Genomic DNA, 144,179 nt, shown 5'->3' with positions numbered 1-144,179 from the left:
AGTAATGAGAGAGAGAACGATATCCAAAGCATCCTGCGCAAGTACAGAAAAGTGAGCGGGAGGGCACCGGTGTGGTGCCGGGCCAAAGCTCCTCCGACGCTCAAGTCAGTGTTCAGAGAGATCTGAGAGCAGAGTGAGTGAATAGTATAATATTGATTGAATTGTCCTTTTGTGACAAGAAGGTACCTCTTTTATAGTACCTTTGGAAGAGTGTCAACCAATCCGGTGACGACACGTGTCCCTTTGTGGTAACTTGCACTGTACGAGCGCCACGTGTCATCGGTCTCGAGGATCCGAGTGAGTTGACACGGGTCGGGGGCCCAGGAGGCTTGAGCTTGGGAGGCCGGAGCCTAAGAGGCCGGGGCCCAGGGGGCCGGAGACTATGAGGCCGGAGCCTAGGAGGTCGTGGCCTAGGAGGCCGGAGCCTAGTAGGTCGGGGGCTAGGAGCCCAGGAAGGGCTTAGTCTTTTGGGCCTAGGCCCAAACAGCACGATGTTAAGCCTTGTGTGACTTGTCGTTATGCCTAGACGATTAATCATACGAACAGTCCCCAAGATCACTGTGATTGTACAGTCTTTTTGCAAGAGTAGTTTTTCCCAAACCCCCCATGCCCACAATAGAATGTAAGTTATATTATACATCTTTTAGCATACACAACTCATAAGCACAAATCAAATATATATATATGTATGTGTACTGCATTCTATGAAATAATCATGCTTTCATAACAGGTAATCACACAGTAATACATACCTGATGATGCCATGTCTGATTTGCAGGTATTTAACTAGAAGTCTAGATGCACACCAGTTGCTCGATGAAAAGTCACAATGCACAAGTCTTCCTGCCAACACAATGCTTCAGAACTTCACACGAGATGGGGCAGTGAATGAATAGCTCAAGTTACTGTGTGGCTGGGGACCTATGCTTTATATAGAGTCTTGAGATCCCGAGTGTCCTCCCACTAAGGCACCTCTCTCTCAATCCTAATTAGACTCCTATATAAAGACTTATTTAGTTATGCTTAGCATACAACACATAGTATTGGTATCCAAGTAATCCTAGTCCATACTGGTTTAGGATTCCATCCTTATGTGGACTGGTTATGAAGTGGTTTGAGTTAATCTCCTTATTACTTGCAACTTAAACAAAACACTTAGTTGAATATATCCTAGTAGAACAAGGCCTAATGTCCATGAGCATCTTACATAGAAACCACACGGCTGCTCAACTCCATACTAGACAGTTGTGCTATCAAGCTGTTGGTGTCTTCTACAAGTTCAACCAAATCATCTTCCTCCATGTTGGGTGATGGCTGTCTCCACCATCTCAGCCTTTCGTTAGCAGAAATCATCATACCTTCACCTCTCTCTCGGTTGATGTCAGCGATGCCAAAACTCTCCTTTTGTTTAGAGATGTGTTCGATCCTCGATTGGATTTTTTCAATCTTCCCTCTGACTTTGTGAAGATGCATTGACTTTGCAGCTAAATTCCATGAACTTTGAGATGCTGCTGCTTTGCGGATATAAGTTTCTATTACATCTTCAGCATCATAGGCCACTTCTCTTATTTGGGACACCCAATTGCGAAATCTTTCATTTTTTTCTTGCTCTGCATCTGCATCCTTTAGGAAACTCTCCATCCACCTGAATTGGTTTATGAGTTGCTCAACTTCTCAGTCACCCCCTTCAAGAGTACTGCTTCTTGAATTACCAAGTTTGTGAGCTTTACCACAGCATTTGCAACAGCAAACTCGGCCATCTTCTTCTCTTGTCTCCCTTAATTCCTTTGGTTAGAGATGTTTTCCCTTTATTTTTTTTTCAAGTACAGCAGAAATTTTTAAAGGCAGAAAACCATTCATCCCTATTGCAAAAGTGAAGTCATTGGCATGTAGCTTCCCTTCTCTTGCGAGGGAGGTTCCTCCTTAGTCAACCCTTGTAATTAATTCATTCATTTATTCATTGTTGTTCCCTTGATTTTTGGCTTAATTATCAAGTAACATGATTTTTGTCGCTAGATCAAGGAATCAGAATTGTTTAATAATGCAGGCCTTAGTGATTCATTGGGCTTATATGTCTCGTTGACTGTACTTATAGATTGACCATATATAATTGGGTGCCGCTCTTCGGACCCAACTTTTTTATTTATATTCCAACACTTTAATAAAAATATAATTTTCATTTCTACCCTAATGTAAATTGACCTTCAAGGACTTAAAAATTTAATTAAAATGAAATTAAATGAATTTGAATCTATACCCAACATTTCTCAATACCCAACATCAATTCTTCACTCACATCGTCACTCAACTCTCTATCAAAACCCTAAACACACTTTCCATATTTATGCAAACAAGTTTAATATTGACGAATATATGAATGATTAAATTGTGGTTTGAGAGTCTTTAAATGAAGTATTTTCATCATTTCTTTGAGTTTTAATAGACTAAGTGCTTATTTTCAAAAACTGAAATCGCAACATGTTCGGCACACTAGAGCCGAACATGTTATGAGTCGTTCGACGATAAAGCACTGAACATAGTATTGTTTGTTCGGCCATAGAATACCGAAAACCTCTAAAAGTTTTAGAAAAAGGGTGTTCGGTGGTTGCCAACCGAACATCCTTTTGCCCGTTCGGTTTTGCGCCATTGAACATCCTTCTGCCTATTCGGTTGTTTGCCGTTGAACATCTTTATACTTGTTCGGTTAACCAGTGATGAACAAAATCCGAAAAAAAATTTCAAAACTCTCCCCTTTGTGTTCAAGTTCAATATTAAACAATTAGGATTTAAACTATTGCAGTCCAAAAATAAATTTTTTTATGTAGAGGGCAATGAGTATTGGCGGTGGTGGGTGGTGAGGTATTGGCGTTGGGTGGTGGTGATGGTGTTAGGTGTGTTGTTAGGTATAAAGTGCAGAAAGATGTTAAGTTTGTTTGTTGGGTTTTAGTAAGGGTATTTTTGAAAAAAATGTTGGATATACTAATAAGTTTTTAAACTTTTTAAATTGAAGGTGAGTGTAAAAAGTGTATTAGGACTATAGATAAAAAAGTTGAGTCCGAATAGCGGTGCTCATTAAGTTATATTCATCACAGGTTGCTTTAATTTTTTATTTTATTTTTCTGGTTGCGCATTTTTTATTTTTGAAATAAATTTTTTCAAATGAGTAGTCAGTTTGAAAGACCTTAGAATTGTCCAAACACCCAAGTTCGACCTCCGGTCCCATCCCCTCCCCCGAAAAAAAAAAAAACAAAGAAATAAATAAATTCTTTCAGCCAACATGTAGTGGTAATATTTCATTAGAAGTTATTATGGTGAACACAATAGTTGTGCTAACTACTAAGACCAAAAACTTGGTTTAATTTAAGCCTTAATCACCACAAAAAAAAAAAAAAAAAAAAAAAAAAAAAAAAAATTGCATCCCACATGTACGTCAAAGACTTGAGCCATTCTTCATCACCAAACGCATAAACAATTAATGCAGCAGAGGATGATTATTACATGCTTGCAAAGTTGGAATGCGCTGGTTTGGAGAAGCAAATGCCAAAAAGTGAGGATCGTTCTCCAATAAAGCCATTTGGTTTTGATCCAAGGACACCCATGCCTCAATGCCATCACCCCATAATTGTGTTTCAACAAATAGGGTGAGATTCCCAATCCCAGGTGATCCAACTTTCCCCATGACCCCAATCCAATATGGCCTTCCCCATCCAAAATCAACTTGGTCATGAATGCGAGCCCAGCTTGAGAATGTATAAATTTCAGGTATTGTTTCTTGGGAAAACATGACTTGTAGCCGATTAAGGAAGTCAGAAATGGCTCCAAATCCCTCTTCCCCCTGCAGAGTCTCCAAATAATCACTGTTAAATCCTTTGAGAGATTCATTCATCAGGTACACCAAGTCTCCCAACTCACGGGTCGCGGCTGTCTCATCAGCTGCTGTCGCCGCCCAAATGAGATTTCCGATCACTGTAGCCGACATCTGTGGCTTCATTCGTGGCCTCATGTTCACTGCATGCGCTACCATGGAAGCTTTCGGTGAACATGTAGCTGCAGCCTTTGCATAATGTTTCCAAAGAAAACCCGTGAGTGCCTCAACGCGCGATGGCTTGGGCACGCGTTCGCTCTTGGCTTTGGCCTGTAGGGCGGCTATGGCATTAGCATCAAACAGAAATCTCTTTGTGACATAATGATTAGTTTCCCTGAACACCAAGCGATCCATTGAAACTAGATAATTGTGAGGCACGAAATCTTTGGGAGGAAAGATTAAAGAGGCTTGAGAGAGATTAGGGTGTACTACTTTGTCATGAGACCCACGGAAAATAGCAGCCCAGGAAGTGAGGAAAGCTTTGGCGGTTTGCCCATCAAATATTTTGTGAGAAAGGAACACCCCAACTGCTATTCCACCACAAGCAAAAAGATTCACTTGAATTGCTATCATGGGCAGTCCAGTATCTGATTCCTTTTTAAAGGGATGGAATAATGGGACGAGCTTGTTCAGAAACTCGGTTTCTTGAAGCTGCAAAGATTCGAACATGTCACATCCCTTAACTTGAGCTTCAAGGTAGGGAACACCTGCATCAAAGTCATCAATATAGAGGTTGTTTTTGGCGCGTCCAGCAAGTGGGTAGTACAAAGAGAGGGTCTCTGAGAGCGAGTTTTTCAACTGGGCTAGAGTCTGGTGGGAATTAGTAAAGTTGAGGTGATCAGTATTCGGGTAGAAAAACACCATTGGGACATAAGTTTTGGGAGTGAGCTGATCAATGATTGAAAGTTTGAAAGGTTTTTGATGGCCAAGTGAAGAGGAAGCTGCCGGTTTGATGGTGTCTCTAGAAATAATACTAACCTCCATGTTCACCATTTTGCTAACTACAGATCGAAAATGCTCTTTTGATTATCATCTTTCAAGAAGAGGCTAGCTAGCTGGCTTAGCCTGGCTAGTAATATGTATAAGACTTTGTTGGAGTTACAGACCCAAAAGCAAGCAATATATGAAGATCTAGTAGAAACATATATATATACAAATCGAAAATGTTCTCCTGCGTTCAGTCTAGATTATTTAACTAAGTGTATGGTGAAAATTCACTTAATTGAATTTAGACCCTCCAATCCGTTTTTTCAAGCTTCTAACCTATTGACTTTTTGATTATTAGATGGTCCAGATTCAAAAATTTCAGCCACTTAGGATTAAAACACACTTAAAAGTTTTTCCATAATTACAATGCATGTCATTTTCTTTAGATACCAAATTTCAATTTATGTTATTTCATTTTAAATACTAAATTTCAATTTATGTACAAACTTAAAAAAAATGGTTCTACCGAACACTCGGTATTGTTCACCAAGCGCGAGGGAGAATGTTTTTTTTTTTTTTTACAAACTCTCCATCCACCTGAATTGGTTTATGAGTCGCTCAACTTTCTCAGTCACCCCCTTCAAGAGTACTGCTTCTTGAATTACCAAGTTTGTGAGCTTTACCACAGCATTTGCAACAGCAAACTCGGCCATCTTCTTCTCTTGTCTCCCTTAATTCCTTTGGTTAGAGATGTTTTCCCTTTATTTTTTTTTCAAGTACAGCAGAAATTTTTAAAGGCAGAAAACCATTCATCCCTATTGCAAAAGTGAAGTCATTGGCATGTAGCTTCCCTTCTCTTGCGAGGGAGGTTCCTCCTTAGTCAACCCTTGTAATTAATTCATTCATTTATTCATTTTTGTTCCCTTGATTTTTGGCTTAATTATCAAGTAACATGATTTTTGTCGCTAGATCAAGGAATCAGAATTGTTTAATAATGCAGGCCTTAGTGATTCATTGGGCTTATATGTCTCGTTGACTATACTTATAGATTGATCATATATAATTGGGTGCCGCTATTCGGACCAACTTTTTTATTTATATTCCAACACTTTAATAAAAATATAATTTTCATTTCTACCCTAATGTAAATTGACCTTCAAGGACTTAAAAATTTAATTAAAATGAAATTAATTAAATGAATTTGAATCTATACCCAACATTTCTCCATACCCAACATCAATTCTTCACTCACATCGTCACTCAACTCTCTATCAAAACCCTAAACACACTTTCCATATTTATGCAAACAAGTTTAATATTGACGAATGAATGAATAAATTGTGGTTTGAGAGTCTTTAAATGAAGTATTTTCATCGATCATTCCTTTGAGTTTTAATAGACTAAGTGCTTATTTTCAAAAACTGAAATCGCAACATGTTCGGCACACTAGAGCCGAATCTGTTATGAGTCGTTCAATGATAAAACACTGAACAGTATTGTCTGTTCGGCCATAGAATACCGAAAACCTCTAAAAATTTTAGAAAAAGGGTGTTCGGTGGTTGCCAACCGAACATCCTTTTGCCCGTTCGGTTTTGCGCCATCGAACATCCTTCTATCTATTCGGTTGTTTGCCGTTGAATATCCTTATACTTGTTCGGTTAACCAGTGACAAACAAAATCTGAAAATTCAAAACTCTCCCCTTTGTGTTCAAGTTCAATATTAAACAATTAGGATTTAAACTATTGTAGTCCAAAAATAAATTTTTTTAATGTAGAGGTCAATGGGTGGTGGTGGTGGTGGTGGTGGTGGGTGGTGAGGTATTGGTGTTGGGCGTTGGGTGGTGGTGATGGTGTTAGGTGTGTTGTTAGGTATAAAGAGCAGAAATATGTTAAGCTTGTTTGTTAGGTTTTAGTAAGGGTATTTTTGAAAAAAATGTTGGGTATACTAATAAGTTTTTAAACTTTTTAAATTGAAGGTGAGTGTAAAAAGTGTATTGGGACTATAGATAAAAAAGTTGAGTCTGAATAGCGGCGCTCATTAAGTTATATTCATCACAGGTTGCTTTAATTTTTTATTTTATTTTTCTGGTTGCTCATTAATTAAGATTCACTTGAATTGCTATCATGGGCAGTCCAGTATCTGATTCCTTTTTAAAGGGATGGAATAATGGGGACGAGCTTGTTCAGCAACTCGGTTTCTTGAAGCTGCAAAGATTCGAACATGTCACATCCCTTAACTTGAGCTTCAAGGTAGGGAACACCTGCATCAAAGTCATCAATATAGAGGTTGTTTTTGGCGCGTCCAGCAAATGGGTAGTACAAAGAGAGGGTCTCTGAGAGCGAGTTTTTCAACTGGGCTAGAGTCTGGTGGGAATTAGTGAAGTTGAGGTGATCAGTATTCGGGTAGAAAAACACCATTGGGACATAAGTTTTGGGAGTGAGCTGATCAATCATTGAAAGTTTGAAAGGTTTTTGATGGCCAAGTGAAGAGGAAGCTGCCGGTTTGATGGTGTCTCTAGAAATAATACTAACCTCCATGTTCACCATTTTGCTAACTACAGATCGAAAATGCTCTTTTGATTATCATCTTTCAAGAAGAGGCTAGCTAGCTGGCTTAGCCTGGCTAGTAATATGTATAAGACTTTGTTGGAGTTACAGACCCAAAAGCCAGCAATATATGAAGATCTAGTAGAAACATATATATATACAAATCGAAAATGTTCTCCTGCGTTCAGTCTAGCTAGATTATTTAACTAAGTGTATGGTGAAAATTCACTTAATTTAATTTAGACCCTCCAATCCGTTTTTTCAAGCTTCTAACCTATTGACTTTTTGATTATTAGATGGTCCAGATTCAAAAATTTCAGCCACTTAGGATTAAAACACACTTAAAAGTTTTTCCATAATTACAATGCATGTCATTTTCTTTAATAAAAGATAAATAGGTCCGTTGACTTTAGATATCAAATTTCAATATTTTGTCATTTTAACTATCAAAACATTTATGTTCTTTCATTTTAGATACTAAATTTCAATTTAGGTACAAACTTAAAAAAAAATGGTTCTACCGAGCACTCGGTATTGTTCACCGAGCGCGTGGGAGAATGTTTTTTCTTTTACAAACTTAACTATGAATGTCCAACGATTATAATTTTTTTACTGATTAGTTGTTTTTTTCGCGTTTGCAAGGTTTAAACTTTAATGTTTAGTCTCTAAATTGTAGGATTTCATACACAAGCCTAAATCAAAAGCATTAAATCCTTATAAACTTTGAATTTTTATGAATTTCATACAGTCACAACTGTGATTATTCTGTGACTGTTTGACAGTCACACTATATTGCAAACCAAAGAAAAAACAAATGAAAAACCATCGAGGGCCGAGCGCTCGGTGTCAAAAAAATCATGTTTCGTACAAAAAGTGTCGAGCCCTCGGTGTCAAAAAAATCAAGTTTCGTACAGATTTGTGACCTAATCTAAAATTTCTTGCTCTAAGTTAGTACTTAAACTAAAAAAAAAATTAGTGTTTTGCTGATTTACTGAAAAACTATTGATATTTTGTATTTAATCCTAATTTTCTAAAGATAAATCTCATTTTGTTTTTGGGAGGTAATTTTCGCACTTCTCTTTTCTGCATTTGACTCCATCTTATTTTTTTAAATCTTTGTATATATTTTTATTATTTATTTTCCACATATGCCCTTTGGCTTTTAATTATAGAATGTCACATATCCAACATTAAATCCTACACATTTAATTATTTAAAACTGTCATAATAATATATCTATTTCTATAACCAAGGAATGAAATTTCGAAAATTTCGGCGAAATTTCGCCGAAATTTTCGTTTTTTTGAAGTCCCGAAATTTTATCACGAATCCATTATTTTTCGGTATTATTTCGGCGAAATTTCGCTTAAATTTCGTCCGAAATTTTGAACTCGGAATATGTTTATTTTTGTAAAATTTCGCCAAATTTCGCCGAAATTTGACGAAATTTGAACGAAATTTCGCCCAAACTCAGCCCCAAATCTCCCCCAAACTCAGATCTCTTTGTCACTTGGGAGTTGAGGCCGTGGAGGGAGGAGGAAAAGAAGGGAGGAAGAGAAGAGGAGAGGGGCTGGGTTTTCGGTGGTTTCGGCGGCGGAGGGCGGCGGCAGCGGCGAGATGAGGGTGATGGTGGGCTGGTGGTGGGGATGCCGAGAGAGAGAGAGAGAGAGAGAGAGAGAGAGAGAGAGAGAGAGAGAGAGAGAGAGAGAGAGAGAGAGAGAGAGAGAGAGAAGCACGGGGTGGAGTTTGTGGAGAGAAAGGAAAAGAAGAAAAGGGTGGTCTGGGTGAAGTCTGGAGAGAAAGGAAAAGAAGAAAAAAAAACAAGGAAAGAAAGGGGAAATGGGGAATGGCTAAATGGGGGAGCTGGAGCCTAGAGCATGCTTTACGGAAAAAAAAGGAAGGAATGGGGAAATGGGGAAGTAAAACTGCAGAGTTACTTTTACAAGTCAAAAGGCTATAAGTCTATAACATATTTGCTATTATTGACAATTTGACAATGCACCTTGTAGAGGGCTAGTGCATTATCTCGAACCTTACACATTAAAAAAAAGAAAACCTTATTCATCATATGTGTTATTTTTTTTGTTGGGTTTGCTTCACATGGTTGTTTTTAAATTTATTTAATTATATTTATATGACAATTAAATTATTTTCAATCCTATTATTTTTTGTACAAGTCTCAAGACTCAAAACAACTTTTTTTTTTTGATACAATATTAATTCACAAATTTTTTTGTTTTATATATTAAGGGGAGGGAAGGAATTTCTTTAGGGCCTTGTCCAATGTTCAGATACCCATTAAACGCTCATTTGAAGGCTCACTCATTTTTCGTTAAAAAAAAAAAAACAATTGTATATGACAATTACACAATTGTGACTATATGCCAATTACAACTTACTTTTGATAATACTTGAGTTCTATTTACAACATAGTCTTTAGACTTTAAGCATAAATGTTAAGCTCTAAATTAACCATTATAAATATTTATAAACTTTATTAAAAATATATAATTATTGAATGGTCACATAGTTGCCACAATTACAGATGTGGTCAACCCTTATTTATGGCTGCCATATTTCGACTTTTTGGGAAAAAAGATGAGAAATAGAAACTTAGAAAGAGAAGTGAGAAATTCAAAACCATGTGTCCTTATTTATATTAATTAATGTGACTTATTACGCAGATGGGTTGGGTATGTTTATTGTTGGAGGGTTGGAGTTTTTTTTTTTTTTTAGGGGGATTGAATCCTCTGTTTATATTTATTATTTTTTTTTTCTATAATGGTTTCCAATAAACTTCCTCCTGACTATTAATATAGCAATGTGAGTGATATTGTCCTTTTTTTTTTTTTTGGTAAAAGATATTGCCCTTCTTTAATTTTAAGTATAAAATAAAAACAAATAATTGGGAAAACAAATGAAAAGGAAAAAAAAAAAAAAAAGTTTAGGGTTGATTGAGATTTGGGGACTTTGGGCAATTGGAAAGAAAAAAAAAAAGTTTCGGGTTTCGTTTGGTCATTTTGGTGTTTCGTTTAGTTGTTTTTAAACTCTAATATATTTATATATAAAAAATAATTAAAAATATCCTAAAGGGCCTAAACACTAATATCCTATAGCATATCCTAAACAATATATAGTATAGATTATAGAGCATATAGTGTTTAGTCTATAAATTATAGAGTATAAAGAGTATTAAGGTATATAGAGTATATAAGGTTTAGTATTAGGATTTAGTCTCTAAATTATAGAGTATAAATAATATACTAATTTCATTTATTCATTATACTAATTTTATTTAACAGTATTTGTCCAGCGCGCATTATATTTACCTTATATCATATGAAACCTACTATATAATTTGGTTTCTTCAATGTTTTTTATAAATGTAGTAGATAATATGTTCAATAAACATATGGTCAAGTTTCATTCAAAATTTCCGTATTTTGATAGCAATTTTCGTCGTTTTTGTCTAATTTTATCGAAATCGAAATTTTAATCGAAATTTCTACGAAAATTTTCATCGAAATTTCCATCGAAAATTTCCTCGAAACCGAAATTTTACTCCTTGTCTATAACTCTCTTTTAAAAAGGAAGAAAAACTTATGTAATTCTCTACACTTATGTCCGTCTTCATGATATAGTACATCTCTTTTTTCTTATTAAGCTGTCATGTGACATTTATTTTTTAAAAAATCAAATATGCTACAAATAAGCAGTGGTTGCTTGGCATGGGAACATTTTTCTTGGCAGTGTCAAAAGACCCAAAAATGAGGGAGTGGACTAATTGAAAACCCAAATTAATTTCATAACACAAAACACATCATCAAAAGAAGAGGATATATAAATCATGACCCTCATGAAGAAAACGAAAAAAAATATGGCATCAAGTATAGAATGATGATTGAAAACACATACAAAACTGGTTCACAAAAGAAAAAAAATGGCATAGAAGGCAAATTTCCTAATGAAGTATAGAATGATGATTGAAAGCATGTACAAGACTGGTTCACAAAAGAAAAAAAAAAATGGCATAGAAGGCAAATAGATGCAATATGAAGAAGATACGATGAGGGGGATAGAAAATTACCTATTTCTATTTTTTTAATAAGTATGAGAGAATTTAGGAAAAAATAATTATTACTGAAAGATAATTAAAATAAAAATTCAACAGCCATAAAGAGTAAATTTGGAAAAATATATAATGAAAATATACAAAATACATTAAAAAAGGAGATGAAGTGCAAACGGAGAAAAAATGAGTGCGAAAATCGCCTCCCTTGTTTTTTTATAAAAAAGATAAATCTCATTTTGTTTTTTTATAAAAAAAAAAAAAAAAGAAATCTCATTTAAAGTTGGTACCTAAAATTTGGCTTTGTTGTTTTCTTAATTAGCCTGTTTTAGGTAATATTAAGAGTGGTGAATGCTATTTATTGATTGAATGGTTGAGAATATTAATTATTGATTGATTGAATATATAACCAAGGAATAAAATTTCGGGTTTCGAGGAAATTTCGATGGAAATTTCGATGGAAATTTTGACGGAAATTTCGAAGATTTTTAAATTTCGACAGAAATTAGACAGAAACGACGGAAATTACTATCAAAATACGGAAATTTTGAATGAAACTTTACCATATGTTTATTTAACATATTATCTACTACATTGATAAAAAACATTGAAGAAACCAAATTATATAGTAAGTTTCATGTGATATAAGATAAATATAATGCGCGCTAAAGGCAAATACTATTAAATAAAATTAGTATAATGATTAAATGAAATTAATATATTCTTTATATTTTATAATCTATACACTAAACCTTATATATTTTATAATCTATACTCTATATTGTTTAAGATATAATATAGGATATTAGGGTTTAGGCCGATTAGGATATTTTTAATTATTTTTTATATAAAAATGTATTAGAGTTTATTAGTTTAGAGTTTAAAAATAACTAAACGAAACCCCAAAATGGTCAAACGAAATTCCAAATCATTTTTTTGTTTAAATTACCCAAAAGTCTCAAACTCCAATAAAAAAAGTATCATTTTTTTTTTTTTTCTTTTCTTTTTTTCCTCTTTCCTTCCTTATCTCTCCCCGTGGGCTGACCTCCTTTTTCTTTCCTTTGCTTTCATCTTCTCCTTCTTCTTCGCTGCTGCAGTGCGCCTGAGTCTGTGACTTTTTTTTTTTTTTTTTCTTTCTCTCACACAATCACACACTCTTATATTTCTCTCTCTGCATCTCCACCTTCACCCTCACCTTCACCCTCATCTCTTTCTCCCTCCTCTCTTTCTCCCTCGTCTCCCCCCCGCCGCTGCTCCCTGCCGCCGAAACCCACCGAATGATGCACAGAAAGTTTGAACCATCTCTTCCTCCCTCATCTCCCTCACGTCGGGCCCCCTGCCGCCGCCCTCTCGATCTCACTCGCCGAAAATTTCGGCGAAATTATCACGAAAAATCGAAAATTATACGTTTCGATTTCGATCCCTCCTCAAATCGAAAATTTCGCCGAAATTTCGCCGAAATTTTCGAAATTTAAACCCCTGTATATAACTAACCTTATGTCTTCTCCAATGTACGTGGAATTTCCTCTACCATATAATTTACCTACTTTTTATTGGAAACACATATTTTACCTTGTTTGAGAAACACATCATTTAACCTACTTGTGTACTTGGTTGTAATTATAAATATTTTCTTTTGTGTTAGCTTAATTGGCTATAGTATAAGCTAATTTACCTACATGATGTAGGTTCTTTAATTGTAGGTACTTTGATTAACCTACTTGAATTTACAATACTACTAAAATATTATAGGATAACCTAATTTACCTACATGATGTAGGTTCTTTAATTGTATGTACTTTGATTAATCTACTTTAATTTACAATACTACTAAAATATTATAGGTATGTTGACTTTAAGTATAAAATTTCAATATTTTTGTCATTTTAACTATCAAAACGTTTATATTATTACATTTTTAGGTACGAACTTTTAAAAACGTGATTTTACCAAACACTCGCTACTATTCACAAAGAGCTCGACACTATTCACAGAGTGCTTGGTGAATAGTGTCGAGTGCTTAGGAGAAATTTTCTTTTTTTATTTTTACAAAGTCAATTGTGACTCTCCAACAGTCACAACTTTTTTACCGATTTGTTGTTTTTTTAGTGTTTGCAAGGCTTAAGATTTAATCTTTAGTCTCTAGGTTGTAGGATTTCATCCCTAAAACCTAAATCAAAAGCATTAAATCTTTATAAACTTTAAATTTTTATGAATTTCATATAATCACAACTGTATAGAAAACCAAAAAAAAAAAAACCAACGAAAAACCACCAAGTGTCGATCAGAGTAAAAAAAATCACGTTTCGTTCAGATTTGTGACTTGATCCAAAATGTCTTTCTCTAGGTTAATACCTAAATTAAAAAAAAATTAGTGTTAGACTACTTTGCTAAAAAACTATTAGTATTTGATATTTAATTCTAATTTTTTATATATGATAAAGCTAATTTACTTAAGTGATGTAGGTTTTCAGTGGTAGGTACTTTGATTAGCTTGGCTATAGTATAAAGCTAATTTACCTACTTCTTGACAAACACGTAGTTTACCTACTTTTTCATAGAAACACATGTTTTATCTTATTTGAGAAGCACAAAATTTACCTACTTATGTACTTGGTTGTAAGTAGGCAGTTTTTTTTTTTTTTTTTTTTTTTTTTTTTTCTATTAGCTTGGTTGTAGTATATGCTAATTTATTTACCTATATGATGTAGGTTCTTTAATGGTAGGTACGATGATGTAGATTCTTCAATTGTAAAACAATGTAGTGAATACGATGAAATACATAATGTAGGTAGATAAATGTTTATGGACTTTAATTATAATTCAATGTGGGTAAATTGATACATATAAATTTGGGTTGCAGTTTAATGTAGCTCAATTGTATTTTGTACATCGATACTTTAATTAGATGAACATTCGCTATAATTTTAATAGAAAATTAAGATTAAATACTAAATTTTAATAATTTTTTGGTATAGCATGAAGATCATATAATATTTCAATTGAACTACCCAATTTAAATGTAGTTTTTAGATTAGGTCACAAATATGTTGACCCCTTTGATTTGAGCCTTTTCCATTTGACATTTTTATCCTTTGGCCCACATATGATGAGTATTAGTTAAAATTTATACGGTTTTGACAAAATTACCCTTGAAGCTTTTATATTATTTTGAAAATTTGCTAATGTAATCTCAACTTCACATTTAGTTGTGACTGTACGACACTCATAACTTCAAATTTAGTTGTGACTAAACAACAGTCACATCTAAGTTGTGAGACAGTCACAGTTAAGTTGTGACTTAATTGAATTTTTTTAGAGAAATTATACTACAATATAGTATAAATAGAGGTCAAAACAATACTTTTACTCAAAATAATATATAGTATAATGGTGTAAGTTGTCTCTTTCAATTTACCAAGACAGTCACAACTTAGTTGTGACTGGATTGATTTTTTTATTTTTTATAATATAATATAGTATAAATTAATATAATATTTGTGATGTAATATTATTTTTATTTTTTATTATAGTGGCATGTGATGTAATATTTGTAAATTCTAATACTTTTTACTTTATTAATTTGTTTGACTTTTCAACTAGTACCTAATCTAAAATGCTATTTAATTTTGATACCTAAACTAAAAAATTATTAAAATTTAGTAGTTAAAATCAATAGACCTTAATTTTCAATTAATTAGGAAGATATTTTTTTTACCAAACTTGAAGGGTTGTTTTTGAATTAATAAAGATTCGATTTATTGTCTTCATTATGAAATCAAATAAATTCCAAAAATTTAGCAATTAATTCACATCTGATAGTAATTAAACCACTTATGTGAAGACATCATTTCTTCTTAAATCTATTGATCAACCCCAAGATTTTTTTGTGTGGACATTTACTAATTGTGGTATCTCCTTTCCCATAATTAATATATTTAACTCTCAATTTTGACGTTTTAAATATGCAGGAAACAGTACCATGCTACATAATGATTTTGAATTTCCTTGTATAGTCCTATAATTAAGTCATGTAAATAGCCATGCTTTAAGAAGTATATATAGACGCAGGGTTGCTAAGTTCTCACAGTAATTTTTCACAAGAATTGCTTCATCATGAAATACAGTTTTCAGAATCCTCTTGAATGAACATTATGAGAACAAACTATAAAATAAATAAAGAAGTATAATTTATTACCTAGGTACATGGGTGATAATATAGCGTCCCTTTTCTAAATCGTATATAGTCTTTAACTGTGGTTTCCGTGATTGCAATAGAAAGAATACAGCAAATACAGCTATTAAAAGAAATGCAAAGAAAGAAAAATAGGTGACTGACTCATTTCCAACAACTTGGCCCAGATTATCAACTTCCCATTCAAGGGGCTCCAGCATTGTTTCAACAATAAAAGCTCCAAGTGTCCAATCTTGGAGAATGTTTCCAGTCTGATTTGTAAATCCAACCCTGAAGAGAATAATAATATTATAATTATTATTAACTTAAACATTGCAAAAAAGGCTTCCCCCTTAAACAACTTTCAGTTCAGGCAAGCTAAATCGCATTATTTAGTATTGTATAGGTTTGAATGAAAGATGTAATAGGGATACATGCAGAGTGCCTATGTATAGGTTTAAAATACGCATGCATCAACACCGAAAATATTAGCTGTATAGCTCATAATGTTTTCAGCAGCTTTTTGATAAGACTCAGCTGAATCTATTAGATAAATAAAGAATATGGATCAAGATTACTACCATGCCTGTAAGTGTAAAGCGAACATACCTTCTCTCATCCATGGGGATTCCTAGATTGTCATGCAACAGTGCCACCATATATGCAGATGAGAAACAATATTTCAACAGATCTAAATCATCAACGGTCTGATGTTGATTTTTCTGTTTATCCCAATCATCCTCACAGTAACGTTGTCCTGCTGCCTCCAATTCAAACAAGGAAGCCCTGGGAACCAGCCCAAAAAGCTGTACAAGGTTGAAAAACAGACAAAATTATCAGATTAAAACTTAAAGGGCACCTGAAATAATGTAAAAAACATGCAATTTATATAGATGAATCCAAGATTAAAATGTCAAATAAAATAATTTATCTTTGGCATGTCTTTCACTCCCTTTTATGTAGATTCACGTAAAAGTATGGTTACGACAGACTTCCAACATAAAATTAGCCAAATCATTTTGCAAAAATTGAATTCATTTGTGTCACACACTCTTTATAATTGTCACTCCATTTACAGTGGCATACATTAATCTATGTAAGCTAACTTTCAAATTAGGTTGAAGGGAACCATTGATATGTTCTAATGATTGCACGCTCATGCATTGGTGGGTACATATTTCTAATTTCTGGGCAATACTTACCAAGGTGAGTTCTAAAAGACGCTAGTTTCCTGGAACCTAGAACAGCCTTCAACGACATGGTAGAAAGCCAAATTTCTTGGCATTCCCCTGATATGCAAGCTCTAATATTTTAATTCTAAGTTTAACATACGTTCAGCTGTTGTGTAGGTTGTCTGAGACCTTGATTGCTTGAAAAGCGCTCTTGAGATTGAGACAAATATACTTTGGTACTTTCCCTTCTATCTTGTCTTGGAATTTGGCCTTGTTGATAGTTTGAGATAATCAAGTAAATCAGTGCTGTTTTTAAGAGTTCAGACCTTAAGGAACCAGAGATTTCTAACAGATAGGACCGGGTAATATTCCGTTTGTGCAAGCAGGGACTTTTAACCCCCTTTGTAAATAAAAATTCAAGTGAACCATTTTTGCAAGCAGGTTTAAACTCATTCAAATTTGACTTACTGAAGAGAATGGGTGTGAGGGTAAATGTAAAACTCACTAGTCACTGTTCAGATACCTTGAGCAAGTGTAGTCCCCTTGTGCACTATTACTTATCAAGATAAATCCCTGATTCCTAGGAATGAACACAATGAGCTATGCTGCAGGCAAAGGCTAGACTCACACCCGAGTCATTTGGGCTTGTTTATTAAACCCCTAATAATGCAGGAGCCTAGTCCAAAGTATAATAAAGAAGACCATCCAAGTTCCAGGCACTTAATAAATGCAATTTATGCATTTATTTTAGATTATTGTAGAGTCTTATATTTACTGCCTTGAGTCTCTTTATGTCCTAATATCAATGTATTAAGTGTCAAGAGTTGTCTTTTAGAATTCCTAGGTGTATTAAAGTGGGTCTTAATGTTCATGTACCAATGGCTCTATAAAAGGGCTACTTTGTAATCTTTGAAATGAAGTTAATTGTGAAAGGAATTTGGGTGTGTGTGAAGCACAAGTTGACTTGGAGTGATTCCAAGCCACCTTCGGTGAGATGCCAAAGTCTGGTGTGAAGCCGAAATTTTCTATTTTTCTATTGGAGTGGTTCCAATACACCTTTGGTGCGATGCCAAAGGCCGGAGTGAGTCCAGATATATCTTCTCTTTCCATACTTTTAACTATTGTCCTACATCAACTAAGCTTGCCTCGGCTCATCTAGGAGGATTGCAAGCTTATGTATAATAGAAAAGAGACATATTTTCAAGTCTTAACAATATATATTTTCAAAAATCATTGATTACTCTTTTTAAGTTACAAAGTTCAGCTCAGGCTAAAGCTCCAGTTCAAGTTCAAACATAAAGGTCAAGCTCAAGTTCAGCTCAATCTAGCAAGCTGAGATTAAATGACCCAGTTTGACATGCTTCTCTAAATGAACAGCCACCAAAGAGGAAGTGATAGAATTTGAATACAGGCCCAAACTCAAGCCAATGCTTCCAAAAGCATCTAGGACCTAAACCAAAAAACACTCAACAAGCCCCTCTAACTGAATATGAACTTAATTTTGACTAAATTACACTTTTGTCCTTGTAATTTGAGCTTGAGTCCACTTTTATCCCTATAGTTCCAATTTAAACAATTATACCCTTGTAGGTTACTAACAATTGCAATTGGTTCCAAAATTAAATTTCCGTTAAATTGGTTGACGAATATCACACATGTTGGTCACGTGCAAGGGTAGGTGTTAATTTGATGATGGATTTTAGCTCTCCCATTTTAAACATTTTAAACTACCTCAGTCCCTATCATCCCCCCCTTTCAGAAATCCCCAATTTTTAAATTGATATCCCTAATACCCTTTATTTCCATGGGCAATAAAGGGAGAGCTAGGACCTGTCATCAACTTACAATTTTACCCTTGCACATGACTAGCACATTCCACTTCCATCTATCAATTTTGACAAAAAAGTAATTTCGGGCCCAATTGCAATTTTACTAAACTTCGAAGGTTATAAATGTTTAACTTGAAACTGTATGGACTACAGTGAAATCATGCTCAAACTACAAGGACCAAAAAAATAATTTAGCCTAATTTTGAATCTATCCAACGGAAATCATATGCTCTCTTCAATCCTATTGAAAGTTCTTAATGTGTATTAGAAAAGGAGGTAGAAAAGTTCAACATAATTTGATTTCAAAAGTGGCTATTATTTTCGATGGCCATATGCAAACTACTTTCAAAACCTATATAAATGCTGAAAAAACTTCTCTTCAAACTTGGCACCCTTGTTGGCAAGTCTTCTTGTTACATATATCCATAAGGTTCCACTTCAAGCCTTAAATTCAAGGCCATCATGCCTAAAGGAGATATAGTACTCTATCACAAAGACTGCCAAATAAAAGTGTAATGCTTGTCCAAATCCCTAACGAAGAATTTTGGCAGTCACTTTTTACATATTTACATTATCTTATAAGAAAGGTAGAATCAAATAGAGAAGATTGTTTGCATGTCACCAAAAACAATTAGTACCCTAAATATAATAAACCCAAAACTCATGGCAACTAAATCCTAACAAATAATGTGAACTTATGTCATTGTTTACCAACCTCAGATGTAAATAAGAAGTTCTCCATAGAAACTGGCTTGCCCCGTAACTCAAAAGGAAGGGATGAGACAATTCTGCAAGGTGTGTGGATGCATTTATCTGCATTTTATATAATGAAAAGCTATTAAGGAATATCTTTTTCATACAAGTAACCTAGATTCTCAAAAAGACCTCAAACATCAAACAGACATCTTTTTGAACATAATGCTAACATAAACAAGATCATTTATCAGAAAATAAAAATGGTATAAGAGAGAATAAAGGCAAAGAATATGCCTAAGAATAATATAGGTAGATATATTTTATCAAATTTATCAATAAGCAGGCAGTGAATTCTTTCTTGAAAGCCTGATTAGGGTGTCAATTACGAACAAAAGATATGTAATCTAATCCAGTAGATATGCTAATTACGAATAAATGTATCAAATAGCACTTTATACTCATTCCAATTTGAGGGTAGAGGTGATTTGGACTAGATTCGATATGGTCTTTGTGGACCAAGTTGGTGTATTGGGGAAGATTTTAATGCGACAAGGTTTGTTTCAGAAAAATCAAAGGGGCAGAGAGTGACAAAGTAAGAGGGTATTTAGTGACCTTATTAGAGACGCTAATTTAATTGATGTATAACTATATAGTGCAGTTTATACTCTATTTTTTTAGGGCAGAGGTCATCTGGAGTTGATTTGATAGGTTTTTATTCTCAAACTAATGGGAAGAGGGTTATTCCTAATGTGAGGTAGAGAGCTCTTGTGAGGGTAGTATCACTGATGTTGTGTGCGTGTGGATGTAAGAGGGTTTTCAGTGACCTTATTAGAGACACTAATTTAATTGATGTATAACTACATAGTGCAGTTTATACTCTAATCTTTTAGTGCAGAGGTGATCTGGAGTTGATTAGATAGGTTTTAATTCTCAAACTAATGGGAAGAGGGTTTTCCTAATGTGAGGTAGAGAGCTCTTGCGAGGGTAGTATCACTGATGTTGTGTGTGTGTGTGTGTGTGTGTGTGTGGATGTGTGTGTTTTATTTCAAAAAAATCCCAGTACACATCCACAAAATATGCATGTGCTTGGAAATTTTCTTGGCCCTTATAAAACTTCCAAGAAAGATTTCTTACCTAAATCATTGATTTTTATGAATTTGGGCTTACACCTTACTCCCTTTCAGAAAGGCAACATAATCAAAAGTTCTGTTGTTGCCACTACTGGCATATGCGATAGTGACAGTAAGAAAGAGGCTAATTAGTAGTGTTTATACCTTATTAGGTAGTTTATTGCACAAACCTATCAATAAAACAAGAATCTTTCTTGAATTATGTCTCTCTCAAATCTCAATAGCATCTCAAACCATAAGTCATATAATCACTTAGTAACATTTTAAATATTTCTTCTCCTCTCAATGCTAGACAACTTAAAATGTAAAGATAATATAATATTTTCCAATAAAGAAATAATCTCCATTAAACTGTCCAACAGAAGCAGAAAGCCAATGACAAGTAGATACCAGCACAAGATAATTGAATTTCAAATGAAAATGAAGATCAGAAACTCATGATACTGAAGGAGCAGAAGATGATGCTACCTTGTCTTCTCTTTAATAATGTCAAAGCTTCAGATTTGCATGCAGAAAAGTTTCCACCCAGTGAGGACGCTACAAGTTGTGTATCACTTGCTTTTGCTGTCAGATTATATCCTCTAGGAATACAAGGGTTACCAAGACTTCCCTCTTTCAAATTTGAAACTGCATAACAAGTGAATAATTTTTACCACATCAGCAACAGATTATAAAAGCAAAATATAGAATGTGCATGGAGTCATGCTTATGGCTCAATCCAAAAAAAACGCCAATACATGCAACAGATTAAACCACCAAGATACTGCATGTTAAGATTTGTTTCATACCAAATATTTGTTTGTATAATGTTTCAACACTAAACTATTAATTACCCGAACCAAACACCACTGGATAAGTAGGTACAAGCAGCAATGAAGAGAAATAGTGACCACACACAAGGCAATGGATGCAAGATAATCAAACCTAGGAAGCATGGAAATTGTCATGGGGAATTTGGATACAATACAACGTGGATATGATGATAAGAGTTTTCAAAAATTAGGGCACACATGCAAGGACACTTATAATAATAAAATAAGAATTTTATAATGACCCTAAAATAACGGTCAATAATGAATCTAAAGCATTTCTATGTTTTTACTCCCAAGTTACAACAGTGTCCGTTGTCATGCTACATTGGTTGTATTCTAACATCGACAGTGTTCAATATCATGCCAAGATTCAGCTCAATGCATTAAAGTGTCTCTGATACTTGTTAGTTAGTCTTTATGTTAGTTGTGCATTTATTTTTCGGTTCCTATTTGTGAAAATGTTTTCAATTCTCAATCCAAAATTCATTGCATATGAAAAGGAAGACATAATTTTATACACTACTAAGAAATATGAATAAAAAAAATCCATGACAATATAATAAAGATATATTTTGCTGCCTAAGAATGACTCAAGCATTAGGTAGACCCCAACGAGCTCTAGCAACTAAAACTAGTTATTATTATACAGCTTTGAACCTTTCACTACATTGCAATAAATGCAATTAGCTTTAATGATGTAAAATATCAGAATGCACCACTGATGTTTTACCAACACTAAGCTAAAGTTAATTTTTAACTTTAAAAAATAACAAAACAAAAAAGACCTGAACCAATGGTGTGAATGAAAAAGTAGATCCCAAGCATCATCAGTTCATAAACCAATATCCACAAGCAATTGAAGTCATGCAATACATAGTTTAGTATATAATTATAGTAGTTTAAAGTACCATGAAATCAACTTTTATCCCATGGTACCAATAAAGAGAAAGGTCAACAGATCGTACAAGTCGTCTCTCTGGAATTTTGCAGCTCATATAGTGATTCCCAAGCTGCATCCTGTACAAAAAAATAAAAGGTTTTCATATCATTTGGTCAAGGAGCTTCCTCTGTATCGTCAAAAACTTTCCAACATGATAAAGTAACGTAAATTTCAAGGTAATTGCAAAAATTTACAAACAGTATAAAGGATAAACACAAGCTGTAGTTCCATTACAAAAATCAATTCATATAAAGAAGAGATTTAGTGGTCAATTATCTATTAGCCATCCATCCCTATTTGAGGGAGAAAAAACAATTAATCAAAAATACAAAAAATTCCAATTCATTGAGTCCAAACCAAATATATACATATATTACATCCACAATTAATGTCATTGATGTCTAATATATCACGCTGCAAACCACATAACCAATGACTTAGCATCTGCTTGGAATTTTATAAGATAACCCAAGTTTCCTAATGATATCAACAGGAAACAATACTTTTCTATTACCTAAGTTATCCTATTCCTATCAAATTCTACAAAATATACATACGTAGTTGATCACACACATTTGCATTGGCACATATACTAATTAGACATAGATATACATTAAGCAGAAAGTGTATAAAATCACAGAGAGCATAAATTGAGCTGTATATTTAGATATCTTGCCCAATATATTTGAGACAATTGTCGATGAATAAAATTTCCTCAACAGTCTTATAATTTAAAAACCAATATACAAGGGAATATAGGTGCAAAAACCTGGCCAAATTGAGGCAAGTTCTGACTATAAAGGTGGTAAGTAACTCCAAACAGTTTGATAATTCGAGACGGAGAATATTTCACTTCTAGCGTTTCTTTTTGGGCATAGGTAACCTGCAAGTGTTCACTTCTTCATCTATTAATACACAAATACACAGACAAACTGTAAATTGTTTAGAAATGGTAGACGCATTGGTAAATGAAAGAAACCTGCAAAGAAGTCCCACCAAGTTCAACAACCCCAATGGTTTCCTGAGGCTCACTCTTCAATGTTCCAAGGGCGTAGTTGGCACTGACCCAAGCATAAACCCCTTGTTCCTCACCTGTGTACCAAATCGCAATTGAGCAATTTAGTCAAGCCCTAAGATCTAATGGCTCTTTCAGAGAAAAAATTGAAAAAAAAAAAAAAAAAAAAAAAATCCCAAAATTTGTGTCAATTAAAGACTTTTAATCCTTTTTTTAGATTTTTAGTTTGAACATTTTTCAAGGAGGAGCTCAAGCACTGCTCAAGGGTTAAATTTCTGAGACTCAAAAAAACACTCAAAATATTTAATTTAAACTAAAAAAGGCTGGTTGAACGTAATCTAAACATTGAGCAGTGCTCAGCTTGAGGGCTTGTTGCACTACTCGAAGTTAAATTTCTAAAAATCTAAACAATGACACTGAATCTTTTATAAAAAAAAAATAATAATAATTAATCCCTTACAGTTTTGCTGAAAAATTATTATAATTTGTATTTGATCCTAATTTTCTAAAACTAAAAAGGGCTAGTTTTCAAAATTTGGCCTAACTCAGTAGTTGAATTCACCTGTAATCACTCTGGCCCACTCGTCCTTGAACCAAAACCCCGAAGACCTCAGCACCTTTCTACACGACTCCAGAAGCTTCTGATTCAGCTCCAACTCCGCACCGGCGAACAGGAGCACCTTCGTGTTCCCCCGCTGCTTCTTGGGCACGTGCTGCTTGGCAAACTGAATTAACGGCCGGAGCGACCCGCCGGCGCGGTCGGGTCGGGCGGGGAGGCCGGGGAGGGTCTTGGTGGAGCTGGAGGGCGCGGTTCCGTCGAGGAATTGGAAGACCCGGATCCGGGTGGCGGCGGGGCGGGCGGAGATGATGACGGCGAAGAGTGTGGATTCGGAGGGGGAGAATTTGTGGGAGATGTGGAGTTTGTGGGCGGTGGAGAGGAGGTAGAAGAGGAAGGGGAGGACGAGGAGAGAGAGGAAGGGGATGAGGCATTTGGAGTGGAGGCGGAGGCGAAAGGTGGGACTGGATTGTGGGGGTCTCTTGGATTGGATTTGGAGGGCTGACAAATCCATCGGGACAAGCTTTTGAGGTTGAGCTCTTGCTCGTCTTCGCTACATTTGGTTTTGGGGCTGGGGCACTGGGCCGGCACCTGGGTGCAGTATGCAAATTTGTAATGGAAGTGCACACTGTTGTCGAAAGCAAATCTGTATTATTGCCGTGTAAATTGGCTGGTATGAAATTATGGTATAAAAATGTGGTACTGTTCTTTTAAATATGAGGATAAGTTTTGAGAAAAAATTAAATTTGGTGAATGACTCTCCGATTCTAAAGTTGAAAATTTCCTGAATCTAATCATTGGAGATTTGGGAAGCTTTATTCATTCAACTTGATTTTGAGAAATTTTTAAAAAAATCTCAAATATGGAGAGGCTTTAAGAAAGAATTGGAGCTTATATTATTTTTCATTAAATTTAAATTTGAGGAACTGTTTAAGGAATAGCTCGATATGCTCTAAATAGTTGGTTTTTAACTTGTTATGGTTGTTACTTTCTTAATCTTGTAAACTTCATGAATGATTGAAAGCATCACCATGGTAGAGGTTACATCAAGAACAAAGATACCAAGTATGATTAGAGAGAAAGTGAATTGGTTGGAAGTATGATATACATAGTTACCATATTATAAGGAATGTTAATTGCTTTTTTCAATCTACCTTTTTTTGACTTTGTCTCATGTCATTGTCATTTTATAGTGTAGTCTTATGATCTTCATTTTTTAAATTATCATTTAAATATCCTCTTTGAAAAAAAATCAACCAAATTGAAAATCGTTTGATTATTTAATTATTATCAAATAAACAGACAGTTTTGGTAACAGTTAGACTCACTGTCTGTTATTTGATAATAGTTGCATGACCAAACGATTTTCAATTTGATTATTTTTTGCAAAAATTATTTTTAAATAATCATTTAAAAAATGAACGGTTTCGATCAGAAGACTACATTGCACAATGAGAATGACAACAAGTATGACCCAAAAAAAAGATAGCAAGATGCTTCCAATCATACATGGAAGTTTAGAAGATTGAGAAAGTAACTACCTTCTCCAATCTACCTTCCCAATATATATACCTTCTTCTACCTTCTTCAATCTACCTTCTCTCCATAATTCTCAATTTTCAGTGTAATCTCATGATTATAATCGTATTTTCTCTTATATTATATGTCTTTTATTTCAAATCTATGATTATAACTTTTAAAGTCATAAATTTATAGTTAATAGATGCAATTTGTGTGTAGGAAGAAAAATTGAATCGGTTGAACTAAAAAAGTTTTGGGAAATTTGAACAATTAGTCAATTTATGTCCTTTAAAATTTAGCCTTTTTTTCGAGTTTTAAAAATATAACCCCCAGCACACACACTCTCTCTCACTCTATATGTGACATGATTCAAACATTGCTCAAAATGGGTTCCAGCACTGTTCAATAGTTATATTTCTAAAACTTGAAAAAAAAGGGTTAAAAATCTTTCATGGAAATAAAAAAAGAGGTTAGTTTTCAAACTTTATCAATTAAACAACAAGGAGCACTTCAGTCAACTCTTATAATCCTAGGAAAATTGCAATTGCACCGACACAAAAAGAGAAATGAGGGTCAAACGCACAACATAACTTGAGAGACACTCTGATTTTAAGAAAATATTGTCCTAAAAGTTAAAAAAATCACCTAAAAGTTTTTAAGTATTTGTAACATTTGTGAGAGACTTCTGAGTTGTTTAGCATCTATATATTTCCCGCTAATGCAAATGAGGCCTAACTTTCATGGTATGCCTTAACCCCAAAGGCTCACCGTGCTTCAACCGCATTAATGTGCATTTACAAGAGGTTACTTGCATGTGTGAAAATTTGTTTAAGTATGATTTAAGATATTTATGAGTTTGTGATATAAAATTTATAGTTTTTATTAGGATTACATACATGGCTTGAGATTTTGGGGACTCAAGGCAAATCATAAAAATGAGGTCTTTTGATTTTTTATGTATATTTACATATATTTTTTTTAGGGCAAATTACACAAAAGTATCTCAACTAACTACCCTATTTCACTTGAGTATCCCAATAAAAAAAAGTTGCTCAGAGTTACTTCAATTACTGATTTTGCACACCCAGATACCTCCGTCAACTTTTCCGTCTGAGGACCATTAACTGCTTACGTGGCGTGCTGATATGGTTTTAAAAAAATGCCACGTGGACAAAAAAATAATAAAAAATTAAATAAACTTTAAAAAATGAAATAATTATTTTAAAAACTTAAAAAAAAAAAAAAAAACCTAGCAACCCAGCAACCTCGCATCCCCGATCCCTCCTCCCTCCGCCTCCCCCCGTCGGCCACCCAACCCACCCACCTCTCTCCCCCTCTACAGCCACCAGCTTCACCCTTTCCCTTCCCTTCCCCACCACCTTCACTGTAGATCACGTCGGCCACCCAATTAACCAGCGTCGAGCCCTCCTCCCTCTTTATCTTCTTCTTCTGCAAACACCTGCAGCCATAGCTACAAATCGAAGGGACCAGATTGAAGTCTGAGAAATGAATCTAGCCCCGCCCCTCCCTTCCTCGCCTAGCCAAGGCCCCTCACCAAGCCCCAGCCCCAGCCCCAGCCCCGCCTTGCCCAAATCTGCTCGCCGCGCCCAGCCTTGCCCCGACAAGCCACGCCGAGCCTTGCCACGCCCAGTCGCTCCCAGCTTTGCCACACCCAGCAGCGCCCAGCCTTGCCTATCTTTTTGTCTGATGGTGGGTCACTGAATTGGGTGGCCGACGCAAGGGAGGAGGGCTCGGGGCTGGGGTTTCGAGGAGAGAGAGAGAGAGAGAGAGAGAGAGAGAGAGAGAGAGAGAGGAGAGGGGCGGGGCGGGGAAAGAGAGGGTGGGTGGTCAGGTGGGTCGGCGGCGTGGTGGCTGGGGTCGGCGACAAGGTGGCTGGGGTCGGAGGGGTGGGTGGCTGGGTTGGGTGGCTGGGTTGGGTGGGTCTCGGAGGGAGGGGTGGGAGGCGGGAGGAGCGGTGCTGCAACAGTGCTCCATTTTTTCTTTATTTTTTTGCTTTTTTAATTAATTATTGTGTTTTTAATTTTTTTAGTTTTTTAAAATAATTATTTCATTTTTTAAAGTTTATCTAATTTTTTATTATTTTTTTGTCCACGTGGCATTTTTTAAAAACCATATCAGCACGCCACGTAAGAAGTTAACGGTCCTTAGACGGAAAAGTTGACGGAGGTATCTGGATGTGCAAAATCAGTAATTGAGGTATCTCTGAGCAACTTTTTTTTATTAGGGTATTCAAGTGAAATAGGGTAGTTAGTTGAGGTACTTTTGTGTAATTTGCCTTTTTTTTTTTTTTTATTATTTTCACAAAATATAATATATAAAAAATCTATAAAATTTGTGCCCACATTTAAAAACTGAAGTCAATTACATACTCGCATTACACAAGTATTGAGTACACCTAAACAGGGGTGTCACTACACTGAGTGGGTATTGATAGACGTAACTGGCCAAAAAGTTAATCCAATTATAATGATTCCGTTCTTGAAAGATGTCGGCCCTGATGGAAATTTTGATGATCATAAACGATATACAAACTTTTTTGAGCTCTTGCTAAATTTTATGCATGAAGCACCAAATTTTATGCGTGAGGATAATTTGGGGGAAGATTGGTTGGCTAATTAGCGTGATCATTCGTTATCGACTCCACTGTTAAAGACGTGGAATCTTCATGCTCCCATGGTCGGTCTTTGTTTTAAGAATGTGTAGTTTTAGGATCTTAGTACTTATTAGAGTGCTGAGTGTCGACTTATATCTTTTGTGAGCAAGTAAAAAAAAAAAACAATTGCAACTAAAAATCCACACATACCATTATATTCATCTTAAAAGAAAAAACAAACGACTTCAAGGCAAGCAAATCAAACATATGACGATACGAGGCAAGCAAATCTTTCCTTTTTCAGAAAGGCACAAAGGCCATAAGAGGCAAGGGAATCTAATCCTACAGGCTACAACACTAAACTCTCCATTTTCTTCCCTAAAATGTTACACCTCATCAAACTTCCAATGGTATTGACAACCATCTTAGCATCCTTCCATCTATTACCCTCCGCCAACCTCTTGTACAAGTAACTCTCAAACGTCATGCGTTGCACATACTCGTCCCCACACAACTCCACCAACGCTTCTCTCGCCGCGTCACTCCCATAAAACACCTTTTGCAACAAGTCCAAGAACCTAAACGTTGTAATGTACTTCTCATCCCACACTTTCAGATACTCCCTCCTCAAATCCCCTTCGTTGATCATCCTCATCCCTCCTTCCGACGCCGCCACGATCGCCTCCCCGCACATCCTCCCCGATTTTGCCGCGAAATAAATCCCTTCACCCGAACATTTTGTCACGTACCCGGCCGCATCCCCTACAAGCGCCACGCGCCCCCTTACGCGTCTGGGACGCGGATGCTCGGGTATCGGGTGGGCCTCCACCTTGATCACCTTGCCACCGCTGATCTTGGAATTGGCTCTCGCCCTAATCCCCCTTTGGAACACCTTAATATCCTGCTTCGAGCACACCGTACCCGTCCCCACTGCCACGTGGTCACATTTTGGAAAAACCCACGCGTAAAAATCGGGCGACACGTCGTTTCCCACGTACATCTCCGCGAGATCTTGATAGTACTCCATTTTCTCGTCCGTCAGTTTAATCCTCTCCTGAAACGCTATGGCGCAGGCGTAGTCTCCCGCTTTGATCGACTTGGCGACTCGGCTGTTGGCACCGTCCGCGCCGATTACGACGTCCACGGCCAGCGCGTGGCGCGTGTTGTCCATCGTATAATGCACCACGTACGGCGCGTCGGATGATTCCGGGACCTCGAGATTCGTGACGAGCGCGGAGATGAGACTGGCACCGCGCGACTCGGCGCGCGAGCGGAGGAACGAATCGAGTACTTCGCGGCGCAGCATGGCGATGAACTCGTTGGGGCGGAGGGTTTTGCCGAAATCGACGGCGAGATTCGACGGGGAGAAGATCCGCATGCGGGTGACGTGGCGGTCGATGAGGTCGGCGGGGATGTCGAACTCGTCGAGCATGCAGATGGGAATGGCGCCGCCGCAGGGTTTGGCGGCGGAGGGGCTGCGCTCAAAGAGAAAGCACTCGACTCCGCCAGCGGCTAAGGCCTCGGCTGCGGAGGAGCCGGCCGGGCCGGAGCCGATCACGGCGGCTCGAAGCTTGCGGCCGACGATGGGTGGGTTCGAGGAGGAAGAGGAGGCTCTGATGGTGAGAGAGCGGTGGGGTTTGGTGGTGGGGAGAGGAGCGGCGAAGAGACCCAAGATGGCTTGCGAAGCTGTGAGGGCCATTGTAGTAAGGGCTTTGAAGCAAATACCCAATATTTAGTGGGTTTTGTAAGTAAATTTGGTGAGTTAGTGAGTGATGTTTGGGACTAGGGTTGCTTTTGCTTTTGAATATTATTTTAATCTGTTTTGGCTCGAAATCCGACAATGTGACGTTGGAGTTTTGGGGTTTTTGAGTATTTTACATTTTGTTGACTTTGGATTTTGAACAGAGGAATCTGGAATCTATACATTCAATTGAACAAGGACTACAATGCAGACATCATATGTGATAGTGTGGTACAAACGGATCTAGAGATGAAGAATCTATACCATAATAGTGAAAATATGAATCCCAGTCAACATACAAGAGTCAAAAATCGGTTCGGAATGCTCGTATGGTAAAATTTTCCCAATTTGAGTCCTAATTTCTAAACCATGAAAACGGTGGAGATTACAATACAAACTCAGGTGGGATTTGACAGTGAAAGAGAAGCAGTAGTGGAACTAGAAACCAATTCTTGGATAGTGATGGGGCGGCAAATGCGAGAGAGGGGAGAGCCAGACCAGGCAGAATCAGCAAGCAATAAGTTGACTGCCTTTGTGGGGTTGTACAAATCCCACCACACATGACTTGTTTCTTGCTCACATGCCATCTCTACAGAAAGGCACCCAATTTCTGCTCCATACACTCCCAGCCCACAGCATGCACTCTTCACATCCTCAAATCCTGCAAAAAAAATCAACACACCCCAAGTCCTCAGATTGAAACTAAAACCCATGAAATCTGCAGAAAATGAAAAGAGTATTTGTGTTACTGTGTTTTAGTTGTGTACCATATTTCTTTGGGTTGTTTATGATCTTTCTGATTCCTTGGTACACATCACAAAACACAATCTGGGCATCAGACAACTCTGCTTGAAGCTTGGCAATGTTTTCGTGCAGCTTTCTGTTGTACTCCGAGACCTGCTCGTTGATCTCCTCCATGCATCCCCTCCTTCCATCATCTTCATCAACAGCTTTTTTATCGGACGAGGCCAACAACACGCGTGGTGTGCATCCCAAAGGCAATATCCCCATGCATATGATCCTCCTCACATTCATGTCATAGAGGTTCCTTATCACATGCACCATCTGTTTTGCCAACATGTGAGAAAACTCTTGTTCAGTGTAGTTGAGCTTTGCAGTACTGCCAGAGGAGGCATTGCCTAGGAAGAAATTGATGTAGTCGTCTTTGCCAAAGGAGAGGTAGAAGATGGAAGATCTGATGAAATGGAGAGCTATTTTCTGGCTAAGCTGCAGTTGTAAGAGCTGCAGTGTGTTGAAAACTTGGCGGAGCTGTTGGTTTGCAGACTGGTAGCTCTGGCTGCTGGGGTTCATGATTGTTGCTTGTGCTGAACCAAAGTTGAGGCCTTTCAGCAGTCCATCAATGGATCCATTTTGGCTGTAGAATGGTTGGATATATGGCATGTCCATCTTCTTAGCTGTTGATATGTATAATAGTGCAAACCCAGATTAAATTAAAACCACACAATTTGTACTTGCTGCAAAATAAATGCAAAAGTTTGCCTAGTCCATGCTAATCAAATTGTCTGCTTTCTTGTGCAGCAAGTTTTCAAATTCCCCATATGGGCACACAGAGCTAGCAATTCATTTAATAGAAAGTAAATAAATTTACAAAGTTATTTTGTCCAGTAATTTACAGAAGTGAACACTGATAAATTAGCAGCCAGGCCATACAGAAATGCATATATATTTGGGATAGAACATGCTAATACTTCTTTAAATGATATATGAAAGACAATACCTTTTCTGTGCTCACATTTTGGTCATTAAAACTAGGCTTGTTATGAATTGTTAGGGTCATCAATCTGATAATTGCACAATACAATAATGATGTCCAAATAAATTGCTTCTATTGAATTAATGTTCCATTGACAATTTGACACATCAGAAGAATTTGTATTTGTCTGTCACCATTTCTGATGTGGCATATTACTATTGCTCTGACAGGTGTGGGCCCTCCAATCCTACAGAGGTGACTGAGAGAGAAGCTTGAGAAATACTCTCTCTCTCTCTCTCTACGAATGATGGGTTTGCAGTTCCCACAAGAAACAAACAAAACCATGAACCCCAAGTCCCAAACCACATCATACACAGTCAAATTCTCAAAACAAAGAAAATGCCCAACACAGATAATTCTAAAGAATTGAAAAGAAAGAAAACCTAAGAAACAGAGCATCACATATCACAATCATCAGAAGAAAGACATGAGCGAGCGAGTAATAGTTACCAAGAAGATGTGGAATAAGAGTTGAATCAGAACCGTTGCATGAATACAAGGACATATGGCTGTGAATAAGAGGGTAAAACAATGTGTTGTCTCCGCAATCAACAGAGGAATCACCCAAAATGAAGAGCGCAGAGGCATTCGAATTCGAAGCCTCTGGCGATTTCGCATGAGCGATTACCTCAAACCCCATAACCAAAAGGGCTAGAAGAGGAACAAGAATCAACCCTTTTGGTGGCTTTGCAGTCTCCCATTTCTTTGTTTCGAAACTTTTCTTCTCTTTCAACATTGTCATCTTGCTCTGTTTCTTTGCGTTTTCACTGCGCTTGCTTTGCTTTCTTGAATTGAATTGAATTGAATTGTCTCTCTATGTTGTGTTGAGCATGCTTGAGTTTCATGTAAGGGAATTGGCCTATTGGGTTAATATGGGTTTAGGGAATAGGCATAATAATGATCAAAGCTTAGGCAAGTTTGGGTGTAAATTGGTGGACTGGTCGGTTGCCCACGTTTTTATAGACACACTTGATTATACTCACTTCTAGTATTATTGAATTTCTTAATGGATTTTGGCCCAAAAAAAAAACGAATTTCTTGATGGAAATTTTTGTTTAGCAATGCAAATAACGGAACCCCAAAGGCTTTTATAACAAAAATACAACTTTCCCCTTCTTCAATTTTCTACTCCAAATGAATTTCTTTTACTTTTTCCAAACTCCAAAAATGAAGATTAGTCCAAAAAATAAAGGGTAGTCATGAACAATATCCATGGTTGAAGAGGCTATGGCCACTGACCATGGTTTCAGCAGCACTACACACACTTCTACTCATTATGTTTTCAAGTACTAATATTGTGCTTACATTTTGGGTTTAGCGCTTATAATTTAGTATTTAAATTTTATACTAACTATATGATAGGATCTCATTATCCACACGTTAGAGAAATAGAACATCTTAGGTGGTTGATAAGCTTTTGTATGAGACACTTATTTTCATTCTTCAAATTGTACTTTACTGACTCAGTTTGAAGAATCAAATTTGCTATCTTAAATTTTTTTATTCCAGTAGATTTTACAATTAATTTTTATTTATTACTGTTTTAGTAAAGTCCCAATGTATTGCAGCTTTTAATATTTTAATAGCAAAAAGTTATTTGAGGAGTGGCTTGCTGCTCGTGAGAAAAGTCGAGTGAGATTGAAGTCCCTAATTTAACAAGTGTGTTTGATGAGTCTCTTATAGCAAGTATATCTGATGTGGCTCACCAAATCAAGGAGCCACAATCTTTGGAAGAGCCTATTGGAGATGCTCTAAGGATTCTACTAATTGGTATCAGTCTATCATATCAAGTTCATGAGACACCTTCTCATAGAGTCTATGGGGCATGTCTTATGAGACACCTTCTCATAATGGGGCGAATTTCAGATTTTATAATCTCATCTCATTGTGTGAGGATTGCCCAAATGACATGTCTCATAAAAGAATCTCTAGTTAAGTATAAAATTTAACTTAGTATGAACTACAATTTTGCGAATGTTGTCATGAATGAGATGACTTGGGAGGTTGCTAGTTGTTACATGTAGAAAGTAGGGTCTATGAAATCACCCAAGGGTTGCTACGTACAGAAAGTAAGATATGCTAAGTCACCTAACTGAGAATAATGGTCCGCGGCAAACATAGATTGCATGTTATGGCCCAAATGATCATGTTAGAAACAGAGCATTTTAAGCACCCTTCCTTTGCAAACACATTTTACAAGAGCAAGTTCTACTATAAGCACCCTTGCTTCTCTATCATGTTTTTTATTATTCTCTTTAGCAAATATTTAGTGCCAACCCCACCAATGCTATTTAGTCCAACTTTTATAGTTTTATTCCCAATTTTAATACATAATGATTGTTTATAAATACATAGATGTTGTGTGCATACACGTGCGACATAGGTTGGAAAAAAAAGGTAGAGAAAAAAACTTAGTACAAGTAGGATTTTACTTCTTTTTTTTTTTTTTGAGGAAAGGATTTACTTAATTTAATTTACTCCCAAAGCCATGCATATGAGACATCGTTATTTGGAGTTAAAAAAAATCTCTATATTATAGTAAATCTTTACGTTTTCTCAAAAAAAAAAAAAAAAGGGTTACATAACTGATAATCCTAAAGTGCTTTCCAAAACAGAAAAAAGAAGAGTGGAAGTGGATGTGTGGAACCCATGAGCAATAATAGGTTTCTTTTTGCAATATATATTTAATAAGAGCAACAATATTGCCGTCCTCCAAATTGTTTACCCCAACCGCCATGGCAGCCAAAATTTGATAAAATTTCACTCAAGTAGAAAGTTCTGACTGGAATAACAGTGCTGAAATTTACCACATACAGAACAGTACCGACAAGATCCTGGTGAGGCATTTTGTCCTTGCTGTTTTTAACCTAATATGAAGATGAGCACTAGGTAACCATTCAAGAGTTTGGAATATATTGTCATTCTTCTCCATCGGACTACATTTTACTCAAAAAGCTTGACCACTAGAGTCACCTCTTCTCCTAAGTTAGCCATGCACCCAGAAAATAAAATTCAGACTAAATAGCATAACAATTCCTTCTTCAAGACTCACACACAACAAGAGATACCTTTATCCCATTCATATCTTCAAATATAAGCAACTAAAGGCATGAATAGCATTCATATATAATACTGTGCAATCTGTCACATGAAAGTGCCTCTTGTCACTTCCTCAATAGAGACTTTTAAGCCAAGTATTGGTAAGTTTGTCCCTTCCCCTACATCACTACTTAGTATAAGGTACAAAATCGCTATATGGGAGTGAACAAAAAGGCCTAGAGCTTCTGAAGTAACATTAAACAAAACAGAATAAAGCCATCTAACAATGGAAGATTATTAAAAAGCAACAAACAGAAGGCAAAAAACCAATATATGAGATGGTGAGAAAACACTATAAATCCAAATACAGAAGGAGAAATCTACAATTAGTTAGCTTACTTGCTTAAGCCATAAACTATTTAGTATTGTTACATAAACATCCTAAGAGTAAAAGGGTAATACTGCCAGAATCGTACAAGGCAACTATCATCTGCTACTACGCCTTCAGCTTGCCACTCAATGCACGTTTACTGTGCCAATCACTTCTTTCACCAGTGACTGGATTCTTCTTGGCTGCAACTGAACATTGATCATTCCGACTCCCTTTGCTGCTATTCTCTAAATGGAGCTTGCGCCGCCTCATCCTGTTCTCTAACCGTATTCCTCTTAAAGCACGAACCCTCTGCTCAATCTCCAAAGCTTGTGTGAAGTTCCAGATCCTAACAACACCTTCCTCACCTCCGCATACAATACGATCAGCACCAATGTCCACTGAGAAGAGATTTCTCCCAAATCCATGTAACATCCTCTGTGGAGGTTCCACACTACTCCGATCTACATGCTTAACACATGAAACACTCTTCCCTGGAGCACGCTTCCTAGTCCTTAGAAGCTTTCTCACATCAATTAGTGAGAGTTTCCCATCACTAGAAGCAGAAACAAGCCATGGAAACTCAAATGCGAGGGAATGCACAGGATCTGAGTGAGGAATCCATGTTGCAACTCGCAAAACATTGGTCTCAAGGCCACGACTAATGATTTCAAACATGTGTATTGCACCATCTTCCCCTCCGGTAAATAGAACATCCCCTGTGTGGTTTCGTGCCAAAGAGTAGGTGTTACCGACATGAGCATTATGAATAATGGTCAGCAGTCTCCCACTACTAGTATCCCAAACATGAACATCTGAACCAGATGTGCTAGCAACTGTAATATCATGAGGCACAAGTCCCCAAACCCAATCACTATGCCTCAAAACCTTTACACACTTCAGTGTAAACCGATCCCATACACGAACAGTCATGTCCCACGAACCACTATAAATCCTTGTAAGATCCAAAGCAAGAGAAGTTATGGGCCCCTCATGCTCCCACAGCCTAAACTCAGTATTCTGGTTTTGAGGTCCCTTAATATCAAACAAGTGTGGAAGCCCCTCCACTGCCCTCCAACAGTGGATAAAGCCATCGGTACCACCAGCAACCAAGAGTTTTGTATCTCCAGCAACTGCACGGATAGTGCAACCAAGGGATCTTGAAGAAGCAATCAACAACCCTTCTTCCATGTTCCACATTTTTACAACTTGGTCATACCCTGAGGTAAATATGAGCTTTGCCGAAGCCAAAAGGAAAACTGTTCGAACAGCTTCAGTATGACCATACAAAACATCGATGCTATAACGTCCCATAAAAGTCTTACTCCGAAACTCTCTTTCCACAAAAAATTCCTTCCATGACTTCTCATCAGAAAATCCTGAACCCAAAGGTGTTGGAACTGTTGAAAGTCCCCACCTTTCACAATAAAAATTCTTCCAAACATGGTGCTCAGATGCAAGCCTATAGAGATAGGTCGATGCACACGAAACTATACCTAGTTCTTTCGGGTCAAGGCAATTCAGAATTTCAGATATCAAAGCCGGAGGGAGGTCGGTGATTGACCGACGGGAAATGGGACCGACATTACTAGCCAAAAACTGTTTTGAACTACAAGAGTCTGAATTTTCTTTCTTGGTTGTGGGTTTTGAAATTTCAATATTTCCTTTTTCAGTATTGGAATCTGATGTTAATTCTGAAATACCAAAATTTTCAGTTTCGAGTTTGGAATTGAATTGAATTGATTCAGTTTGTGGCCCACACGGATTGTCGACACAGTCTACCAAATTCTTAGAAACCTCAGTACTCACTTGGCATTCAAATGCCATAAAAAGATATGACCCGGAACTTGAATTTAAGGAATGGAACCTCCCCTAAGGCCAACACGTTTAATAACACAAACCCCAAATTGTCTTTTATCTGTTTTTTTAATCAAAATCTTAAATTAGGAAAATTAGAGAAGAATCCAAAAATGAAATCCTAAAAAAAAAAAAAATCCTAATAATTGGAGTGAACCCTAGAAATCAAATAGGAACAATTGCAATAGCCAAATAGATAAAAATTGGAACTTGCACTAGCCAAATAAATAAAATTTCAAACAAGGAAAAGAATCTGGGAAAGTTAATAGAAATTACAAGAAAATTAAATAAAGTCGAAGATGGATTGGATAGATAGAAGGTGATTGGATCCAATAGAGAACTAGAAAAATCAAAGAAAAATGTCACCCCTGAAAAAACATGAAAATAAGATATGGTTTATAAATACCTTTGGAATTAATGGACGAACCTTTGTGCACACAAGTATGAGAGAGACAGAGAAAAACTGGAAGTTTGGGCCTTTGGGGTTGGCGAATTGAATACCAGGAAGAAGACACAGAGGAGACTCGGTTTGGAGAGACAATTCGCAAAGGCATATGATTATGGTCGTGGGGATTAAGGGCTTAATCACCGTTGATAGGATAGGTTATCAACGGTTCGCATGAGAGTTGGGAACTGGCTTAAAATAAAGACGAGCCGTACGAGTACGACACTACGTTGGAGATTGATTTTTGTGCTACACCGGATCCCGCCCTTTAAGCATCTTCATTCAAGGGATATGACAATTTTTAGACAAAAGGAAAAGGCAAAATGTCCCCATAATTTGGGTCGAGTTTACTTTGGTATATGTATTTTTTTTTTTTTTGCCACGATTGTTATTTGTAGTTTTAATCGTGTTAAATTTGTCTCTATAGATTTCTATTAGTTACAATTCGAGGACACATGCATAATTTCATAAATTTTGTTTGACAAAATTAGTACGAAGCACAAGAACGATGGTGTTTTAGGCTTTTGGATTGTTTAATATTATTGCAACTATCTAAACTATCCCGAATAGTACATGTCACATATTATTTTTGTTGACCAAATTGACGAAATTATGTGTGTCCTTGAATTGCAACTATTAGAAAACTATATGAACAAATTTGCACAATTGAAACTACAAAGGTCAAAGAGGAACTTAACCCGAACTATAGGGACAAAGAACAAAGACATAAGTTCAATATAGACACTTAATTATATAGATCATTTTAATCGAGTCCATGAACAAATTTTTTTTTTTTTTCAAATGTATACTTGAACTAAGACTATATGTCAGTTAAGTGCTTATGTGACTTTACTAACTAGACTTTTTTAATGACGTAGTTGTTAAATTTTTCCCCGTGTACACAAAAATAATTAAAAATTATAAAAACATGTAAAAAAAATTTCCATGTGATTATCTCTCTCCCCGACTCTCTCACTCTCTGTAACTCTCTCCTCCGCAGCCCGCGCCAGCGCTAATCACCATTGACCCAATTTCTCGATGACGAGACCGGCCACCACCCCAGTCAGCTTCCCCTCATTGTTCTGAGCAAGAGGGTGGTTTGGGGGTTGCTTGGGTGGGTGAGGGAAGGAATATAGTGTTGCACGTGCCGGCGAATATAGTGTTGCGCGGGTTGCGGGGGAGAGAGTTGCAGAGAGAGTGAATGAGAGAGAGAGAGAGAGAGAGAGAGAGAGAGAGAGAGAGAGAGTGTGTGTGTGTGTGTGTGTGTGTGGTTTACTGGTTTGGGGGGTTGCTCAGGTGGGTGAGGGAAGAAAAATGTGGGGGTATTAATCCATGTGGCATCCATGTCATTAAAAACATCCAGTCAGCAAAAGCCACGTAGGCACTTAACATGGCGAATGCCCATTTTCTGTTTATTTTTCAAGTTAAATGTTAGTTCGAGTATACATTTGAAATATTTTTTTGTTCATGGATCAAATTGAAATGACCTATATAGTTAAGTGTCTATATTGAACTTTTGCCAAAAATGAAATTTGGCCAAAAGAAAAAGGATATGACATTTTAATATTTAATTTGATGGTTTATGTGGTGATTTTTTTATAAGACTTTTTTCTTTTCTCTTAATGTTGTGTTTCGATGAGGAAATTCGAAAGTGCTTGGCAATAAAAATGACAAAATTTTAAGATGAAATTTTAAGTCATAAAATTCTTGTTTGGTTGTCTATTAAGCATGATGGAATCTAATAGCTAGCGATACAGATGGTGGTGGTGGAGGTGGGTTGGTGGTGGTAGTGACAATGACAATGGAAGGAATAATGGTGGTAATGATGACAGTAGTAGGTTGGTGTTGCCGATGATATAGTATTAACGATAATAATGGAGGTAGAGGTGGTGGTGGAAGTGAGGGTGCAGTGCTAGCTTTTTCTCTCTAGTATTTGGCTAAGAAAATGAAAAAACGTAGAATGAACTTACGGAGACTTGTGTTGTTATGTCAACTATAACACATGGGTCTATTTGTAGAGTAATTAAGGTGGCTAACTAAAGCCCACCCATGTGGCTGGCCATTATGGATTGTAGTGGATAATTAGTTTTATCCATTTGCCTTAATATTTAACAATTAAAGAAATGTTTAATTAAATTGACTCTTAGGTCACTCCATGTTCCTTTTTCTTAATGATTTGCTTACTTAACTAATTAATTAAGGATGCTGATGGAAAGCCGCTAAGTATGTTGTCCAGTAATATTGGGAATATGTCCATTACATTAGCACAATATTTTGCCCTTAGATATGGCTTCCATTGGGAGGTCAAAAAAGTTAAAAAAAAAAAAAAAACATTGACAGAGATTTTAAATTTATTATATATTATGGTTTAAGCAATGTTCGCCCCTTGGGTGCAGTCATCATCTTATCATGGACATTCAATGTCTCTTGTCACAAGTTTAGGAATCTTCAATTCACCATGATTTTCGGGAAGCAAATGGATTCTTTGGTTAGCTAAGAGTGGTCACTCATGTTTTGACTTGCAAGTGTGGAGTTTCGTCTTTCTAATGTCTTCTCTTCAGCTTTTTTAAGGGACGTTATGGGAATTGGTTTAACTCGTTGTTGCAGGCTCTTTCTTTTCTTCATAAAAAAAGATTACTAAGAAGTCAATCAATAACTAAATCTTAAGTTATAAAAAATGAAACCTTAAGGCTATCATACACTTCAAGAATCAAAAAAATTAAAGATATTCACATATTGTGACTCAAAAAATTCCATTACAAAAATTAATAGAAATAAACATTAAATTGTAATTGTAAAATATTTTAAAACAAATGCATTTTTCAAAAAATGAAACTATTAAATAATTGCACTAATATTTAATAATAGTATTCAAGTTAGAGTCTTTCACAATTTTCAATGAAAAAAAAAATACCAATACATTTGCAAATAACTTCAACATATAAAAAAAACACAATGTGCATTATGCACTTCTAAATCCAAATCCAATAATACCAAAAAGCAGTAAACTAAAAAAACACTTCAAGATCTAGCAATTAAAATTTTTAGTTGTACTTAAGAATTCGAATACAAAAATCCTTAGATTTCATTAACCACATCTAAAAAAATCCAAATGTATAGACGAAAACTAATCACATGAAAAATTAAACCCTCAAATAGTTATTCAGTATTTTTATTGTGCCCTCCAATTTTACAACATCGACTACATTTCTCTATATAAGTCTCTCCAATAGACTTAATTCTCTTTCAGTTTGGTCGTCCAAGAGGCTATTTAGAGAAAGGAGTGTTGACAACATCATAACTATCATACGTAGATATATATATCTCAAAGTGAGGAATGGGAAGAATTGCAACTTCATAAGAATTCTTAAAGTAGCCGGCATTTCATTTTAGTTTACATTCAAGAATAGCCACTATAAGGAGGACCAATGTTGATTGATGCGACTATTAATTGGAACGTCAATTTTCTTCTTGTTTTTGCAAGAATCTGAGCTACAAAAGTTTTGGTTGTCCAAACTGAAATGAAGAAAAGGACACAATTATCATACTCAATTTGCTTGGCCTACCTCTATATCATGTTTCACATTTATTGTATATGCATCTCACATTTATTGAGCTGAAAAAGTTTACCTTAGTACAAGTAATTCGGCTTTTGTGAAACAATGGTATTCGAATATATTGCTCTGTATGTTTACAACTCTGGAAGATACAGGAATATAAAGAACAAACAAAAGCTACCTATGGTATGAAAGTCTAGATCCAAAGATACAACAATTGACAATATAAAGCCTAAATTATAGTAGTTGACTATCTAGATAAGGTAAAAATAATTGTACAGCTATTCCATATCTTAACACGCCCCCTCAAGTTGGAGAGTGTATATTGTAGACTCCCAACTTGCCCAAGAGTGAAGCAAAGGATGCTTTTCCTAGAGGCTTAGTGAAAATATCTGCAACTTGTAGAGCTGTAGGCACGTAAGTAGTAGACACTAAGCCGGACTGAATATTTTGTCTAACAAAGTGACAATCAAGCTCAATATGTTTCGTTCGTTCATGGAACACTGGATTCTTTGCAATGTATAAGGCTGATTGATTGTCAAAATGAAAAACTGCTGGTTCAGAATGATTAATACCAAGATCCTTTAGGATGAACCGTAACCATGTGAGCTCACAACATGCATCTGCCATAGCTCGATACTCAGCTTCTGTGGATGATTGAGCCACGGTATTTTGCTTCTTGGTTTTCCAAGAGATCAAAGAGTTACCAAGGAAAATGCAATAACCTGTGACAGATCTCCTTGTAACAGGGCAACTTGCCTAATCAGAGTCACAAAATGCTCTTAACTTGAGATTAGTTTGTGCAGGGAATAAAATGCCTTGGCCAGGTGCTTCTTTGATGTATCATAAGACACGAAGGGCTGCATCAAGATGAGATTGGCGTGGCTCATGCATAAATCGACTAAGGACATGCACACAAAACACAATATCTGGTCGAGTTATTGTGTGGTAAATGAGACGGCCTACGAGTTGTCTGTACTTGGAAGGATCTCGTAAAACCTTTCCATAAGTGGGCAGATGTTTTAGGGTATGTTCCATGGGAAAGGAGTAAGGACGTGACCCCAAGAGCCCAACGTCATCAAGAATGTCCAGTGCATATTTGCGTTGTGAAATGAAAATTCCCTGCTTTGATCGTGCGACCTCAATGCCCAAAAAGTACTTAAGGCTGCCAAGATCTTTGATGCGAAAGCGGGCATGGAGAAAATCTTTGAGGGACTGTATAGCTTGTGGATCACTCCCTGTAATGATAATGTCATCCACATAAATCAATATAATTGTAAAAGAATTGTTATGTGACTTGGTGAAGAGAGAGTAATTTGCAAGTGACTGTGTGAATCCTGCATCTTGAAGAGCACTAGTGAACTTGGCAAACCAATTCCGCGACGCTTGTTTCAAGCCATACAAAGACTTATGTAGCCGACATACTAAGTTATCCCCTTGTCGGCGAAGATCGGGTGGAGGAAGTATGTAGACCTCTTTGTCCAAATCGCCATGGAGAAATGCATTTTGGTCATTAAGTTGATGAAGAGGCCAATTGCGGACAGCAGCAATAGCAAGCAAGCATTGAAAAGTGACCAATTTAGCGGTGGGAGAGAAGGTTTCCGTATAGTCCAAGCCTTCTTGCTGTGTATAACCTTTGGCCACAAGATGGGCCTTATAACGCTCAACAGATCCGTCAGAATTATATTTAACCTTGTACAGCTATTTACAACCAATTGGGTGTTTCCTGCAGGCAAAGGTGTGAGAGACCAAGTATGATTTTGTTCAAGAGTCTGAATTTCCATGTCCATGGCCTCACGCCATCTAGGATCTATCGAAGCTTGGGCAAAAGTAGTGGGCTCAACAACACGAGAAATTGTAGCTACAAAAGAGTTGTGAGTAGGAGATAATTTATGATAATTAAGATATTTGGAAATGGGGTAACGAGAACCTATACCTTTTGCAGCATGAGGATTCGAAGTAGACAATGGACTGGAAGTAGCATGGTAACAATGAAAGTCACGGAGCAAAACAGAAGGTTGCGAGATCTGTTCCAAGTGACGCAAAAGAGGGACGAGAGAGGGTGAGGTAGGTGACAACGAGCTTGGTTGTGGACCGGGGCTGGACGGTGTGCTTGGATTATGTGGTGGGTGGGGGCTGATTTCAGGTGTGGAGGTGATTGGATCAAGTTGAGGCAAAGGTAGAACTGGAGCTGTGGGAAGTTGAATGGTGGGAGCAGTAGCGAAAGGAAAAATATCCTCATGAAAGACAATATCGCGGCTGCTAAAGAATTTGTTAGTGCTTGAATCATAAACTCGATAAGCCTTTTGACCAAAAAGGTAGCCAACGAAAACACATTTGCGTGCCCTTTGATCAAATTTATGTGCAAGATTAATATTAGTGGCATAACAGAGACAACAAAAAACATGAAGATGTGTATAAATGGATGGATGATGAAACGAAAGTTTATATGGAGATTTACCAGATAAAATTTGTGTGGGAAGGTGATTAATTAAGTAGACAGCGGTGAGAACGCATTCACCCCAAAAAACAAGAGGAAGATGTGCATGAAAGCGAAGAGCTCGTGCTATTTTCAAAAGATGGCGGTGTTTGCGTTCGACAACCCCATTTTGTTGAGGTGTAGAAACACATGAGTGTTGATAGATGACGCCAAGCTCTGCAAAAAAAAGGTCGCATAAAAGAAAACTCTCCACCATTGTCAACACGTATTGATTTAATGTGAGGTGAGGTGCAATGGACTGAAAAGGATGAGCCGTGGATTGGGTGGCAATGGTTTGGACATTGTGAGCAGTGGGTGACTTCTTATTGTTGCCTTGGTATAGACGACTTGCTGTGTCAGTTTTGGTATTGTAGTTGTCCACTTCTTTGTTGTGCCATTTATGCCCTGGAGGAAACCCTTTGATAAAATAACAAGTATCAATGTTGTGATTATTTCCATTGTAGTGGCTACAATGGCGGGGTTTCCTATGATTTCCTCGAGAAAAAGAACGAGATTGAGAATTTTGTCTAGGAGAACGAAATTGAGAACTTTGTCTATTGCCAAAGGAAGTCCCTTTATTATTGTGGACAGTTAACATGGCCATGCTCTCTGAGTTAGCATGAGTAGCAGTAAGGTCCCTTTGCTTTTCTTCCTGTGAAAGGAGAGAATATGCCTTTCGAATAGTTGGTAAAGGCTGCATCAGAAGGATCTGACCCCGGATTGCCGCATAAGACTCGTTCAATCCCATAAAAAATCGCATTAATTTCTGGTATTCTTCACGCTCGGTCAATGATTTCAGCGTACCACAAAAGCAAGGATCAATATCATTATAGGAACTTAATTCATCCCAATAGCCTTTAAGCTTAGTATAATATGTTGCAAGGGACATCTGATCTTGCATATGTGTAGCGATGCTCCGTTGAATCTGAAAAATTCTAGGAGCGTTGCTCTGTGAAAAGCGTTCTTTAAGATCAATCCATACCTCATTGGCTGTTTCTACGTAAATAACACTGCTAGCAAGATCAGAGTCAAGTGAATTAAGAATCCAAGAGAGGATCATGTCGTTGCACCTCTGCCATTGCTGGTATTCAGTGGGTTTTGTGATTGACGACGGCTTTCTAATAGTTCCATCAATAAAGCTCGTCTTGTTCTTTGCACTGAGGGCAATTCGCATAGAGCGACTCCAAGTGCCGTAGTTGTCGCCGATCAGGGGCTTGGAAACTAAGACCATGCCGGGATGATCTGAATGGTGTACGTAATAAGGGCTGGTTGGGTTGTTTGTGTCTTCCAACGCCCTTAGATGAACGTTCATCGTCATTCGGAGCCATCAGACTCTAAGGAGAGTTATACTGTGACAAAGAATGAGGAACAATGTGGATCATATTGCTCTGATACCATGTGAAACAATGGTATTCGAATATATTGCTTTGTATTTTTACAACTCTAGAAGATACAGGAATATAAAGAATAGACAAAAGCTACCTATGGTATAAAAGTCTTGATCCTAAGATACATCAATTGACAATATAAAGCCTAAATTATAGTAGTTGACTATCTAGATAAGGTAAGAATAATTGTACATCTATTCCATATCTTAACAGCTTTTGATCTCTCCAAAAGTGCATTTGGAACACAACCAAACAATTGATTGTCTTTCAAATTCTTGCATGTAAGAGAAAGTTGGCGTCAGTTAACTTGAAGTGTACACAACTAAAACTTTTGGTCTTTCAATGTATGATAATTGCATAGAGCTCTCACCGAAAGTGAAGTTCGAGTTCGTCAATAAGACGTACGCTTGAACTAAATTTCCTAACTTGCACTACAAGAAAAACCTTAATATATATCAGTGATCAACCGATATCTATTTAAGTTTCCAACCGATATATTGAGTGGTGATATCTATTCTCCCATATTACATATCGGTTATACACTGATGTCTATACTATATTAGATATCGTATTTGTTTGATAATCCGATATGATATACATCATCATTATCGGATATTAATCATTTCTGATATCTAAAAAACTGCATTCCGATATGTAAGCTACTTATGATATCATTAGTAATTTTGAAATTGATATAAAAAATGTATTCAATATCGTCTTGGTACTTAAAATCAGATATAAAATGAGTATAGCATATCGGTTTTGTAATTAAAATTGGATATAAATGGTGTATCACATATTGGTTTTGTACTTAAAATCGGATTTAAAAGTTGCATAACATATTGGTTTTGTACTTAAAATCGGATATAAAAGGTGTATAACATATCGTTTTGTACTTAAAATCTGATATAAAAGTATGCTTTAAATATCGGTTTTTCTTTTTTTAAATGATGTTGAAACTTCATTCCTTATCGTTGCATTTTTACATAATCTGATATGCAATAGGCTTCTGATATTGATAAAAATTAATTGGTAAATATGCATCCACGCAACAATTACTAAGCTTCTAAAGTAATCCAACTTAAATTCTTCCATTCATATAAATGAATTCAACATCCAAACTCAGTAATGAAGTTAACAAAATAAGATTACAAATCCATATAAAAATATGGATAGCCCTCATCATGTATACCCCAAAATCACTATCCTATCTCCATGCCAACATGTACAAAAATAATGAAGGCATGACAGTGCAATTCAGCTAGGCCTAAATTCTACCTATACAAAAGATTTGAATGTGAACTAGCTAGTATGTATCTTCATATCTACAACAAAATGCTCAAAAAGGTACCAAAAACATGCATGTTAGTCTAAATAAAATTCATGGAAACCTAATCTCCCCATTTAACCCAGACTTCATCTATTTGTTCCTGTGTGTAACTGCTCCTCTTTCTCTTCAAATGACTCCACTGAAAACAAGAAAGAAAAGTGCATTAATTAATAAGATTGCAGCAAGAATCCCAAAATATTGAAAAGTGCATTCAGCAAGGATCCCAAAGGGCATTAAGAAAATATAGGCCAAAAGCATTAATAAGATTGCAGCAAGTATTGAATTTAGATGGCTGCACATATATATGATTCAGATGGCTTTCAGATGGCCTACATTTCGTGCATTCAGCAAGTGCTTTCAAATGGCTGCACATATATATGATTCAAAAAATGGATCATGCAAGTATAAATGAGTAGTCAAAGTATCAGCCTAGAGTTCAGCAATAATGCAAGTAAAAAATAATGGAAATAGAAGAGAAATGCAGACCATCAACCCAAACACACTCTTTAATGCACACAGCACCAACCCAAACACACATACACAGAAAAAATTAAAAAGATGCAAAGCCAGAAACAAAGTCTTAAAAACTAGCAACAAACTATTATCCTAGCTAAGCCATCCCTTCCTCCTGTAATTCCCTTTTACAAGTTTCCCAAGTTAGAACTGTACAAAGGATATCAAAATATACCAGTCAACTGCCCCAATAGGAGTAAGTATTCTAACCTGCGACTCATATGCAAGGGTTGTGTCCTCAACTATTTCCTTCATGTACCTCATGACATAATATCCACATTCAACACCACCCGGTTGTTTAGGACATTACAGACAAGCAAAGGAAATTACATAGAGTTATACTTAATTAAATTAGTCCAATGTGTAAGACATAAGAAACTTAAAGACTTAAGTAATACATAGACACTTACATAGAGATGCTTCCAAGTTGGTGATTTCGGCCCTTTTCTTCCCGTAACCCCATTAATTGTCTAATAACACTAGTTTAGACAAAATATCAATTTAAGTTATATATCAAAATTTAATATACAATCCATATTATGTAAGATGGTACATATTAATAGACACTTACGTGTTCACGACATCCATCCAGCCTGCGTTACTGGTTTGTCTTGGAAGAGGGTCCATGATGTGGACCACGTCCTTTTCTTCATTAATGATTGTCAAAATCCAATGGTTGCTGTCAAATTGAACGATACTTAGCCAAAGAAATACACATGAGCATAAAACTAGCATTAAAACATCAACCAATCATGGGATACCCAGCATTGAATGGCACTAAAAAGACACGATTGCATTTTCCTTGCTGGAACCTATCTGCTAGGTAGGTTGATCTCCGCTCTGGATTTCCAACTCCCACAGAGAAGCGTGCCGGGTCCACCAAACCAACCATGTCAGTCATGTTTGATTCGATCAGCCTATCGTACAGGTGCCTATCAATGTTTTTACAATGCATGTGTATCAGAAACAGTTCAAGTTGAGAAATAGTTAAATAAATTAACTATGCATGTGGTTGAAAGAGTACAATTACCTCATGTACACAACTAAGCATGTGGCTGAAAGTTCTTTCATCTCCAATAAGGTAGTAATATCCTCTTTTAATATATAAAGTCTTCGGACATCTCCAAAGACTTCTGCCTCCACTTCACTACTCATGACTTTGCCACTAGCGACCATTGTTTCCGTTGCAAATCGATACAACAACTTGCATTGCTTCGGGACATGTTTTTCGACTGCTTCCTTCTTGAATAGCTTCTTCACCATGGTAGGAACTTGCTTTTTCTGTTTATAGGGTATCAAAGATAAATAAGAGCTTGTTAGTGATTTACTAAGACAAAGACACATTAGGCATATTGGAATTATAACCATAACTTTCTTACGTAGATGTGGATTTATTTTTCATTCATTTGGCAGATAATGATATGCTGAATTGTGATAATTTGATTGGTCTCACTTATTTTTTTGGCCTTTACATCAATTGCTTCTTAATATTCATGTTTCTGTCAGTGTGATTAAGTCTCAAAACACTGGCAAATAGGATTAAAACTGCTTAGAATGTTTCTGATGTCTAGCTAAATGCAGATAAAGTTTAGACAAACTCAGTTTATTACGCTGCTAGTGACAAACATGTAACTCGCTGAAATATGAAGGAAAAACACAAGTGACCTGAAGTTGGTATTTACCTTGTTGTTCCCAATGATAACAAGCTCTTGGGGCCAAGCCACTTGGCTTCCAACAGCTTGCCCAACTGTGATTAACTCGTCCCTTACCGGGAAGGGAAGTAATGCTTCTTCCTTGTTGGCAATGTCAATTGAAACCCTCACGTTTCCCTCACCTAAGGGAACATCGTGTACTGTGTTGGATGTCATATCAATCACTGTACCCCACGCAACAATGTGGGTGACATCTCCTACTGCCAGTTTGCACGATTTTCCCTAAACAAACATAAGAACTCATAAGCCTAAACCTAAAATCAGATTTGTAATCAATAGCTTTCTTTGGCTTAGAAACAATTAAACTTAAGTATATTACTTGTCATATGAAAACATGGCACCAAAGAATCATACGTTACCTTCATTGCTGCCTTTTCCATCTCTTCCACCGACACTGCTTCAACTTTCTCTTCAACATCAACCTCTGCATTCTTAGCCTTTTCCTCACCAAAGCAACTTGCTTTATCGGAGACCATCCCTGTACCTGGAACTTGTTTTGGTGTAGCCACATTGTTCATTGACTCCAACTTCTCAATTCTGTCCAACAGCTCCCTATTGTTCCTTTGCAATATAGCCACTAGGTCTCTCTTACTCATGGTCATCTCATGCCTAGGTTTTTTTTGGGATGTTGAAGTACACCGAAGGGTTGATATTTCCCCCCACACCGAGAAAGTGTATATGGAGCTGCAGGCAGAAATGTCCTCTTGTGCGAAGTCTAGTCTTACCCCCATTTCCACGAGATCTAAACGGGCAGCCACCCTATCTTTTGTCTTACCTGGAATGTTTATTAAAGTCCCAATGATACTCTCGCACACGTTCTTCTCAATGTGCATTACATCGAGAGCATGCCTTATATGAAGGGACTTCCAATACTTTAGGTCAAAGAAGATTGATCTCTTCTTCAAACATGGAGCATGTCTTTCATCACCTAAGTTGTCCTTTCTTTGTTTCTTCCCAAAGATACAATTGATTCATGAAACTCTTTCCAAGACTTGATGTCCACTTAGAGGTGTAGGAGGCTCACCCTCATCTTGCTTGTTATTAAAAGCAGCCATTTGTCTCCGATATGGGTGGTGGCGTGGTAATAATCTTATGTGGCCTTGGAAACAAATTTTCTTACCATGTTTTAGTCTAACAGAATCTGTGTTTTCTCCACATACGGGACATGCTTTATACCCTTTCACTGAGGCCCCAGACAAGTTACCATAAGGTAGAAAATCATTGATCGTCCATAGAAGTACAGCCTTCAAAGTGAATGAGTTTTTCTTGAAACCATCATACACTCCTTCAATTCCATTCCATAGTGCTCTCAAATCCTTAACCAATGGTTCTAAATAACATCTATGTCATTTCCTGGCTGCTTAGGACCCGAAATCAACAAACTTAACATCATAAATTTCCTTTTCATGCACAACCACGGAGGAAGGTTGTAAGTGACTAAGAGGACAGGCCAACAACTATATCGACTACTTAATGAACTGTGGATTTATCCCATCAGCCGAAAGGGCAAGCCTTATATTTTTAGGCTCGTTTGCAAAATCGGGCCACTTATGGTCAACCAACTTCCAAGCTGGAGAATCAGCTGGATGGCGCATGATGCCGTCACTCACTCTCTGATCGGCATGCCAAGTGAGGTTCTTCGAAGTTTCACAAGATTTAAACATTCATTTAAACCTTGGAATAGGAGGAAAGTACCACAATACTTTGGCTGACACCTTTTCCTTCTCAACTGCTCCCTTGTTTACCTTCCACCTAGAAGGATCACACTTCGGGCACCTTGTTTCATCTTCATATTCCTTTCTATATAAAATACAATCATTCGGGTAAGCATGTATCTTCACATACTCCATTCCTAAAGCAGCCAATGTCTTCTTCGCCTCGTATATAGACAAGGGTAGCACATTACCATCAGGTAGCATGTCTCCAAAACCAACCAAAAAATCAGAGATGCTACTCTCTGTCAGCCCATGTTTTGCCTTCAGGTTGAACAATCTGACCAATGCAGATAACCTGTTGTACTTATCACAACCAACATATAAAGGCATTTCCCCTTCCTCAACGAAACTCTGAAACTTGTCCGAATCATGATTAAAATTATCAAACGCTCCTTCGCACATGTCTACTGTTTCAGAACCAAGAAAACCATATTGCTCATCCCTACAGACACTAGCTTCACCATGGCATATCCAGTTGTTATACCTTTCATCAAAATTATGAAAGTACAAATGCTCCCTAACCACTTTTACCGTATACTTACTCAAGTTACCACATCTATTGCAAGGACAATGGATGTACTTACGTTTGCCATTATTGCCTACTCCTAACCTTAGAAAATTCTCAACTCCAACCTCATACACCTTACTCCTTCTATCAGCATGTATCCATGTTTTATCTATTGAACTTACCGATATCAACTTCACATGAAGAGAAACCAAGTTAATTCAATACCAAATACCAATTAAAGATGCAAAATATATAGCTATTAAGACACCTATTTCTCAAAACAACAATCTAGCAAAGTCACAATCCACAATTATTTCAGCATTCCTAACACAAAAACATGCAAAATAGCAAACATACAACACAATTTTCACAACTTTTTAAGCATATATATAATGCAAAAATAAGATGTTTCAGAAATTGCATAATGCAAACATATGTAAAAATAAAAGGGTATAGGGCTGGGTAGAATCTGTTAAATCATCTATGTAGCCTAGCTCTTTTTTTTCTTTCTTCTTTTGTTCTTTGACAGAATTTGTGCAGTCTAGCTAATTACATGAGAAAATAAATGAATAAACTCCACCAACATGATGTTTCCTACCAAGGCAGAAATGCATAGGAATAGATAGCAATGGTATGGTTAATTAAATGCTTAATGAGATGGTAAACATTGGAAAATTATACGTGGATGGACTAAAGGCACCCTATAAGCAATGAAGAAGAATAAAATCCAGATCCAAAATATTGGATGATTACGAGGTTAAAACATTTAATTACATATTGTAAGGGTTTATCATTGGATGAGTGTTGCACATGTTCTTTTATTGTATTCTTATGTTTTCCATATGTACTGCTTACATAGTGCTCCTAGAGGTCTGGTCATTTTGAAACATAACAATTTAGTTTAATGGAGTTACATCTTAAGTAGAAGCTTGCATGCTTTAACAGACTTTTCAGAATAGAAGTTAGTTCAAATTAAAATAAAATTAACATGACAACGAACAAGATAATCTTCCATTTTTCTTTATCTCGTGACTAAAGTACCTACAGTTCATTATACTGAGAGCAGTAGATCCATTTTCTCTAACTATCTATCTTGTACCATTTATGGGCCATCATTCATCTCCACAGACTATTTTTATAGCAATTAATTAGACAAATAAAAGCTACAAGTTTAAGTATTGCACTAAGAGAATATACTCATATACTTATACTCACCTTGAATTCAATCCTCCTTCCTAAGAAAGTGAAGGAAACCCGAGATATCCAACAAACCGAATCGAACCCTATTGAAAATATACCCAAATCGATGGAATTATTCAACAATAAAAGTTAAAACCCATAGGAGAAAGAGAGAGAAACTGAAAACCAAGAAAACCCCTAATTTCAAGAATAAAACGAACCCAAGTTGAAACCCCCAAATTTGAAGAAAAACAAAAACCACAAAAAACCCCTAATTTGAAACCCTATTTTCAGAAATAAGAAACTCAAGAGAAGAAGATACAGAGAAGGGGAAAGAGTACAAGAGATTGAGCTTATGATTTCCACAAACGCAGTAACCCAAGGATGCCACCGACGGAGAGAAGGGAGAATGAAAGCCACACACCGACGCCAAGGACTACTTCCGGCAGCACCGACGCCGGCAGCTGGGTGAGAGAAAAGGATCGCGCAAGCTGGCCTGAGTAAGAGAAAAGGATCGAGCTGGGTGAGTGACTGGGGGGAATGTGTCGTGAAACCCTATTTTCAGAAATAAGAAACTCAAGAGAAGAAGGTACAGAGAAGAAGAAAAAGTACAACAGATTGAGGAGGGATTGAGCTTACAATTTCCACAGACGCAGTAACCTAAGGGCGCCACCGGCGCCACCGACGGAGAGGAGGGAGAATGAGAGCCACGCACCGACGCCAAGGACTACTTCCGGCAGCACCAACACTGGCAGCTGGGTGAGAGAGAAGGATCGAGCTAGGTGAGTGACTGGGGGGGTTGGGAAACTTGGCTAAAATTTTTAAGCTAGCCCATGTTTTTTATGTGAAATAATATACTTATCAGATATTAACTTTACATATCAGTTTTCAAAAAAAGTTAATCAAAAGTGTAAATTTAAGATATCGAAAAAAAACCAGTGATATGTTAATCAATTAAGACATCGTCTAAAAAATTAACCAATATCTAAAACTTTACAATATCAGTTTTGTTAAAAAATGATATTAAACAAGTGCTGTCTATTAAGGTTTTTCTTGTAGTGTTGGCTAATTGATATGTTATAATAATGATTTAATATTTTTATTTTGGACTTTAACCAAATAACTATGGTACAATCTAAATTCGTAAGTATTAATCAAAAAATTAAAATACTCATATATTAGTTAAGGTATGATTTAATAAAAACTCAAATTAGATAAATTTAATTATTTACAAATCAGAATACTACCAAAACATTGATCTCTACAATATTTATGATTCACAAATAATAATCAAACTATCTTTTAAAACACTAGACATGTATTCGTAGGCATCAATAAACCCGATGTTCTACTAATTAAAACGACTTTCAATGTTCACAACCCTAATCTTTTCATATTCATATGCTAAGAACTTTTTTTTTGAATAATCTATATGGATCATTGCATGCACGACAGATAAAGTACATCTCTCATTAGCTAGGAGGAGTAATGAGTGTCAGATGTGATTCTTAAAGACATTCGTAGGTGTCTTGTATTGAATCAGCTTATTGAAATGAGTTAACGCTAACTTATTTAACTCTTCACCAAGTACTCTTTTCGCAAAAATTATGAGATGTTGCTTATAATTTTGACATAAATGATTACTAGATGAGCCCTGTAGAATCTTTGCTTCCTTACCAATGAGCTTGACGTTATCATCATCCAAATACCCATCACATTAGTCATCGATCTTCTCCAACCGTGCAATAAAATTGATTACATCTCTATACAGTTTTCGATAGATAGAATTCAAATGAGTGTTGGTGGTATCCCAATAATGCAATGAATGCCCCTGATTTGTTGCAAGCTAGGTTCGTTCCAAAAATAAAATCTTTACCACAAGTGAACGACCATCGATCATTGAACGAAGGGAAGCTGCTGAACTTTCTTCTTTTTTATCAATGAATCATTTTCCATTTTTTCCAATTTACCACGTAAGTTACTTATCTCTTCATTAAGATGAATTATGTAATCTCTTTTTATCTTAATTCATCTAGAAATGAACTTTCATATATTTTTTTTGCTTTTGTAGATTTGCAAAGCACTAAATTGCTTTTCAACTGATTTCTCTGCTTCTACATCTCTTGGAGTAATCTGCACATGCTTACAAGCTTTTTTGTATATGGTTTCCCAAGTTACCAAGGAACCTACTTGATCATATGCATCATTCTCCAAATGGAGTTTGTTATATTCTAACAAAGGGAACCTAAAACTCTGTCTTCGTGAGTGTAACAAAGGGTGAGAATACAATTTTTTCCGCTGTTCAATCCCACTTTCTAGTAGTACTTCAACCTTTGTTTTAAAGTTCATAAATTTTGTATCAACTGATGTCCCCTTAATGAGAATCCCCTTAGTAAAAGTCTTAAACTTCCTTATATAGTTGAATTCTTCATTTTCTTGTTGTTGTTTGGTGGTTGGAGGTAGCACCATTGAATCATCAACAATTTAGATATCTTCAATCTTCAGACTTCTATGTTTTTTATATTTCTAAATTGGGGCATTATATAGTATTGGTATTTTAACTTACTTTTCAAGTCATAATTCTCTGTAAAGATGTAAATATATCATCTTCCACTATGAAAATATTTAGCGAACCAGATCTTATAATTAACTAAGAAACTCATCTCTTTTTCCTATTGTATGTAGTTTCAACATTTATGCTTCTTTTTTTCTACTGTCATTAATTAATTCCCTTCTCTAACTCTTTGTTTTTCTCAAAATTTGTTTATTCATGTCAAAGTATTTGTTTCTAGTTTCTTGATCAATCTTGTTCTTCTAGATCTTCACTTGAGACCTCATGCTGAGCTTGCTCTTGACGCATCTCTACCAATTCTTTAAGGAGATCACTTAATTTCTTTTGTCTTGCAGTTGAATCATTTTCCATCTTTTCTAATTGAGCACGTAAGTTACTTATCTCTTCATTTAGATGAATTATAAAATCCATTTTTATCTTAATTCATCAAGAAATGAACTTTTATATTTTTTTCTTGCTTTTTTAGATCGATTTGCAAACCACCAAATTGCTTTTCAACTGCTCTTTCAACTGATTTTTCAACTTCTAGATCCCTTGGAGTAATCTGCGTATGCTTATAAGTTTTGTTGTATGCGGTTTCCCAAGTTACCAAGGAACCCATTTGATCATATGCATCATTCTCCAAATGGAGCTTGTTATATCCTAACAAAGGAAATCCAAAACTTTGTCTTTGTGAGTGTGACAAAGGGTGAGAATATAGTTTTTTCAACTATTCAATTCCACTTTCTGATTGTTTTTCAACCTTTGTTTTGAAGTCCATAAAGTCTGTATCAACTTATGCCCCCATAGTGAAAGTCTTAAATTGCCTTATAGTTGAATTCTTCATTTGCTTGTTGTTGTTTGGTAGTTGGAGGCAGCACCACTGAATCATTAATAATGTAGATGTCTTCAATTTTCAAATTTTCCACACTTTTAGCGATAAAACCCTAGTCGTACAATAGATAGACTGTCCATATCTTTACATCATCTTCCCTTTTGGTATCGATAATATAAGCTAAACTTATCTTTATAAAATAAGGAATACAAATTATACAGATCGATAAAATAATTTTATTTTGGATTTTAAGCAAAATAATTACGGTATAATATGATTCGTAAGCATTTATAAAAAAAAAAAAAAATACTCATATGTTAGTTAAGCTATGATTTATCATAAACTCAAATTGGACAAATTTTAGTTATTTACAATTTGTGTAGTAATTAGCTAGGAATAAGAAAACCATAACATGGATCTCCACGACATTATTATGCTTTGAAAATAACAATCAAACTATCCTTCAAAACCACTATCAAAATACTTATGATAGTAGTTCGTGATCCATATCTTCCTATTAATAATACATTCTTCTCGTAAGAATGAAATTACGATAGCCTAACAATATCATCACGATAGCCTAAATGAAGGTCTTTACAAATGAGAATTGTTAAATAATTATAATAGAAAAAAATGAATGATTAGATAAACTCTGAAATAATTATGTAAGATAGTCAAAAAAATTTCCAGTTTATTCAACTCATTCCAAAGACGATAGTAGCTTCAACTATAACTTTCTACAACTCATGAAATCTTCTAGTTATTTTCTACTCACATACATAAGTAAATGGATATCCTAAATTAGCGTGAGGCGCCAGCCTATTCATTTTCCCACATTGTTAATATATAGAGAAAAATGATTTTAAAAAAATAAACGAAACTACTCTCCTACTCTTCAATATGGATTTTTAACCCAATAAAACAATCGTTGATCAAATAATTGTGACCATAGTCTGTCAAAAAAAGTAAAAGAAACTGCTTCTTACTCTTCATTATGGAGTTTATTAACCAATAAAGAAAGACATCATTCAACTCTATGTTGGGAGTCGAACATTAACTTTAAATATTATTATGATAAGTTTTTTAAATATGTCTGTGTAGTCCAGTCCAACATGAGATTTTGAAGCCATAATGAATACTTTAAGATCAACAATTAGTTTTAAATCATTGTTGAAACTACCTTAATATATACTCTTTGACATCCTTTATTGGATACTTAATTCCAATGAATTAAACAATAAAAGCACTATCATACTTAAATTAAATAAAAGTTAAAAGTACGTTGACCATAAAATATCTTGGTATAACTTCTTAAGGTACGTAATAAACTAGTTGATTCACTCCGAATTGCCATACTAGAATCCTCTGCAATAACTTTTCCAAAGTGAAACTGTAATATTCAATTGATAATTTTTTGTGAATCTTTCGCCTTTCCTTTGTCCATATCCTTCTACTAAAGAAAAATATTTGTGATATTTATGATATGATTAATACTACTTGAGAGCAAAACGAGAGAATAATTTATACTGATACTACTTAGACGAATGATTTATTCTTTAGTTTATGCAATTTGGATGACTCCCTGTATTTTAGATAATTTGGGTAATTATTTTTTATTTCATGTATTTTGGGTAATTTGGATTATTGGTTGACTTCATGCATATTTGGATAATTTCGCTTGTGTTTTGGGTAATTTCAATTGGTTTGGATTTATGATCATGATTGAATTTTACTCTTTGACATTATTTAGTTTAATTTTTATCTTTCTCTGTTTGTATCTAGATCCTCTCCTAACCTTACTAATTACCTTTTGATTATATGATGCCACTTGTCCCAATCTAAATCCAAGGGTTCAAAATAGCTTTTAAGTTTTATTTTATTTTATTTTTTGTTAAACCGAGTTTTGAATATATTTATTCTAATGTGTTTTCTCTAATTATCTGTCTCTCTTCCTCATTACTCTCTCTACTCCCGCCATTACATCTACTCCACCAGCAACCAATGAGCGACATCACCATCGATATCAAAGATAGACTTTTGGGATTGTTTGTTGCTACTACACATTAATTTGTGAAGTCAATCTCTTGGGTATTTCTTTATTAGCAAAGATGAAGTTTTTTTTTTCCTCCATCTGTTTTGTTTTTCCATAAATTCATCCATGTTTTACAACTCGAAGAAAAATGAGAACCAAATCAGAAAAAGGAAAATTATATAGTTCTACAAATGTTTTATAAATTAAAAGAAGAAAAACCCAACAAATTCGCAGGAAAAACACTAATTAAAAAGAACAAGAATAATAGATTTAGGCAAAATTAAAAGAAAGGGGCACTATTTAATCACCTTGCTTGACTCATATATAAAATGCAATAGATCTTTAGTCTCACAAATTTTGAACTTCAAAATCATAGAGGACCCCCAAATACAAAGATTCTTATTCTCTCCCAAACATCTTGTTCTCACGTCTCTCTATCTAAAGTATCAATATTTCTCAAATCGGTTGAATTCAATTAAGGAGATTAAAGAGAAAATTGGGATTTGGGATAGTAGGAAAACAACTGTTGGAGTTGTTCTAAGCGGTCAAGAGAGTGATTTTTGACAATTGCATCTATCTATGGAGCCGCATAGGAAAATCAGTGCCTTATGCATTGGAGGAGGTTAGTAATTTTCAGTTTCATATATATGAAGACTCTTCGTACTAGAGAGAAGGGGAGAGACTTTAGGGGAAGAGAGAGAGAGAGAGTCCAACAAAACCTTTAATTACACACATTGCTTAAATTTAATTTTTATTTAAAATTATATTTTTTTATAGTTCTAAATGTATGTGAACCATAAGATGTTACAAGAGACACATGTCATTCTATACTTAAAAAGTTAGCCAAGTTAGGAGATCAAAAAGTTGAGGAGATCCTCTAAGTTTAATTTTTGTGGCTTTAACTCCATTAACTTGTCCTAAGTTTAAGGAGATATGGTCTTGAGTTTAAGTCAAGAATTTGCTTTAATACAAGTAATAGAATCGTGACAAAGGCATTATAGCTCAGTTTGATGACCTTATTGGCTCTTTGTTTTTAAGCCAATCATTTTGGTTTTAGAGATTGGAATAAGTTCTCTTCTCAAATACAAACATGCTAACACTTTTACTTTGAGAAGTTTTTCTCCCAAAATAAGCTAATTTTAATTGGAGAAAAAATATCTAGGCAGATTCAATATTTAGCTAATAATTTATTTAAGTTTTTTATTCAATTACACCAAATTAATTAATCACATATCATAATTTTTGGGCACTTTACATTGGTTGCAAAGTAGTGGATCAGCATATTGTTAATAAATAATTCTACCACATCTATGAGTGTTTCATTACCTAATCATGCACTATAATGGCAAATTCTTGAGATATTTAAGTTTTTGCAGAAACTCAGGCATTGGTTAAGTTATTGTTGGGCAAATCCCTGGAACAAAGTATTTAAGTTAGTAGGTAATGATAATAGCTTTTGCAAGTTATTAAAGTTGATATATATATAGCTTCCATTATATGAGACTTATAAAGAAGCATATAAATGAAGAATAATGACAAGGACTCTAGCAACAAGAGTTTGGTAATGGAAGCAGCTGTTATCTCACTCAAATTGATTGAAGTCAAGTTACTAATTAATCACAACAAAAAACAACTATGCTTAGAAAAAGATTACAAAAAGAGAAAAATATATAAATAAATTACATTAATCCTAGTAACCATAAAGAACTCGCGGTAAGATAATCCAAAGATGTGAAAACGTTGTAGTTGCATTTTAGCCTTTCCCAAAAGAAATTCTTGTACAAAGGATAACCATCTCAGACTTCTTAAATATGACATGTAGTTTTCCATTCATGTTAGCATCAACTGCATTTATTAAGTAATAGAATAAAGTCAAGAAGAACAAATATAAAGCTAGGCACTTATAAAGTTATAAAAAATGGTATGTTGTGCTTATTAATAAAGAGCTCTTTCTACAATTCTATATGGCCATATTATTGATATCGATCGATGCAAGTAAAAAATATGTCAGTTACTTATAAGCATATACTTTGTTCTCACATGCCATAGAAATACCAACTAGTTGAATTCTAAAAGCTTTTTTAAAGTGTAATTGTGAAATATTGTAGTTTTAATATATTAACATATATGTTGTATTCAACCCCTTTGTAGCATGCATACTCTTTCTTTCCCTCAGTTGTCTTTTTGACTGGTTCAAAATATCTTTTACTTACTATAAAAATAATGATTGATCTTCAATAAGATTGTAGATTAAGTATTTCTTGTAAAGCCATCATTCTTGGCTCCTTATTTATCCTTGCACACCCTTAAATATTAATCCATAAGGCATATAACATATTGTATCTAGTTATGAACTTAGTTAAAAAAGGAAAAGATATATACCTTCTTCATGTCCACCAAGATTTTACGGACCAACTATATGCTCACACGTGGCCTGACAAAGCCTTGTGGCATATTGACCTTTCAACTGTTGACTTGGTCAAACTTATTGTCCACTTCATCATTCCATCTTAGCAATATCTTGCTTTGACCCCATCAGCTCGATATGTATCGCATTGCCTGAGCCGAGCATACCTCAGAAGCTAGACATTTGGCAAGCCCATTTCCCAGGCCCCAAGATTATTTGGCTCGGCTCAGTTGTAAATGACATCTTTCCGACCCAATTATTTGAGGTACTCTCACTTTGCACTTAGAGAATCTACATATTGATATACGGATGGCTCGGTTATAGTGTTCTATTCTCACCGCCCTTCCAGAAGATTTGGATATTTATTCTCAACTACACTCAAGTGTTTGTGACCTGGAAATTTACACCACTTGACACTCTAGCTTCATATGAGACATTTGAGGCTACCAATAATCACAAAGCCATGCCTACATTAAATGCAAACTTGCTGGATAGCTGTGCATGCCACTAATCTAAACTAGTGACGTGGCTTCATCCCAACCATTCATCAACATGCAGATAAATATCTCTTTTGCCTATATATGCAACCAATTCTCAACACGTGAGAGAGGTTCACAACCTTAGGCATTCACACACACCCTCTTGAGAGAATAACCCAGAAGCTTTTACCTTGTTCTTCCTGATTCTCTCAAGTTCTTACCTTGTTCTTGCTTTTCTACCTTCACTAGCTTGTTCATCCTTGACACATACAAATCAAGTCAAGGTTCAGGTAAGTATCTTGCTAAAAAGCCTTATATATATATATATATATACCTATATATATATTAATTTATAATTAATATTTTCATAATATAAATATCTCATATTTATTATTATGGGCTTCGCTTAAATCCAACTTACTTGGGCTTTGGGCATTGCTTAGGTCTGACCCAAACATAAATTATAATTATAAGCCCAAATCCAATTTGAACTTCAATTAATTATTTGCAATAATTAATTTTCAATCTAATAATTAATTAATCCCATTAATTAATTATATCTTCCATCTACCGTTCTATTACTTGGTCATCAACCTTATATAGAGTGTGACCTCTTAGGTTCTAATTTTTATGATAGTGGAATTTATCGTCTTCCATTAGAAACACTTTTAAAATAAAAATAAAAATAATTAATAAATTATATTTATTAATTAATTCTTTATTCCACAAGTCATGAGTGACGCCTAGCAGAATATCATGACTACCTAGAACAATCAAAAAGTTGGTGAACCTATTCAATTATTATCCGATCGTAATATATCCTTCTGTCATATAATAACCCAAACCTAAACAATAGGGTATGGATAACTCTTTGTCAATCCCCTGTAAATATTCATATGTCTAGACACCTTCTAACATATGTTGTCTAATCTTTATAATTTTAGAATACTCATTTCTCAAATTATAATATAATGCTCTAACCAGAGTCTCTAGGACAACTATCATAGAATTTCACATAAGTTATTCGCCTTCTTTACGGAAGGTGACAAATTTCTTATTGTACAACTATGATCCTTTGTACATGAACCCAATCCTTACGCACTCCAAGTCCTTTAGTCGGGTATAGGTACATTGTATAGTCAAAGTCTAGTCACGCATGCACAAGGCGACCCATAGTGTCTCAAGTCAAAGGATTTTTTATGAAGTTATAATTAAGGATTCTTGTTTAACATGTCCTAAAACTCCATACAAGAATTCCTTTTAACGGTCATGTTCAGTGAATTTAATCCCCAATTAAGCACCCACTTGTTTATCATAGTGTCAACCTACACTAATGATCTGAGACTCATCATCCACCCTAAAAGGTGCTGATATAGAATTACATGTGTCCAATATGTGATCCGTTAGTCATGAACGTCCTTAGGAAATAAGAACTAAGGAGTAAGGGTCTCACCTATTCTAATCACAAGAATACTCTCTCCTTATCTTAATATCTATAGACATTTTATGTATTAGTTCAGTATATCACATACACTGATATATGAATACATAAAATAGACTTTACCCTTTTGTATGTTTATTTACTTAATTCCTAAAACTCCAATTATAAATTGGCTTTTAGGGCATATATCTAGCTAATATGTACAACATAAAAAGTTACGTGTAGAGTGTGGATCCTTGCTTCTATGATTTAGTTATATATTAGTGATAGCTCTCTAATTGGATGAAAATAAGAAAACACATTAAATATATATGAAATAGAAAAGACCTATTAAATACACCATGTGACACTGGGTTGGAGAGGCTAGTATAAATACTACAAAAACAAAAAGACATAAAAAGGTTTAAGGTAGAAAAAGGTTTGAAGACAATTTCAAGTTTGGTTGTTTTTAAAAATTTAATCTTCTAATGCTCTCTACTAGGGGTGGGTTCGGTACGGTTACCATACCAAAACATCCATACCGAATTCCGACCGATATGGGTCGGTAACCGATCACTTCGGTATCGGTCAGAGAGTGGAAGTGCCGACTACAACACCAAATTAAAAAAAATCACAGAGAAAGGGGGAGAGATAAGACAGAGAGAGGGATAGAAGGAGAGGGTGCGACAGAGAAGGAGAAAGGGACAGAGACAGAGAGGAAATGTGGGGAAGGAGGGTGGTGAGTTGCGCTGGGTTGGGCGGCGTGGGTAGGGGGTGCGACAGAGAGGGAGAAAGAGACAGAGAGGGAGAGAGGGAGGAAAGGTATTTTGGGGAGAGGGAAATAGATGATAGTGGTGGTGGTGGTGGTGGTGGTTGGAGATGATGAATTGATTGTGGTGGTTAGGGCTGTGATCGCACACAGAAAGAAAAAGAAGGGGAAAAGAAGAGAAGAGAAGAGAAAAATAAACAAGAAAAGAGACACGAGTGGGAGGAGAGAGAAGAAGAAAAAGAAAAGAAAGGAAGAAGAAAGGGGGGGGGGGCACGTGGGCTAGGGGGAAAGAAAAAGAACAAATAATAAAAATAAAGTTTTATTTTGTAAAGAATAAATAAGGTATGTTAGTTTCTAGGATTTGTTATATTGGCTATTTTCCTTGTCAAAACCTTTGTATTTAATTTTATTAATCACTCACAAGCTCTAGGCTAGATTAAGGACAAGTTCAGCTGTATTGAAAAAGTCAAGAATGAACAAAGACTCAAGGTATACTGCACTTCATTCAATTCATGAAAAATAACAGTTTTTTGTCCATTTGACTAGTCATAAAGAACAATGTTTTTCACGTACAGTGGTTGATACAGTGACAGACACTGCAGTGGGGCCATTTCGGGTTTTACTTATTAAAGCCTATTTCATTGAAAGCCCATTTTCTGTTTTTACTAAACATGCATGTGCATTGCAAATGACTTGGTTCCCCCACTGTATCAATCAGATCTGATTGCATCTCATTCATTCACACCACACACTTACACACACCTCAGCACTATTCATCATCTTCTCCATTTCTGATTTTTGCAAAATAAAGCAATATTTGTTTTTACAGTTCCTCATTCCTATACTTAGTAATACTAGGATACCCCTATAGGACAAAAGGAATATGCCCCTTATTCGTCTCTTGTGGACAGCCATTGATTGGCTTCCACGTGGCTCAGGCAAACATGGAAATGGCGTGTGTGTGTACGGGTATATGATAGATTCGGTTCAGACTTTTTGGTGGGTGTTGATGAGCATATTTTCAGTGGGTATTTTCGTGTTTTTGTGCCTGGGTATTTTGGGTGAGTGCTCATCTTTTATCAAATAAGAAAATGCTTTTGATTTCCAAAAACTAAATGATTTTCTTAACTTGTTTTCATCAAAAATCTGAATGGATTTGAGTGTTAGTTAAATCTTTTCATATATTTTCAAACACATTCTTTTAGATTTTTAGTTGAAGGATTCTCCATTAGCCTTTTCATGTCTCTTGCTTGAGAAGGCTGATTTTTATAGAATCCAGATTTGCACATCATTTCTCATCCATATCATTGAATCCACTTGCTTGGAAGCAATCGATGCCGTGCGTTGAAGAGCCCAAGGAGGAGTTGCCAGCGACATGAAGATTGATTGCTAGCTTTAAGGAGTTTGCACAAGAATGCACAATGGTAAGCAGCTGCCACTTAGTACTAGGACTAGAGTGTATAAGCTTGTTGTGTGATTTCTTGTATTGAGACCCTTGTTATTGGATTGCTTGGTCAGCTGGAAAGACCCCCAGTTTTTAACCGTTAGTGGTTTTCTGGGTGAACAATCTTGTGGCTTGTTTGTGATTTGTTTCCTATGTGTTGCTGATTATTAATTTGAAAATAACTTCACAAGATCACACACTTCACTTTAGCATGTTAACTTAGACCAAGAATGCTAAATGAAAGTTTGTTAAATCTGTCCACACACCACTTTAGTTGTTGATAGCACTAGGATGCCTACATTGATGGATCCTTTGAGTGCATAAGGTGTCACTCAATTCCTTGGTGTGTTCTGACTTGTGGTATTTACTAAAGTTGGTTTGATTTTACAAGTCAATCTGGAGTTTCAGATTTTAGTTACTGCATCGTCAGAGTTGTGTCTGTTTGACTAATTCATGAATGATCATATAAAATAAAAATTGGGGTCCGATCACTGAAAGTGAATTTAATCAAGTTTATTAAGTGAATAGATCACCTAATTTAAACTTTCAAGGTATTTTGGGGTTTCGTTTAGGGTTTAGGGTATTTTGGGGTTTCAAATTTCAACTGGGGTTCGGACTTTGGGGTTTGGAGTTTTTTTATTTTTATTACATATGTTTTTTATAATTTATAGTATATAGTCAATAACTTAATAGTTTACATGTTTTTTAATTTATATCATCTTCTAAACCTTAGGGTATATGGTGTAGGTCATATATCTAATAGGGCCGTTAGGCTAAATGGCTAATACCATATACTAATAATAATATATTATACCATATTATACATTTATGAATAAGGTAATTACATAAATCATAAATAGTCCATAACTCCATAGTCCATATTGATATTAATATATTATACCATATTATACTATATTTTACTATATTTTATCATATTATACAATATACTAAATTACTAATATTATCATATTATACTATACTATACCATATTATACCATATTATACCGTATTATAGTATTATACTATATACTATATATTATATACCAAACTCTAAGTTACCAAGTATGAATCTATGAATTATAAATTTATAGTGTTAGACTATTAGGGTATAGAAATTAGTAATTTAGTATGAGATATCATATACATATACTATATAGGGTTTATAATTTAGTATAATATTAGGGTTTATGGTATTTTTAATTAGTTTTTATATAAAAATGTATTATATAAATTAAAAAAACATATAAGTTAATAAGTTATAGGTTTAGGGTTTATAAATTTATATATGTTTGATATAAATTATAGAAAATTAGAAATGTATTATATAAAATTAGAAATTATATAGAAAGATAATACTAAGTATTTTATATTTAGGGTATATCAGTATAGTATAGAAATGTATAAAAATGAATTATTTTAATTATATTTTTTTAATATACGATCGGTATCGGTATACTGTCGATATCAGGTTTTGAAAACCGGTACCGTTACCGAATTCATCGGTATTTTCGGTATCGGTACTTTTCAGTATCAAAACCGGTACAGTATTGGTATTTTTACCCAGCCCTAAGTCTCTACCACCCTCTATCTTCTAAGTTCAAGTTATGTGCGTGAGTTTGACAAATCACTGTGTAGATGGGTATTTGCATGATTTTGTACTACTGTTTTAAACTTAGAGATATTTAGAAGCTGCTTTATGTAACTTACAAGTCTATTCAAATATAGAAGGTCTTCAAATTTCCCATAAATTTCATTTTATTTTTACTAATTTTTTTCTGCAACTAACAAAAAATTATTGGACTTTGAAGGGGCGCAAAGATCAAGTTTCATATTGAAATTTGGTATACGTGCAATTTCAGACTTCAATTTTAGTTTTCTTAACTCTGAGTTTAAGCTTTCAACTTATATTATATTAAACAAATTTTTTTTTTTTCAAATATTTGACGAATCAACTTTCCTTAATTATAACATTATCCTAATAAATAAATAAACTAAAAAAGAGTGTGTATATGTCACACCTCAATCCATGATTAAGAATTAATTTCGGATTAATGTGTGAATCACACTCTAATTATAGAATTAACTTCTATAACCAGAATGTGACGGAGGAAATAAATAAATAAAAATAAACTTCATACTATTATTGTGCCACAAACTGGATTCAAGCTTAATATACAAAATAAGTCATACTTCTGTACATTACATCCTTCTCAGTTTCAAAAATCAAAATCAACTCCGACTTGTTTCATGCTTAATCACCTTAATTACACTCGGTCGATTTTGCACTATCTCTTTTTAGAGTACCTGCAAAGTCTATGAGGGGGTGAGCTCTAACCAACGGCTTAATAGGGACATTCAACCTTAATGTGCAAAATTAATTATACTGAAGCTCAATGAAAACATACAACATGAAACAGATAATATATAATATAATAATATTATTAATGCATGAATGTTATGCTGCACTTCCTCGATTTAAGTCTCATAATATAGATAAAGAGTTCATCCATATAATAGAACAAACAGGCATGCACGTCCCATACTATACATTTTACCTTTGTGGCCCCAAGTACACTATTATACGAATTAACACTCGATCAATACATATTGAAGTATAAATTGCAATGCACATCTTCACTTTAACCGCAGCTAAAGTGCAATATATATATATATATATATATCCTAACTTCACCTGCAACTGAAGGTCCCAATGCGCCTTAGGAGTTTAGATTGTTTTATCAGTCTTAGCTGAAAGGGCTTCACTCCCCACGCACACTACGAAATTTAAACCCTCAATCCCTTATCAGCACTGTAACTTCAATTCTCAATGAATTATGCTTCAAATTCAAATAAATGCACATATAATAATTTATAATAATAAACTAATTCATATCACGTATTAGCACACGTATTAGCACATATGTCGCATTTTTCAACAAAGATTCAATAAAATATAATTTTTGCAGTCAAAGGTTCCCCAGATCCCCCTACCTCAAACTTGTACTTAACTCGCCGCTAGAGGTTGTCCCGTGCCTTTTGGTCGTCCTCCGAGCCTAAACCTATACAAGAAAATAACAAAAATCCACAATTAAATAAAGAACAAAATTCGCTCACTCTCCAATCCTAGTGTGTATAGTGCAAACGCTAAGTTTGGGGCCTCAAATTGCAAAACAGAGGCCACCAACGAACTCGGAATCGAAAAAATCAATGAAAGGGGACCTTTTCCCAACGACCATAGCCGCCAAAATCCGCCTCAAGTGCCGTCACGCACCGATGGTGTGAATGGGGATGGCTAGAGGTTATTGTTCATCGTCTTCAACCTTCAGCCCATGTTTTCTAGATTTTACTTATTTTTTTCTCAACTTTGCCCTAATGTTTGATCTATCAAATCACCACCAAATTTAGCAAACGTATACTCATTTTAAAGATTTGCATCCCTTCTTTACAACCATACAAAGATCACTCAAAATGGAGCTCTACAACTCAAGATATCTGGCCTCAAAGTAGGCTACCTAAAACCGGCCTGCAAATTTTTCTAGAAAATTTCAAATTTTCCAAACTTCATCCCACTTCATTTCTCTCTAATTCTAACACCCCAAATCAGTTTCTTAAGCTTCTGAAAACAAGTTTAAAGCTTCTATCAAACACCCAACCTTGAAATTAAGAACCCAGAATTCAAATTCTTGATTTTGAACATAAACCCCAAAAATGGCTAAGGACACCCAAAACGAATTCAATCGTACTTCTCTCTCTCTCTCTCTCTCTCTCTCTCTCTCTCTCTCTCTCCGTCTCCCTCTCCCTCTCCCTCTTCCTCTTCCTCTATTTTTCTTTCCTTTCTTTCTCCTCTCTTCTCTTCTCTTCCTCTCTCGGTTTCTCTTTCTTTCTTCTTCTCTCTCGGGTTGACTGGGGTTTTGGGGTTTGTTTTGCTAACTTGGGTTTAAAACAACTCCAGCCTTATAACATCAACACACACCACTTCCACCACCACACACACATTCACTCACTTCTTCCACCGCCCAGCAGCACGAGAGATTTTTCGGTGTGACCGATACACCACCGGCCACATGGTGTAACCAATCCAACGTGTCATAATATGGGTGGATGTTATTAATATTATACCCTATGAGAGATAAACATACCGTCCAACAATACTCTTATACGTTGGATTGGTTACACCACGTGGCGGTGTATCAATTACACATGAAAAATTCTCCAGCAACACGTACACACACAGCACACCTCTTCAAACTTACCAATTAGAAACTTTTCTCACACAGGAGGAAAGTTAAGTTAACACAAATTTTATTTTTTAAATAAATATATATAAAATAAATATAAAACTAAAAATAAAAATAAAAATAAAAATAAATTTAAATTTAAATATAATAACATAAATAATTACAATATAATAAGCATAGTTTAAATATAAGTAAATGTTAATAAGCACAATTTTTATTTTTATTTTAAAATCTACGTTATTACAATATAAATTTATGTATCTTACAATCTTTGTAAAGAGTTGGCAGCTCTTTTTTTTTTCTCTCCTTTTATGGCACGTTTACTTACATGGAATGAGTGGAATGAATAAGGAGTCATTCGCATTCCACTCCAATCATGTGTTTACTTGTATTGAAGAATAAAAATAAATAAATAGGGCCCACTCCAAAAATCAGGAATCACTTCCCTAATCTCATTCCTTGGGGTGGACATGGTATTGGCTCTCATTCAATCATGAGTCATTAATTCATATATACCAAAAGTGCCCTCAATTTTTTAATAATCCCAAAATACCATTAAGAGAATAAATCTTTTTTAACAACACTCAAACTTTTTAGCAATCAAACTAGTTTTTATTTTGATTTATGATAATTATTCATTAGTAAACACATGAGTGAGAATCAACTTCATTTTCATTCTCATTCCATATGGTTAGTAAACAACTTAATGAGAATGACTCCTCCCCACTTCAATTCGTTCTTGATCTCACCCATTCCTTCTCACTTTACTTCATTTTCTCTCTCATTCCCAGTTAATTAATAAACATGACCTTATTAATTGGTTTAGTTTTCTTGATGTTTAATTTGCAGTTTCATCCAAAGCAAGCAATTGTGGAATGTGATTTCACCGATCAATGAAACTTACAATTTGTGATGCAAGAATGACAGAAAAAAAAAAAAAAAAAACTATTGTGATCACTTGAGTTGATGTGTAAATGCAAAACACCCTTATGTAAATAAGTTACAATTTTTATTAAGATAACAAATTTATAACTATTGTAATCACTTAAGTTGATGTGTAACTTCTTTTTTCTTTTTTTTTGTTGAAGTTGATGTGTAAATGCAAAGCATCTTATGTAAACAAGTTACAATTTCTATTGCAAAAAAGGCAGTGTTCCTACAAAAAAAAAAAAAAAAAAAAAAGTATTAGATATATACCAAATAGAAAAACATCTTGCACACGCAGCAAAATATGTGAAAATGTTACTTTTATCTTATTTTAAATAATTTCCTTATTTGGAATTAAACTTTTTTTTTTAAGAATGTTATTTAGAATTGAATTTAGTCTAGCTCAAGTCATCTAATTAAGATCAAATAAATAGACGATCAATATTTTCGATAAAAGTATATAAATAATTGTTGTTATAATCAAATGGCTAAATGGCTTCTGATTTTAAAGATTTTTTACAGGGATAATCTTTGAAGTAAGGCCTAAAAAATAGACGGTTCAGATTTTGAGTTTACATTATGCAGTGGGCCCAATAGGATTAGCTTTGTATTAACTTATTAACCAATTAGTTTTAGAGCATTCTTATATATATATATTTGATAACCATATATAAAAGCAAACTAAGCTAGGCACATGCAAACCTCATATACGTAAGACATAAAATATGGCAATACTTGTGATTTCATTTTGCATTGACTTAAAATATTCAATTATTAGCAATAAAAAAACATTTAATGACTTAAACATTGACTTAACATTCAAAATTTGCCACTGCATATACCATTATTAGTCAAACAAATGACAACATATGTACAATAGAAAAAGCTGTGTAGAGTACATACTGTGGATACTTGCTTCCATGATATTATTAGTGATAACTCCATGCGAGCTAAAATATTATCAATATATATAGACAGACTAATATAAATACTAAAAAAAAAGACAAAAAGAAAGAGGTGATAGTTGCTAATTAAAAACTTAAATTTAATTCCTTGTGTGAACAGCCCAATTAGGAGTGTCATATAATTTGCCACTCTTTACCCAAATTTGATTTCTCCTCTCTCTAAATCTTAAAAAAAAAAAAAAAAAAAACTTAATTCCTCCTCAATTATAGGCCAAAAAAGAAAATAAAAAAGTAACATCGATATCCTCATTCCTCCTCAATTATCTCCTCTCATAACTAACATTCGTTTAAACCACTTTGAAACGTTCGTCATTTGATGATATCTACCTCAAAAGCCTCAAGCAGTCAAAATCTCTCTCTCTCTCTCTCTCTCTCTAATCAACCAAATGTCAAACGACCCCTCCACCTCCTTCATCCCAGAAGACACCACCACCAACCCAGATCAAGACACCATCAGCTCCACCACCACTGCCACCACCACAACCTTCGCCACCACCGGAGCCTCAACCTCAACCTCCTCATTAGACTCATTCTCCAAATTCCAAGCAGCCATCCACTCCCTCTCCACCATTCTCCCCTCCCTCTCCCTTCCTCCCTCTCTCTCCTCCGCCCGCCACCTCCTCCATGACCCCCACACCGCCTCCCACATTTCCTCCCTCCTCCGCCACCCCGAGTCCGGCGCCGGCGACAACAACCTCTGCCGCTGGCTCTACGACACATTCCAATCCTCCGACCCAGACCTCCAACTTCTCGTCCTCCGCTTCCTCCCCATGATTGCCGGGCTCTACCTCTCCCGCGTCCGCCTCCGCGTCCCCCTCGCCGGCTTCGAGGCGGTTCTCCTAGCCCTCTACGCCCACGAGACCGCCTCCCGCGCCGGTAACTCGATCACTGTCAACGTTCCCGACTTGTCCCACCCCAGCCTCTACCATGAATCCAAGGCACCCATCAAAAACAACTCCACGGGCCTTAACCTGGCCGTTATATCTCCGAGTCTCGAACCTCACGGCACGGTGAGGTCCACCAGGCGAGCTCGGATCGTCGGGGTGGCCCTGGAGCTGTACTACAGCAAGATATTCGAAATGCCGGTGGAGTCCAAGATTGATTTCTGCGAGTTTTGTAGGGTTTGGGCTGGTCAGGACGGGGACATGAGTGAAATTGAAGATCATAATAATTCGCATGATCATCAAGTGATGAGCAAAGACGATAATAAGTCCGGTGCTGATGATCAAGCGATCAGCAAAGAATTAGACAAGTCTTGTGGGAAGAAGGAGAGTAGTTTGGGGAGGATTCCTCTGCCATGGGAGTTGCTGCAACCAGTTTTGAGGATTTTGGGGCACTGCATGTTGTGTCCAAACAAGAACAAGGAGCTGAGTGAGAAGGCGAGTGTGGCGTGTAGGAGTCTGTACGCGAGGTCTATGCATGATATCAATCCCAAGGCGATTTTGGCCACGGGAAGTCTGCTGAGGCTGAGGGAGATGACATTGATGGAGGTCAAGGATGGTTTTGATCCAACTGAGGTTCCTAACACTAAAGTTATCAGTCTCTAGGGTTTGAGTTTCCCTATTATTATTTCTCTTTAATTTGAAATCTTTGTTTTTAGGGCAATATCAAATGAAATGCCTGTTTTCTTTCTTTTCCTTCACAAGTTTCATACTATAGTTAATCTGTTCTGGATTCATTTTTGAGTGTTTCTCAATCAGAGTTAAAGAGTTTATGTTGGTGTTAGTAGTTAACATGTACCCAGCCACAATATATATGTATGACTGATTTTCTTTGGTAAAATTTAGGGAATGAAAATTTCAAAGCAACTTACCCACCCATTCAGTATAATTCAATTTTAATTGGATATTTTGCTCAATTGGATTGGATGCATTTTTTGAAAACCCAATTTAATTTAATGGATATTTGGTTGTGAGTGTTAAAAACTAACCAAAACGAAATCAATTTCATAAGAATTAAGCCATTAACTAGTCTTTTGATCATCGCATGTCAAGAGGCACATTTAATTTTATTTCAATTTTCCTCTTTGGAAACTATATGTTAGCTATTTTTCAGTTTGTTTCCCCTCCTACACCAAACTAGAATTTAGTACAAACAACTTACTTCTAAAACAAATTATATAGTTAATGGCCAAAAGAAAAATTATATAGTTAATTTTTATTAATTGCATAACATACCGGGACGAATCACGATTCTTTTTGAGAATCAAAAAGAGTGATCGATTCATTTTTATTCATCAAAGAAAATGGAACATGGACTACTGCTATGGAATTTCACCAACAATTAAAATTACAAAAACTAAGGGCCCGTTTGGTATCCTACTCAAAATTTTTTTTCAAAAATTAAGTTTTTTTTTTTTAAATGTGAGTTTTCAAAATTAATTTTTTTAATTTGAAAATGTGTTTGGTATGAAATTTAAAAATTTAAAAAATTATGATAGCTAAGAAAGAAAGAAGTGTAAAAAAAAAAAAAACGATGTTTTATCATTTTTAAAAAAATGCATGTTTTTGAATTTTTTCTAAAAATTGTTTTTGAAAATGATCTACCAAACACGTTTTGTTGACTAAATCTTGTTTTTTTGTTTTTGAAAAAAAAGAAAGTAGTTTTTACATTAGAATACCAAACAGACCTAAGCAAAGTACAGAGTGATGAACAATCTTCTTGTTGGTCTATTTGCTTTAAATCTTAACTTACTGGGCCTTTTCTAGTTGACAAAAAATAAAAAATAAAAAAACCATTGAATGGAAGCCAACCCAATTCCAAACACAGTGGTCCCTTTTTAATTAAGTGAGCTAAATAAAAATTCCTACGCATAACATATTTATTAATCGGAATAAATAGACGTACATATATATATATATATATATATATTATCTGGCAACAATCACAATCGATTAAATGGAAAATTTGAAAGAAATATGAAAAGAAATCATGATCGGAAAATGTAAAAATCAGAAGAATGTGGGAAGAAATGCAATAGCCAAGCCAACAAGGAAAGCCATAACAGAGTGGGCACTACTTGAAGCTCCATTTTCTTTGTTGTTTGCTGATGAAGTGGAAGCAGTTGGTCCTTGATCAGGTGCTGTGGATCATGCATTACATATAATGTTAAATAAATTAAGATTATTCTAAAAACATTATACTAATTCTGCTGTAAATATTTATATAAAAAAAATGGTGTTCTGGATATGGATTAGATGGTTAATTTCAATTAGCTAGAAACAAAAGTACCTGCAGAAGGTGAAGCTGAGGGAGCTCCCACTGGTATTCCAAGAACTGTGAAATTAGCAAAAAGAAAAAAAAAAAAAAAAAGTTATTCTCATTTGGTTGAACATAAAGTCACCAATCTTGAGTTTATAGGCTTTCTAAAACAATTCCAGAAAGCTACAAAGGAAAGAGGAAACATAGTTGAGAAACAACTAACAATTTGGCTTTTTTATTTTTTAAGTACAATTTTATTTTCATGTTTGGTATTAAGTATTAACACTCTTGAAAATGTGTTATCTTTTTCAGAGAATGAAATATCCGTAAATGGGGGAAAATATGAAATTCATGAACCCTCTTGGGTTTGCCATTCGCATCGCCTTGAAATGCACTGATTATAGTCTTTTATGGCTAAATTATCCTGATATAAATTATAAATTAATACCATTACTAATATGGATAACTAACTACAATAAATTATAAATAATGTATATATTATTGGAAATTGAAAAAGTTACCCCTCGATCAAATTATTGGAAATTAAAAAATATAAATATTTAAAGCAAGTAAAAAAATTATTTTGAGAAACGTTTGGCCACAAAATGTAACAAGTGTTTGGAGTTTTGAGCAGAAAAGAAATAGAAAAAGAAAAGTGTTTGAAGTTGTTTGTTTATCATGATTTGTGCTGACAGAAGAACAGAGACCATGCATGTGCTTGTTTTGCAGTGTTCTTCACTGACCATGTGATAAGAAAAAAAATTCTGGTAGGAACCTTTAATGAGATTGAATGAGAGCATTCAAATCAAGAAGGTTGGCTCACGTGCACCATGCCGCTGATTCAGTTGTGGGGATGAGTGGCAATTAAATAGACCATATCCTCTACGGCTCTACCCTCCATCATTCTAGACAGAAATGATATATGAGATTTAAGAATGAACAATACTTGGGTCACCCCTTGGGGGTACCTCAAGGTCACCCAATTTCCTCAAATTCTGATTTTGACAATGTCGGCGCATAATCGAAACTGTTCACTTTTTATATAACATATTAAAGATCATATCTGCAAAAAATCAAATCAATCGGAAATCGTTTGATTATATAACTATTGTCAATTAAATATAAAAAATAGATGATTTTTAATTAAAGAGTGATTTTTTTACCAAACCGTTGATTTTTTTTTATTTAATCGACAACAGTTATATAACCAAACGATTTTCGATTGAGTTAATTTTTTGTAGAGAAGATCTATAATAGATGATCTAAAAAGTGAACGGTTTCGATTATACGCCGACATTGCCGAAATCAGAATTTGGGGGGGTGGGGTGACCTTGAGGTACCCCCAAGGGGTGGCCCAAGTATTGTTCTTTAATAATACATACAAAATTACTCATAAAACAAATTTTCTTAAGGGTTGCTATATGCACACCGTCTTTCCTCTCAATACACATTTGTTTTAATTAATTTATAAAATTACAAATTTACCATAATATCAAAATACCATCAAGGACAACTATTATTAAAAAAAAAAAACAATCAGCCACCCAAAACCCCAATCCCAGCTCCCACCCTTGCCTCTGTCATCCTTCCGTTGCCGGCGTTTAGACCCACACCAGCGGTAGCTTATCTCCCCCCTATGTTTCTTTCCTTCCCTCTTTCTCTTTTTCCTTCCTCTCTCTCTCTCTCTCTCTCTCTCTCTCTCTCTCTCTTTTCTCTATGTCCTTCCTCGTCTTTCTCACGTACTTCACACCCTTGTCAAGGGAAAGGGAGGTCAGGGACCTTGCTAGCCTCCAGATCAAAGATGAACGATCTCTGATATGGAGGCCAACTAGGTCACCGGCCTCCCATTCCCTTGGCAAGGGTGTGAAGTCAGAGCTAGAGTAATGGAAAAGGAAAGAGAGAGGGAAGAGAAAGTCGCTGCTGGTGTAGGTTTGACATCCGGCGACCAGGGTGGCGCTGGCCTCTGTGGCAGATTGGAGAGATGACGAGAGACAGAGGAGAGAAGAGTGAGAGAAAGGCAGAGAAGAGAGCTAGAGAGTGAAAGAGATAGAGGGAAGGAGAGAGAAAGAGGGAGAGATAAGGGGAAGAGAGGCAGGCCGGTCTCCAGCGACAGTGGACGGCCGGCGTCGGGTAGTGGGTGTGTGATGGGTTTGGTTGTATAATGAGGGTATTTTAAAATTTTTAGGGTATATATTAAGAAATTGATAAAAATAACAAAAAAATGGGATGTGAGGTGAGAAATGGGTGTGTAGTGAGAGAAAAAATGGTGTGCATATAACAACTCTCATTTTTTATTTTTATTTTTAGGAGAAGAGAGTAATTAACAATCCAATTGTAAGTTTGTAACCATGGTTATAGAAATAATATTTAGATTCTCTACTTGTTTTTAATTAAATTTTAATCTCAATCATGTATTATATATTTAAATTGTGTAAGCAAAATAAGAAATAAATTCATAATACTTTTTAAGTATGTGTAACACATGAGTTTGTAATGCATGAGTATGATCAAAACAAGTAAATATAAACACCACATATAATTCAAATCCTAGAATAATGCTAGCGCGCGCTCTACCATTTAAGCTATAAAACCCCTGCAAAAATATAATTTACTAAAGTGTTGATTGACTTGTAAAAAAAAAGGGGAATACTATCTACTTTCTCTACTGACTTTCTTTTTTATTATTCTTATTCCACATTACATGTATTTTCATAATCAGAACTGTTCATTTTTTAGATAATTATTTGAAATCATCTCTGCAAAAATCAACTAAATCGGAAATCGTTTGATCATGTAATAATTATCAAATAAAAAAACGATGAATCAAATTCTTACCCAAACCGTCTGTTTATTTGATCATAATTTTATAATCAAACGATTTTCGATTTGGTTGATTTTTTGCAGAAATGATCTTCATACTTAGATTTAAAAAATAAACTTTTCAATTATAAATTTATATTGCGGAATAAGAATAATAAAAGAGAAGTTCGGTGAAAAAGATAAATTGGATAAAGTGAATAACATTCCTAAAAAAAAAAATTAATAAATGTGATGATTGAAAATGTTGTCGCATTTCGCAAATAAATATTTATGCAGTGTTTGTACGTGCAAGAATTTATAAGATGTGTAGAGATCATTTGCTTCTCGAGGAGCATCTGATTGAATATGAAATGGAGACACATCATGGTTCATTTCACTAAAAAATAGAAAGGTATAAAGATACACGTGTTAATATATAAATATAAATGAATATGAATTGATAACACTGAAAAGGTACTCCACCTACTATAATATGCATACCAATTAAATTTGAAGTCGAATAAAGAAATTCTCATGCCTTTTATAGCGGCTATCTGTCTTTTTGCGTTCATTAAATGAGCATGAGCAGAAAGTCGGTGCTCTAGCCTCAAAATCTTAACTCATTAATTTAGTGCTGATTTTATACTTATGTATAAAGATTACACAGTTTTAGAATATATTTAATTATTTTTAATATAAAATTTTATGTTTACTTATTTTTCTACTATAAGTTTAAAATGACCGAAATTTTAGACACAAAATCAACACCAAAAAAGACAGTAAAAGATTCAATCCTTCCATGTTCACACCTCGTTATTTTAGTATTTCCACACCAAGACAAACGTGTTGGTGCCCATACAACAAATCTCAAATCAATGTATTGATTTATTCAAATAAAAAATCGCAAATGCATTAAGATAGAAAATAAAATAATGTACCAAAAACAATTTTAAAAATAAACTAAAAAAAGTTTAAAATGATAGAATGTGTACACTAACAGGCGATTAATTAAAGAGAAAATCAGAATTATAAAGTGCAATGCAAATATTCAAGATAAAGAAAAAAAAAAGATATAATAACAGTTAAAGAGGATGTCGGCATTTTTCAAAATCTGCGACATAGTGCCTACATATATGAGGTAGACACAGTGGTGAAACCACGATTTGAAACTTGGGTGGACTAAATCTCTATACAATTTTTTTCCTAATAAAAAAAATACACATAAAATAAACCTCTACGTTTACAAGAGAATTTTATTAATATTAAAAAAATATGTACAAGAAGAATTTTCAAATTGTGCCTTTTTGATTTTTCAGATTTTATAGTTATTGGGCTTGATATATATATATATATATGTAATTGATCACTTTTTTTTTAACAAATTTTTTGGCTTCGTGTGTCTCCTACCGGTAAATAGTGTCGACACAAAATTTCAAAATTTGCTACAATACATCATTTGTGTTGACACATTGTCTATCATCCGCAAAATTTAAAAAATGTGAACTACCTCACTAAACAAAAATTTGGTATAATAATATAAATGGAGAAGTAGTAGTAGCAGTACCTGAGCAGTAGCTAGCAGGTGGGGTATCAACTTTGCAAACAGATGGAAGCTTGAGCGCTCTGCCTATGTCAATCTCAACTCCAAAGCTGTTGCTGCTGTTGCCAAGCAAATAGCACAAGCAGATGGGGTTGGTGTCCACCAACGTCGCCAGCTCCGGGCAGCACGGCTTATCCGGCTTCGTCAAGTTGCTACCATCCTCCACGTACGTCAGGCAGTCCGCCATGCTCAGCAGGTTGGTCAAGCAATCCTCGGATGCCGGCCCCGGAGCCGGCGCCTGCGCCGAGACGCCGTGGAAGTTCATCATCATGAATGAGATGGTGGTGGCAATCACGATGGTGGTGCTGATTTGTGCAATGGATTTGCCCATTTTGTGATCTTGATTCGATGGTCTTTGTGTACCCTCTTGATCGATTTTGTTGTTGCAGCACAGAGTGATTGAGTGAGGGAGATGGTGAAAAAAAGGAAGAAGATGGGAGTTAAATATTGGCTTGAGTTGGAAATAGGGTTTTCCTAATTTTGGTAGGGGAAATTAATGAATGCACACGCAACTACCACCCAATCCTGGCTTAATAGTCAATATACATTCATTCCACCGTCTTAGTACTCTTTGGTTCGGTGGTAGAAGATTTAATACTCACACTTTCCATGGCCAAAAAAAAACAAAAAATATTCTGTATTAAAACTATTAACTATTTTTTGGGTTTTTAGTTTTTTATTTAGGCCCATTTCTTAATTTTGTATGTCTATTTTACCCCTTAAGATAATGGAAATCAATCCATAAATTTAAGCATTTATTACTTTTAATTTTGAATTTTAAAATTTTTTATTTCCTAATATTTTATGATGCACCTACATTTAATTCCAAATACACAATCATCATGAACACGTTAAACACCAAATATATACATATAATTTACCTACTATATAGATAGAGAAAAATGAACAAATAAGGCTCCAAAATTTAAGATAATAAAAAGGTAATAAAGTCAACACAAATATGAACCCATTCCTAAGCTAGGCATAAAATCACAATTTTTTTTACATATATAGTCATACAATGCAACATGGTGTACAAACTCATCACCTAATCTCCAACCTTAAACCATTATTGTTCTTTCTTAATTACCTCCCCATAAGGTATACAAATCGACAAAAACTTCGTAACAACATTTTATCAAGTATCTAAAGAACATCACCTAACACACTTACACACTCCAAATTATAGTCATCTAAACTCTATACTCAACTCCACTAAAAATTCAACATCCTCATGAGGTGTATAAACCAAAGGTATCCCCACCCAAAATAGGTATATAAACTCAAAAATACAAAGTATCATCACCTCTAACACAGGTAAAAAAGAATAGAAGAACAAGAAACCTCTAGATCAAGTCAAATAAATAAGAAGAAGATACATTTGGCTTAGGTAAAGAAAAAGATGAAAGAATGAGAATTAAGATACCTTTCGCTCAAGTTAAAAAAAAAAAAAAAAAAAAAAAGGTATGAACAAGAAGAAGAAAATTATACCTCTAAATCAGGACAAAATAAAAATAAAAGAAGAAGATGGAAGATGCAATAAGAAGAACATGATAAAACAAAAAGAAAGAATAAGAAGACGATTGAAGAAGAAGGATGTCAATTTTATTTATCTTGTTATCAGAAGTTAATTCAGAGAAAAAATATATAAATACGCATATATATGCATATATCTTTGAAAAATGATGACACACGCACAACCATTTATGTAAGAAAATTCAAAATTACAACTTGAAATGGAAAAAATTTAATTGTCATAATCATAATTGTTAAATGACAATTACTTAAAATATGATATTCATTAATTCAAATGGTAACTTTTAATGTTGAAAAGTTACCATTTGAAAACATAGGGGCAATATGGGGCTGTTGAGTAATTAGATGACTCATCAAAACCTATAAAAGGAAAGTAATCCAACATGTCATCAATCAAAATGAGTTTAAATTGAAAGCCAAGGTTTTACCCAAAGTCATGCATACCTATTGAGTTTATTTCTAATTATTAATTATATGTTTAGCCTAAAACATGACACCCAAGGACAATGGTCCAAGGCAACTTTCTAATGAGTAGCGTTCAACATTGTTTACTGAACGCTCGTAGCATTTTGTTTTTTGTATAAAACTATTCAACAGTTTCACCACAATTTGGTTGAAATTGTTCAACATTAAATCATATAAAATTGATATTTATACAATATTTAATGTTTTTGGTTACATGTACATGTTATTGTTTACTCTAATTTTATATGTTAATATTCAACCGTTTCAACTGTCCTATAGAAAAGAAAAAAAAAAAAAAAAAAAAGCGGAGCTGCCGACCGCTCAACCCTACACAAACACGAAGCGGAATAGCGTTTCACGAAGTATACGGGTATAATATTTTAAACAACCTAAGTAGACGTTTTTAATGTCGAAAACTTTAAGCGAGTTATTTTATCATTGAAGTCCTTGAGTTGGCTATTTTATCATTCACCGTTATTTTTTTGTTTAAAAAAATGAATAATTAATTTTTTTTCTTGTATAGACTACGTGCGATTATAGAATGGAAAAATTGGGTTACTGAACCTTACCCCAATACCCCGTATGTCACTTTAAATAAGAAATTTTAGATTCTATATAACTTGATTATGTTTCAAAATGTTGCAATATATGATTGCCATAAATTATGTTCAATAGTCTGTTAACAAAATTTGACACGTGATTACGCGACATGTCGGGCAAATTTGTCAGAATGACTTTATCAGCCTCAAACCAATTTCTAACAAACTTGTTAATAACAAATTGAGGCCAACTGCGGATTCAAATCCGTCATTAGATATACTCGCCGGTGCATCTCCACTTCCAGAAAACCAAAGCGTGGTTGTGAATTTATTATTTAAGAGACCAAGCAATACCTTGAGCTGAAATATCTACATTTAATTAACACTAGTCATCATCCCGTCATTAAGTCCAATTGATCAGATAGCATCAGCAACCTCTGAGTGTATCGATTCTCCACAGCATTCCAAATTTCTAGAAAAATTTAGCGGTGTCTAAAGAGATGAAACAAATATTGAGATAGATCTGTATCGGATAGAATGGGTGAAATAATGAGTTAAGATTAAGGCATAAATTCAATTTAGACACATAACTATATATACTATTTCAACAAGGTCCACGAACTTTCAAATATTTCAAATATACACCTGATTTATTATGTAAATTGAAAAATGAAATTCCGTCCATCAATTTATTGAGAGATCAGTTAAATGTCAGTTTGGCTTTTGCTAACGGGGATTAATTGGCAACGTTGTACCAACTCAGCATACATTTCCCGCCAAATGAGCAACACATGTCCACTTAACACGAGCCCACACACCCATCACCTCTTTCCCGTTCGTTGAACGCTCTCCTGATCATTTAGTCTTCAAAAAACATCACATTTTCTCCCAAATTCGAATATAAATCTCTCACTTGTGTTCAACGAGCGAGAAAGAGATGATGAGTTTGTGGACCCGTGTCAGGGGTTAGGTGGACCCGTGTCGCTCATTTGGCGAGAAATGAGCGACACGGGTCCATCTAACCCCTGACACGGGCCCACAAACTCTCTTTCTCTATTATTATTAAATTGTGGGCATGTGTCGCTCATTTGCCGGGAAATGTTTGCTAAGATAGCGTCACATCGCCAAGTAATCCCGGTCAGCAAAAGCCAAGCTGTCATTTAACTGATCTCTCGACGAATCAATGGACAGAAATTCATTTTTCAATTTAGATAATAGATCGGGTGTATATTTGAAATATTTTAAAGTTTATGGACCCCGTTAAAATAGCTTATATAGTTATGTGTCTAAATTGAATTTATGCCTAAGATTAAAATATGTCGTCTATAATTTTATTTCTTCTAATGTAACAAAAAATATTAACATATATACCAATATACACATCATTTAGTAAGCCAATATGGACAAACAAATTAATGACTAATCAATACTGAAAAAAAAAAAAAAAAAAACTTGAGTGTAAATAACAGATTGCAGCCTCCCAAGATTCAAAACAATATTATATAGTTACTTGTTTAGGTTACACATCAATATATGCATGCATTCTCTCACAAGACTCACAAAAAAGAAGTTATAATATCTTCTTGGAAGATTTTTATGCTTTTTTCCATTCTGGTTTGGTATGAAACATTGGGAGACTTTCTAATGAGTACATTAATGTTTTCTTCTATTTTGTGGTTGAAAATGAGAGGTTGAGGAACAAGACAATATTGAAGATGGTGGGCAACCCGAAACATGATATATCACGTAAGTGAGAGTGGTCCTGCAAAATTAACTAGCAAGAGAGTCCAAAGACACAAAGTGGGTGTCGTGTGGTTGAGAGTGTTTTATTTTCTCATTTTGGGAATTGGAAGTTGAGGACCCCAAAAAGTGCCGGTAGCTACTGGCAATTATGAAAGGGTCAACAATTTTAACTGAGGAAGCATCATACGCTTGGAATTGTTAGCTGTTCATACATGATGGCCTATACTTACTTGTTACTTAGCTGTTCATTTATTAAAGTAGTTAGTAGCATATCAAGTTAACCGGCTAAATAGGTTGCAGGTAATCAAACTCCAAACCGGCACATATTGATTATATTTTTGCTACTACATGTGTCATATCTCTTAAATAGAGTTGAGATTCACCTCTATAAGTGGAGCCAGCAACATATAAATTATAAGAGAGGTGATATGATACACCGTGTTACAAAAAAAAAGTTAATAAAAATATTAAATAATACTATTTAATATTTTTGGTTGTGAGTGTTAAAAACTAACCAAAACGAAATCAATTTCATAAGAATTAAGCCATTAACTAGTCTTTTGATCATCGCATGTCAAGAGGCACATTTAATTTTATTTTAAGGTGCAAGGTATCACTTTTGGCACACACAAAAAAAAAAAATTTCAAGTCCATCACATAAGGAATGCATCAATGTGCAAGTAATTAAATGGGTTTCTTATATATTAAACTAATGATTTAATTAGAGCCTTGGCAAAAAAAAAAAAAACACAAATGATAGAGCCGAACAAACGAACGAAGAAGTTGCTTAATATAGATTCAGGAAGACAAACAAACGAAGAAGAAGTTGCTTAATATAAACGTCACATGCACATATATTATAACTAGCATATATCTTCCTACAGTTTGACCAAAAAATTAAAGAACATCCAATATGTGATTTATAAGAAAATCCACAATGAAAAGATTAATATTATTGTGAAGAAAATTATAGAATTGAGATATATAGTTGAGAATCCATAAACCCTTATAGAAGAGAACTCTAAACCCTAAAATACAAGAGAACTCTAAACCCTAATACAAGAGAAATCATAAAGAACACATGGATCTATATTACATTAAAAGAATTCCAACATTGAATTATATATTAAGAACCCTACTTGGAGATGAGATGAGAAATTTGTCTCTGATGGAAGATTGAAGGCTATATGTGTTGGGAGAACACTTGGTCAAACAAGTCTGTTTAACTTGAATTTTTTTTTTTTTACGCGAATTACTTAGAAATCTGAGGAGGTTGTTGAATTGGTATTTATATTACATACTCCAAACTCCATCAAACTTCACTGTTTATTGAATTTTGTGAAAGATGTCAATAACTTTTTAAATACCAAATGACTTTTTATAGACTATTTGAAAGTCCTAATTGAATACTAACAAACTTTTATGGACTTTTTAAAAATCTTAATTGAATACCAATATATTTTTATAGACTTTTTAAAAGTTCTATTCAAATACTATAAAACTTTAGTAGACTCTTTAAAAGTCTTAATTGAATACCATCAAAGTTTTCAATTCAATAAAAGTCCATTAAAATCTTAAATGAATACACCCTTTAGTGTACTGGTTTAGTCTGTTTGGTTGTTGAGAAACAACAGCAAAGGAAAAGGAGGAAGATGAACTGGGTCACTTGTAATTTAATCCTGGAAATGGTGATTTGTGAGACCGTGAGACTGAAAAAATGTAGCAAACGGCATGTCACATGTCAGGGTTATTTTTGGGGCTGGACTGAACTTTTCTGTGGGCTTGGGTCGGAAGGTTGAGCGTCGGAGACTCTATTAAGGCTGGGCCTGGGGTGGCAGGGATAGGATTTTTGAGTGGGCTATGGGCTTTTGGGTTTAATAGTTCTCCATTTTGTCTGGTTTTTTTTTTTTTTTTTTTTTTTTTTTTTTTTTCAATTTTCCTCTTTGGAAACTATATGTTAGCTATTTTTCAGTTTGTTTCCCCTCCTACACCAAACTAGAATTTAGTACAAACAACTTACTTCTAAAACAAATTATATAGTTAATGGCCAAAAGAAAAATTATATAGTTAATTTTTATTAATTGCATAACATACCGGGAAGAATCACGATTCTTTTTGAGAATCAAAAAGAGTGATTCATTTTTATTCCTCAAAGAAAATGGAACATGGACTACTGCTATGGAATTTCACCAACAAAAATTTAAAATTACAGAAACTAAGCGAAGTACAGAGTGATGAACAATCTTCTTGTTGGTCCATTTGCTTTAAATCTTAACTTACTGGGCCTTTTCTAGTTGACAAAAAATAAAAAATAAAAAAACCATTGAATGGAAGCTAATTAACCCAATTCCAAACACAGTGGTCCCTTTTTAATTAAGTGAGCTAAATAAAAATTCCTACGCATAACATATTTATTAATCGGAATAAATAGACGTACATATATATATATATATTATCTGGCAACAATCACAATCGATTAAATGGAAAATTTGAAAGAAATATGAAAAGAAATCATGATCGGAAAATGTAAAAATTAGAAGAATGTGGGAAGAAATGCAATAGCCAAGCCAACAAGGAAAGCCATAACAGAGTGGGCACTACTTGAAGCTCCATTATCTTTGTTGTTTGCTGATGAAGTGGAAGCAGTTGGTCCTTGATCAGGTGCTGTGGATCATGCATTACATATAATGTTAAATAAATTAAGATTATTCTAAAAACATTATACTAATCCTGCTGTAAATATTTATATAAAAAAAATGGTGTTCTGGATATGGATTAGATGGTTAATTTCAATTAGCTAGAAACAAAAGTACCTGCAGAAGGTGAAGCTGAGGGAGCTCCCACTGGTATTCCAAGAACTGTGAAATTAGCAAAAAGAAAAAAAAAAAGTTATTATCATTTGGTTGAACATAAAGTCACCAATCTTGAGTTTATAGGCTTTCTAAAACAATTCCAGAAAGCTACAAAGGAAAGAGGAAACATAGTTGAGAAACAACTAACAATTTGGCTTTTTTATTTTTTAAGTACAATTTTATTTTCATGTTTGGTATTAAGTATTAACACTCTTGAAAATGTGTTATCTTTTTCAGAGAATGAAATACCCGTAAATGGGGGAAAATATGAAATTCATGAACCCTCTTGGGTTTGCCATTCGCATCGCCTTGAAATGCACTGATTATAGTCTTTTATGGCTAAATTATCCTGATATAAATTATAAATTAATACCATTACTAATATGGATAACTAACTACAATAAATTATAAATAATGTATATATTATTGGAAATTGAAAAAGTTACCCCTCGATCAAATTATTGGAAATTAAAAAATATAAATATTTAAAGCAAGTAAAAAAATTATTTTGAGAAAAGTTTGGCCACAAAATGTAACAAGTGTTTGGAGTTTTGAGCAGAAAAGAAATAGAAAAAGAAAAGTGTTTGAAGTTGTTTGTTTATTATGATTTGTGCTGACAGAAGAACAGAGACCATGTGCTTGTTTTGCTGTGTTCTTCACTGACCATGTGATAAGAAAAAAAATTCTGGTAGGAACCTTTAATGAGATTGGCTCACGTGCACCATGCCGCGCTGATTCAGTTGTGGGGATGAATGGCAATTAAATAGACCATATCCTCTACGGCTCTGCCCTCCATCATTCCAGATAGAAATGATATATGAGATTTAATAATGAACAATACTTGGGTCACCTTTGGGGGAACCTCAAGGTCACTCAATTTCCTCAAATTTTGATTTTGATAATGTCGGCGCATGATCGAAACCGTTCACTTTTTAGATAACATATTAAAGATCATCTCTGCAAAAAATCAAATCAATCGGAAATTGTTTGATTATATAACTATTGTTAATTAAATAGAAAAAATAGATGATTTTTAATTAAATAGTGATTTTTTTACCAAACCGTTGATTTTTTATTATTTAATCGACAACAGTTATATAACCAAACGATTTCCGATTGAGTTAATTTTTTGTAGAGAAGATCTATAATAAATGATCTAAAAAGTAAACGGTTTCGATTATACGTCGACATTGCCGAAATCAGAATTTGGGGGGATGGGGTGACCTTGAGGTACCCCCAAGGGGTGACCCAAGTATTGTTCTTTAATAATACATACAAAATTACTCATAAAACAAATTTTCTTGAGGGTTGCTATATGCACACCCTCTTTCCTCTCAATACACATTTGTTTTAATTAATTTATAAAATTACAAATTTACCATAATATCAAAATACAATCAAGGACAACTATTATTAAAAAAAAAAAACAATCAGCCACCCAAAACCCCGATCCCAGCTCCCACCCTTGCCTCTGTCATCCTTCCGTCACCGGCTTTCAGACCCACACCAGCGGTAGCTTATCTCCCCTCTATGTTTCTTTCCTTCCCTCTTTCTCATTTTCCTTCCTCTCTCTCTCTCTCCCTCTCTCTCTCTCTCTCTCTCTCTCTCTCTCTCTTTCTCTCTCTCTTTTTCTCTCTCTCCTTCCTCGTCTTTCTCACGTACTTCACACCCTTGCCGAGGGAAAGGGAGGCCAGCGACCTTGCTAGCCTCCAGATCAAAGATGAACGATCTCCGATATGGAGGCCACAGAATTTGGGGGGGTGGGGTGACCTTGAGGTACCCCCAAGGGGTGACCCAAGTATTGTTCTTTAATAATACATACAAAATTACTCATAAAACAAATTTTCTTGAGGGTTGCTATATGCACACCCTCTTTCCTCTCAATACACATTTGTTTTAATTAATTTATAAAATTACAAATTTACCATAATATCAAAATACCATCAAGGACAACTATTATTAAAAAAAAAAAACAATCAGCCACCCAAAACCCCGATCCCAGCTCCCACCCTTGCCTCTGTCATCCTTCCGTCGCCGGCTTTCAGACCCACACCAGCGGTAGCTTATCTCCCCTCTATGTTTCTTTCCTTCCCTCTCTCTCTCTCTCTCTCTCTCTCTCTCTCTCTCTCTCTTTCTCTCTCTTTTTCTCTCTGTCCTTCCTCGTCTTTCTCACGTACTTCACACCCTTGCCGAGGGAAAGGGAGGCCAGCGACCTTGCTAGCCTCCAGATCAAAGATGAATGATCTCCGATATGGAGGCCGACTAGGTCATCTGCCTCCAGGCCTTTCCCTTGGCAAGGGTGTGAAGTCAGAGTTAGAGTAATGGAAAAGGAAAGAGAGAGGGAAGAGAAAGTCGCTGTTGGTGTAGGTCTGACATCCGGCGACCAGGGTGGCGCTGGCCTCTGTGGCAGATCGAAGAGATGACGAGAGACAAGGAGAGAAGAATGAGAGAAAGGCAGAGAAGAGAGCTAGAGAGTGAAAGAGATAGAGGGAAGGAGAGAGAAAGAGGGAGAGATAAGGGGAAGGGAGGCAGGCCGGTCTCCGGCGACAGTGGACGGCCGGCGTTGAGTAGTGGGTGTGTGATTGGTTTGGTTGTATAATGAGGGTATTTTAAAAAATTTTAGGGTATATATTAAGAAATTGATAAAAATAACAAAAAAAATGGGATGTGAGGTGGGAAATGGGTGTGTAGTGGGAATAAAAAGGGTGTGCATATAACAACTCTCATTTTTTATTTTTTTTAGGAGAAGAGAGTAATTAACAATCCAATTGTAAGTTTGTAACCATGGTTATAGAAATAATATTAGATTCTCTACTTGTTTTTAATTAAATTTTAATCTCAATCATGTATTATATATTTAAATTGTGTTAGCAAAATTAGAAATAAATTCATAATACTTTTTAAGTATGTGTAACACATGAGTTTGTAATGCATGAGTATGATCAAAACAAGTAAATATAAACACCACATATAATTCAAATCCTAGAATAATGCTCTACCATTTAAGCTATAAAACCCCTGCAAAAATATAATTTACTAAAGTGTTGATTGACTTGTAAAAAAAATGGGGAATACTATCTACTTTCTCTACTGACTTTCACCTTTATTATTCTTATTCCACATTACATGTATTTTCATAATCAGAACCGTTCATTTTTTGGATAATTATTTGAAATCATCTCTGTAAAAATTAACTAAATCGGAAATCGTTTGATCATGTAATAATTATTAAATAAAAAACGATGAATCAAATTCTTACCAAACCGTCTGTTTATTTTATCATAATTATATAATTAAACAATTTTCGATTTGGTTGTTTTTTTTTTTAAATGATCTTCATACTTAGATTTAAAAAATAAACTTTTTGATCATGAATTTATATTACGGAATAAGAATAATAAAAGAGAAGTTCGGTGAAGAAGATAAATTGGATAAAGTGAATAACATTCCTAAAAGAAAAAATTAATAAATGTGATGATTGAAAATGTTGTCGCATTTCGCAAATAAATATTTATGCAGTGTTTGTACGTGCAAGAATTTATAAGATGTGTAGAGATCATTTGCTTCTCGAGGAGCATCTGATTGAATATGAAATGGAGACACATCATGGTTCATTTCACTAAAAAATAGAAAGGTATAAAGATACACGTGCTAATATATAAATATAAATGAATATGAATTGATAACACTGAAAAGTTACTCCACCTACTAAGGCTACTATAATATGCATACCAATTAAATTTGAAGTCGAATACAGAAATTCTCCTGCCTTTTATAGCGGCGCCGCTATCTGTCTTTATGCGTCATTAAATGAGCATGAGCAGAAAGTCGGTGCTCTAGCCTCAAAATCTTAACTTATTAATTTAGTGCTGATTTTATACTTATGTATAAAGATTACACAGTTTTAGAATATATTTAATTATTTTTAATATAAAATTTTATGTTTACTTATTTTTCTACTATAAGTTTAAAATGACCGAAATTTTAGACGCAAAATCAACACCAAAAAAGACAGTAAAAGATTCAATCCTTCCATGTTCACACCTCGTTATTTTAGTATTTCCACACCAAGACAAACGTGTTGGTGCCCATACAACAAATCTCAAATCAATGATAAAATAATGTACCAAAAACAATTTAAAAAATAAACTAAAAAAAGTTTAAAGTGATAGAATGTGTACACTAACATGCGATTAATTAAAGACAAAATCAGAATTATAAAGTGCAATGCAAATATTCAAGATAAAGAAAAAAAAAGATATAATAACAGTCCTTATTTAAAGAGGATGTCTGCATTTTTCAAAATCTTCGACATAGTGCCTACATATATGAGGTAGACACAGTGGTGAAACCAGGATTTGAAACTTAGGTGGACTAAATCTCTATACAATTTTTTTCCTAATAAAAAAAAATACACATAAAATAAACCTCTATGTTACAAGAGAATTTTATTAATATTAAAAAAATATGTACAAGAAGAATTTTCAATTGTGCCTTTTTGATTTTTCAGATTTTATAATTATTGGGCTTGATATATATATATATGTAATCAATCACTTTTTTTTAAACAAAATTATTGGCTTCATGTGTCTCCTTCTGTCACTGGGTAAATAGTGTGTCAACACAAAATTTCAAAATTTGCTACAATACATCATTTGTGTTGACACATTGTCTATCATCCGCAAAATTTTAAAAATGTGAACAATCTCTCTAAACAAAAATTTGGTATAATAATATAAATGGAGAAGCAATAGTAATAGTAGTAGTAGTAGTAGTATTAGTAGTAGCTGTAATAGTAGTAACGTTAATAGTAGTAGTAGTAGTAGTAATGTTAATAGTAATAGCAGTAGTAATAGCAAGAGCAGTAGCAGTAGCAGGAGCAGTAGCAGGAGCAGGAGCAAGAGCAGTAGCAGGAGCAGTAGCAGGAGCAAGAGCAGGAGCAGTAGCATTAGCAGGAGCAGGAGCAGTAGCAGGAGCAGGAGTAGTAGCATTAGTAGTAGCAGGAGCAGTAGCATTAGTAGTAGCAGGAGCAGTAGCAGTAGCAGTAGCAGTAGCAGTAGCAGGAGCAGTACCATTAGCAGTGGCAGTAGCAGTAGCAGTAGTAGTAGCAGTAGTAGTAGCAGTAATAGTAGCAGGAACAGTAGCAGTAGTAGTAACAGGAGCAGGAGCAGGAGCAGTAGCAGTAGCAGGAGCAATAGAAGTAGCAGTAGCAGTAGCAGCAGCAGGAGCAGTAGCAGCAGCAGTAGCAGTAGTAGTAGCAGTAGCAGTAGCAGTAGCAGTAGCAGTAGCAGGAGCAGCCTGTGCCGAGACACCGTGGAAGTTCAGCATCATGAATGAGATGGTGGTGGCAATTATGATGGTGGTGCTGATTTGTGCACTGGATTTTCCCATTTTGTGATCTTGATTCGATGGTCTTTGTGTACCTTCTTGATCGATTTTGTTGTTGCAGCACAGAGTGATTGAGTGAGGGAGATTGTGAAAAAAAAGAAGAAGATGGGAGTTAAATATTGGCTTGAGTTGGAAATAGGGTTTTCCTAATTTTTGGTAGGGGAAATTAATGAATGCACACAACTACCACCCAACCCTGGCTTATACATTCATTTCACCGTCTTAGTAGTTAGTACTCTTTGGTTTAGTGGTAGAAGATTTAAAACTCACACTTTACATGGCCAAAAAAAACAAAAAATACTCACACTTTCTTCTGTATTAAAACTATTTTTTGGCTTTTTAGTTTTTTATTTAGGCCCATTTCTTAATTTTGTACGTCTATTTTACCCCTTAAGATAATGGAAATCAATTAAGAATCCATAAATTTAAGCATTTATTACTTTTAATTTTGAATTTAAAATTTTTTATTTCCTAATATTTTATGACGCACCTACATTTAATTCCAAATACACAATCATCATGAACACGTTAAACACCAAATATATACGTATAATTTACCTATTATATAGATAGAGAAAAATGAACAAATAAGGCTCCAAAATTTAAGAAAATAAAAAGGTAATAAAATCAACACAAATACGAACCTATTCCTAAGCTAGGCATAAAATCACAATTTTTTTACATATATAGTCATACAATGCAACAAGGTGTACAAACTCATCACCCAATCTCCAACCTTAAACCATTATTGTTTTTTCTTAATTACCTTCCCATAAGGTATACAAATCGACAAAAACTACATAACAACATTTTATCAAGTATCTAAAGAACATCACCTAACACACTCCAAATAGTCATCTAAACTCTATACTCAACTCCACTAAAAATTCAACCGATCATGAGGTGTATAAACCAAAGGTATCCCCACCCAAAATAGGTATATAAACTCAAAAGTACAAAGTATCATCACCTCTAACACAGGTAAAAAAGAATAGAAAAATAAGAAACCTCTAGATCAGGTCAAATAAATAAGAAGAAGATACATTTGGCTTAGGTAAAGAAAAAGATGAAAGAATGAGAATTAAGATACCTTTCGCTCAAGTTAAAATAAAAAAAAGGGTTTTTTTTTTTCATATTTAGTACCTGAACTTTGACCATTGTCTTAATGTGGTACCTAAACTTTTATTTGTACCAATTGAGTACCTAAACTTTTATTTTGTGTCTAATAGGTACCAAAATGAATTTCTGTTAAAATTATCAACAAAAGTTAGGGGCAATATAGTCACTTCAAAAAATTTATTTTTTATTTTTTATTTTTTTTGTTTGTTGTGTGTTTTTTTTAATAATTTTAAACATATAAAGAAAATAATTAAAATATACTTTGACTATATTGCCCCTAATTTTTATTGACAATTTTAACAAAAATTCATTTCGGTACCTATTAGACACAAAATAAAAGTTTAGGTACTCAATTGGGACAAATAAAAGTTTAGGTACCACATTAAGACAAGGGTCAAAGTTTAGGTACTAAATATGAAATAAACCCTAAAAAAAAAGGTAAGAACAAGAAGGAGAAAATTACACCTCTAAATCAGGACAAAATAAAAATAAAAGAAGAAGATGGAAGATGCAACAAGAAGAACATGATGAAACAAAAAGAAAGAATAAGAAGACGATTGAAAAAGAAGGATGACAATTTTATTTATCTTGTTATCAGAAGTTAATTCCGAGAAAAATATACAAACACGCATATATATGCATATATCTTTGAAAAATGATGACACATGCACAACCATTTATGTACGAAAATCCAAAATTACAACTTGAAATGGAAAAAATTTAATTGTCATAATCATAATTGTTAAATGACAATTACTTAAAATATGATATTCATTAATTCAAATTGTAACTTTTAATGTTGAAAAGTTACCATTTGAAAATATAGGGGCAATATGGGGCTGTTGAGTAATTAGATGACTCATCAAAACCTATAAAGGGAAAGTAATCCAACTTGTCATCAATCAAAATAAGTTTCAATTGAAAGCCAGAAACCATTGGGTTTTACACAAAGTCATGCATACCTATTGAGTTTATTTCTAATTATTAATTATATGTTTAGCCTAAAACATGACACCCAAGGACAATGGTCCAAGGCCACTTTCTAATGAGTAGCGTTCAACATTGTTTACTGAACGCTCGTAGCATTTTGTTTTTTGTTTTTTGTATAAAACTATTCAACAGTTTCACCACAATTGGGTTGAAATTGTTCAATATTAAATCATATAAAATTGATATTTATACAATATTTAATGTTTTTGGTTACATGTACATGTTACTGTTTACTCTAATTTTATATGTTAATGTTCAACCGTTTCAACCGTCCTATAGAAAAAAAAAAAAAAAAAAAAAACAGAGCTGCCAACCGCTCAACCCTACACAAACACAAAGCGGAATAGCGTTTCACGAAGTATACGGGTATAATATTTTAAACAACCTAAGTAGACGTTTTTAATGTTGAAAACTTTAAGCGAGTTATTTTATCATTGAAGTCCTTGAGTTGGCTATTTTATCATTCACTGTTATTTTTTTATTAAAAAATATGAATAATTAATTTGTTTTCTTGTATAGACTACGTGCGATTATAGAATGGAAAAATTGGGTTACTGAACCTTACCCCAATACCCCATATGTCACTTTAAATAAGAAATTTTAGATTCTATATAACTTGATTATATTTCAAAATGTTGCAATATATGATTGCCATAAATTATGTTCAATAGTCTGTTAACAAAATTTGACACATGATTACGCGACATGTCGGGCAAATTTGTCAGAATGACTTTATCAGCCTCAAACCAATTTCTAACAAACTTGTTAATAACAAATTGAGGCCAACTGCGGATTCAAATCCGTCATTAGATATACTCGCCGGTGCATCTCCACTTCCAGAAAACCAAAGAGTGGTTGTGAATTTATTATTTAAGAGACCAAGCAATACCTTGAGCTGAAATATCTACATTTAATTAACACTAGTCATCATCCAGACATTAAGTCCAATTGATGAGATAGCATCAGCAACCCCTGAGTGTATCGATCCTCCACAGCATTCCAAATTTCTAGAAAAAATTGCGGTGTCTAAAGAGATGAAACAAATATTGAGATAGATCTGTATTGGATAGAATGGGTGAGAAAATGAGTTAAGATTAAAATATGTTGTCTACAATTTTATTTCTTCTAATATAGCAAAAAATATTAACATATATACCAACATACACATCATTTAGTAAGCCAATATGGACAAACAAATTAATGACTAATCAATACTGAAAAAGAAAAAAAAAAAAAAAAAAAAGCTTGAGTGTAAATAACAGATTGCAGCCTCCCAAGATTCAAAACAATATTATATAGTTACTTGTTTAGGTTACACATCAATATATGTATGCATTCTCTCACAAGACTCACAAAAAAGAAGTTATAATATCTTCTTGGAAGATTTTTATGCTTTTTTCCATTCTGTTTTGGTATGAAACATTGGGAGACTTTCTATAGGCCTTCCACAATGGTGAGTTTGAGTTTGAGAGTGAGAGTGTGTGGAAACCCTCATTTTGTCTACAGTGGGCCGGAGGTATGAGAGTGAGGGTGAGTGAGGGTGAGAGTTGAGAGCTGGGAGAAGGTCCGGCTGAGAGTGAGAGTGTGTGATTTTTTTACTTAAGTGGGCCCCACCGAATTTGAAAAGACCATGAAGGGCTTCAGCAAATATCAAAAAGCTAAAGCTGAGTCCGGAATTATGAAAGAAGACAGAGGCAATTCGGTACATGCGGAGGGAGAGAATAAAGTGGCCGACAAGCCACTGTTCACCGCAGCTGTTGTCTGCCACTCGTCGGGACGCGCGCCTGCTTCACACGGTCGGCCAGGATCTTCCGCCAGTTGCAGATCAACGGCCACAAATAAAGCCCGACTTCAATTTAAAAAAAAAAAAATCTAAGCCAGCAACACGTGGCAGCGTCTGGAGGCTCAGATTATCAAGCCGTTGGAGATCAACGGCTACAATTAATTGCCCGTTATAATGCAATTAAAAATACAAAAAAATTACCAAAAAAATTTGAAAAAATATGTAAAAATTGTGAAAAATTTATAACGGCTATTTCATCATTTTTCCTATAAATTGAGCATTCACACCTCATTTTTTCACACATCTATCTATGCAATTCATTTATTTTATCAATCTATTCAAATCACCTCACTTTTCCTAGAAAATTCTTTTTTTCCAATCATGGAAAATGCAAAGAGAAAGAATTGGTCCAATGAAGAAAAGGTAGCGCTTGTTGAAGCTTGGATGGAAAATTCGGAAGATTGTGAAATCGGATCCAATCAAAGAAACATGAAATTTTGGAATAAAGTGTACGATCAATTTATTCGGAGATATCTTCTCGCCGTTAGGAATGGGCGACAAATTGGGGCGGTCATGGCTCACTTCAAGAAAATAGGGCAAGCCACCTCGAAATATCATAAATGTATCTTGGCGGCCGAACGATCACGCACTAGCGGGCAAAATCAAATTGATACGGTGAGTTTTGTTGATTAAACTCAACATAAATGCCCTATTTACTTAATTTTTGCTAGTTAAATTCAAATATTTTTGTTAATTAAATTTACATATTTATGTTTGATCAATATGTGTGTACTATATTTCAAATTGTGTATACTTAATTTTTGCTAGTTAAACTCAAATATTTTTGTTAATTAAATTCACATATTTATGTTTGATTAATATGTGTGTACTATATTTCAAATTGTGTGTACTTTATTTTTGCTAGTTAAACTCAAATATTTGTGATAATTAAATTCAAATGTTTGAGTACCATTTATAATACATTAATTTGTTTTCATATTACTAGGTGACCTTTGCCAACGCACGATACCAAGCAACGAACTCAAGAAACCGTCCTTTTGCTTGGCACCATTGTTTTGCTAAGATGCAACACTTTGTGAAGTGGCAACATGCACAAACCGACACCCCCACTGAGGATGATACCGAAGCTGAAGCGGTTCAATTGAGCGCGGATGAGGATGCACCGGCCTTTCAACCACTTAGCGGTAGTCGCCCGAGGCCACCTGGCAGAAACAACTCCAAGAGGGCCAAACAAGTTGATACTAATGATGATGACCTTTCCGATAGTATTAGATTTCTTTGCCAAGGGCAGAAGGACATAGCTGCTTCATGCGACCGATTGATCAAAGAGCACACTGATTTTAAACAAAAGCAGCAAGATTATGAGGTCATGGGCAAGGACCTCACCACCATGCACGAAGAACAACGAGCGTTTTGGGAGGCACGACAGCGTGAAATTTTGGCGAGGTAGAATGCAAATGCTGCTAACGAGGCCAATCAGGGCACGTCAAGCTCGGGAGGGTACTTCCCCAACACTGACTTTTCACAATATGACTGATGTGTCATTGTTTTTCCAACTATTTCTGTCGTGTACTTTATGTATCCATTTTATTATGAATTAAAATAAAATACCCTATTATTAAATATGTCTCGGATTCCTTTACTTTTTCAGGATGATAAGATAGCCTATTATGACTGATGATAAGATTATGATTCGTTTAACTTTCCAAGATGATAAGATTCTGATTCGTTTAACTTTCCAAGATGATAAGATTCTGATTCGTTTAACTTTCCAAGATGATAAGATAGCCTATTATGACTGATGATAAGATTCTGATTCGTTTAACTTTCCAAGATGATAAGATTTTTATTCGTTTACATTATCACACCTAGTCTATAAATTTCACCATGTCCTGCCTTCACCAATTCACCCTGCCTAGTAATTGCAGAAAATTCGTTTACACTCTGCTTCAGGATGTCTACCCCCCACAATTATGATTCAGATGAAGAGATGTTTCAGGCACAACTAAACATGTACGATGACCAGCTCGCAAATATCACGGCGTGTGCCATGGCTGCTTATCGATGACATACACAACGAAGTCAAAGAAGGCCAATACATGGAGGCACATCCCAACCACGACGATATATCCCTCGAGACCGACAACTAGGCCATGGTCTTATTATGAGCAACTATTTCGACCCTGGAGCAAGATATACTGAAGAGATGTTCCGACGACGCTATCAGATGAAGAAATCATTGTTCCTAAAGATGATGCAAGATGTGTGCAATAAAGATGTCTACTTCCAACAAAGACAAGACGCTGCTGGAAGATGGGGTTGCACGCCAGAGCAAAAGCTGACTTCGGTCATGAGAATGCTCTCCGCTGGGTACTCGGTTGATGCCCCAGACGAGGGCTTCCAAATTGCCCAAACCACAGTGCTGGAGTCATTCAAGAAGTTCATAAGAGTTATTCCGGAGGTGTACGGAGCGGAATACCTCCGCACACCAACAGTGGCTGATCTCCAACGGCTATTGCGTAAGGCTAAAAAAAGAGGATTCCCATGTAGCTAGGGAGTCTAGATTGCATGCATTGGGAATGGAAAAATTGCCCAGTAGGACAACAAGGGGCATATCAAGGCCATTATCACACCCCAACTGTGATATTAGAGGCAGTTGCCGGGTACGACACGTGGATTTGGCATGCCAATTTTGGTTTTCCAGGGAGCAACAATGACATCAACGTATTGGATGGCTCACATATTTTTGATGATGAGGAACAGATGCGAAACCATCAGATCAAGTATAAGGTTAATGGCAATGATTACACAATGAGGTATTATCTAGTGGACCGGATCTACCCCAAATGGGCCACGCTTATACAAACAATAACGAATCCGGTAGGAGAGGCAAGTTAGCTATTTGCAAGATATCAAGAGTCATACCGGAAAGATGTCGAGAGGGCGTTCGGGATTCTAAGGGCTAGATGAGAGATTCTAAAAAAGCCCGCCAGAGGATGGAAAGCCAATGATCTGGGCTATATTATGAAGACATGCATAATTTTGCACAACATGATCATTGAGAACGAGCGTCCAGAGAATGAGGACGATGAATCGGACGATGAAATTGACCACGTTCAGGAAAGGATCTCCCGGGCTATGGCACGGTATGACACTGAACCATATGATAGAGGCCAAAGTTATCAGCCAATTCTTTTAGAGCAACGGCTTTCCCGGGTTAGGTTGATACGGTCAACAGCACTCCACCAGCAACTGAAGAATAATTTGGTCCAGCACCTTTGGACGCGAGAAGGAAGTTGTGGCCAAGCACGACGCCGACGCCGGCGATGAACGCTTAAATGTTGAAGATGTCTCCAATACCATTGTGTGTTTGTTTGTGTTTGTGTTTGTGGCAGTCGTTTTGTGTTTGTTTTTTTTTATTTGTTTATGTTTATTTGTGTTTGTTTGTGTTTGTCTTAAATTTTCTTGTTTTATGTTGGTGAAATGAAATAAAGGTATTGTTTTCTTGTTTTATGTTGGTGAAATGAAATAAAGGTATTGGTGGAGACAAAATATAGAATTTATATTTTAGGTAATAAAATTATAAATCAAAATATAGTCAATATTGACTTTATATTAAAGATCTCTTTTAAATAAAACTAATGGTATAATTTTTATAAATATTTAAGCTATAAATTATAACTTAACTATAACTTAATCTAACTTAGGCTTAATTTAATTATATACAATTACATTACTCTCAGCTCTTACTCTCAGCACCACTGTAGCTTCAGCACATATCACTCTCACTCTCAGGACAAAAAATCACTTTTCAAGCTAAAAAATCACTTTTCAGGCCATGTCTTACTCTCACTCTCACTCTCACCACTGTAATGGCCTTAGAGTACATTAATATTTTCTTCTATTTTGTGGTTGAAAATGAGAGGTTGAGGAACAAGACAATATTGAAGATGGTGGGCAACCCGAAACATGATATATCACGTTAGTGAGAGTGGTCCTGCAAAATTAACTAGCAAGAGAGTCCAAGACACAAAGTGGGTGTCGTGTGGCTGAGAGTGTTTTGTTTTCTCATTTTGGGAATTGGAAGTTGAGGACCCCAAAAAGTGCCGGTAGCTACTGGCAATTATGAAAGGGTCAACAATTTTAACTGAGGAAGCATCATACGCTTGGAATTGTTAGCTGTTCATACATGATGGCCTATACTCAAGGAGTAAAATTTCGGTTTCGAGGAAATTTTCGATGGAAATTTCGATGGAAATTTTCGTGGAAATTTCGATTAAAATTTTGATTTCGATAAAATTAGACAAAAACGACGGAAATTGCTATCAAAATACGGAAATTTTGAATGAAACTTGACCATATGTTTATTGAACATATTATCTACTACATTTATAAAAAACATTGAAGAAACCAAATTATATAGTAGGTTTCATATGATATAAGGTAAATATAATGCGCGCTGGACAAATACTGTTAAATAAAATTAGTATAATGAATAAATGAAATTAGTATATTATTTATACTCTATAATTTAGAGACTAAATCCTAATACTAAACCTTATATACTCTATATACCTTAATACTCTTTATACTCTATAATTTATAGACTAAACACTATATGCTCTATAATCTATACTATATATTGTTTAGGATATGCTATAGGATATTAGTGTTTAGGCCCTTTAGGATATTTTTAATTATTTTTTATATATAAATATATTAGAGTTTAAAAACAACTAAACGAAACACCAAAATGACCAAACGAAACCCGAAACCCGAAACTTTTTTTTTTTCTTTCCAATTGCCCAAAGTCCCCAAATCTCAATCAACCCTAAACTTTTTTTTTTTTTTTCCTTTTCATTTGTTTTCCCAATTATTTGTTTTTATTTTATACTTAAAATTAAAGAAGGGCAATATCTTTTACCAAAAAAAAAAAAAAGGAAAATATCACTGACATTGCTATATTAATAGTCAGGAGGAAGTTTATTGGGAACCATTATAGAAAAAAAAAAAACAATAAATATAAACAGAGGATTCAATCCCCCTAAAAAAAAAAAAAAAAAACTCCAACCCTCCAACAATAAACATACCCAACCCATCTGCGTAATAAGTCACATTAATTAATATAAATAAGGACACATGGTTTTGAATTTCTCACTTCTCTTTCTAAGTTTCTATTTCTCATCTTTTTTCCCAAAAAGTCGAAATATGGCAGCCATAAATAAGGGTTGACCACATATGTAATTGTGGCAACTATGTGACCATTCAATAATTATATATTTTTAATAAAGTTTATAAATATTTATAATGGTTAATTTAGAGCTTAACATTTATGCTTAAAGTCTAAAGACTATGTTGTAAATAGAACTCAAGTATTATCAAAAGTAAGTTGTAATTGGCATATAGTCACAATTGTGTAATTGTCATATACAATTGTTTTTTTTTTTTTTAACGAAAAATGAGTGAGCCTTCAAATGAGCGTTTAATGGGTATCTGAACATTGGACAAGGCCCTAAAGAAATTCCTTCCCTCCCCTTAATATATAAAACAAAAAAATTTGTGAATTAATATTGTATCAAAAAAAAAAGTTGTTTTGAGTCTTGAGACTTGTACAAAAAATAATAGGATTGAAAATAATTTAATTGTCATATAAATATAATTAAATAAATTTAAAAACAACCATGTGAAGCAAACCCAACAAAAAAAATAACACATATGAATATATGATGAATAAGGTTTTCTTTTTTTAATGTGTAAGGTTCGAGATAATGCACTAGCCCTACAAGGTGCATTGTCAAATTGTCAATAATAGCAAATATGTTATAGACTTATAGCCTTTTGACTTGTAAAAGTAACTCTGCAGTTTTACTTCCCCATTTCCCCATTCCTTCCTTTTTTTTCCGTAAAGATGCTCTAGGCTCCAGCTCCCCCATTTAGCCATTCCCCATTTCCCCTTTCTTTCCTTGTTTTTTTTTCTTCTTTTCCTTTCTCTCCAGACTTCACCCAGACCACCCTTTTCTTCTTTTCCTTTCTCTCCACAAACTCCACCCCGTGCTTCTCTCTCTCTCTCTCTCTCTCTCTCTCTCTCTCTCTCGGCATCCCCATCACCAGCCCACCATCACCCTCATCTCGCCGCTGCCGCCGCCCTCCGCCGCCGAAACCCACCGAAAACCCAGCCCCTCTCCTCTTCTCTTCCTCCCTTCTTTTCCTCCTCCCTCCACGGCCTTAACTCCCAAGTGACAAAGAGATCTGAGTTTGGGGGAGATTTGGGGTTGATCTGAGTTTGGGGGAGATTTGGGGCTGAGTTTGGGCGAAATTTCGTTAAAATTTCGTCAAATTTCGGCGAAATTTCGACGAAATTTGGCGAAATTTTACAAAAATAAACATATTCCGAGTTCAAAATTTCGGGCGAAATTTAAGCGAAATTTCGCCGAAATTACCGAAATTTCGCCGAAATAATACCGAAAAATAATGGATTCGTGATAAAATTTCGGGACTTCAAAAAAACGAAAATTTCGGCGAAATTTTGCCGAAATTTTCGAAATTTCATTCCTTGCCTATACTTACTTGTTACTTAGCTATTCATTTATTAAAGTAGTTAGTAGCATATCAAGTTAACCGGCTAAATAGGTTGCAGGTAATCAAACTCCAAACCTGCACATATTGATTATATTTTTGCTACTACATGTGTCATATCTCTTAAATAGAGTTGAGATTCACGTGGAGCCAGCAACATCTTTATATAAATTATAAGAGAGGTGATACACCCGTGTAACAAAAAAAAAGTTAATAAAAATATTAAATAATACTATTTTAAGTCCCAAATTGGGAATGTATATAGTAGTTTATAAGGCTTTAGGGTCTCTCTTTTCGATTAAAATTCTTGCATTCACATATGGTCATTCTAGTCCGCATAAAATCTTATACTGCAATCCTATATATATACACTTTTAAACAAATAATAAGTTTTCCGGTTATGCTTATGTTATGTTTATGATCGATCCTCATGCTTAATTATAAGAGAAAATATGTATGTCCATATAGGTCCTTCCTATTAATAGATAACCTGAATATGAAATTCAATATAACTTGAAGGTTAAAATTGTAAGGTTCAAAATCGAGTTTTTCTATTTTGAGACCATAATAAATAAATTTATTATTAATTTACCATTTTTTTTTATGTCAGTAAAATTTGATTTATCATTATTTCTAATTGATTATTGTTTTAATAATTATCGAAAATTCAAATGATTAGAATACTGTGAAAGGACCTATTTTATCCGAATCATAGTACTGTAAGGTGACTTATGCGGCGATGCCTCCAAGCTGAAACACGGATTGGGCTGTGTAGGCGCTGCAGCATCCCATTATTATTGGTAAAAATGAAGCATCGATCCCATTATTATTCCAATCAAGTATCTACCATATTGTCCTTCGGTATTTCCAATATATCCCGTTATATTGGTAAAAATGAAGCATCCCATTATTATTCCAATCAAGTATCTACCATGTCCTTCGGTATTTCCAATATATGACTCGCTTGTGACTCTATATATACATGTCCACATGCACGTCCATTGCCACCAAATACACATACACATGCATTTGCAGTTGAGTGAGTTTTGATATGTTCTTGATCCTTTAAATTGTGAATTCAGCGTCAAAGCTCGGGAGGTTACAAACATCTCAATATTGCTTGGACAGTACGTACGTGACTACTTTCCTGTAACTGTAAGTTCATATATATGGTTTCTTAAACTGCATGGAGAAAAAATTTATTATATTTAATTACCAACGTATTTATATGCTCCATGTCAATGTGGTAATAAATTTCTTATCCAAGTTTGATACGATCTTTTTTTTTTTTTTTTTTTCTATTTATATAGTGGGATTTGAACTTAGGGCTTCTCTAAAATAGTACTACTATTAGACTAAATAGCTAGCTTATTTGTAGTTCTAGTCCAATAGCTAGCTAGCATTTTTTTTTTTTTTTTCAGAAAAGAAAATAGGAAAATGGCTGTGGTACGTGTACTTTCCTTTGTGTTTTTTGTTGTAGTGAGGAAGAAAATAATTTGAAATATAAAGAAATGGCTGGAGCTTGGCCACAAGCAGGAATGAAAACACACTTAAATCGATATATACCAAGGCCAAGATAAAAGGCTTAGCAGAGCAACAAAAATATAAAGAATGTGACTGCAGTGATCCGGCCGGCTGCACTGGACAGGCGCTGAAATGAACTCGAGATTATAAGTTTGCAAGATGTGATTTTGTGATGTCCAGATCGAGTTGATCGCCTCGATCTTCAGTGTTGCATGCATGTATTTGGGCTCGATGAGGCCCAAACTAGGTTGGGCATATATAATATATATGGTCTTAGATGAAGGCTTTAATGACATGTTTACCAATCTGTAATCGTGTTAGGAAGAATTGAATTGATAAAGAATTTAATTCTCATTAAAGCTGTTTACTGAACTATTGGACTCAGAGTAAGAATGATATCATGTGAGCATTTGATTACTAAAATGCTCTTGTTTTAAATAAATTATTTTATATGTTAGTTAATAATGTGAGGGTATAATGAGAAAAAAAATAAAGAATTGAATTCCTCTAAATAAGGAATCAGAATATCAACTCCCACTCAAGAATCCAATTCCTCCAAAATAAGAAATTGAGTTCCTGATATCATGTGGGCCCCACTTGTGTTTTTATTCTTATATATTAATAAACACATGAATAGTCCATAATCAGAATCCAACTCCTTATTTTGGAGGAATTGGATTTCAATTACGAATTAGCAAACAGGCCATAAATGGCTTCAATCCCTTAGGCCCCGTTTGGGATTGCAGTGGAGGACCCAAAAACCGTTGTGGATGACAATTCTCAATCACCTACAACAGTTTTTGGTGTTTGGTAAAAAAAAAAAAAAAAACTGATTTTTCCCACAATTATCAACTCCCCACAGCAAAAACAGAAAACAGGTTTCTAGGTGATTTTGAAAGCTGCAGTGACTTACAGCAACAATGAATATTTTATTTTACCCATAATACCCTCATTGATTTCTATAATTTTTATTTTTTTATTTTAAATTAAAAAATATGTCAATTGTTAGTTATATTTTATATTATGATAATTAATTATGATATTTTATTTATACTATTAAAATTATAATATACCTAAAAAAATAATAGGCATACTTATTTAATAATGTTGTTCTTAGAAAAATTAATGCTAATAAAAATTTGTAGTAAAACATTTAAAAACAAGTAAAAAAAACATTTTATTTTTACCAAACAAATAAGTGAAATGCACTTTCAGCATTATGTCCATTTTAGTAATTATATACAGTCACAACATTTTTATATTAACATTTACCAAATACTTTGATACTGTTTTTTGCACTCACAGCACTTTTGAAAACATAGTTTACCAAACACTCAACTGCTTTGCTTTACTTTACAACTGACTTTACTTCATAGCTGTTTTACTTCATAGTTGTTTTTTCTCACAGCAATCCCAAACTGGCCCTTAAATTGATTGAATTTGACCTATCTGGTCATCTCGAAAATCTTTCCATATACTAGCCTCATTCCCTTCTAAGTATGGTTTTTTATATATATATATATATACTCCATTTGAATTCAAATTCTAGGTGTGCCCTTGGATAAGGGAGATGATCTTGGAGACATATGGATAAATTAATTAATTAAGGGAAAAATTTACAAACATGACACATACTTTGATGGTTGTTTCATTTTAGGATATTAATTTTACTTTGTGTTAATGAAGGACACATACTTTCATTTTGTGTTAATTAAGGACCATATTTTTTTCAGTTTTTATCTCAACTTTGGCCCGACGTTGGACCCATCAAAACTCCACCAAATTTAGAAAAATTATACTGGGTTTAAAGATATGCATCTCCTCTTTACAACCATATAAAGATTATCCAAATCGGATATCTACAACTCCAGATAATTGGCCCTAAAGTAGGGTATCCGAAATTGTTTGATTTTCCAAATTTTTTTCCAGAGGTCCGATTGGACAATTTCGGGTACCCTACTTTTGGGCCAATTATCTGAAGTTGTAGATGTTCAATTTAAGTGATATTTATATGGTTGTAAAAATGAGATGCATAGCTTTAAACCAAGTATAAGTTTACTAAATTTGGTAGAGTTTTGATGGGTCTAATATCGAGCCAAAGTTGAGATAAAACATGGTCCTTAATTGATACAAAATAAAAGTATGTGTCCTTCATTAACACGAATCAAAATTAATGTCCTGAAATGAAACAGCCATCAAAGTATATGTCCTGTTTGTAAATTTTTCCCATTAATTAATTAGGCTTAAGTTCTGGACTTGGGCCACACTAAACTTGGACCGGGCAGCTCACCTATTTAGTCTAGGCTTCTGATATCATGCCAAAACTTAGGCCACCAAGCCTACCTCTAGATCCACTAATAGGGTCACCTGGATTTGAGCCTTTAAAATTTATGGTCGATGGTCAAAGGTGGTCGACGGTGGCTGGCGATGGTCTCTTCCTCACCTTCGGCCACCATTGGCAGCCACCGCTAGCGACTGTCTCCGGCCACCGTCGACCACCTCCGACCCGACCGATCTCCTCCATGCTCCAAGTTTTATTTTCTAAAAAATAAATGTGTGAGTGCAAGGATTTGAACCCCCCCAATCTTATACACACAAATAAACTCTTAACTAACTAATTAGCTAAATTTGAGTTTGTGTTTAGTAGTCTATTTTAAATATCTATCCTATATTGCTAAATATGTGAAAATAAAAATCATATTTCATATTTTTTTTTATTTTTAATCATATGTTTAAATTCCTCATTGTAAAAAAAAATAAAATTAAACTAAAATCCTCACATTTAAATTTTTAATTCAAACAACAAAAATTCAAGTTTAAGGATTTTAAATACAAGGATTTCAAATGCATAGATTTGAAATCCAAATCCAAACAGGTCCTAAGGCAATATAGAATATACATCAATTTATTCTTTTTGGAAGGAGAATTAAACTCAGAATCTACCCTTTAGCTCAATCCCTATGAGATATCAACGTAAACTCATAAATCTTATAAAATCTTTGACCCAATATATTTAAACCAATTAATCAACGTAACCTATGAGATATCAACGTAACCTATTATATAAACCAATTAATCACTTCCGGCCTATGTATGTAACTCTACCAACAACAAATTAAAAACCCCAACCACTATGAAATAAAAACCCCAGCCACCCCAGTAAAAAGCATGGAAAGCCCTTAAGGCCGATGAGAAAGGCGTTGTGGCCTTGTGGGCTTCAGGCTGAAGAAAACATGATGCTATACTAGATGCTATACTAGAATTATGGACCACGTACATGCAAATTTTTCATTACCTACAAACAAAGAATTAAATTTTGTATTTTGGAAAATTTCAAGATTTCAAAATATGAAAATTTCTTTTGAAATTTTGAAAGAATTTCGATTTTGTTGGAAATTTAGACTAAAACAATCGAAACTTTTAACAAAATTTTAACAATTTCGATTTGTTTATTTTGAGTGCAAAAATTTCAAAACTTAAAAAAATAGAAATTTTGAGAAAATTTTCGAAATTTAATTCCATCCCAAACTCTTGAAGCCCTAGAATTACTTTCATTCTTCACTCATATAGATTAATTCCCAAAACTATTCACAAAGCATAATTTAACCCTGCTGTTTTGAGAGTCAACCGCTCCTCCTCCCAACCATCCCCCCTTCCTCCCTTCCTGCCAATCTCTCACTCGCCTCCACCCATTTCTCGTCCCTTTCTCACTCCCTAATTCTCAGGTCTCTCTCTGAGAGTTAGCTTCACCCTCTGGTGGTGATTTTGCTTTTGAGCTCTATGCTCATATCTGGCTCTTTTCTTCTCCTCAAGTTCTCGCCGTCAAGCATCGTGTGGTCACTACTTTCGTCACTCTCCACTTCCTGGCCTGCCTTCTTCGTCAGATCTGAGACTCCTTTGATTTTTGGCGATGATAATTGGATCGTGGTTGTCGCAAAAACGAATATGTCGCTATATCATCGGAAGATGTGCGCTTCGGCACGGGTGTTCGCACCTCCATCTTCCTTGGTTTCTCTTGGCTTTTCAGCGCCTCTTTGGCTACTCCGGTGGTGTTGGTTTCTGCTCGATCATGATGTCACGAGATCTTGGGATTTTTATGGGCTGCCTTGCTCTTTTCCACCTCATAGTGGTCTTTTCTTCTTCTAATCTATGGCCGCGGCATGGTTTCTCTGGAACACTGCCTTAGCCTAGGTAACACTACAAGAAAAACATATTTGGGCGACGAACATATATTCGTCGCCCAAAGCAATTTAGGGCGACGAACAAGAAAATTTGTCGCTCAATGTCATAAAGGTTTGGGCGACGAATTACACGTTCCTCGCCCAAAGTTACTTTGGGCGACGAAATGTGTTCGTCGCCTAAACATTAACAACAAATAATTAATTGAGAAATACATTGGGCGAGGAATATACATGTTCGTCGCCCAAAGTGCCTTTGGGCGAGGAAAACGAAAATTTGTCGCCCAAACTTACTTTGGGTGACACAATATTTCGTCGCCCAAACTCATTTTGGGCGAGGAATATACATATTCCTCGCCCAAAGACACTTTGGGTGACGAAATTATGTTCGTCGCCCAAAGGGTCATCCTGTTTTGTAATAATGGTTTGGGCGACGAATTGTGAGGTTCCTCGCCCAAGATAACTTTGGGCGACGAAATTTGTAGTTCCTCGCCCAAAGTAAGAATACTTTTTTGTTTACAATTTTATATATGTAATAACATACTATACGATTGTATTTCCAAATATCATAACCATTCATTTTTTAATTCCCCACTTAAGGATCATCCATGCAAAAAATTAGCTCAATCGGAGATGTAGAAGTTAGGTAACGGTGGTTGAACTTATGAACGATTGTAAATTTTGTAATACGAATCGAAGTATGAGATGAATTCCGATTTAGCCGATTTTTTGCAGGGATGATCTTCCAGTATAAACGAATAGAATGAACGGTTCCGATCGTTGAAATCACATTGTAGTCTTCACAAATTGTTGAATAACCAAAATTTCTACCCAAAAGTTAATATAATTATACTCTTCAAGTGTATTTGTATGTAGAAGATCACTTTTGTATTGTGTTTTTAACGATCCGAACCGATCATTCCTTAGTGCCTCACTTAAGGATCATCCATGCAAAAAATTAGCTCAATCGGAGATGTAGAAGTTAGGTAACGGTGGTTGAACTTATGAACGATTGTAAATTTTGTAATACGAATCGAAGTATGAGATGAATTCCGATTTAGCCGATTTTTTGCAGGGATGATCTTCCAGTATAAACGAATAGAATGAACGGTTCCGATCGTTGAAATCACATTGTAGTCTTCACAAATTGTTGAATAACCAAAATTTCTACCCAAAAGTTAATATAATTATACTTTTCAAGTGTATTTGTATGTAGAAGATCACTTTTGTATTGTGTTTTTAACGATCCGAACCGATCATTCCTTAGTGCCTCACTTAAGGATCATCCATGCAAAAAATTAGCTCAATCGGAGATGTAGAAGTTAGGTAACGGTGGTTGAACTTATGAACGATTGTAAATTTTGTAATACGAATCGAAGTATGAGATGAATTCCGATTTAGCTGATTTTTTGCAGGGATGATCTTCCAATATAAATGAATAGAATGAACGGTTCCGATCGTTGAAATCATATTGTAATCTTCACAAATTGTTGAATCACCAAAATTTCTACCCAAAAGTTAATATAATTATACTCTTCAAGTGTATTTGTATGTAGAAGATCACTTTTGTATTGTGTTTTTAACGATCCGAACCGATCATTCCTTAGTGCCTCACTCAAAGATCATCCATGCAAAAAATTAACTCAATTGGAGATGTAGAAGTTAGGTTTAGCATTTAGGATGTATGAACGATCTTGATTCTTATAATAATAATCGAACGGGTAGATGAACTCCGATTGAGCCGATTTTTTCCAGGGTTGATCTTTGAGTATGAACATATATGAAGAATGGCTCTGATTGTGATAATCACGTTGTGGTCTTCACAATTATTGAAGCTACAAGGTTTTAACGAAAGAGTTGATATAATTTTATTCTTCAAATGCAAAAACCACTGATTTATATGTAGAACCTTATATGTCGATTGTGTTTTTAACGATCTGAACCGTTCATTTATTAGTTTGTCACTCAAAGATCATTCCTCTAAAATATTAGGTCAATTGAAGATCTAGAAGTTTGGTATTGGAGCTCGAACGTATGAACGATCATGGTTCATAAAAAAATTCAACTTTGGGCGACGAAATGTAGCTTTAGGCGACGAACAGTGCGTCGCCTAAAGTCTGAAATTATGGCGGGATAAAACGGAGCCCTAAAGTCAACAACTTTGGGCGACGAACATGAATTCGTCGCCCAAAGTGACTTTAGGCGACGAATTAACATGTTCGTCGCCCAAAGTGACTTTGGGCGACGAATTCATGTTCGTCGCTTTAACATACTTGGGCGACGAATTAACATGTTCGTCGCCCAAAGTCACTTTGGGCGACGAACATGTTAATTCGTTGCCTAAAGTCACTTTGGGCGACAAATTTATGTTCGTCGCCCAAAGTCTTTAAATTTATACCCATTTCTGGGTTCACTTCAGTCAGCTCACTCACTCACTCACCTCACCCTCGCAGCGCCGCACCCTCCTCCTTCCCTCAGCTCTCACTCCCTCCTCCTCCTCCTCCTCCTCCTCCTCCTCCTCCTCCCTCCTCCTCCTCCCTTCGCCTCCTCCTCCTCCTCCCTCCTTCCCCGTAACCCAAAACCCCCCCCTTCGGCAACCCACCCACCCCCGAAAATACCCACCCCCGCCGAAACCCACCCCCCACCCGAATACCCACCCCCGCCGAAACCCACCCCCCACCCGAATACCCACCCCCGCCGAAACCCACCCCCCACCCGAAACTCACCCTCCCCCGATAACCCACCCCCACCGAAACCCATCCCCCCCCCCCCAGCCGAAACCACTCACCCAAAACACCCCCCCCCCCCGAAGCCGAAACCAGCTCAAGGTATTTGTTTTTTTTTTTTTTTTTTTGAATTTATGGTATTTTATGGTATTTTCTGTTTTTTTTTTGGTATTTTCTGTTTTTTATGGTATTTTCTGTTTTTTTTTTTGTATTTTCTGTTTTTTATGGTATTTTCTGTTTTTATGGTATTTTCTGTTTTTTATGTTTTATAATATTGTGGATTTTGTACTTGTTGTGGATTTTGCATAAATTGATTGTGAAATTTCTGATTTTAGTGGTAATTAGTTAATGTTGTGGGTTTTTTTAATTTAGTGGTTTGGTTGTGAAATCTGAATTTAGATTGATGTTGGGCTCATATTTGACAATGATTTATTTTTTTGGTGAAGGAAGGATAGTATTGCATTTGTTGTGAAGGATAATTGCATTTTTAGTGAGGTATGTGTTTAATCTATCTTCTAGTTAAGTTTTTGTATGATTTAGTATTTAATGTTTCATATATAATTGTATTAAATTTTTGAGTGAATTAGTTTGTATGTTAAAATTAATTATAAAATTGATTAATTAATTTGTATGTTTTTATATGCTAAAATTTAATAGTTTGTTTGTATGCTTATATGTATATTGTTAGATTAATTATAATTTAGTTTGTATGTTACATTTAGTTTAGTTGTAATTGCAAAATTTCCGATGACGTAGTCCAGCACTCCTCGAGTACTGGGTGAGGTCATGTGGCACGAAGCGCTTGTGCGAAGTTATCAATCGATAACTTTGTACATTTAACTAGTCGTGCGAAGTTATCAGTGGATAACTTTCTGAACTAAATTTAAATTCACCTTAGACCCGTTCGAGAGTCTATTGGACGCGCGCATGGGCGCTGGGCGTGACTGCGCTCCAATATGATTCTTGAATTGTCCAAATTACCCATGAACAGTTTGGGAGTGCACAATTATGTGTTGTGGTTAGCGGTTCATGTGATGTGGATTAGTTAGTTTGTTAGTTTTTAAATATAAAATTTAGTTTAATTACAAAATGTAGATTAATTAGTTTGAGAAATATATATAATTTAGTTATAAGGTGAAAGGCGATGGAGTCAGCTCCCAATGATGTAGTTCAGCCATCCTCGAGTACTGGGAGCCCCTCTATGCCACGGAGGGCCCGTCGATCTCACCGCTCTAGTCAGGTCACCGCTTCCGCTTCCGCTTCATCTACTGCCACGTCATCCACTGCGACGAGGGGACCATGTAGTGGGTTGAAGTCCTCTCGGATTGTGCGCAGTACTGGGGCGCGGATTCCAGTCATGTGTGTGCAAAACGGCCGACGACCGTTAGATCCTAACGTTGACAGTTTGTTCTCGCATGATGTGGGGGCTATTATTCGTGCCGAGTGCGCCATGGTTGCAACCACTTGGAAAAAATTGCCGGCAGAGATTCAACACAAAGTGATCCGCTCCATCTCAGTGAGTATATAGCTCAATAATTAATTCAAAATGATAAATTTGATCATTCATAACAATCTAATATTTTTTTCAGGTTAACTTTGACATTCAGATGAATGATCCCCTCACTGTCACGTACATGACAGATTTACTCATCAAGTCCTACAGGCAGTGGAAGCACGAACTACACGTGCATTTCAAGGGATTTTCGTCGGCAGTTGAGGCATTGGCGAACCCCCCTATGGAGTTGGTAGAGCGGTCTGACCAGTGGCGTTTTTTGTGCGATCATTTCATGAGTCCGTCGTTTTTGGTACGTTTTATCATCTTAAGACTTTAAAAAATCGATTATTGTTTTGTTATTCTATTATTGTATACATACACTAACATATTTATAATTTGCTTAATATTTAACAGAAGAAGTCGGTCGCCAACGCCAGAAACCGGAAAGGGAAGCCGTTTAACCATCATAGTGGTCCGACGCCCATCTCATATCGAGTGGAGTCGCGACGTCAGGTACGTCATTATTTAATTTAATACATATATATTCTTTAATATTGGTTGGGTCTTTGACAAAATTATTTTCTTTTTCAGCGTGGGTCGCAATTCCCGGAGATAGATACTTTCGGAGATATCTATGTTCATCCCGGTTGTGATGCGGCCAAGGCAAAACATGTTAGTTTTTTATATTTTAATTTTTTTCACAATTTTTTATATTTATTTTTCTAATTGGTTACTTGTATATATAACATTTTGAAGGATGAGATGGTGGCCAACTCGAGAATATATTTGGAGAGCTTGGCCGAGCAGCACCCTCCGGGTACTCCGTTGGAGTCGATTCCAGTACCCGATCCCGATGTCGGACTTCGTATTATGATAGACTCACTGGGTGTTAGGCCCGGTAAGGAAATACGCGGCATGGGATATGGGCGGATTCGTGATGTTCGATCCTCGTCTTCGTCTTCATCTTCGTCTCAGCCATCTGCAGTCGTCGCAGGGTTGTCCGCTCAAGTGAAGAAGTTGCAGGAGGACTTACGAGCTGAGAGAGCGGAGAAGGAGGCGTTGTATGCTGCATTGACCAAGGCGATACCTGGGTTTGTCCCGCCACCATCTTCTCATCAACCTCCGTCAGATATGAATGATGATGATGCTACTAGTTTAGAATAGATTGACTATATATATTAGGGTTAATTACTACTTTGTATGGATATTTTGATATATAAATTTATGAATTTTGTTTTATATAGTTTTTGAATAAAGAATTTTTTTTTAAATATTAAATTTAAATTAAAAAAATAATTTTTTTTAAAAAAAAACATGTTTGAGCGACGAAATTTTTCGTCGCCCAAAGGGTGTTTGGGCGACGAATAAATCTATTCCTCGCCCAAAGCATGTTTGGGCGACGGAATTTTTCGTCGCCTAAACATGCTTTGGGCGACGAACAAGGGTGTTCGTCACCCAAACACCCTTTGAGCGACGAAAAATTCTGTCGCCCAAAGAACGTTCCAGCGAGGAAATTAGTTATTCCTCTCCCAAATCTTGTTTAGGCGACGGATAATTTCGTCGCCCAAACATGCTTTGGGCGACGAATAAGGGTGTTCGTCGCCCAAACCCTCTTTGGGCGACGAAATTTGTCCGTCGCCTAAACATTCTTTGGGCGACGAATTTTATGTGTTGGGAGACAAAAAATTTCGTCGCCCCCAGGTGTCTTTGGGCGACGAAATTTATGGATTCGTCGCCCAAACTCTGGGGCGACGCATCTTGGGCGTCCAATTGCTCGACGAACCAATTTCGTCGCCCAAACGTTTGGGCGACGAAACTCTACTTTGGGCGACGAATTCCGTTCCTCTCCCAAACCCTTTTTTCTTGTAGTGTAAGGACTTTTGTTAGAGTAGGCTATTTGGTTTTATTTTTGTTTGGGCCGTGCTTTGGGCCCCTTTGTAGTTGGCAGCTTGTTTCTTGTCTCCTTGGCCCCTACTTGCCACGGTTTAGAAGCCTGCACCTTTTTTTATTGCTTACTTTCCTTATGTATTTCCTTTCATTGTTTTGGGCGTCTTAGCTCAACTATATGATTGTACTTGTCACTTGCCTTTGGGCTTAATGAAAGTATTTTCATGACAAAAAAAAAAATATAAAAAATTCCATGCCTCCAAGCGACAAAGAATTGTTTCTTTTCCCTACTTAGAACTTTGAAAAACTTTGTTTGAGTGCAGGAACTGTAGAGTAAATATCTTTTAACCTGTTGAGCTCCATATATAGTTTCAGGAAGAAAACAAGATCACAAGGATTCTCCAAGCATTTGTAAGAATGGGAAGCAGTGAAGCATATGCAGCAGAAAGGTACACATTCTTATACTAACCCAGTTTATAATATAATTAACCATGTCTTTACAATCTTATAAAGCATTAAGGCCCTGTTTGTTTGGCCGGAATCCATATCAGGAATAATGGGAATCGGTTTCTCTTTCCATCAGAACATGATTTTTCCTGGCTTGTAAACCATTTCATTTTATGAATTTGTACAATTTCTATTCTCATTTTAACATTCCGGTCAAACGTGGTGGTAGGTATGCGGTGGTTACAGGGGCAAACAAGGGTATCGGCTTCGAGGTAGTGCGGCAGCTTGCGTCTGAAGGTGTGATGGTGGTGCTAACGGCTAGAGATGAGAGAAGGGGAAGGGAAGCCACATCAAAGCTCCATGACTTGGGTTTGTCAAATGTAGTCTTTCATCAACTGGATGTTTTGGACTCAGTTAGCATCCAGTCCTTGGCCAACTTCATACAGGTCAAATTTGGCAGGCTTGATATCTTGGTAAGCTTTCTATTTAATTACTCCTACTTGGAAGAATATGCCGTCACAAATTTACATTCCCCAACAAAAGATGCCCTCGAATTTCTTAATATATATAAGTGTAATGATAAAATTATTGGTACCATCTTAGTGTTCATATCCATCTGTCCTGTAAATATAAAATAATATAACATAAAATGATCTATTTGTTTAAGTGGGCCCTATCTTTGAGAAAAATATTTCCAGCAATGTAGTACGTGTAGCATTACTCCAGTAGAATACCCAACTCTAGAATATTGAGGGATGAGCTAACCAATAGAAAGTAGAAAGCATAGGTGCCAAATGACCTTTTTTCAGTACCCATATATACCTGAGCCAATAGGTACCTCTTTATCAGTCTTATGTACAAAGGTAGTGATTATAATTGCTGGTTCTTTAATTAAGCTTTGCCATGTTCTCAAAATTTAGTGATTATAAGGTCAAGTGGTCAATTGATCGTTTGATTCCTGCAGGTTAATAATGCCGGAGCTTCTGGAGTTGTAGTTGTTGAGGAAGAACTAAAAGCCCTTAACATAGATCCCACATCTTGGGTAAGTTAAGGCTGTATCTCACTCATGTTCATGTAGCCACAACTAAGAATTAATCAACACCTTTAACTAGTTGTCTTTATAATGCAGCTTTCAGGCAAAGCAGTCAATAAAATTCAAGGTGCAATTAAACACACTTATGAGAAGGCTGAAGAATGCTTGAATACTAATTACTATGGCGTCAAAAGCGTAACGGAGGCTCTCCTCCCACTCCTGCAACTCTCCTATGCAGGAGCAAGGATTGTGAATGTCTCCTCTCTAAGGAGTGAACTGAAGGTCAGCCTAGCCTTTCATCATTCACATCATCATAATTAAGCATAACGTACTATCATCAACTAGCCCTGTGGGAAATGAACCCAATAAGTATTGGAATCTTTGTGGTACGTAGAGGGAAACAAAGTTATATGGAAAAAGCTGTGGTTATGAAGAAGATTGAATTGCCCTAGACAACCTGCCAGTTGACTATTTAAATCAACCTAATTAAACCAAACCATCTTTCACCAATGGTATGGGACTCTACTAGGTGGGATTCTAAAACGGAATGTCACATGATTTGTATATAGGGGTATCATGCATGTTATTGTTAGATAGACAACATGTTATGAGACTTTCAGTTTCAATAAACACATCCAAACAAGAATTTACCTTAACTATCCATGATTAAAATTAACTGTCTAACAGTCTAATAGTGGCCAAAAAAAAAAAATTTAACACTTTCACAACATAAATGTCAAACTTTTTGGTGAGAAAACAGTTTCCTGCATACTAGCTTGTTTTCAGCGAATCCAATATGAGCTGCATAACAGACCAGCATGGAAATTTTCTCATATTTCATCCATCAAAACTAGTCATTCACCCCTACATATTCTTCTGGATATATCTCATCTACTTGTCTCTCTTTGAAAACAACCCTCAACAAGATCTCTAACCAAAGCCTCAATCCATGCAGAGGATTCCAAGTGAAGAGATAAGAAATGAACTTGGGGATGTAGAAACATTGACAGAGGAGAAAGTGGATGCATTTTTGAGAAGATTCCTGCATGATTTTAAAGAAAATGCAATTGAAGCCAATGGATGGACAATGATGCTGCCTGCATATAGCATTTCCAAGGCCACCCTGAATGCCTACACTAGAATCCTTGCAAAGAAGCATCCCAACATGTATATCAACTGTGTGCATCCAGGTTATGTTAATACAGATCTCAACTGGCATACAGGGACAATGACTGTGGAAGAGGGGGCTGAAGGTCCACTCATGTTGGCTCTTCTACCAGATGGAGGCCCTACAGGCTCCTATTTTGATCGCACTCATGTAGCAGACTTTTGAGATCGATATGTTAGCTAATTATTTAAGGTGCATTGCTATAAGCCTATAAATAATCCTAAGATTTATCTATTGCCACATGGATATTTTTATTATTATTATTATTATTATAAATGGAGGGGGTCAAATTTGGGAGCATAGAGAATAATTTTATGACCCTTCTAATTGGATTACTCAAACAATTTCATTTTCACGAGTATGCACATTATTTTAATGAATTTGACATATTTTAATTTAGTGCTTCAAGGAGTTACGTGCAATGAATTCCCTCCCCCTGCCATGATTGAGGGGTTTGCATTTAATGATTTATACTAGAGAAAAGGCAAATAGAAAACACAATTGACATTTTCTTTAATTAGGTCCATTTAATAATGTTTTTCTTTTAATCTAGTACTTCTTTCTTTAATGAAAAAAAAAAAGGAGAGATTTTGGAAGTGATTTATGGTAGATGAAGTATATTTAAAAGATGAAAATTAATCAACTGACTAAAAAAATATATAAATAAATCTACTCTATCTACCCTGACCTCCATACTCACCCACCTCCTTACAACGACCTAAATTTTTAAAAATTCTAAAATTTTTTTCTCTCATTTTCTCATATCATTATTCTTTTGATTATACTGTTTTTGGGTGATGGACAATCAAATCGACGTCGGAGAAAATTTACCTAGTGAAAAGGTAAGCAAAAAAATTCTTTTTGTGTCAGGCTTTCAAATTTTTTTTTTGGGTAGGACAACCATGTGATGTTCCATGTACCAGATTCTTTGATATCAAGCACTTGTAATTCAAATAATCGCATACCAAATGCAGATCTTCGATCAAAGAGGTCAATGATTACATCACATATGAATAACTAACTACAACAAGCACCAATTGAGAACAAGAGTGAATACTAATATGAATAAATACTTCAAAGAGTGGTCTAGCTACCCAACGTTTGTATATAACCATGAAACATCCCAGACAGTCTTTCAATTCACTTGAAAGAGTGAGATAATAGTTAATTAAGGGGTGGAAAGAATTAATGTTTATTGAGTGAGTGTTTGAGTTGGTACATCAAAGGATATTATAGGAATAATGAGGGGTGTGTAGTGTTTTTATATGTTTTTCAAATTTAATGGGAGAAGTAAAAATAAGGTGGGTGAAAAAATAGGATAATACATGGTTCGCTATTCTGGTGTCCTAGGCGTAGAGGAACCACACCAATCCATTCCGAACTTGGTGGTTAAACTCTATTGCGGTGACGATACTGTAGGGGAGGTCCTATGGAAAAATAGTTGTCGGCCAGGATGCTAAAAAGCTTAACACCTCTCAATCTTATTACTTTTTCAATATGAAAAAGAAAAAAAAATGAAAAATATATAGGGTGGGAACATAAGCATTTTTTGCTTATTGATTGCTTGAATTTAACTAGAAGCATGCTAGGATTTTATTTAATTAAAACAAAACAAGCATGATGGCTAGGGTAGCACATCGAAAATTTTGTGCTATATATGTTCTTCATTGACATGTTCTTTGATTTATTGCTTTTATTTTATATTCTTGATTAATGTAAAATAATTTATAAATAATCTAAAGTATTTTATTCGATAAAATATGAGAATAAATTATTTATGTAAAATATGGAATGTCAAGAAAATATTCTATGGAAAAAAAATATTTGTTGGGGAAATATTAAGGGAAATTATATTTGTAAAATTTGAAGATAATATTTTGTCTAAATAATTTATAATTTTTTATTGGCGATAAACATTAAAGTAAATTATTTATAGAATAACAAATGATGTTTACATGGTATAATCTTTTATATGGAAAGAGTATAATGTGAAAGCATTAAGTAAGATTATTTTTATAAAGCTTTGAATATCATGGAATTTTTTTATCATTATTTAATATTCAATGAAAAAAATTTGTAATATTCTTTTGCTAAGGATATTAATAAAAAATTGTTTTGGTAAAAATATTAAAATATTATTATATGATTATACAATTTGCTAGAGCTATTGCTTTATTCATTTCATGCGCGTATGACATAATATTCTTTGAAATAAATGTTGAATTGTGCTTAATTCAATTTATTTTGATAAGCATCAAGATTTCTCAAGAATCAAAATTAAGTGTGTGAGGGTTTTCTTGGTGAATTCTCATGGCATCCATTGATACTTTATCCTAAATTAAACTATAGCCTAAATAAAATTACTCTGGTTACCAATTAGCATGAAATGTATGTAGCTAATTAATATTTGTTATAGATGGGGAGATCGACCTTAACTATTAATTTACTATTGAGTTCAATTTGGATTTTAAGAGTATCTGGCAATCTGTTATAGTATTCAATTAGTATTTAAAACAATCTATCAAGATCTAGTGATATTAATTGAAAAGTTACTCATTTTATTGGAAATCATTAATAATGAAATCTGGTTGGATTTTGGTTGGAGAGATATAAATACTAAAGGCCATTACAATCCAACCTTGCCCCAAGGATTTCAAGAAGTGCAATAGTAACCCCATCATGGCCATCAAGGCGCACCCAACAGTAAGAAAACGCCAACCCCATCCGAAGCATAATTGTGTTTTTGTTGATGAGTTTTCAATAAATGGAATTGATGATTTTTGGGGTTCTTCTATACTATAATTGCATAGATGTAAGAAGTAGGTTTGTACTTGTAGGGATTTGTTATTCTTTTAACTCATTTGGATTTTATTAAACTAATTATTATTTTTTTTTTTCCAAAGAATTGTAGTAGACACTACAAGAAATGTGAGCAAAACACATTTCTCATTGGTGGCACAAAATGAGGTGGTAATTGAGAACTTTAGTCCCTATTGCCCATTTGCCATCATTTTTTGTTAAAATCGAAGCACTTCAGTCCCTATTGCCCAATTGTCACCACATTCTATGCCAATGCCACCAATGAGAGTGGACTTTGCTCACATTTCTTATAGTGAGATGTTATTTGCTTTGTTTTGTTTTTTTCCTAAAATTTACTCTTGTTTTCACATTCCAATTTTGTACGTTTGCACTCCTTTATTTTTATAGTTAGATAATTGAGCAAATAAAAAAAGAAAATTAAGGGAGAAGAATGCAACTGTACAAAATATAATTGCACTAGATGTTCAGGGTTTTAAAATATAAGGAAGAAAAACTGCTACTCTATATTTATTACTGTTATTTTACTTTACTGAAATGCACTAGATGCTTGGGATTTTATTATATTAGTAATATAATTGCAAGAAGACATTTCATTGAAGAAATTTTGAAAATTAACCTTTTTTTTTTTCTTTTCACTAAAGACTTATAAACATTTTTTTTAGAATTTTGAAATCAAAGCAGTTGTTGAGTAGCCTAATTAGAAGGGCCATGATGAAATTGCCCACTTTACACCCAAGTTCGATCCTCCATCCCTCAACTCAAAATATTTTTTTTGTTTTAAATCAAACGACCTTAGACTAATACTCAAGCTCTTATCGAGAAGTACTGCTCGATCATTACTTAATAGGGTTGAGCACTACTTGAGAAGGTTCGAGCACTTCCCAATGCAGTGCTCAAGTACTACTCAAGAGTAAGATTTCAAAATTCTTTAAAAAATGGCTAAAAGTCATTAAATTAAATTAATTGTGGCAATTTTTTAAATTTTCCTTTTAATTCAGTTTGCTTTGGGTACACAGCACACATAAAGAAGGCTTTATCTCTCACCCTCTTTCTCCATATCTCTATAACTCAAGAATCTCAAACAAAAGCAGTTGGTGGGTAGTCTAGCTAGCTAGTTTGAAGAGTTGTAAAATTTGCCCCTCTATACCCAAGTTTGATCCCCTCTCCCCCTGAATTAAAAAAAAAAAAAAAAAAAAACCCAAACAAAAGATTCCAATTCGAGAATTAGTTTCCTTGTGCATGAAATATTGAATGTTTAACTTTTAACGCAATCAAGGTGAGAAAAAAAGCTAAAATTTGAGGACATGCAGCAAAAGTCCTTGAGAGAACCCATCATCAGTCTTCATTGCTTGAAACATTGAAAAAATCTTCATCGAGGTTGTTTTCTGAATATTATGATCATATATATATATTTAAGTGTGTGCAAGAAGTACTGAAGTTTTGAAGAAAAACGACATAGGTTTTGTACATTATATATCATTAAAATAATAGAACAATATGCATGTAACCATATATTTAACTTGTTGTGCTCCACAGTTTCGATCAGGAAGAAAACAAGATCGCAAGGCTTATCTAAGCATTGCAATAATGGGAAGCAATGAAGCAGAGAGGTACAATTCTTGTATTAACACAATTCACTTTACAATTTAACATTCTTGTATAAAAAATGGGAATCAATTTCTCACTCCATCCAGGCATGATGTATACGTTGGCTTGCAAACCATTAATTTCTTTGTCTCGATTCTTACTTGTTCCAAATGTTAGAAAGGGAAGTTCAAAACCATTTCATTTCGGACTAGTCAAAAAAACGTACAATTTGTATTCTCATTCTAGCATTCTAGTCAAACAAACAGGGCTTAAATAATCTATTAATAAAAGGAAAATACTTGGGTACTCATAAATGAGTATCAAGTTTGTTCTTACAACTAATCACATGAGCCCATGATGGGGCCCACCACCTTCTCTCTCATGGTGGACCCTATTATGAGCTCATGTAATTAGTTGTGAGAACAAACTTATACTCATTTATGAGTACTTAAACACTGTGACCTTAATAAAAAGAGGTGCAATATTACATTGTGGTGTGTTGCTGTGTAGGTATGCGGTGGTTACAGGGGCAAACAAGGGTCTCGGCTTCGAGATAGTGCGGCAACTTGCTTCTCAAGGCGTGACGACGATGTTAACCGCTAGAGATGAGAAAAGGGGAAGGGAAGCCACATCAAAGCTCCATGACTTGGGTTTGTCAAATGTAGTCTTTCATCAACTTGATGTGTTGGACCCAGTTAGTATCCAGTCCTTGGCCAACTTCATTCAGGTCAAATTTGGCAGGCTTGATATCTTGGTAAGCTTTCTATTTACTCTTATTTCGAAACACATGCTACTATATATGCCATCGATCCAAGGGAATTTCCCATGGTGAGTCAAAATATACAAATCGTACGTATTGATAAATCATTTGTATCATATTTATTGACTACATTACTATAGATAGGGTTCGTTAGATTTGAATCCTCCTCTTCCTTCTTTTTTTTTTTTGCTTGTTTTTGCTTAACTTTTAATTAATTTTAGCCATATATTGTAAATCAAAGGTGTATGAGTAAAAAAGAAAATTGATTCATTTTACTTTTTTGATTGAGTGTGGAGTCATTCATGGATTTATATAACTTCTGAAACAAGTAAAACAAGTGTAATAAAGACAGGCTCATTCAGGTGTGGACGTCCGCACTCGGTCATTGTAAAAAATATGCTACCAAGCGCTCGGCGGCATGTTCGCATGTCCGTTCGTCTACATCTGATTGAATCTAATAGTAGTTAAAGCTAGAATCCAAATTCAGGATTCATCCTAAGTGGATCCCACTTTGTGAGAGATGTTTACAGAAATGTTGTAGTATTACTCCAATAGAATATGGAACTTAAGATGTTGGGACATGAGCTAATTATCAATAGAAAGCATAGGTGCCAAAGGGCTTTTTTTCAGTAACCTCGGAAAATAGGTACCTCTTGATCAGGTTTATGTATAAATTAAGGTAGTGATTGCATTAATTTATTGGTTCTTTAGCTTTGCAATGTTCTGCAAAATTTAGAATGAACTTTTTACCCTTGGTGGGTAAAAATAAGGTCAATTGTTCATTTGATTCCTACAGGTTAATAATGCCGGAGCTTCTGGAGCTGAAGTTGATGCGGAAGCTCTAAAAGCCCTAAACATTGATCAAGCATCTTGGGTAAGTTTAAGGCTCTCGATCACTCACTTTCATGTAGTGACAACTAAGAATCAGCACCTTTAACTAGTTTTCTTTATGCAGCTTTCAGGCAAAGCGGCCAATGAAATTAAAAGTGTAATTAAATACACTTATGAGACGGCTGAAGAAAGCTTGAATACTAATTACTATGGTGTCAAAAGAGTAACTGAGGCCCTCCTCCCACTCCTGCAACTCTCTTCTGGAGGAGCAAGGATTGTGAATGTCACCTCTATAAGGAGTACACTAAAGGTCAGCCCAGCCTGTCATAATTTACAATATCATGATTAAGTATGACTATTAACAACTAGCCCTGTGGGTGTTCAGCAGCATATATGACTGAATGAACCCAATTTTGTTCATCTGCTAAGTTGACAAGTATTGGAATCTTTGTTGTAGAGGGAAACAAACTATATGAAAAAGGCTGTGGTTTTCTAATAAGATTGAAAGACGTAATCTACCAGCTGACTATTTAAATCAACCTCAAACCAAACCATCTTTCATCATTACTATGGAACTCTAGGGTAGGATTCCAAAAAGGCATTAATGTATCATGATTTGTATATAGGGTATGTAATGTTCGTCGATCTGCTTGAGTTTGAACAACTCATTCAAATAAGAATCAACATAATCATCGATCAATTTATATGGTGAAAATTAATAGTATAACAACATAACATGTCGAGCTGTCTAGTTATAAAACATTTCTCTATATCATAAGTTTTCATCGAATCCAATATGAGCTATATGACAAACCAACATGGCAATTTTCTCTCATATTCCATCCATCTGAACTAGTGATTCACCTCTACATCCTAAATATACTCCTTGCAGAACATTCCAAGTGAAGAGATAAGAAATGAACTTGGGAATGTAGAAGCACTGACAGAGGAGAAAGTGGATGCAGTTTTGAAAAGATTCCGGCATGATTTTAAAGAAAATGCATTGGAAGCCAATGGATGGATGATGATGCATCCTGCATATACCATTTCCAAGACCACCCTCAATGCCTACACTAGAATCCTTGCAAAGAAGCATCCCAACATGTATATCAACTGTGTGTATCCAGGCTTCATTAAGACAGATCTCAACTTTCATACAGGGACAATGTCTGTAGAAGAGGGAGCTGCAGGTCCACTCAAGTTGGCTCTTCTACCAGATGGAGGTCCAACATGCTGCTTTTTTGATCGCACTCAAGTAGCAGACTTTTGATTGAGTAAATTATATATAACATCATGTTTTCGATGGTTGTGGGTGTCATCCTGAAAATCCTCACGAGACTATAACTCGTCCTCTAAGGATAACTTAGGGGTTTAAAGGCTTATTGCATATGCTAAATGCAATCGAGATCCCTGCGAAAGTGGCTGAGTGTATTTTCATTTATTTCTATAGTTTTAGTTTTTGAGTTGTTTGGATTATTACAGACTATCAATAAACGGATTGAGAGTTTGATAATATGTCAAATATGCATCTTTGTTATGTCTAAATTCAATTTTTAAAGGGCATAATAGTAATTGAACATTATGAATACTATATAGGGCCGGGCCCATTGACTATTATGTAATTATCAAATATGTGCATGTAATCATTATAAGAACTGAAATTGTATTTTGACTATTATGAACTTTTCAAATGTTTTATTAATTTATTTATAATTTTCTATTTGTAAAAACTTTTTTTTTTTTCTTTTGGAGAAAAGAATGAATTTCAGCCTAGTCCTTATCTAATTTGTGGTGCCTCCAGTCTAGTAGTCCAAGCCCATATTGACTCTCATAAAGTCCTAGAAAGTTGGAGAGAAAATCACGAAATATTTTCAAGGCCCAGTATTTACTAGAAAATTCTTGGGTTCTTTATATATATACGTAGGGGTGGGTTCGGTACGGTTATCATACCGAAACATCAATACCGAATTCCGACTGATAGGGGTTGAGATTAGGGTTTTTGGCTCTGATACCGATCGAAAAGGGGCGGTGTCAAAGCGGCATTAGGCCTGCCGACAACAACACCAACAACCAAATTAAAGACAAATCAACCCCAAATTAAAGAAATCAGACAAAGAGAGATAAGACATAGAGGGAGAGAGAGGGAGGCGAAGGTGGTTCAAGGGTGGAGTTCGTGGTGGTGGTGGGGATCTGAGATGGTGGTGATGGCGGGGATCGCAAAGAGATGGTGGTGGAGAGAGAGAGAGAGAGAGAGAGAGAGAGAGAGAGAGAGAGAGAGAGAGAGATGGTGGTGGCTAGGTAATTGGGTATTAAGTAATAGGGATTTAGGGGTGTGGGTGTGTGAGACTTTGAGCTTGACTAAAAAAAAAAACACAAAACAAAAGGCCCAAACAAAATATAAGACAAAGGCCCAAAAAAAAGACCCACAAAACAGATCGAAAAAATAAGAACTTATTCTGCAAATCTGAAACTAGAGAAGAAGAAGAAGAGAAGGAGGTACGGTATCAGTATAGATCGGTATACCGCCGGTATGGGTATATCAATACCATTTCGATCCTGTTTTTAGCAGATACAGTGCGGTATTTACTCCAATACCAGAAATTAAAAAAAAAAAAAAAAAAACCATACCAATCGGTACAACATCGATATTTTTCGGTAAATCAAGAAAAAACCCAGCCCTATATATACGAACCAACCCTCCCTCTAGTCCTGAAGCAAAGCACATAGACCTAGTATCGACTATCCAATGTTGGCCTTGAGATTCGGCGGCCCAAGGCGAACAATATAAACGAGGCTCTTGTCATCTCGACCTTCATACACACTCACGTATTTTATTTTTTCATAAACGCTCAAAAAATTCATTATAATAATTCAAAATAAAAATTATAACATAACAAAACATATAGCAAACTACATATATCCCAAACAAAAATTTTATAATTGCATCAAAGCATCATGTATACCAAAAAACCATACCTTGTTTAAATTGATCCAAGACGACAACAACACAGCTTATCTCACGTTGGATGTAAATTGATCTATGACCAAAATATCTTGAATGTGAGATAAAAGGGTTTAGTGTAGGTTTTGTTTTAGAAATTTGGGGATAAGGGGATTTGGGTTTTAAGTTTTTTTCACGTTGGGGGTTTCTATAACTCTTTTTTTTTTTTTTCCTTTAATTTACTTAGTTAAATTAAATAGGTATCTGTTTAATTGGTGGGTTTAACAAATTGATGGGCCTATTTCAATTAGGCTATTTTTACTTTTGAATTGGAACTTCTTCTTTTTAAAAAATTATATATATTATATATATATTACTTGGAGGCACATATTAAAATTTAAGATAATTTTCAATAACCCCAATTTGGGTCACCTAATTTCTCTAAAGTCTACCTTTTTATTGAGCTTCACAGCGGGTCCACTTCATTTGGATCCAGCCCACATTTTATTTTTTTTGGTCCACGTTTTAATTTTCTTTCCCTTCTCCGTCTCTCTCCCACTCCCTCTCTCATTTCTCTCTCCTCACTCACGCGCAACCGGCAACTCCCATTATCTCTATTCTCTTTCTTCACCATCATTCTCTCTCTTCACCGTCATTCTCTCTCTCCTTGATGCATCACCGTCCGGCCATGTATGGAGGCAAGACCCACCTCCCCGTTCTCACCTCTTCGTCCTCATCTTCCTTCCCATGGCTTCCAATCGTCCATCCAGTAACCAACGGCGACAAAACGACACAAAAACTGAGAGTCTACTCCTACGGCGATCTGCTTCTTCTGGCCACGACGAGGCACCAAACCTATCAAGGTTTGTTCCTTTCGTCGCTCTGAACACAACGGTACCCTCCGATCACCCATCCACCTAGCCACGGTGGTGAATCGACAACGGAGGAGGCTTGCCTTGAGGCTGCTTGCCGATGCTTAGAGAGCAAAGTATTGAATATTTTTTTATTAATTCCACTTTGATTTATGACCCTTTTTTGTTTTGATTGCAATTTTTGTGTTTAATTTCTTTTTGATTTGGGAAAGTGCGGACAAAGAGATTGGAGGAAGAAGTTTATCCCAGCTTTGGATAAGATGAGTTCAAAGATTAGTACTTTGGATTTGGAGCGTGTCCGCCAAGTTAAGAGCAGCTTGGTTGCTATAATAGGGTGTGTTTAGAAGGTTCTTATACATTGATGCATGTGAATGTGTTTCATTTTGGGAATTTGTATGTGATCAGGATGGTGCATATTTATATATGTCTTTTTTCGATATCTGTAGGTGAGGGATGAACTAGAACACTTGCTAGACGATGATGAAGATATAGCTGAGATGTATCTGACTGAAAAGTCTGTTGAGCAACTGCTAGACAGTTCTTCTGCACAATACATCTCTTGTGGAGAACATGTTATTCGAATAGTATTAGTGTATCATCTAGGATAGAGGTGTCAAACGGGTTGGGCCGGCCCGAGCACGACACGGCACGACACGATTAAAATAAGCACGACACGACACGACACAACACGATTAAATGGGCCGGGCTGGGCCAAATTTTAGCCCATCGGGCACGGCACGGCACGGCACGAGCAAGACACGGGCCAAGCACGGCACGAGCACGGGCCCAAATTAGGCACGACTATTTTAACATTATTTTTTTCCATTTTTAAAGAACTTTTCAACAAAAATATTCAATTTTCATGAAAAATAATGTTAATATTTAATTATAAATCAGAAAAAATATTATAAGATTAGTTTTATCACTCTAAAAAATAAAAATAAAAAAAGGTCTGTGGGCTAGCCCGTTTAAGGCACGACACGAGCACGAGCACGAATGGCCCGCGGGCCATGGGCCGTGCTGAGCTTAAGTCTTAACTATATGGGTCGGCCCGAGCACGGCACGAAAGCACGATGAGCTCAATTTAAACAGGCCGGGCCGGCCTGGTTGACACCTCTAATCTAGGACTGCTATGTGCACTGTGTATCATCTAGGACTTCAAACATGTTATTCAAGTGTATTTGCTTGTTTGTATACTTTGAATATGTAAGTGGGGGCTATCAAGCAATAACAATATATAAGTGAGGCTATGGTTGTTGCTGCTTGTCAGTAATAATATGTAAGTGAGGCTATAGTTGTTACTGCTTGTCAGTAACAATCTGTAAGTAAGGCTATGGTTGTTATTGCTTGTTAGTAACAATATGTAAGTGAGGCTATGATTGCCTTGTATTTGAGTTTTTTTGCATAGTGAAAAATTGAAAATAGCTACTGTTTGACAGTGGGAATTATTATAACAGTAGTACTAGATATCCAATATGTTTATACCACAATTTCATACCACCTTATGTGGCAACTTACATGAAATTTATACATTTGATACTAAAAAATAAAAATAAAAACCCAAAAAGGAAAAGAAAAGCTCTGTCCAATAAAGTAATGACACGTGAGATGATATAAAAATGTAGTATAAAAATGTGGTAAGTATAACATTATTCTTATTAGAATAATTGTCACTGTTGGGTTTTTTTTTTTGGCCAAGACTGATGGGTTTTTTTTAAAGATGTGGAAAACAAAACAAAAAATTGTCCGACCAAAAAAATAAAACTGTAACACTGAGTTTTTAAAAGTGGGCCACTACAGTAGTTCACTATAGCGAGTGGGCCGGATGAACAGTACATTTTTTTAAAAAATAAACTTTTTTTAAAAAAAAAGCCCTTAAAATTTTTTAGCCTAACATATAAGACATATTATATAAAGAGTTATAAAATTTTGAGGCCATTGAGATTGGGGGGCACTAGGCGACCGCCTACTCAGCCTACCCTCAGGGCCGGCCCTACGACTATCGAGTAGTACATACTCAAACTTTACTTTCTCAACATCAAACAATCCTAACAGTTTTCACAATGTCGATCATTCCCGAATTTCGATGCGATTAAGGCTTGTATGGAGAATGGGGCTCAGTGTCACGGTCCCTAAGGCAAAGGTCAAAAAACATGATGTCAAAGCCATTGAAATCTCTAGCTGAGTTGAGAATAAGAATGTCAAAGACATTTGTGGGGTAAAATTTGTATGTAATCGAGTGTATATTTACTCATAGTTTTTTTTGTTTTTGTCTTTCTCATGAGGGGATTTAACACGAAATGAGAGATAGACATATAAGATACATACACTTTGTGGTAAATAAGTTTTTTTTCGAATTTTTGTGTCATTGTGCCATCCCACATAATATAAATAGAATAATATTATACTTACCACATTCTTATACCACATTTTTATACAATCTGACGTGTTTTTATTTTATTGGACAAAGTTTTTTTTTTTTTTTTTTTGAGTTTTTTTTTTTATTTTTTAGTATCCAATGTATGAATGACATGTAAGTTGCCACATAAGGTGGTATGAAATTATGGTATAAAAATGTGGTATATGTAGCACTACTGATATAAATATCAGTCAGCCACATACCATTTTCTAATATAAAAAATAATTTTCGTTTTAAATATTTCTTTAGTTTTATATTGTTTATATTTTCTTGCTCTTTTTCTCACTTCTTTATGTTTCAGCTCATCTTTTTTCATCTCTCATCTCTTCTGGTTGTCTTTTTAGTTTTTATTCGAGATGATGATTCAAACTCGAAACTTCTCCAAAAGCGAAATATTACTAAACCAATAATTAGTTGGTATCATATTTCTCTTAATCAAAACAAAAGGCAACATTATCAACAGATACTAGATTTTCCTAAAAGCAAAACCATTATTTATTTTGTTTCCTTGGAACAAAATTAGCCATTGAGTGGTCGATTTCGGATGCTTCCTCGAAATTAAGATCTTTATTATTTACCAAAAGAACTAAGATCTTACTTTCCCAAAGCAAGTAAAATCAAAATTTTCAGAGCAGATCGATCCCACCAGGTTTTTTTCATCCATAAATCTCTCTATTGACGAAAGCATATGTGCATTCAAACCCAAAAGCTAAAAGATAAAGACAATAACCTCTAGAGAAGCCAATCCCAGACCAGTCAAGATCAACCTTTGGGAAAATACAAGAGGGTACAGAAATTGCATTTTTCTAAATAGTTTATGGGAAGGTTCTTTCTTTCTAGATACCTAACAGTGACCAGAACCTAGCATATATCTTAATACCATTGAATTATGTATGTCCTACGAATCACTGATAAGATACCTAAGCAATGAAATTGCACTCAGTTTCTCCCATATATGATACAGAAAATAACCGCTCAAGGAAATAAATCCTGTATATCAATGATATCAGCAAGTACACCAGCTGCTGTAGTATCATTTCCAGCTCCAGCTCCTTGAATGACCAGAGGTTGGTCCTTATAGCATCGGCTGTAAATCTCCAACTGCAATAGTAAATAAAAAAATTAGCAAAAATTAAGAATGGTCAAACTTCATCCATATTATTAAGGAAATGTTCAATATACTAAAATTATTTTTCAACTTTGAAATGTTGGTGGGCATACCTGAAATGTCCAGTATACGGCGATACACAATTATTTCTAAAATAACTTTGGTTATAAATGGAAGATCAAGTTAAGTGTGGTAACTGTACACTATTCCAATTCCAATTGGTTTTCTACTTTACTATTATCTTCCTTCTCTCAACCAATCCACTCTCTTCTACACCCCCCCAATACGTTCAATACATTCTCTTCCCACGCCCAATCCTCAGTTCGATCCACACTGGGTGCAAACACTCCTGTTGGGGCCACCACCACCCAATTCCACTATCGACTATCAATGGAGTTGGGGATTTGTCTTGGCCGTCCGGATTGGTGGGTCTACACATGCCCTCGGGATTAGTCAGGTCAAAGATCTGGATACCCGAGACATCCAAAAAAAAAAACATAGATCTAGTTAACTGAAATGACATGGGGATTCTTTTGTTCTATCAGGTCTTTAGGTTGGTTTGGCAGCTTTTGCAAGTTTAGTTCCTTCCTTTGTTTCTTCAGTGTTTGCTTTTATTTTTTAGTCAGAGCGTGTATTAGAACTTGCATAACATATAAATAAGTTCAATAGAACATCCATCAGAATAAAATGTGTGTCGTATAAAGGGAATTACAACTTCTTTAAACTATTAACAGCTCTTTCATTCATGAAATTATAAACCTAAGGATTGATTCCCTAAGAAGTCCTAGATCAAAACTTAGTTTCACCTCTTGACTTTGCTTCCTTTGTTTTCTATTCTCCTTTCTTATTTCTCGATGTCATATTTTCTGACTTTGAATAAGGTATGCAACCATTACAAACCATGTATCTGCAAAATTATAATGTACTTTACCTTGTGCCTGAAAGTCCAGAACAATGCACAAAAGAGTCTAATTCCTATATCTGATTTCAAAATCTACCACAGGATTGGTTCTGCATAACAGTCTCATCACAGAAATAAAGAACTGCTGCTCTTCAGAGTACAAATTGTTTTAGATTATAGCTCCTTGTCATTTTTAAACACATGCACTCAGAGCCTTCAACCCAGCCACACACATGAAGAGTCAAATTCTAAATGTAGATATGACCCCACCTCCTAATTTTGTCTCTCTCCTTATGTTTTCCAAATTCAAGACCTTGGTAATGATTAATGAGGTACATGGCGTAATGTTTATATTGCATGTGCCACTCATAATAAAGTCCACAATATAGTTTTAGTTTTTTGTCTTATAGCAAAAGATTGCGTCTTAATTTAACAGTGACAAGTAGAAAATGAGAAGAAATTCAGACGGCTTACCACATTGTCACTTCCTCTCAATCTTCCTAAAGGAGAATCCTTAGGAAGCTCTTGAATGCCAACTTCACACCTACCAAAAGCTTTGATAAGTTAGTATCGCTTGAAAGGAGTCAGTAAAATACTTGAGCTAATGCCACCAGAAATTTAAGGAATACCAATGCTTTACACTATCACAGGTGCAAGTGCAAGATATGCTACACAAAAATATATATGCTTATGCAAAATCATATACATAAAGTAGTAAACTCAAAGGATGTTTCCTCAATATTCATAAAATGTTCAAGACACTAAATTTCAATGATTGTTTAGCATGATCAAAATCATAAGGAGTAAGGGAAAAGTACATATAAGGCCTACTTTCAACTAAAACGGATCAATAAGCCTAAACAATTTTCAGAAGATGTATAAAGTCTCCTTTATATTTTTTTCTTCCCAATACATTTAGCTACCATATTATGTGTTTTAAATTTTAACCTATGATAACTCGCAGATGAAGTTTTTTAGCAAAAAAATAAAGTAAATGATGAACTATTTGTTCTAAGTCATTTCTAGCAATGAATCAACAATTCAAATACTTTTCTTGTGCATTCTAGACAAAGTAGTGTTTATCACACTCATCCACAAGATCTATTCATATTAAGTGCAACCAGAGAAAAATTAAAAAACAATATAAAGAAAAGCTAAATATGATGCATATATTTTGTTAAAAATAAAAAGATTAAATAATAAGGAATGTGAGAGCACATTTTTTAATGAAAGTTGACATAGCACAACCAAGAGTATCACAGATATTTTATAACTTTCTTCTATGGAAAATAAAAAATTACCAAAAAACTGTTTCAAGCATCAGCTTTCTCAATTTCATCTATAAGTAATTTTGTTTAAAATTCACAACACAAGTGCAAAATTACCAAAAATATATTGTAACGCATTTATTTTTAATACATGTCTCATACACAAATTAATATATTCACAATATTTAACAATCTAAGTCTCATACATTGGCTCAATTTCATCTATGAGCACATTTTTTAGTGAAAATTGACTACCTAGACTCCTTGTGCACTGTCCTTTACAAAAATTGGGTTCCAATGAATATTGCTCTTAAAATTGGGTTCACGCCAGAGCCTCTGCTTTCACCATGAATACTATTATGGGTACGTGAACAAACCCTCCTCAATAAGCCCTTTCGTATTTTAACACAGCTTACTAACCTAATTTTGAAGTATTAAAATATAATTGAATACCAACATACTCATACTGTAATCACCTGTTTTAGCATTAACTAATTAATTAAACTCAGCCCACACACCCATTAAAATGTTTGGGTCTACAAAGTAAACACGTATGATCACTAGCCTGTCCAGGTTCTGATGGAAAAACAAAACCACTTTTCTTGGACTGATTTAAGCCACTTTTCTCAATCATGACAAAATTGATTATTCCTCCAAAATTATGCCAAGACAATCATCATAATTTGTCTTTTAATATTCAAAAGAAAACATTCAAGAAACTAAGAGAAATATGGGAAATCAAACACTTAAAGAATTCCCCTATCTTTATCTAACTTGCTTTAGTTCCTAATGCCAGAGATGAAACATCATTAGTTTAAAATGTTGAATCATTTTTCACTAGTCAGTTTTGACATTTAGTCTTTTTGCTACCTCGTTTCAAAATCTGTATCCTCATATAGTGAGGATACAGATGATGGGCAGTGAAAATAATCTCGAATTTCTGTATTGACAGTCTACTGTGCATTTCTACATACTAAAAGCAATGATGACAACAACATTGATCATGATTTGAGATTTATTGAAAAAAAGAAATTCAATTTAAGAAAAAAAAAAAAAGAGAGACATCTAAAATGAAAGAGAATAAACAAAGTGTCACAGTCAGTGAGTTAACAAAGAAGAAATGTCACCATGCACCACGACTTTCTCAAGTAAAGGCAAGCGTTAGTGCCACTACAATCTATATCATGATCCTTCTGAAATTTATTTTGCACACCAACGTTTACGTACAGGCAGTATTCAGACAAATCTTGCACACATGCCACTTTAGAACTGCATCCTGGCATCAAGGGTCTCAGCCAAGACACTCACTCCTGGAAAGAGTTGTGAGCATTAACTAATGCTAGGAAAGCTGGTTTATCTGACCCCTAGTTCTACTAAACCTAATACTAAACCTGTCAGTAACATTCCAGGGCAATATATATGAATATCATAGACCAGGCACGTGTCGTGAATTAACACCCTTCCCGTGACCTGTTTCTTTGATGTATTCTAGGATTAGACAATTAGCAAACACACACAATAACAGCAACAATAAATCAGTAAAGAACACCAAGATTTGTTCTCAAGGTTCGGCGAACTTTGCCTACGTCCCCGTGTGACCCTTAGAGAATCACAGCTGCACTATGTATAGAATAAGATTACAAGAACTTATTGAAACCCTAGACTACCCAACTAGCAGCCGCTCTCTTCTCTCTTGCACAAATAGCTCTCTTGTGTTTTTCCCTCTTGAAAAACCCCTCCCTTGAAGTCACTCACCCTTAAGTCTCTAACCCAAGTCTCCCTTTGAGTTTCTTCCCTTGAAGTCTCTAGCTATTCTTTTCTATGAGACTTGTAGCAGCCTATTTATAGAGCATAGGCTTACCACTTACAATATGGATTCCTAAACCTAATAGAATTAGGTAATTCACCTATTAGCTAATTCTATTCCCTTGTACACAAGGAAAACCCTTTAGAACTCCTTCCCACACTAGGGAAGTCTTGTGCAAGTCCTCTTTGTCTTCCAAAACGGAAAGCCAAAATCTGCCCCAAAACTCGACTCTCTGACTTCGGGCGACCGGTCAGCCAATCCTCCGACCGGTCGGCCAAATTACCCCGAAACTCCAATTAGCTTCTAGAGCTGGGCGACCGGTCAGCCAAAGCTCCGACCAGTTGGCCAAGGCTTCTAGTTTCTGAACTCTTCCAGAAACTCTTGACGAGCCACTTTCACCACAGCACGAAGATATTGACTAGCATATTCAAGTAATCTTTAAAGAAACCTGAGTATGCTGTTAGTTTGTTACCCACGTGTAAAAACCAGAATTTCCCTCTCAAGGAATATCTGGATTCATCAATCATTTGCTAGTCGTTAATTACTTGTTAGATCACAAGTCACCTCCCTCTTTTCATTTCATTGTACAAATACCCTGTTTCCATACTTGGCAGGGCATGAATGAAATGATGTTATTCTGAATTTCCTTTCTCTACAGTTTCTTTCTTTTACTGTTTGGATCTATAAATCTATGTTTATAGGTTCCAGTAATTTGGTCACCTTTAACTGTTGATGAAAGCTTGGAAAGCTTCCCTCTTTCAACCTGGAGCCAAGTATGTGGATTGTGAACATTCAGCTGTGATTCTTTACAAGACTCGGAGGGAAAGAAAGTCCCAGATTTCCAAAATAGCCAGATGGTTTTCTCTCTCAAAAACTCAAAACACAACTCATATTGAGGAAAAGAAAAAAGAGAAAGTACACAGAAAAGTTCCATGTTATCCCAAATCACTTGGTTGATAAGAGTTCCCACACATGCATACACACTTGAGAGGGTGTTTGGTTTAGCATTTCCAGTTTTGAACTGAAATAAAAACAAATAGAAAGAGTACCTTGAGGCCTCTATCACACAGACATAGCGTAGCACATTCCCACTCAAAGAAGCCTTAGAGACTCTCTCTTGGATACCTTTATCAAGCAATAATAGCCCAGTTCCCAGAAAATCTTCAACGGACATTACATTAGGTGCCATTTCTTCAGGATACAAGCTCTCAATCTAAACAACCGAAATAACCATCATTGAAAATTATTATAATCAATTTAAAAAGAAAAGAGGGAGAGAGAAAGAAAAGGTTATAGTTGAGCTAGTAGATGGTCAATGCATAAGTATGAACGACTAAGGATAAATCATACGAATTAGAAAGAATATATAGTACCAACCTTAATGTCATCCAAGTTCATGCGGCAACCGAGAAGCCTAGAAAGTATCAAAGCCTGTTTAAAATAATATTAGAATTAATATGACGTATTGCATGAGCTTCAATATTAAATAAATTACATTCTCATCAAATAAAAGATTTCCTAGGTAGATATTTTTACACTATTTCATAACCATCCAATCACTTCAGATGAGTTGTTCTAGTTTTCTTCTTCTTCTTCTTCTTCTTCGTCTTTTTTTTTTCCCTAGTTTTAGTTTTCAATTGTATATCAAACCACAAACATTCTTAAGTGTAAGTGAAAAGTAGTTAGAAAACTAATAAAAGCATCACCTAGAAAAACTAAAAGAGGGCCCATATGACTCCAATTGAAAACAGTCCATTAAGAAGGTTTCGTTTTCTAGATCACCACCAACATCGGTGGACTAGATATCCTGCATACTCTTTTCAAAAGCACACATTTTTTCTGATAACAATTTAACTGAAAGATCAAGTTTTTCCTTTTGGTGAAACTGAAAGTTCAATTTAGAAGTCATAAGGAATTAATTATGAAGGCAATACAAAAAAGGTCAACGACAAAAACCATATTTCTACATGCATACCAATTATGCAGGTGCAGTCAGATTTAAGGTCCGTCTGACAAGTGGCATACTATTTAAATTTGATCACTTTGAAGATGGAAGCCTAGAAAGGAAAAATAAACCATTCAACAAATTAGCCACAAAAGGTAAACCATGTCCATACCTTTCTTGCAACATCCATCCCACTAAGGTCATCACGTGGATCTGCAATTATGATAGCAAGTCAAAATAACCACGCTGACAGACTCATGAATATCAAGACCTAACTTCTTGGTGCTACTTATAAACTGTGGGAGATAAAGAAGCTAATATAAGCTTCACATAATCAAGATGTGATTTACTGAAAAGCTAAAATCATGAGAAACCTGGTTCAGTGTAACCCAGGCTTTTAGCCGATCGAACAACTTGGCTTAGTGGCTTTCCATCTTCAACCTCACTCATTACATACCCCAATGTCCCTATCACATGTATATGAGACAAAACAAACATCAGCACCAATATTCAGATACATGCAGGTAGATTGCGTTGATAATGCCAAAAATCCCCAGGAAAACATAACCTAACAATACTAGTGATTGAATGCCTTAGAAATTTTGATACCACTTTTCTTTTCTTTATAAGGAACAGTTGATACCACTTTTTTTGTCTTTATAATTAACATACTTCCATTAGAATAAAGATGAAAGTTACATAAAGAGGACAAGAAGTCCACTAAAGAATCTAAAGTATAATCTAAAAAGAACAGCACGCCATCAAAATAGAAATTTAAATACCACTCAAACTCCCAATAATGCAGTGGACAGGATCTCCGGATGAAAGTATGCGATTCAAGGATGCTATGACAGGAAGGCCAGCACCAACCTACCAACTCTAAAATCAATTCAGTGGAAATTGCAGAAACCATTTCAAGAATGTAGGTATATATAGTTAAGAAGATAAAACAAAAATAAATATGAATTTGTTAAATGGCTAGAATACATTATGGATGAAATATAGAAAGCACGGTAACAGTAGATTCAACAATCAACACTATAATACGAATTATTTAGAATTCTATTCCCCTTGAGCACAGTATATGAATTACATATACATCTATCATCCTGGACATATGGTATGGATGAGTCTGTGCATGGGTGCACATGACAGTAATGTGACAGTTATTGAGGATGCACAAGACGATAACAAGAACGAAAACAAAAAAGATGAGATTGAAAAAAACAAAAAACAAAAAAAAAACAAAGTAAAAGATGGGGCTCAAGATAGTTTGCTACAACAACATTCCTTTATCCCTAAAAACTCTTTTTTACATTTTCATTTTACAGTGGTATACTTTTATTAGTCTGATTCTAGGGCTAATTTGTGTACTCTAGTTGTCCTTTTGGGCTACAAAACTGATCTAAGAATTTGAGTTTTTCTCATATTAAAGTAATTTTAAGAAATGATGGAACAGAGAGGTGGCGCTAAACTGGAAATTGAATTTCAGCATTTGAAGTTTCATTAGACCTCATAAATTGTCAAACAATCAAATTAATCAACTAAACGCTAAAGATGAGATTCTGACTTGTGAGACATAGACCTTCGGGGTAAAAACAGAGAGAAAAAAGTTAGTAATAATAATAATACAATAAAAACGCAAACAACTATAAACATTGTATTAGTAAAGAACTCACACAAAGCTTTTCACATGCAAAACATACATATTATGCCCATACTTTTATCTGGGTCACTCATGACCCAAATCATCTTGAAGCCCTAAATGGGAAAAAAAAATACCTAAAAGGCTAAAACAATTGTGAAAAGCAGGTTTATACACACATAAAATACTGACAATAAATGCACACACACACACACACTAGAATCTACACATTCCAGAGAGAGAGAGAGAGGATAGTGAGAATAACTATGTCATAAGGTCTTTCTGGAGAAATAGAAAATGAAAAAAAAAAATACAGGAGTCTTTCTCCAGATTCCAAATAAACACACACATATTCCTCTCAAGTTTCAACTATTGATAAAAATACATATAATTCAAATATTCTCATTTATCTCGTTCTTTTTTCTGAGAACTCAAAATTGACTCAATGCAACATTTATCTCCAAGAGGGAAATTGGGCTTATGTTATGAGTAAAACAAATTCTTTTTTCAAAGGTTCACAGTTGAAATTATAATATTGTGGCTTCCAAACAGGAGTGACACCAAATGCCAAAGGTTCTAGGATTATGTTTTAACAAGAATAAGCCATATATCATACCATATATAAGGAATTAAGGATTAGACTACACGTATTTCATCTCTAAATACATAATACTTTTCATATCTTGTTTACAATTCAGAAAACATAAACCAAAGTGCATCAAGAAGAAATGAACTCACAGTTGACTCATGACGAATGCGACGTGGGTGTGAAATTAGTTTGTCAAAATCCTCCTGCAGGTGAGAAATATTTCATGCGTCACTGGGTAGCGTGGAAAAGAAATTTACTAGAGATTAATGGTATACAAGTAAATTGAATGTGAAAACAGTAGGAGATAGCCCTTTTACCTCATAGAATAATTAGAATGAACCTTCTATTGATTTTTTATACGGTAAAATTGGTCAGTATCAATAATTACTTAAAACTATAAAAAAGTGAAATTTCCTAAAAGAGTTTATTACCATTGTTGAAGTAAGAGGCTTCTTATTTGCCATGACAATACAACAACCCAAATCAACTACTTGAGTTAGCACTTGAATAGTCTCAGAACTTGCAGAGCAATCTACAAGAGCCAAACCTTTGCAAGGAAAAAATAAAGTTAAAACATTTTAGGCTGAAAGCAGACTCATGCAGTTTACGAAAAAGCTTGTAACAATCTGTACAGGAATGTGAAAGCTCACACACACCACTAACCTGTCGATTTAACCAACAGTGCGGCAACATCTATAATCTTTTTGGTTGATTCTGAATTCGTGAATACCTGGGATTCACCTTCTTAAAAAAAATAAATAAATAAATAAAATAAATAAATAAGCATAAGAAACACTCAAAAAATGCAATTACTCATCTAACAAAATGCAATGTATCTTCATCACCCCATGGTGAAATTACCATAATCACTAAGTGTCAATAAAGAAGAACCATCCGACTTGACCCGGCAAACTTCCAATAGAAAGTTATCACCCAACTCCATAGTGAACACGTCCAATGCAACAACTAAGGATTTACTATCAGATACTCCCACAACTCGCAAGTGGATTCCCTGCCACCCAAATGAAGATTATCCAATCAATAAGACACGAACTTCACACAAACACACGCGCACACACACACACACAATCTACCTGAATGGTTTTAAGTATGACATCCTACCATCAGTATTATGCACACACAAACACTAGACAATAAGAATGTCATGCCACAGAAATCTGTAAACATAATCTTATAACTGTCAACAGTCCACGACCTTTACAACATAGAATCACATGAAAAAGAATGTGTTATGCAAAAAGAAAGCAGAAGAGTAAAACCCAGAAAGCCCAACAATAAAAGGTATTGAAAGAATGCGTGGGAAGTACCTGTTTGGCGTGAAGGGATCGGCAGGAGACAATGTGTTGGAGGAGCTGACGCCCAACCCCTCCACAACCCATCAGAATCAGAGAGATAGTTTTTGTCATTGTTTCTTTGTCTGGGATTTTGATCCTATGCGCCGATTGTCCTTCTGCCCTTCGGGGTTTTGGGGTTTGACGGTGGGACTTGGGGTTTGTATCTTTTTTTCTTTTTGGCAATATGGGTATTGGGTTTTGAACTTTTGACTGTGGGACTTTGGGTAATGTTTGCTACTTTTGTTCATTAGTGTTGCACACGTGGCGCCAAATTGGCACCATATTACATTTTAGAGAAAAATTTACAAACATGATACATACTTTAATGGTTGTTTTATTTCAGGACATTAATTTTGTTTTGTGTTAATGAAGGACACATTCTTTTATTTTGTGTTAATTAAGGACTATGTTTTTATCAGTTTTTATCTCAACTTTGGCCCGACGTTGGATTCATCAAAACTCCACCAAACTCAGAAAAATTATACTGGGTTTAAAGATATGCATCTCCTCTTTACAACTATATAAAGATTACCCAAATCGAATCTCTACAACTCCAGATAATCGGCCCTAAAATAGGGTAACCCGAAATTGTTTGATTTTCCAAATTTTTTTTTCAGAGGTCTGATTGGACAGTTTCGGATACCCTACTTTTGGGCCAATTATCTGGAGTTGTAGATGTTCGATTTAAGTGATCTTTATATAGTTGTAAAGAGAAGATGCATAGCTTTAAATCAAGTATAAGTTTGCTAAATTTGGTAGAGTTTTGATGAGTCCAATGTTGAGCCAAAGTTGAGATAAAACAGAATCCTTAATTGACACAAAATAAAAGTATGTGTCATTCATTAACACGAATCAAAATTAATGTCCTGAAAGGAAACAACCATCAAAGTATGTGTCATGTTTGTAAATTTTTCCCTACATTTTATCTAGGGAAAAATTTTCAAACAAGACACCTAATTTGGGGTCAATCTTAGTTTAGGACACCAGTTTGGTTTTGTGTTAGTTTAGAACACATATTTAGAATTTATATTATTGTAGGACAATCTATCAACTCAGTTAAAATGAGGGATAATTTGGATATTTTATATTTTAAAAACAAAAAAAACTATAAAAAATAACAAATTTTACCACTAAAAAGATCAAGACTTTTTTTTTTTAGGAAAAAAATTCATTAAAAAGTTTAAAACTAAAAAAAGTCAACATTTCAAAAAGATCAAAACTAAAAACCCACAAAAACATAAAATTTCATAACAACAAAAAAACAGAAAATGAAAAAAAAAGTTACCCAAAGCCAAATTTGGCTAGGCTTGCTGCTGGAATGGGATCGGGGTGGGGAGGAAGGGGGGAAGAGAGGAGAGTGGGTTTTGGGTGGGATTTGTGGGTTCTTAGTGTTTGAGCATGGATGATTTGAAGCTAAATCCAACATCGAAACCATGAGCAGGTGGTGGGTTTAGGGTTTAGGTGGTGGGCTGGAGCTATCAACATTGCTAAGGAAATAATCACAACAACTCCATAATTTTACTCAAAATATTTATGCATACTCATTTATTAGTGATCTGCACGTGCCTTTTGTGTTTCTTTCCCAACTAACATTTTAATTAAGGATGAATATATAATTTTGCAAAGAAAATCAGAAGAAGAAACAGCTCGAAGTCCCTAGAGCATAGGACTGGGCTGGGCCTATTGCTGGGAGGGGATTGGGTGGGGAGGAAGGGGGAAGAGAGGAGAGTGGGTTTTGGATTCTGGGTTTCGGGGGTTTTGGGTTATGGGTTTCAGTGGTGCTGGTGGAAGAGGGTGAGTGGAGAGGGGATCGGGGTGGGGAGGAAAGGGGGAAGAGAGGAGAGTGGGTTTTGGGTTCTGGGTTTTGGGTGGGTTTGTGGGTTTTGGGTTATGGGTTTCAGTGGTGCTGGTGGCAGAGGTTGAGTGGAGAGGGGAGGGGAGAGAGAGTGAGGCAGAGGAAGAAAGTGAGGGGGTGGGTTTCGGTGGGAAGCATGGGGAGGGTTGGCGACGGGGAGGAGATAAGAAAGGGGCGCCTACTGGAGAGAAAAGGAGGGAGAAGAGAAGGAAAGAGAAAGGGGCTCGAGGTGGGGGGAAGAACCATAAATATTTCGGTAGATAACTGTCAAATGACCCAACGAACAAAATTAAAATTTTTTGTTTTAAGGGTAAAGTTGAAATTTTGAAATAGGGTGGTCAACTTAGCAATTTAGGGTGGTCTGAATAGCACTGGCCTTTATCTAAAGTCAATTTTGTCTTCTCATCCTACGCTTTAATTGATGAATAACATGAAAAATGCCCTCAGTAGATGAAAAATAATGGTACACGTGGTATGCTGATGTGATGTTACTAATTCACTTAAAAGTATTTTAAAAGTGATGGTACACGTGTATAATTTTAAAAGTATTTCTTAAGACTTTGGTCTTACCTTCCTTGAAGCCCCGCCAAAAATTAGAGATAATAGTGTCAAAATCCTTTTAGAGAGACTTAAAACAATTTATGGGATAAGTGGGAACGACATAAGCAACAGATTTGATTAAGACCTCTCTCCCTGCTTGAGACAAAGTTCCCTTTTTCCTGACAAAGGCCACAGCAGATTTTTTGGATCGACCCCTGAGTGCAGGGAGGCCCAAATAAATTCCAGGCTATGGAGTGGGCTGTATATCAAATATTTGGCAAAAGTCATCAACCATACCATGTGGAGTGTTGGGGGAGAGAAAAATGCTAGATTTATCATAATTCACTGACTGCCCAGATTCATCACAATAACACTCAATGGTCCTCTTTAGAAGTTGACAATTTGATAATGTTGCATCAATGAAAAAGAGGGAGCCGTCTGCAAAGACTAAATGAGATTATAGGGCAGTCCCTATTGATTTGAATACCCTTTAAATACCCAATCTCAACAGAATTGGTGATCATGGAGGAGAGGACCTCAGAAACCAAAAGAAACAAATACGGAGATAATGGATCTCCTTATCTAAGGCCTCGGGTAGGAGAGAAATAACTACCGGCTTTCCCATTTAAGAGTAACCGCAAAGGAGACCGAGGACACACAACTCATGACCCAATCTGCCCATGTAGAGCAAAAACCCATCTTGATCATCACTGCTTGAAGAAAGTCCAACTCAACTTGGTCATATGCCTTGTTCATATCAACCTTAAGCCCCAATTCTTAACGAGTCCCAATTTTCTTCCTTTTCAAATGATGGTAAATTTCTTGCGCAATTAGGACATTATCTTGAATTTTTCTTCCTGGGACAAAAGCACATTGGTGTGGGGATATTATCACAGGTAGAAAACTTTTGAGTCTATTCGCTAAGACTTTATAGAGAATTTTGTAACCATAATTGCAAAGGATAATTGGCCTAAATTTTGTAACTCTCTCCGGGTTAGGGACTTTTGGGATGAGAACTATATTTGTTCTGTTGATCTCTCCCAATTGCTGGTGTAAAGTGTAGAAATCTGCCACACCACTTTTGAACCGTGGGCTTTTCAATCTCCCAAAAGGATTGATAGAATCAACCATTATAGCCATCTTGCCTAGGAGCCTTGCTCTGACCAAGCTGAAAAGCAGCTTCTTTAATTTAATTCTCCATAAAAGGCCCAGTGAGGACATCGTTCGTTGTAAAAAAAACCAAAAAAAAAAAGAGGAGGATAAGGATTTAGAGTTGTCACATTTCTTAGTAGTGTTGCACCCCTATTCTTCTTCGATCCTTCTTTAAAGTTTGTTTTTGTCCTTTTTGGTAATCTCACATAAAGATAAATTAAGTTATCCACAATAGTGAAGAGAGAGTGTAAAATTAATCTAAACAACGAATTAGTAGGCCAGAGGTGTGAGAGTGAAAGTGAGTGAGATTATGCATTGCTCTGGCTGAGAGTGATAAAAACAAAGAGGTGGGGCCCACCACATGCGAAATGACTTGGAAGCTCTTTAAGAGAACTTTATTTTATGAGAAAACTAAAAGGCATTAATAAAAAGAAAAGGGGTAAACTAGTAAAAGTCGGGGGAGTGAAAAACAGTCGACAACTACACTGTGGCGCGTCAATGATGTCAGCCACCTCATCTCATGCACGTGTGTTTGCGACGGATGGCTCAGATGAATTAGTTGTTGTGAATCGACGGTCCCAGTTTTTGTCCGTTATGCAATAAAAAAAAATTAACAGGCCCAGACGCGTGGCGCGATTTGGGCCTTCCTTTTTAAATAGTTGTTGGTGATCCAATGATTCTAATTAATTGACTGTTATACTAACATTAAAAAATACAAAAAAATTATTTAAAAATTCTCAACAGCTATTTCATCACTTTTCCTATAAATTGAACATTCACACTTCATTTTTTCACACATCTATCTATCATTTTCAGTCATTCATATACATTTTGTATACTAACTTTGGTTGTAGAAAATTTTTGTTTTTAATCATAATAAATCCAAAGGATCCCAATTGGTCCAATGGGGAAGATGTAGCTCTAATTGTTGCTTGGATGCAACACTCCGAAGATGGGAGATTCTCAAAAAACCTGCCAAAGGATGGAGCATCAATGATCTCAGTTTTAAGTTGGTGAAAATTGTATTTTTAATGTTTACCATTTTTTTGTATTTCAAACATTATAAAATACCAAACAACTTGAAATATATAATTTATAATTTGGGTAATAAAATTATAAATCCAAATATATTCAATATTGACCTTATATTAAAGATCTCTTTAAAATAAAACCATAGTATACTTTTTATAAATATTTAAGTTATAAATTATAACTTAATCATCACTTAATCTAAATTAGGCTTAATTGAATTAAGTACAACTGTATTACTCTCAACTATTACTCTCAGCACCATTGTAACTTTAGCACATATGACTATCACTCTCAGATCACAAAATCAATTTTCAGGCTACAAAATCACTTTTCAGGTTATGTATTACTCTCACTCTCACTCTTATCACTGTGGATAGCCTTATTAATTAAGGCTACGTTTGTTTCACCATGCTAGCTAGTGCTAGCTAGGATTGTGTTAAATAACACTTATCCTGCGTTTGGAGAGACACGGGATAAGGTTTAAGTGGGCTATGCAACACAAGTTTTCTTAAAATACATCACTATGCCTTCTTACATAGCACGGTTGAAAAGGACCTCGCTACATGGCACGCCTTCTCAATTCTTCTACATAGCATGCTACAGTACACAGCTTCTCTCTAGTCTCTCCCTCCTCTCTCTTTTTTTTTCTCTCTCTCTCTCCTCTTTATTGTACAAGGTGGCTTGGGATTGATCTACCATATTTTTCTTCAATTTTCTGGAATTGATTTACTAGATTGATGGCGTGGGATTGAGCCACTGGGTTTTTTCTTAATCTTTTTGGATTTTTTCTTGGATTGGTTCTTCCGATTGATGGCATGGGATTGAGCCACTGGTTTTTTGTTCCCATTTTTTTATGGGTTTCTTCTTCCTTTTTTTCCTATTTTTTTCATTGAGCTTTTGCTTGGGTTTATATGGGTTTCTCTAAGTTTTTTCTTGGCGGCGGAGGGGCTGCGCTCAAAGAGAAAGCATGGCGGCTCGAAGCTTGCGGCCGACGATGGGTGGGTTCAAGGAGGAAGAGGAGGCTCTGATGGTGAGAGAGCGGTGGGGAGAGGAGCGGCGAAGAGACCCAAGATGGCTTGCGAAGCTATAATGGCCATTGTACCCAACTGAGAAATGGGAATGACAGCCATGGATTTTGGGTTTGGTTGTATTTCTTTTTTGTTTTTCGGTAAAATAGAAGCTACACAGCCAAACAACACAAAAACTAACCATAGAGGTTTACAATATCATAAGGAGGAGAATTAAAAACTTAGATGCCAGTAGGGGTGGGCATAATAACCGGCGCACCGAAACACCGAACCAAACCAACAATAAAAAAATCGAAAAAACACCGAGTTGACCAAAAAGTCAACACCGTAAGAGAAAACCAAACCATTTATGGATGGTTCCGGTTCCGGTTTCATGCTCATTTTACCCAAACCAAACCGAACTAAACCGTGTAATTTTAAAATCTGCAACTCCAGCCAATTAGTCATCTGAATCTTAGAATGTGCTAATGGTTGGGGGTCCGCCCAAGCTTTCTCGATCAATAGAGCTATCAAGTTTCCCCTCTCCCCGATCCATGCCCACATTCATTCCCCTAGCTCTGTCTGTCCGGCTATCCCCTGTGTCTAAGTCGAGTATTCGATTCCCTGACGCCCCTATGTGTAGTATTCCAAGGCCTAATCTCTTTGCCTGCCCATTGCATATAATTATATATTTTTATGCACATTTTATACATTTTTGTACACATTTTATACATTTTTATTTTTGACCCTAAAATATATTTTATATAACCCTATGAGTTTAATATTATATATATAATAATGTTTTAGTATATAATTTTAGTTATATCTTATATAATAAAATTAGTATATTCTATTTCTATATAGTCTATAGTCTATATAATAATGTTTTATGCATATAGAGTTATATATAAACTTAGTATAGTTAGTTATATATAACTATATAGTTTGTAACTTAGTATATAGTTGTATACATACTACAATAGTTATATGGGATTAATGTCATTTTGCTCCCCAGACTATTACACATGTATCAGTTTGCTCCCCAGACTTCTAATTTGGAAAATTAAGGACCCTGACTTTTTCAATTTTGCCAATTAAGGTTATTCCGTCAATTTATACATTTTTCATCTAAAA

At 35.2% G+C, this 144,179-nt stretch overlaps 11 protein-coding genes, 1 long non-coding RNA gene and 2 pseudogenes across 17 annotated transcripts in view; 4 read left to right on the top strand and 10 right to left on the bottom strand.

Annotated features, from left to right (window-relative positions):
• LOC147299244 (putative disease resistance protein At1g50180) overlaps positions 1-5,505 on the bottom strand; it is a 9,727-nt gene extending 4,222 nt beyond the window's left edge. The window contains exons 1-3 of the mRNA XM_086229813.1: positions 5,390-5,505; positions 1,214-1,645; positions 541-621 (exon numbers count right to left, since the gene is read on the bottom strand). Coding sequence (XP_086085939.1) covers positions 541-621; positions 1,214-1,645; positions 5,390-5,505 — 629 coding nt within the window. The remainder of the gene's footprint in view (positions 1-540; positions 622-1,213; positions 1,646-5,389) is intronic.
• On the bottom strand, positions 3,473-4,858 carry LOC147299245 (akuammiline synthase 2 pseudogene; annotated as a pseudogene).
• Positions 5,506-6,943: 1,438 nt separating the features above from the next.
• LOC147299243 (akuammiline synthase 2 pseudogene) lies at positions 6,944-7,339 on the bottom strand (annotated as a pseudogene).
• An 8,215-nt stretch (positions 7,340-15,554) lies between these two features.
• On the bottom strand, positions 15,555-24,383 carry LOC147299242 (putative apyrase 6). The gene is made up of 8 exons (XM_086228766.1): positions 23,739-24,383; positions 23,141-23,253; positions 22,931-23,044; positions 22,187-22,238; positions 20,878-21,036; positions 19,299-19,396; positions 16,192-16,388; positions 15,555-15,873 (listed from the first exon to the last, which is right to left on the bottom strand). The coding sequence occupies exons 1-8, from the start codon at positions 24,244-24,246 to the stop codon at positions 15,603-15,605; spliced, it is 1,512 nt and encodes a 503-aa protein (XP_086084892.1). The 5' UTR covers positions 24,247-24,383; the 3' UTR covers positions 15,555-15,602.
• Positions 24,384-28,158: 3,775 nt separating this feature from the next.
• On the bottom strand, positions 28,159-29,727 carry LOC147299241 (geranylgeranyl diphosphate reductase, chloroplastic-like). Its single transcript, XM_086228767.1, has one exon. The coding sequence runs from the start codon at positions 29,564-29,566 to the stop codon at positions 28,217-28,219; it is 1,350 nt and encodes a 449-aa protein (XP_086084893.1). The 5' UTR covers positions 29,567-29,727; the 3' UTR covers positions 28,159-28,216.
• A 246-nt stretch (positions 29,728-29,973) lies between these two features.
• On the bottom strand, positions 29,974-32,249 carry LOC147299240 (GDSL esterase/lipase At1g71250-like). Its single transcript, XM_086229649.1, has 3 exons — positions 31,833-32,249; positions 30,376-31,023; positions 29,974-30,269 (listed from the first exon to the last, which is right to left on the bottom strand). The coding sequence occupies exons 1-3, from the start codon at positions 32,122-32,124 to the stop codon at positions 30,007-30,009; spliced, it is 1,203 nt and encodes a 400-aa protein (XP_086085775.1). The 5' UTR covers positions 32,125-32,249; the 3' UTR covers positions 29,974-30,006.
• A 2,486-nt stretch (positions 32,250-34,735) lies between these two features.
• FBX2 (F-box protein 2) lies at positions 34,736-37,225 on the bottom strand. Its single transcript, XM_086252117.1, has one exon. It carries the CDS (start codon positions 36,616-36,618, stop codon positions 34,918-34,920), a length of 1,701 nt encoding a protein of 566 aa, XP_086108243.1. The 5' UTR covers positions 36,619-37,225; the 3' UTR covers positions 34,736-34,917.
• A 32,702-nt stretch (positions 37,226-69,927) lies between these two features.
• Positions 69,928-71,088, top strand: LOC147299238 (hyccin). 3 transcript variants are annotated; one of them, XM_086229862.1, is made up of 2 exons: positions 69,928-70,758; positions 70,813-71,088. In XM_086229862.1, exons 1-2 carry the CDS (start codon positions 69,928-69,930, stop codon positions 71,086-71,088), a joined length of 1,107 nt encoding a protein of 368 aa, XP_086085988.1. The 3 variants fall into 3 exon arrangements, with proteins under 3 accessions (XP_086085988.1, XP_086085987.1, XP_086085986.1); XM_086229861.1 differs by having other exon boundaries at positions 69,928-70,770; XM_086229860.1 differs by having other exon boundaries at positions 69,928-71,088.
• Positions 71,089-72,328: 1,240 nt separating this feature from the next.
• LOC147299237 (non-specific lipid transfer protein GPI-anchored 2-like) lies at positions 72,329-77,624 on the bottom strand. Its single transcript, XM_086229219.1, has 3 exons — positions 77,106-77,624; positions 72,773-72,817; positions 72,329-72,623 (listed from the first exon to the last, which is right to left on the bottom strand). The coding sequence occupies exons 1-3, from the start codon at positions 77,470-77,472 to the stop codon at positions 72,493-72,495; spliced, it is 543 nt and encodes a 180-aa protein (XP_086085345.1). The 5' UTR covers positions 77,473-77,624; the 3' UTR covers positions 72,329-72,492.
• A 6,407-nt stretch (positions 77,625-84,031) lies between these two features.
• On the bottom strand, positions 84,032-84,285 carry LOC147299236 (uncharacterized). Its single transcript, XR_015119912.1, has 2 exons — positions 84,238-84,285; positions 84,032-84,088 (listed from the first exon to the last, which is right to left on the bottom strand). It is a non-coding gene; the product is annotated as an uncharacterized LOC147299236 (long non-coding RNA).
• An 11,456-nt stretch (positions 84,286-95,741) lies between these two features.
• LOC147299235 (uncharacterized) lies at positions 95,742-96,475 on the top strand. The gene is made up of 2 exons (XM_086229784.1): positions 95,742-96,096; positions 96,282-96,475. The coding sequence occupies exons 1-2, from the start codon at positions 95,742-95,744 to the stop codon at positions 96,473-96,475; spliced, it is 549 nt and encodes a 182-aa protein (XP_086085910.1).
• Positions 96,476-105,093: 8,618 nt separating this feature from the next.
• Positions 105,094-114,991, top strand: LOC147299234 (short-chain dehydrogenase/reductase 1-like). The gene is made up of 6 exons (XM_086245660.1): positions 105,094-105,868; positions 112,333-112,412; positions 112,640-112,883; positions 113,375-113,452; positions 113,540-113,725; positions 114,399-114,991. Exons 2-6 carry the CDS (start codon positions 112,381-112,383, stop codon positions 114,774-114,776), a joined length of 918 nt encoding a protein of 305 aa, XP_086101786.1. The 5' UTR covers positions 105,094-105,868; positions 112,333-112,380; the 3' UTR covers positions 114,777-114,991.
• Positions 114,992-119,018: 4,027 nt separating this feature from the next.
• LOC147299233 (short-chain dehydrogenase/reductase 1-like) lies at positions 119,019-121,879 on the top strand. The gene is made up of 5 exons (XM_086228967.1): positions 119,019-119,041; positions 119,529-119,772; positions 120,575-120,652; positions 120,734-120,919; positions 121,502-121,879. Exons 1-5 carry the CDS (start codon positions 119,019-119,021, stop codon positions 121,877-121,879), a joined length of 909 nt encoding a protein of 302 aa, XP_086085093.1.
• A 5,617-nt stretch (positions 121,880-127,496) lies between these two features.
• LOC147299232 (Glyceraldehyde-3-phosphate dehydrogenase-like family protein) lies at positions 127,497-137,631 on the bottom strand. 4 transcript variants are annotated; one of them, XM_086251922.1, is made up of 12 exons: positions 137,433-137,631; positions 136,966-137,116; positions 136,768-136,848; positions 136,536-136,651; positions 136,254-136,307; positions 134,653-134,740; positions 134,245-134,337; positions 134,043-134,083; positions 133,303-133,356; positions 132,975-133,138; positions 129,325-129,394; positions 127,497-127,942 (listed from the first exon to the last, which is right to left on the bottom strand). In XM_086251922.1, exons 1-12 carry the CDS (start codon positions 137,529-137,531, stop codon positions 127,817-127,819), a joined length of 1,137 nt encoding a protein of 378 aa, XP_086108048.1. In that variant the 5' UTR covers positions 137,532-137,631; the 3' UTR covers positions 127,497-127,816. The 4 variants fall into 4 exon arrangements, with proteins under 4 accessions (XP_086108048.1, XP_086108064.1, XP_086108056.1 ...); XM_086251938.1 differs by having other exon boundaries at positions 136,536-136,636; XM_086251930.1 differs by having other exon boundaries at positions 136,768-136,845.
• Positions 137,632-144,179: the final 6,548 nt, after the last annotated feature.

The sequence above is a fragment of the Dryas octopetala genome, chromosome 1, assembly GCF_963921425.1.
Source record: "Dryas octopetala chromosome 1, drDryOcto1.1, whole genome shotgun sequence".
NCBI classification, from domain to species: Eukaryota; Viridiplantae; Streptophyta; class Magnoliopsida; order Rosales; family Rosaceae; genus Dryas; species Dryas octopetala.
The sequence above is the reverse complement of the archived record's forward strand: the minus strand, read 5'-3'. Positions and strand labels throughout refer to the sequence as shown.

What these genes read in the sequence shown, in the direction of transcription:
- FBX2 (XM_086252117.1), bottom strand. Translation starts at nt 36,618, where the DNA reads ATGGCATTTGAATGCCAAGTGAGTACTGAGGTTTCTAAGAATTTGGTA.
- LOC147299232 (XM_086251922.1), bottom strand. Translation starts at nt 137,531, where the DNA reads ATGACAAAAACTATCTCTCTGATTCTGATGGGTTGTGGAGGGGTTGGG. An exon ending in ATTGACACTTAGTGATTATG is followed by an intron (nt 136,849 to 136,965) that starts GTAATTTCACCA and finishes ATTTTTTTTAAG; the next exon opens with AAGGTGAATCCCAGGTATTC. An exon ending in AGCCTCTTACTTCAACAATG is followed by an intron (nt 136,308 to 136,535) that starts GTAATAAACTCT and finishes TCTCACCTGCAG; the next exon opens with GAGGATTTTGACAAACTAAT.
- LOC147299234 (XM_086245660.1), top strand. Translation starts at nt 112,381, where the DNA reads ATGGGAAGCAGTGAAGCATATGCAGCAGAAAG. An exon ending in GAAGCATATGCAGCAGAAAG is followed by an intron (nt 112,413 to 112,639) that starts GTACACATTCTT and finishes ACGTGGTGGTAG; the next exon opens with GTATGCGGTGGTTACAGGGG. An exon ending in ACATAGATCCCACATCTTGG is followed by an intron (nt 113,453 to 113,539) that starts GTAAGTTAAGGC and finishes TTTATAATGCAG; the next exon opens with CTTTCAGGCAAAGCAGTCAA.
- LOC147299240 (XM_086229649.1), bottom strand. Translation starts at nt 32,124, where the DNA reads ATGACAATGTTGAAAGAGAAGAAAAGTTTCGAAACAAAGAAATGGGAG. An exon ending in TCTTATTCCACATCTTCTTG is followed by an intron (nt 31,024 to 31,832) that starts GTAACTATTACT and finishes ACATATCAACAG; the next exon opens with CTAAGAAGATGGACATGCCA. An exon ending in AAACAACCCAAAGAAATATG is followed by an intron (nt 30,270 to 30,375) that starts GTACACAACTAA and finishes TTTTTTTTGCAG; the next exon opens with GATTTGAGGATGTGAAGAGT.
- LOC147299237 (XM_086229219.1), bottom strand. Translation starts at nt 77,472, where the DNA reads ATGGGCAAATCCATTGCACAAATCAGCACCACCATCGTGATTGCCACC. An exon ending in ACCTGCTAGCTACTGCTCAG is followed by an intron (nt 72,818 to 77,105) that starts GTACTGCTACTA and finishes CTAATTTCACAG; the next exon opens with TTCTTGGAATACCAGTGGGA. An exon ending in CTCAGCTTCACCTTCTGCAG is followed by an intron (nt 72,624 to 72,772) that starts GTACTTTTGTTT and finishes CATGATCCACAG; the next exon opens with CACCTGATCAAGGACCAACT.
- LOC147299242 (XM_086228766.1), bottom strand. Translation starts at nt 24,246, where the DNA reads ATGGATTTGTCAGCCCTCCAAATCCAATCCAAGAGACCCCCACAATCC. An exon ending in TTGGTGGGACTTCTTTGCAG is followed by an intron (nt 23,045 to 23,140) that starts GTTTCTTTCATT and finishes GAACACTTGCAG; the next exon opens with GTTACCTATGCCCAAAAAGA. An exon ending in ACTTCTTATTTACATCTGAG is followed by an intron (nt 16,389 to 19,298) that starts GTTGGTAAACAA and finishes AACCTTGTACAG; the next exon opens with CTTTTTGGGCTGGTTCCCAG.
- LOC147299241 (XM_086228767.1), bottom strand. Translation starts at nt 29,566, where the DNA reads ATGGCCCTCACAGCTTCGCAAGCCATCTTGGGTCTCTTCGCCGCTCCT.
- LOC147299235 (XM_086229784.1), top strand. Translation starts at nt 95,742, where the DNA reads ATGAGCAACTATTTCGACCCTGGAGCAAGATATACTGAAGAGATGTTC. An exon ending in TGATCTCCAACGGCTATTGC is followed by an intron (nt 96,097 to 96,281) that starts GTAAGGCTAAAA and finishes TTGGTTTTCCAG; the next exon opens with GGAGCAACAATGACATCAAC.
- LOC147299233 (XM_086228967.1), top strand. Translation starts at nt 119,019, where the DNA reads ATGGGAAGCAATGAAGCAGAGAG. An exon ending in TTGGCAGGCTTGATATCTTG is followed by an intron (nt 119,773 to 120,574) that starts GTAAGCTTTCTA and finishes TGATTCCTACAG; the next exon opens with GTTAATAATGCCGGAGCTTC. An exon ending in ACATTGATCAAGCATCTTGG is followed by an intron (nt 120,653 to 120,733) that starts GTAAGTTTAAGG and finishes TTCTTTATGCAG; the next exon opens with CTTTCAGGCAAAGCGGCCAA.
- LOC147299238 (XM_086229860.1), top strand. Translation starts at nt 69,928, where the DNA reads ATGTCAAACGACCCCTCCACCTCCTTCATCCCAGAAGACACCACCACC.